The 123,659-nt window shown below is 41.5% G+C and overlaps 1 protein-coding gene across 14 annotated transcripts; it reads left to right on the top strand.

Moving 5' to 3' along the window:
* Positions 1 to 7,811: 7,811 nt before the first annotated feature.
* GATAD2A (GATA zinc finger domain containing 2A) lies at positions 7,812 to 119,618 on the top strand. Of its 14 annotated transcripts, XM_077841786.1 has the most exons (15): positions 7,813 to 8,028; positions 11,413 to 11,532; positions 12,417 to 12,458; positions 55,185 to 55,262; positions 75,124 to 75,267; positions 80,462 to 80,733; positions 100,584 to 100,714; positions 101,264 to 101,403; positions 103,022 to 103,111; positions 104,578 to 104,709; positions 105,950 to 106,117; positions 107,228 to 107,507; positions 111,824 to 112,113; positions 114,194 to 114,377; positions 115,259 to 119,618. In XM_077841786.1, exons 5-15 carry the CDS (start codon positions 75,235 to 75,237, stop codon positions 115,387 to 115,389), a joined length of 1,851 nt encoding a protein of 616 aa, XP_077697912.1. In that variant the 5' UTR covers positions 7,813 to 8,028; positions 11,413 to 11,532; positions 12,417 to 12,458; positions 55,185 to 55,262; positions 75,124 to 75,234; the 3' UTR covers positions 115,390 to 119,618. The 14 variants fall into 14 exon arrangements, with proteins under 14 accessions (XP_077697922.1, XP_077697912.1, XP_077697917.1 ...); XM_077841791.1 differs by lacking the exon at positions 12,417 to 12,458 and having other exon boundaries at positions 100,584 to 100,713; positions 101,272 to 101,403; XM_077841784.1 differs by lacking the exon at positions 12,417 to 12,458.
* Positions 119,619 to 123,659: the final 4,041 nt, after the last annotated feature.

The raw sequence follows: 123,659 nt of genomic DNA, 5'->3' as shown, positions 1-123,659 counted from the left end.
GACGCTGCCCCTCATTTTACTGCTGTTGAGAGCTCCTGTCTCAGAGTGTGAACCTGGGGTTTCATGACACAGTGCTAAAAATGTCTGAGCCTGGTCTATGCTGATATTCACACAATAGCACTGGTGCAGCTACTCAAAATCAGGTACAAAACTTTATTATGAATGCAGCTCTAGGGCCTGTTAACATTGATGCCTAAACTAACAAGGTTCTCCTAACATGGTTCTGCTTTCCTTGATTGTATAATATAAAGTTTGTGTGTGTTGTAGTCGAAGTGGACCACCCAGTGTGTTTTGATCTGTGTCCGCGTTCACACTCTCCACTCATCTGAAGCAACAAGACTAAAAGGGAATCCAGGGAGGATGGATGAGAACACAACCTGTGCCCCTGAGTCCTTCACAATCACTCCCAGAGCCCTGTTATCACTACAGATCTGCTCAGGATCATACCTGGCAGTATGATTAGTGTCTATGTGGATGAGCTGCGGGTAGTTATCAGTAGTTAGGTACTTGCCGAACAAACATCCCAGTTTTCATGCAGGCAAATTCTATTTGTGTTACTGCAGCCTGTTCACTGGGAGCTGCACAGAGGCGTGTCATGTGCTGATATAACTTCATTAACAGGGCAGCCAGGCACTCTCTTCAATTGCTGCGGGTCATTCTTCTGTTAGGAGTAGGCAGCTTGCCTTCCCTTATTAGCTTTTTACACTTAACCTTTGACATGCAGGATGTCTAGTTATGAATGTAAAATGGACCAAACAGCCTTAAACACCTGAATGAGAGCTCTATTAGAGCACATGCCTTCAACTGGGCTCCTGAGGCCACAGCCTATTACAGTGTTAGACTGAGCCAAGTTCTGATAAAGCAGGGTAGCAAAAGACTCTTTACACCTTTCTTTAAATAAACTGCACTAGATGGTGTAACACTTCTTGTGCTAAAGATTACTTTAAACCCTGATGCCAACACAAATGAAATAGCACAAGTTGGAGAACCCAAATAAATGTGTGTTTAAAGTACAACTTCAGAAGAATCTGTCCTCCTCAGTAGTTAACTATAAGGTTCTCAATAGCTTGGGGTGAAGCCAACTAGTTATAAGTGAATTACTGCTATTAAACTGTTATCATTTGTAAACTACAGTTGAGCTCTTGAAAGTGAAAAACCTGCTGTAAAGCTATATTAGGAAAAATTACCCATTTTCAAGATATCTTTAGAAAAAGATTGCGTTGTAGAGAGGTCAGTGTTGGTTATTAAACTCCATATAGAATTGGGTACAGGTAAAGGAAGATGAGTAAATAGTTTTCCTGATCACAGGTAGAATCTGTTCAAATGTGCTATTTGGTGATGTAGATGCTCTGCCAACTAGGACACTGGACTAGAAGCCCTGCGGTCTATTACTAACTCTTCTACTGACTTATTTTGTGACCTTGGGTAAGTCACTTCACCTTCCTGCCTCAGTAAAATAGGGAAAATACTTACCTGTCTCTGTTAAACATTGAGATCTGTGGATGAAAAGCTCTAGATAAGAGCTCAGTATTAATTGTTTCTATTTCTTTGAAACAAGCACCTGAATTATCTGATTTAAAGACTCATCTAATCCCAGAAAGAACCTTGTTAGTGTGTGTAAATTAGCTGGTGAAAGACTAGTTTCAATGTGTAAAAATAAAAACCTCTTTTAAAACAGACCCCAGTTCCTATCATTTCCCTTGTAAGTGAAGAAAATAAAATGGTGATTATAAACTTGCCTGACCCCGTGCTGCATTAACAAGCTCATAAGTAGGGTGTCTAAAGATAGGAGCATGTTGAAATGCTTTCTAAATGCTCTTCTGTGTAAGTGTTACGGTTGCCACAGGGTCCTTACCCATAGGATCACAGAGCGGAAGGAGGGTAGTCCATGAAAATATGGGAACAGAGGACTTGCCAGATACCATCAGACCAGTAAGTCCTTTTTGTCCTGTGTTTGCTGGGGGCCAGTTTCAGATGCTTGAGAAGAAGGTGGAAGAAACCCTACAGAAGGCAGTGATGGGATAACACCTCTTCTCCCTTTGTCCGCCACCCCAAGAAAGTTTCCTTCTAACCCCCATTAGTTACAGGTTGGCTCATGGTCTGGAGCACCAAGGGTTAATATCCCTTTCAGAGCTCTTGGAGAGAAGATTCTTATGGCCCATCTGGTAAGAGGTGTGGTCCATGGTATGAAAACTCTTGACCTAGATACAAGGAGGAAGAGGGGGGTGAGTCACTGTGTAATACTGACAGTTGCAGTCTGATCTATCACAAATGATCTTGCCTCATCTTGCAGTCCATCCACAGCCAGCAGGTGTTGCTGTGGGCTTTAGATTTAGAAGAATGAATACATCTTTCAGGTTTACAACAGTGCCAGCCTTGCCAGTGTATGATTATCAGCTTTAATTGCTTCCTGAGCACCAAAGTAACTAAAGAGTATACTTCAGCACTTATAAACACACCCTTGAATGCGATGAAGCTCTATCAAGCTATTAGTGGAGGCCTATGATGTATCAGTGATAATGCCAGGAGGAACCAGACCACTGAAGAGTGGTATGTACCACTCAACATAAACCTCAAGTGCATATACAATGGGGATGCACGGAAGGAATAATGATGTCCCACTACACGAAAGTCACTTGCGTTTTAAAACTTTAATTTTATTTTTCTTCTATTGCCACCCAAGGAAAGTTTGTAAGTGACATTTTCTATACACACAAGATGGATCATGAATAATTTCTAAGCACTATTATGGAAGGTGCTAAATAAATCTACAGGGGAAAAGAGTACTCTTGTCCTCCATGTTTGGGACTGTAATATATACTTCTAAGTGGATGTATTTTGCTCTTGGCAAATAAGGCCATTTCTAAATGAGGTGTTACCTCTCATCTGCAAATTATTTAAACTATAACTTATGGTTGGTTTGGTGCCTCTTTGCTTCAGATATTTACTGGCTGAAGATTAGTAATAATATGTTGCTCTTATCGCTTATCAATAGATCTCAAAGCACTTTTTTACAGAGGCGGGAAGTCTCATTTTTCTCCATTTTACAGATGGAGAAACAGGCACAGAGAGGTGAAGTGACTTGCATAAGATTACCAAGCAGGAGAGCTGGGAATAGAACACAGGTATTCTGCCTCCCAGTCCAGTGCTCTAGCCACTTGGCCCCACTTCTTACCTAGCAATGGCTCTCAACCTTTCTAGAATACTTCATCCATTTCAGGAGCCTGATTTGTCTTGCAACTTTCACCTCACTTACAAACTATTTTGCTTACAAAGTCAGACATAGAAATACAAAAGTATCACAGCACCCTATTACTGACAAATTGCTTCCTTTCTCATTTAGACCATGTAATTATAAAATAAATCAATTGGAATAAAAATAGTGTACTTACATTTCAGTGTATAGTATTGAGAGTACTATAAATAAATCATTGTATGAAATTTTAGTTTGTACCGACTGATCTGGAGCTTTTTATGTAGCCTGTTGTAAAACCAGGCAAATGTTTAGATGAGTAGATTTACCCCCTGGAAGATCTCTGTGTACCCGAAGAGGTACGTATACCCGTAGTAGAGAATTACTGCTCTATAGAACCTTTCTGTCAGGGTGGAGATTACTCTACACTTTAAGGATTACAAAGTGCAGCTGTTTCTGAAGGAGATAATGTATATATCATTTTCCAGATGTGTAAACTGAGTCACATTTGGAAAGATGTTGAGATTTGCTCTAAGTCACAATGAAAATCAATAGTAGAGGTGGGAAATGAACTCAGGAATCCAGATACCCTCCCCCATTTTCACCACTAGGCACACTTTCTGTGAGGCTCTGCACTTTGTAGCATGTTTAGATGCTTGCTCAAGTGTGTATTTCCCTAAATGAAAAGGATTGTTCAAGCAGTTTACCTGAATCCTAGAAATATAGAATACTTCCCCATGGTGGTTAAGTGGCACACTTTAATGTGAAGAGTTGTAGCCTCTACCCATGTGGCCAAGCAAGGAAATTCCCTGCATGAGTTTGCTCATTTTCCCTGTTCTTTCCCTTTTGTGTGATGGGGACTGCATTCACTTTGTCATAACCTTTTTAGATCAGAGTACCTGTATCAAATAGGGCCCTTTTGAAGTGGAGGAAGCTGCTTCTGACCATTCTTATTTTTTGGGTAATGATGAAGACTCTAGATCCTTCCAGAGACCATTGGCACTAGGCAGATGTCTGTCACTCCTAACAGATTCCCCATTTCTACAGAGGCCATTGCTTGTCCTAACAACTGGATGTGGAGCTGCCCTTTCACTATCATGTCCACTTGCCTGCTTGACATTTTTGGTTTTGTTTTGTCCCAGAGCTATTAGTTCCAGTCACTTCTGGTGGAATAAAAGATCTCCAAAGTGATGGACAGAAAATCAAAGAAATGATGCCTGAGCCTTAGGAAAGGAAGCTGTCAATTATAAATAAGTCTAGATCTCTGTGTCTTAAAGTAATGTGGAAATTCCAGGGAAATGCTGGTAAGATGGTAGTATTTTTAGTTATCCTATTCTGGGAGGTAGATTCTGCTTGCATGCATCCCATGGTGCAAGGTGAAAGATACTCTCACTCCTTTTGACCCAAAGGGTTAGACAAAAATTCAGGGTCTTCCAGGTTGTTCCACTCATGAGGGGAAATCGGTGATAGAGTCAGGTATTTTTCTGATGCAATCCTGTTTATTTACAAAGAATGTACAAAGTCCTGTTTCCCTGAACACAGCAGGAAGCAAACAAGAGACCGTCTTTGCTCACAACTCCAAGCCTCTTTTCCAGTGGCCACTTAGGCCCAAATCCACAAAGGCATTCAGGCTCCTAAGTAAATACACAAACCTGCTCCCTCATTTAGCCTGACTGGAAAGGAACAGCTGTGACACCCACTAGTTTCAACCCAACCAATAACAATTTGAGCTGCAAGTAGAATGTCCCTTCATGAGTTTGTTTCACTCTAGAGAATAAGAGCATTAGACATCTTTGCAATGCTTCTCTCTTCCTTAAATAGGTATAACATAGAGGCCTTTTTGAGTACAGTGCTATGACCGTTAGGCTCTTGATCACCTAGAACCAAGGACAAACTGAACACGATTTCCATTGCGGAGGCACAGCTGACCCAATGTGAACTCAGCAACTGGAGTGCTTGCTAACCGCTGTCAAGGTTTTTGGAGGCATCATGGCAAAGAAGAGTTGTATGATGGGATCTGAAGGATAATGGCAGTTTTGCAGATATTTGCAGGGAGCTTCTCCTAAGAGTGAGGGACAGCACAAAGGTGCTTGTTTGAAAATATAACAAATGGGCAATGGAGGCTAGGATTGTGGCCTGATTCAAGGTGCAAGTCAACCTCAGTAGTGAATGAGACACGATAGGTTGGGTAGGGATAGGTCATGAAGAGCCTTGAAAGCAAATACAAACTGCTTACATCTGATATGATGGAGAAGCCAGTGGAGAGATGCAAAGAGAGGGGTAACATGGTCAAAGTGACAGGCTATGAAAATGATCTTTGCAGCAACATTCTGAATGGATATGAGCAGGCCAAGATTTCTCTAGTCTTGACAAATGCAAAGGATCTCCTTTACTCAATCCGTCAGAACTCATTTTTCAGATTAACAGTACTGTCTGTTCTACATGGGTTCTTATACTGCCCTCAACTCTGTAGTATCTGAGTGCCTTCCAGTAACACACCCAAGCAACATGACTTGATATGTCACATGTGGTTTGTTCTCTCATCCTCTCTCCAGGGAGAACAATTGTGTTCAGTAAAGTGTTTTGTTTTGGGAAGGTTTGTGGTTTTTTCCATGTACTTGCTGCTCTTTGTTTACGTTGGGGAAGACCGAAGAAACGTGCCTTGCAGTTGGAGCAGAAGCTGGTGAGTTTTATGATGGTCTTTAGACCAAGCCTCCATGTATGTGGTTAGATAGTGTGATTGTTGTATGGTACTGACGCCAAAGGAATGCCCAGCTACACTTACTGACGCTCAGCAGGGTGGCTAAGGAAGGCATGCTAGCCATTACTGGGGACCTGAAGAAATGGTACCTTAAACAAGATGAAGTCTTTACATGAAAGAATTGCTAGAAACCCTGCACAGTGGTGGCCAAGAGTCCAAATTCTGATCCAGTTCTATTTGAACATAACCTTACCCTATTGGAAACTGATTTGACACTGGAAGTGATTTGACACGGGTCACACAGCCAGACCATGGCAGAGTGTGGACCAGAATCCAAATCACCTGACTCCCAGCCCCATGTCCCTCGCACTAGAGTAGAGTGCTTCCTCTTAAAATGTGTTTGAGGTGCGCCCATTCAATCGCTGGAAGTGAGACAAACCAGATTGTAGGGACCAGCCAGCTCATTATGTGCCTCCCCACTCTCCTCCCTGCTCTGCCATCACTGCCCACCTGCCCCAGCACCCCCACCCCTGCCCAGCCACCCCACCCAACACCTTCACACGCTGTTCCCCATTGCCACCCAACACTCCCACACGCCTCATCCTCCCAGCCCCTCATGCTGTCCAGCCACCCAACACCCCCATACACCTTGTCCTCCCTGCCCCCAACACAGGCCAGTTGCCCCACCCCCATACGCCTCGTCCTCCCTGCCCTGCCCCTAACACAGGCCAGCCGCCCCTTCCCCCATACTCCTCGTCCTCCCTGCCCTGCCCCTAACACAGGCCAGCCGCCCCTTCCCCCATACTCCTCGTCCTCCCTGCCCCCAACACAGGCCAGCTGCCCCACCCCCATACACCTCGTCCTCCCTGCCCCCAACACGGGCCAGCCGCCCCACCCCCATACGCCTCGTCCTCCCTGCCCCCAACACGGGCCAGCCGCCCCACCCCCATACGCCTCGTCCTCCCTGCCCCCAACACGGGCCAGCCGCCCCACCCCCATACGCCTCGTCCTCCCTGCCCCCAACACGGGCCAGCCCCCCCACCCCCATACGCCTCGTCCTCCCTGCCCCCAACACGGGCCAGCCGCCCCACCCCCATACGCCTCGTCCTCCCTGCCCCCAACACGGGCCAGCCGCCCCACCCCCATACGCCTCGTCCTCCCTGCCCCCAACACGGGCCAGCCGCCCCACCCCCATACACCTCGTCCTCCCTGCCCTGCCCCCAACACGGGCCAGCCGCCCCACCCCCATCCTCCACACTGTCCCCCACCCCTGCCCAGCAACCCCACCCAACACCGGGTCCCCCACCTCCACACCCTGTTCCCCATCGCCACCCAACGCCCCGTGTGTCCTGGCCTCCCTGCCCCCCACCTTTGCTCCCCATTCCCCCGCATGCAACCCATCCTCTTCCCCCCACTGCTCCAACACCCCCCATCACAGCCAGCCACCCTCCAGTGCCCAACCCCCCCATCCTGCCTCCTGCCCTGACCTCCCCGCCCCCATCACCGCCCCCCTGCCCTGACCCCCCACATCCCCTTGTGCCCTGTCCTCCCTGCCCCCCACCCCAACAACCCCCTCCTCCATACTGGCCTACGAGGATTAAACATCGCCGGTACCGGCCCTTTTAAAACGAAGCCCCCCCCCACTTCTTTTGAGCCGCTATCCGCTTCCGGGTTTGTTCATTGGCTGATTTGGCTGTCGATCACCATCTACCGGGAGGCCGTCCTTTTCTCCCCCCCCCCCCGCTTACGTGCCCCCCATCCCTAGCTGGTTGGTTGGCGGGATTATAATCTTGCCTCTTTATTGGCTGTCGTAGCTGTCAAATTTCTCCAGGGAGAGGCAGAGGGGCAGTCAGTAAAATCTGCCTAGCAACTGGTGTGGGCGGGAAAAGCGTCCTAAGGAGGTGACGGTTGGTAGCGCGCGCGCCACCCTGGGAGTCCCGCGCCGCCGGTGGCGCGCGGCGCAGGGGGAGGGAACCCGGCGCGAGGCGGGTCTCCCTGCGCGCGCAGCCCCCTCCTCCTCCTCCCTCCTCCTGTCAGTGGCCACCTGAGGGAGCCGCCTCCCCTCCCCCCACGGCCCCAGTCCGGCCCGGGCCCCGCTGAGGAGGAGGAGGCGGCTCTGAGGGGGCTGAGGAGAGTGAGTGGCATCCCCCACCCCCAGCAACTTGTGGGGCGCGGGGCGCGGGCGCGACAGGAAACGGGGGCCGGGCTGAGGGAAAGGGGGTGGCCAGGGCTGAGGAAAGGGGGGCGTTGGAACGGAGGGAGCGGCAGGGGGGCCGGTCTGGGGCCATGGGATACCGGGGGGCAGCGATGAGGGAGGGGAGCACCAGGATGTGGGGACAGGCCTGGGGGCGGGGGGGGGGGGCGAAAGAAAAGGCGGGCACCGAGGCTGAGGAGAGCGGTGGGTTAAAGCCAAGAAGGGGGCCGGCCAGGCCCGAGGAAAGGGACGGGGCGGGGGCCAGGCCTGAGGAAGTGCTGTGCTCAGGGAACCAGGAAGAGCGGAGGGAAGAGGAGGGGGAGGGGGAGGGAAGGGCATTCAGGAGGCCGAGTGCTGGGGGTGGGGTCGGTTCTGAGGGAGCCAGGGCTCCAGGAGTGGGGGCTGGGAGAAGGGTGGCGGGAATTCTGGGAAGATCGGCCTAAGGAAGCCCCAGAGCTGGGCAGAGAGACATTTAAAGGGAGAACAGAGCTCAGGAAGTACCAGGGACGTGGGCAAAGCTGGGGGTGGCGGTGGCAGGGAGGAGGTAAGGGTGCATCCTGGGAGTTGCCCGAGGGACACAGCCAGCAGAGGTAAAGACAGATCATTGGTGCCAGAGACATGGTTGGGGGCAGTATATGTGCCAAAGATGGGCATCTTGCGAAGAACTTTGGGGATAGGGCTGTGGTTTCAGAGAGGGTCACAGTCAGCAGCAAAGTGAGATTGAGTAGGAGGACATGCCAGAGGGAAGATTTATGATATGGGAAGAGAAGGGTGGATGCTGAAAATGGAGGGCACTTTTTAGGGTAATGAGACTGGCACAGGCTTCTGTGGCATGTTTGGGAAAGTGAGGTTTGTGGAAAGTGGCATGGTATGGACAGACTTGCATGACCCATACAAAAGCTTAAGAAGGGTGAATGCAGGCAATATGAGGCCACTTGAAGAAAGTACCTGCAAAATACTGGTTGTGTGTTGAGGAGTGCCAGATGGGATGAGCTCATGATGGGGTTTAAGATGGATGTGTTGTTGTGGGGCTGTTGCCAAAGATGGGTAACTGCACTTAAGTATCCATCTAGTGAAAAAATGGGTTAATTTCCCCCCTCTAATCTGACAGCATCTCTTATTCCTTTGCCACTATCAGTCTTAATTTTTCTACTTTCTGTTGGTGTGTATCTCTCTAATACCTTTGGGGGTGATACAATATGTATACAAGACAAATTCTATACAAAATAAAGTTATATTGTGTCTGTGGTCTACCACCTTCTCACCCCTCAGCTATGGTTAGGAGAATGTTTATAGGTTGCTTTTTTTAAAAGAAAAATTTTTTATTAATTTTCTGTCTTGTATTTTTTCCTTCTATTCCCTGTCCTTGTAGCAGAACAACATTTCTCCCCAGAATAGCGTAGGGTAAAGCTAGTGAGGACAAAATAGAGCTGTTCTGGGTGCCAACTCAGAAGGGGGTAGAAAGGTTGTGCTCAGGTGATAGTTTTCAGTTTAACCCAGCATTGATGTCAATTCAGCATTTTGTTTGTCACTTTATAACAAATGACTTTTGGTCTGTATATGCAGTCTGTATACTTACATACATGTACATCTTTTTCTGTGATGCATATTGTAGCAGGTGCTATAGTTAAAAGAACACTCATCTTGAATATTTGAAAATGACTAGTCCTGTTTTCTGAGTGAGCATTGTTTAAACTGCATATCCTGAATTTAAAAAAAAAATCCTTTAAGAAAGAAGTATAACTGTTTTTCTACTCCAGTGATATTTATTGAAGTTTCTTCAGTTTATATAGTTAGAAAAGGAGAAATTGATTATACAAAGGATTAATCAAATGTATTGTATACAAAGTGCTTTCAAAGGCACAAAATAAACTGAAAATACTTAATCCCTGGCTGGGATGATTTAGTTGGGGATTGGTCCTGCTTTGAGCAAGGGGTTGGACTAGATGACCTCCTGAGGTCCCTTCCAACCCTGATATTCTATGAATCCCCCCCGCCCCCCCGGGTCCCTTCCAACCCTGATATTCTATGAATCTCCCCCCCCCCCCCCCGCCGCCGCCACCAACTTTTTAGTAATTTTAGTGTCATTTGCAGTAGGGGCAACAGTTTAATAAAAATGTCACTTTTTCCAATTGGACAGTGTTCCTTTTTAAGGTTTAGGTTCAATTTCCATTCTAACCTCTCTTCTTGTACCATGATGAATTTTTGGAGAGTTTTGAGACAATCTCATGGCATGCAAGTGTGAAAAATAACACACACATTCCAAATAGTAACCAGTTAATCTACCTTACACTATAGTAGATTTATTTAACTGCTGCTGCCACTTTCAGATGGCAAAACATTTCTCTCTGCCTCTGAAACTGAAACTTGTTTTAAACCAAGCAAGTAACTCATATATATTTGTACATAATGTATTTCCCCTATTTCTGAAAAGCCACTTGAAAGATGTGAATTAGCTTTTATCTAGTAGAGTACAATTCCTGACACTACAAAGCCTAAACCTCTTAAGCTACATGTACAGTATGTAAAAAAACACTTTAGCCTCTTTATTGCAGCAAAAATTAAAGGGCAGTGCTAGATTTGGGAATAACCTGGAATCTTTTGCGCCTCTTTCAGTAGAGCTCAGGTGCATTGGACTCTAGTGCCTTCTTGTGCTTGAACTTAGGGAGTCAGTTAAGTCCCATTTCCAAAGGCAGGTAGGAAATTAAAAAAAATAAGGGTGGGGGCATGTTAAATGGACCTTGGGTCTAATTTTGATCAATCTTAAAGGTGCAGTGGGATTTTGACAATACTAAAAATGTTTAGTAGCAGCATCATACAGTAAAATCAGAATTCAGGTTTCTTGCTCACTAGACCAACATGGACTAGCATTACTAATCTTACCTAAAGAGAAGTAACTTGCACTTGTGATTGATTCATCTCTGCCTCAAACTTTGAGAAGTATTGATGGACTTCACAACCAACACTACTTAGTAGTAAGAAGTGTCTGCACAGGGCATTGTGGGCTAGAGTGAGGAAGAAAGAAAAAGAGAAAAGGAAGGAATCCATCAGGAAAAAAAACTCGAAACAAAAATGTACTTGAGCCTGGCCAGGGGAGGTGCTCTCCATTCCCTTATAGGATACCAGGATTCAATCTTTTTTTCTCCTAAATAAGAGTGCAATGAGGGGTATGGGTTTTTTTTACTATTGACCTCTCTTTCACATTTTTGGCCTGATCAAGAGTATCTCATCTCACAGTCTTGGTACATTAAAAAGCTAAATGGATGTGACATCCATGGGGCAGTGGTGAGGGTCACACTTTCTAAGAATAATATCCCTTTACAGGTCCATTTTGCACTCCTCTCTCCCACTGAGGAAGGCTGGATATACTTTTCTGCAAAGCCCACCAACACTGTTCCAAGCCAATGCAAGAGGGATGAGGACAGTTGAGAAGAATAGCTGCAGGTATCTGCTAATGCAAACAGGGGCTAATTGTACAAGAGTAGCTGGAGGTGTCCTTCCTCAAAGGTTCCTTGAACCCACAGAAGTACCAGTGTTGGGACCAAAGTTTACCTGCTTGCACCACTGTGCATTGCGTTGCCATTAGCTTGCCCTCAGAATAAGGAAACAAATGTTTTGTGTTGGCCCCCGCTAAGTGCCAGAGCCACATCAACACAATTGGACAACGCAACTTGATTAAAAGGATGGTTAGCGTGACTTGGGGTTGTGTTGGAGTTGGAGGAACACTTTCCCCCATATTCACTTTTACGTTTACTTTAACTGAAGACTTCATGCTTTTCACTTCTTGAATTGTAGTTTTTAGTAAGACAGGTTTCTAGATTAGGGAAAGTCAGCAAATTAAGATCAGGTGTGAAACATGCTTATAGTGAACACTCCCCCAGAAATAGAACAGAGCACATATGGAACCAGAACTTCAATTTGTCTGCCTTTATTACAGTTTCATTTTAGAACATTAGCTACATAAGTCAGCCATGGCATCAATTCATCCTTTAGAATTCTGTTGTTTAAGGCCGATTCAGACAATTGCTGCCAAAGCTGCAACAGCAGGGGCACATGGGTAATTGGGGTGAAGGAGTGCCCTGCTAGTAAACAGGTTGAAATGCTAGTACGGGGTCTAGTGCATTTGCTTCTTTGCTGCATATAGAATCAGTGGCTTTGTGCTAACAGCTGTTTGATAGCAACTTGAACCTACTAGATCATGAGGATGTCTCCACCTTTATTACTATTCTTGCTGGGGCATGTTGCAAGATTTTCTTTATTTAACAGTAACCTCTGTCTTTTATTCCACTTTCTTGATACATTCCCTATTTTCCCCATTTTTCTTGAAGCTGAACCTCACTCTCCTAGATGACAAAGCATGAAAGTTTGAGGTAGGTGGTGGGGTAGTCACACAATCTTGGGCCTTGTGTCTTTCCCCCCTTCTCCAAACACGTAACTTCAAAAGGCCCAAATTTCTTGAACCTGTCATGCTGCTGCCACTATCATATAACAGGGTTTTGGCACTTATCAATTATGATGCCAATACAAAGTTGAGTGAGTCTTTATCTAACAAGAAGTGTCAATTTTTAGAAGAATTCTTGGATATATAAAAGGGCTATGGAGACCTAGCAATAATTTACATGTGTATGTTTACTGATAGAGTTGCTTATTTATATACATGAGCAATAACTTAACCATCTAAGTCCAAGTGTAATCACTTCAATTCATATTCATGGACCTGTTAGCTATCCAACAATTGATTTTATATAACCGAAATAGCTGGGGAAGTGAGAAATTTCCTTCCTTCTGGATACAATGCCAAGGATGTTAAATCTCTAGAGACCCAGATAAGAGCTCTGCTGTCCTTTTTTGGAATTATTAAACAAGTATAGAATTTATCCATTCAGGAGAACACTGGAACCATAGAATTTGATTGTCTTGTAACATCTTCCTGTTGCACGATTTATGCCCTTTACAGATTCAGGATAAGACCTGTGTGGTAAGAGCTTCCCTCCTATCCGAGGAAAAAAAAACAAGGGTACTGTAGGATTTGATGATGCAGTACATGGCACTCTTCTCTCACAGCCAACACCTCACCGTCCTATTAGGGATAGTTTGTTATTGGAGGTATCATCTTTGGGCTGTGATGTAAATTAGAGATTCTGATCACATATGTGCAAATTCCCTGACACTTTTTATTGCAGCAGTAGGGGTGTTTGGCTTTGGTGTCCTGGCCAAGTTTCAACTTGGGTAATTACAATCTGTTTACCAAAGTCCACCTGTAGTTTCAGCTGGGTACAGTATTCTTCCTCTCTTCCTAGCCAAAACTTGTATAGAATTGCTGTGCTCTGTTAGTCTATTCCACTTTCACGGGAAATTCTTATGTATATGTTGTTTGTGAAGTGCTTATATAAATGTTGGGTAGACTCACAACTATCCTTGAGAATACGCAATGTCAATTTTATTATGATACACTTTAGACCTTACATATTTATAGAAAATATTCACTGTGCATTCATGGTAACTTTTCAACATTAAAGGAAGAGTTAACTGGGAAAAGTCAAAGGAGGCAGTGTCTTCATCTTTAAAAATATTAGTTTGTTTTAAATATGCTCTAACTAAACAGCTTATCAGAAGCTCTTAGTCACCTTTCCCATCTAAGACAGGAGCGCATGGCTTGAGAGACACTGACATGATTGTCTGATTTTGAGCAAACAAAGTTTTTTTTTAAAAGTAATTACAAACAAAGAGAGGATTTTTATAATAAGTCCACAAGTGTCTGTAGTGCACCCTCTTACAATGTGGACATGACCCTATTTAGTTAGATCATAGTTCTAATCTAATGCCTTGTTTTCAGTCACAACTTTTTGAAGCTTTCACTTTTGGTCTTGAAAGTGCTCTGTGCTTGGTCTCTAGCTGAAGATGGGTTTAGGGAAGTGAGAGTAAAAAAGGTTCGAGCACAGAGGAGAGCAGGATATTTTTCTTCTCCCACTACTTATTTTTTTTAGAGTCTTATATCCAGAATAGTTTGGAGGTTGAAGTCAGACAAGGAAATAGTATTCCCTAAGGATCAGTGCACAGCTTTATCCTGGAAGAAACTGGTTTTGATTTGACATGTCCATTTTTTTTGCTAAGCTCTGTTGCTGTGTATTTTAAAGGAGGTTTGATTCTAGATGCATAGAAAAGATAATTGCATCCAACTCAGTCTCCCAGGTACTCCATACTGATTAAGAACCTTTTCCTAATGTCCCTAGGAAACAAAGGTTCTAGTAGAAATAGTTGCAGCAAGTACACTGCCAGCTTCTCAACCAAGATGCCCCTTTTAGCCTAGGGGATGTACAGATGGCTGAGGGAACTAGAAGTTTGAGTTGTGTACACTTACTAACTCTCTGCTCTTTACAATTTGTTATTGAAGCCTGCCCCAATGGGAAAATATACTCCCATTTTACAAGTGGGGAAACATACGTTATGTGATTGACCCAAAACAATATAGGAAGTGAGAGACAGAACCCAGATCTCACATCAACAGAACTACACACTCATTGCTATGACTTTAAATCGAGGTTAAGTGATGCTATCTGTGAGAAGGGATTCTCCCTTAGGAGTAGGGTGACCAGATGTCCTGATATTTGGGGCTTTTTCTTATATAGGCTCCTATTACCCCCCCACCCCCGTCCTGATTTTTCACACTTGCTGTCTGGTCACCCTACTTGGGATGTGTTTGCAATGTTGATATCTAGTCTAAACCTTCTAAAAAGCAGAGATAGTTGAGGCCTTGCATATGCCCCTTCATAACTTTGAATATTCAAGGATAGAAAAGGAACTACATCATAACCATTCCTCAATTCCCTGTCATTGTCAGAAAGTCCCTCCCTCTTTAGTTGTGCCTTAAAAGGCACTGACATATGTAGAGTTGTACTAGTTATTCTGCATTGTTGCGAGACTTCCACACTTGACTTTAGTTCTGTGTCTAACTTACTGTAAAGTTATCCTTGTATTTTTCATCTTACTACTTTTATCCGTGTAGCATTACAAGAATGATCCCAATAGGAAGTCTGGGTGCAGATTGTCCCCATCTTGCTTGACACTTATGCCTGTCACTAACCAATAATTCCACTGCTCAGATTAATGTCCTGTTTTATGGTGTATGGTTTTTAATCCCTACATCAGAAGAATACTTTACATGTGCAGTCTGAGGAGCCAAACTGCCTGTAGCCAGCAATGTTTTTAGCAAAGAAGAAAGCTTGATGCCTTGTTCAAAGTCATTGTATTCAAAGAACTCCAGAAGAAAATTGAGTTACATCTGACAGCATTTCTTGGGATTTCTACAGATAGGACACCCATTTTCACCAGATCTAATTTTCTGTATGGCCAGAACTCTTGACAAGTACAGAGAGTGCTTTCTTTGGACTCTCTATGGGCAAATGTGGCTAGCTGCTGCCACAGATCATCTCTACTAAGGATCCAAGGTGCCCTTGGATTGAACATAAATCCTAGGACCACCTCACAGTTTAGGAGCAGTTCTTCATTCCATATATACAAGTCCACTTACCTTCCAAACCCCCAAAAGAAACATTTCCCCCCCCCCCACACACACTCCAAGATATTCAGAAATCAATAGCTTGTGAGATACCAGTCACAATACAGCAAGATCCTTCAGGAGATATGCCTTCCTGCACCCTATATGACAGACTGCTAGACTTTAATGGAGGCTTTTGCAGGTCTGGTTAAGGATAATGTACTAGCAACAATGCCAGCATGGAATGAATAGCAACTATGTCCTAAAGATTCAGGACACTCACTGGTGACATACTTGGAGCCTGTAAGGGATCACATCTGAAAAATTTCAATTCAAAGTGAGATCCCGAGTCAAAATTTCACAAGTGTATTGAAACCATACAATCTGATGGACTTTCAAAGCCTCTTTCACGTCAGGAGCAGATCAGTCCAGAATCATTTGCTACATCAGTCATAGGTGGGGGAGTATATTAGTCTTGTCAGGAGATGGTCAAGGTTTTAGGCATGGTGTCTGCAGTGCAGGGCCAACATTGCCTCTGCTTCTTCATGTTGCTGAAAAAGAAGACATTTCAGCAAGGAAATACACCAACCAGCCCACTCAGTCCCTCAAGGACACTATCGTAATGTCTTTCTTCTAGGGATGGAGTAACCCACAAATGGAGCTTCTTCCTCATGAAAGAGGATGCAAAGTACAGTCACTTTTGCTCCAGACCTGGCAAGAACTATGGATTCCTGACAGTATTGTGTATATCTTTTCTCCATTACTTCATATTCAAAGGATCACAAAGAACAAAAAAGGATAAGGCCCATGCGATGAATGTAGCTCCAGCTTGGATATATTCATTTGGCTCTCAGAGCACTTGCCTGTAAGAGTGGGAGCTCCAATTGCCAGCTCTCCCAGATTTTCTATTGCAGGATCAGGTTCTCTATTTACGTCCCAAATCTCTGAACACAGGTGCATAGATGCTGGATTGTTAGTGGATTATGAATGGACATTTCTCTGAAAAATTAAATCTTTGAGTACAAAGTGTTCAACAAAGAACAATGCATTCAGGTGGAAATGTTCATTATTGGCCTCAAAAGCAGCAATAAAGAACCTCCGTACAGGAGAAAAAGGAGTACTTGTGGCACCTTAGAGACTAACAAATTTATTTGAGCATAAGCTTTCGTGAGCTACTGCATCCGATGAAGTGAGCTGTAGCTCACGAAAGCTTATGCTCAAATAAAGTTGTTAGTCTCTAAGGTGCCACAAGTCCTCCTTTTTGCGAATACAGACTAACATGGCTGCTACTCTGAATCCATGCAGGATGTGGTCCTTGTTGTTAGCATGTGCCCCCTCAGTCTTCTCCAGACTAAAACCCAATTTTTTTCAATCTTCCCTCATAAATTATGTTTTCTAGACCTTCACTCCTTTTTGTTGCTCTTCTCTGGACTTTCAGCAATTTGTCCACATCTTTCCTGAAATGTTGGCATCCAGAACTGGACAGTACTCCAGTTGAGGCCTAATCAGTATGGAGTAGAGCGGAAGAATTACTTCTTGTGTCTGGTTTACAACACTCTTGCTAATCCAGCCCAGAATGTTTCCTTTTTTGCAACAGTGTTACAATGTTGACTCATTTAGCTTGTGAGCCACTATGGACGTCACATCCCTTTCTGCAGTATTCCTTCCTAGGCAGTCATTTCCCATTTTGTGCATGCGCACCTGATTGTTTCTTCCTAAGAAGAGTATTTTGCATTTGTCCTTATTCAATTTCATCCTATTTATTTCAGACCATTTCTCCAGATCCTTGTGAATTTTAATCCTATTCTCCAAAGCACTTGCCACCCCTCCCATCTTAGTATCATTTGCTAACTTTAAGTGTACTCTCTCTGCCATTATCTAAATCATTTATGAAGATATTGAACAGAACAGAACCCAGAACTAATCCTCATGGGACCCCACTTGATATGACCTTCCATCTATGAACCACTGATAAGTACTCTCTGGGAATGGTTTTCCAACCAGTCAAGCACCCACCTTATAGTAACTCTATTGAGGTTGTATTTCCCTAGTTCATTTGTGAGATGGTCATGTGAGACAGTACCAAAAGCCTTACTAAAGTCAAGATATATCACATCTGCTCCCCTACCATCCACAAGGCTTGAATGGTGAAAGCCATAACATCTTTCACCATTCCTTTTAGCCATCCTGTCCCTTTCCTTATTGAAGGGCTTGTGAAAGTGTAAGCTCTGATGTGCAAGAGTATCCCGGATTTAATAAGGTAATTAGCATCGCTTGTCAGTACTTTAGAGACTTTTCTGTAGAAGTCACAGCATTCAGAGCACCTGCCTTTCAATGTATTAGGCTTTACCTAAACCATACACCCTTTTCAGATTCCCCCAACTATTTAATTCTGCTCTATCATTACAGCAAGAAGTTCCAGGTACAGTTTGGTGAAAGGGTGTACCAAATGGTAGAGTTATTGGTGTGAGAAGGATGAAGTGCTGGAGCATAGTTCAGGGTTTCTCAACCAGGGATCCACATAATCCTGGGGGTATGCAGAGGTCTTCTAGGGCAGGGGTTCTCAACCTTTCTTTCTGAGCCCCCCCTAAAAACTCCAGGGCACACCTGTGCTACTACAGCTGCTTTTCTGCATATAAAAGCCAGAGCTGACATTAGAGGGTAGCAAGCATGGCAATCGCCTGGGCCCCCCGCAAAGCTAAGCTGCTCAGGCTTCACCGTCAAGCCCTGGTGGTGGGGGGGCTCAGGGTGGCAGGGCTTTAGCTTTTTGTCCTGAGCCCTTGTGAGTCTAAAGCTGGCCCTATTTGGCAGCCCCCCAGGGGGCCTCGGATCCCTGTTTGAGAACTGTATTTGAGGGAGTACATCAACTCATCTAGATAGGTGCCTAGTTTTAGAACAGGCTACTCCAAAAAAGCACTTGCAAAGTCAGTACAAACTAAAATTTCTTACAATTACTTCTTTATAGTGCTCTGTATACTGTACACTGAAATTTGAGTACAATTTCTATTCTGATAGATGGTAAAAGAGTAAGCAATTTTTCAGTAGTAGTGTACTGTGACACTTGTCTTTTTAGGTCTTTTGTAAGCAAGTAGTTTACATGAAGTGAAAGTTGGGGTATGCAAGACATATCAGACTCCTGAAAGGGGTACAGTAGTCTGGAAAGGTTGAGAGCTACTGCTCAAGTTGACAAGAGCCACGTTAGTATTCGTAATTGGAACTAGGGAAAGACCTTAGGGAGAATGCCCTTTAATAGCAGGACTTTATGGCTCCAGCTGCAACCACGTTGCTTTCCTAATTAGATGCTCAGTTTTAGCATGAATCTGGATCATATTGCATCAGCTCTGATTATTGGAACAGAATATGTATGCCACTTTTATCCTGTGCATCTGTGCCCCATTCATAAGTGAACTGTTCCACCTCATCTTAGAATAAAGATCAACTTGAGCTTACTGCTGCTAAGACATGCTAATTCTAGTTCTTCCTAAATTCCCCCCCCCCCAAACCCCCCCCCCACCTGCTTCTGTCTCATTAGCCTTGTCTCATTAGCCTAACTGGTAACACTGAAAGGGCCACCCACCAGTCCACATAAGAGTAATTAATGAAGTGCAGCTGGTACCCTCCTCTGCGGAACACTGTCACCTAGTGAGACCCAGAACCTGCCAATTTCACCTCTGGAATTCTGATGGCTGTCTCAGACTTCATTCTCCTGTTTGTCCACACCTTACTGTGTACTCAGTTAGGTACAAACACAGCAATTGAGGCCCAGATGAGGGGTGGGGAGGTAATACTTTGCTGGCATTGCTTTAACACACACAGTAAACAAAGATACTGGGGAAAAATATACAGGTGTTGCTTACTAAAATAGCTTCTGTATAGTTTTGTGCTATCAGATTATAGTTCAGATTTAGGAACAGTACCTATATAAAAATTTGTTCCTCAATCATCCTTGCAGCACAGTAACTGGCAAAGGTGTATGGAAGAAGTTGTAAGCAGTCAGATTTTGTTTATTGTGAAAGTTCAGATAATAGAAGTATTTTCATTTAACATCAAGAGTGATTTTTAAAAACTTGATTAAAAATAAGTATTTATTAGGCTCTGGGTTTTGTTGAAAATTGACATTTGTTGAAGATGATAGTTTAGTACCACACCTCAGACCAGTGTAAGCCTAACTTTAATACTTGTTTACACACTATTTTGCAGGATTCAAGCCTATTTAAAGCTAGACATTGAGCTCTTCAAACTGCTGGTGTTTTAAAATGCTCATTTTATTTGAAGGCTTACAGTAACCAAACTTATGTGGTCAAGTGATACTTATCACAGTAACTTAGACTTCAACAAAAAATGGGATCAAAGTTATTCCTGTAGCTCCTTATCCTTTTATATTTCTTCTCTAAAGGCACCACATCACACGAGTCATGAAGGGAACTGTTAGAGTGACAAAGTCCTTGTGCCTTCCCCCATCAGGTTAAGCAGAAGCTCTCTTTTCACATATTTCTATCATCTTTCACTCTGAAAGATCCCAAGTCATTTTACTTTTTAAATAAAGATCACTTCCATCACCACTGAAATGCAAACACCTCTGTTATGAAACTTTAAAACCACATATTTTTGGACATAGTGAATAGTTTCTCAAACTGAAGCTACAGAGGGAATTGAGGCAGGTAGAGAGCATAATTACGCAAATTGATATTTGGCTAGGATACTGGAGCAACAGATCCTTAATCTTCTGAGAAGTACCATGATTGTGGAAAAGGGTCAACACCTTAGCTTTAAGTCTATGAAAGGAGGCACTTCCAGCACCATGCTCAGTTTCTGTTGGCTACTGACACAGGGAAAAGCATCACTTACTGAAACATTTTTTGCACCACTTAGGTCTTTACACGTACTGACCTTGCTCGCTACTTGGTGTTCATAAAGGCAAGGAAGGCAGTGTGGCTCCAGGCATGAAGAATCTATTCATGTATTTTTAAGTGCCCATATAAACAGCTTTGTTTAAAGCTACAAACTAACCTTTGTGGGCAAAATTGAAAAGAACTCTTGCAGTTATTTAGAAGTTCCAGGTCTGTCAGCATACTAGATGATAAACACAAACGAAGGCTCATGAGTAGATACAACACTGTTTACTTGCTTGCATGACAGTGAGGCGATTTCAAACTGATCATGCAGGTGCCCAAATATTCAGTAGGTGTGACCACAGACTTAGCATGATCAGGAAGCATAGTAGTGCTAGGAGGAAATTTTTCAGAATCAGCTTGGATATTTAGGACACCTAATGTGTGTTCCTGAATGACACTTCTTTAATGCAGGAGAGTGACACTCTCCTCCATCCCACACTTGAAAAGTTATTTAAATGATACTTAAAGAAGCCGGGGTAATTAATCACCTCTGTGACTACCCTTGTTTCAAGTGTCAGATTATTGTGCTGTTTGCAACTAAGTAGTTCTAGCTTTCTTTTTTTTTTGGGGGGGGGGGGGGGGGAGGCGCACGTGGGAAAGAGATGGGAGAAACACAATGTGGACCAGCAGAATTCTTACAGTTATAAGAAATTTTGCATCACTAGCCATCTCTTAAGCCTTACCAATTTTTTTCTTTCTAAGATTCTGTCTGAAAAATTACAACAGGTTATATTTAACTATAAATGTGTACCAAAAATATAAATATATATTACATAATGTGTATGTGGTAGATAAAGATTTAGTTAAAGCTCTAGCATTTCTCCTCTTTTCTAGTAGTAGTTTCATAGAACTTTACACATAAGTCAGTGTCAGGAGATATATCATTTCAGCAGCCTGCACAGATCTGTTGTGAGTGAGTTACTGCACCTTGTCTACATATTACCAGTGCCACAGAATAGTGTGTGCCTGGGATTTTGCTTTTGCTAAGAGTACAACAAAATTACAACACACATGATTTGTGGTTTAAATGGCAGCAGGCTGCAACTTTATTGGTTAAATATTTGTAATACCAGCACAACTTTTAAAGGTTTGTCAGCTGTGGGGATTACTTGAAAAACTCCAGTACTAGTTTGCTTCCCAACTCTTTCTTCATGTCTCAAGATTGAAGCACCCTCCCACCCCACTTTGAGAAAAGAATCCTCCATCTCCACAGCAGCATCTGACAAAGGATTTGAACTTTGCTATCAAAGGGAGACCAACCTCCTGCCTCCCACACCAATAGTAGCTGCACTTGAACTACATCCACTCTCAAATCATTACCTACTAAATGCCACTGGCCTATCACTTAGCTGGCACACCTCACCTCCACAAGTTCTTCATCAGCATACAGATAGGCAAAAGTGTTCTCTTCCATCTGTAAATCTGTACCCAGACAATGTGGAACAACTCTGCACAGTCATACACAATGTCATATTTCAAAAAGCCACCCCAATTGCAGTTTGGATTTCCTGGATCATTTTATTTTACAGTTTACTTTTACTAATTCTGTAATCACTCTTACTATGAACCATGGCAATAGTTTTGGCCAAACCAGGTTTGCCACAAATACATCTGTTTGAGTACCACTTAGTCTTTTAAGCTTAACCAACAGATCTCCATACCACATCACTAAGTAGTTTCTTCTATCAGAGAATATATTAAGGGTAGGAGCTGGTCCTATCTTATCCCTTGCACACCTGAATGGTGTGCAAATGTACTTCTGCTCCACCACTAGTTTGTGCACCCATAATACAGTACTGCATCCACAGATCCTGCGCATGGAGAGATACAGCTACCAAAAGAAATCCTCTCTCCTCTACTCAATCCCTCTTGATGCACAGACACACACTACAGCAATTTAATTCCCAGCTACCAAAAGCCGGGACATAGACCATCCTACAGGAAATCAGCTACCACTGCAGACATTATTACCTCAGTCTAAAATGCATTGGACTAAAGCTCACCTGGAAGCAGCCAAGAAGAGCCAAAAGGCTTCTGGAGCACTGCCATTAGATGAAAGTGTCAGCAGACATCCATCCTCATGCAGGACAAACAAGCCCTCCTCGTGCCAGTTATATAAGCAGATAAGCCTCCAGTCCCAGACCGACCAGGCACAGTTTCTTCCTTTGTTAGCAGAGGTGCCCCACTGAATTTGGAATCTTAGTCTATTTTGTGGAGGCATTTTTGGGGGGGATGGTGAGGGAGGAAGGGGCAGATCCCCAACTAATGGTTGTTGGGCAATAAGGTTCTAGGCAAGCCATCCAACTGGTCCCATTGCCAAGTTTCAAACCCTGAAAATGTCAGATGGCTGCTGTAAATACTGTGTGGAACAAGAGGCTCTCCACTTCTGATGCTGTAGCCTTCCCGATATGCTCCCAAGTCCTCATGTTGTTTTATAATGAGAAGGCAATGAATCTTTTGAAAGAGGATTTGATCTAGCCCATTCTTCAGATAACAACCTTTTGCAAGATTCCCCATACCCAGCTGCCTGGGAAACAGAGGACGCTGCTGGCAAATAAGATGCTGCTGTTGAAACAATCCAGCACTTGAGCCTCTATGTGGACTACAAATTACAGGATGTGATCCACAGGCAGAGGCCGGACCACAGAGAGACCCAAACTTTACTCAGTATCCCTGCCATCACTATGAGAATCTGTCTGCTTCAAACAGCCAGTCATCAAAACACCATATTCCTAGAATCAGGGATATGAGAGAGAGAGCTGGCAACTCATTTTGTCATACTAGATAGACACTATATTCAAATGTGTTATGGAACAACAGAACAAGAACAATTCCACCCCCTGAGAATGAAGCACTCAAAAGAACCCCCCCAGATGCATAATACAGTTGTAGATCTGAAGGCCACTCCCATTTGGAGTACTAGGATGACAAACCAGTAAACTGTTAAAAAGCACCACACCTCAGACAGAGGAAAAGTCTTTCTGCATATCCCTAGTAACCTTAACATGGTAATGGAAGTAAGGCCCTGGTTGCACAGCAGAGTACAAATGCCAAGAGAATGCTCAGATTGGATTCAGGGCCTGACAAGCAAAGGTCAGTACTCCATTATCTTGGAGAGGTGAAAGTAGCCAGCCAAACTCCTACAGTATGCTCATTTTCTTTCACAATATAGTGCCTCACCTGGATTTTAAAAGAAATACTGTGGTAGAGGTTTGAATGTGGGGGCAGGATCCTCATTCTTCCAAAGCCAATCAGAAACCCTAACAAGATATTTGCTGCTAAGTGATTCAACATTGCCTTACTTTGTTCTGAACCATTAAGGTGATGAGCTTCCAGTCAACAGATCAGCTCCCACAAAAAACAGCCCAGTCTAGATGTGAGGTGAACTGCAGCCTTTCAGAGGCTGCACAAGAAATCCCTATTGGCATTGGCTTGTTATAACATAAATGCCCATCCAGGGCAAAATCAGATAAATCCAAGTCTCTGGAATGAATTGGTAACAATCCAAAAGCTGATTTATTAATCACAGCCCTTCTTTTGTAGTCCTGAATCACAACTATAATCTGGCCAGAACCCTTAACATACCAAACAAACTCAGGGCCAGTTAGGTCATTCACTGAGCTACCTTTGATTTAGCAAAGAGGAGGATTCTTACCTGGAGTCTCTCTCAGGGACCACACCAAAGGTTAAGTAATGGAAACAAGTTAGAGAGCTCAGCAACATAGCCAGTTTGGAATTCCAGTAATAACTTGACCCACCTGAATCTACCTGACAGCCTTAAGATGTGGCACAATAGTGTGTCAAAGGATCTTCATTAGGAATCGTAAACATACACACAGATAAAGCCAACTCAAAAGCATGATTTCCTTTTGTGTATGTAGATCCTGGGCAAGTTAATTGGGGTGGGATCTCTTCCCTCCATACTGAATAGGGCACCCTAGTCTTTACCTTTCTAAAGGGTGCAGCTTCATTTTGTACTCTACAACTGAGATATATTTTTCTAGGTATTTAAAAAGATCTGTCAGGCTGCTTTTTGTTAATTACGACAGAATGAACTCAGTGTGGAATTCCAGTTAGCAGTAATTTGGGCCATCTTGAGATTCTTAGGTATAGGAGTCTTCATATCTAGCCTCCCATCAACCCAGTTGCTGCTTCCTATACAACAGGGAAGCTATTTCAGTTTCTGATGCTGTCCAAGTCTTTTCCTTCTTGGTCTTATAGATGGTGACTGAGACCTAGAGACTGAGTGATTTGCACAAGTCCATTTTTCTGTGATAGGACTCTGCATCCTGTAGGTTGCCTACAGAGGCCTGGAACGGACCTCCAGGGTCACTTAGTCCAGTCCTCAGCTATCATAGGCAACCTGTCATATCCCATTCATAACTGTATCAGGCTCCATTTGATAGCTAGTTATGTTGTTTGCCCCCAGTACTCCTATTGGAAACCTGTTCCAGAACATCACTTCTCTGATGATTAGAAGCCTTCTTCTAATTTCCAGCCTAAGTTTATTCATGGCCACTTTATAGCCATTTATTCTTGTGCCATCATTGTCATTTAGCAATCTCTTTTCCCTCCTAGGTGTTTCAGAGTGTGTGGGGATGAGGGGGTTAGAGAGAGAGAGAGAGCAATCATATCCTCTCAGCCATCATTTTGCTAGACTAAACAAACTTAGCTAGGCAATTTTAGTCTCTTTCTATCCAGAGTTATCAGTTCTCTGTGTTGGGGGAATTGTACTGTGCAGCACATGTACAGATAGATTATGTGAACCAGCAACCTTTTGGACCTCAGCCTCCAAGCTTCTAATACCATACCAACCTGTGGCATAATAAAACTAATTCAATCCTGGCAAAGCCCGGAGTGTCCCCAGCAAACTATATACTAGCTTCCAAGTAACTTCCAGCTTTAGGAGCAGCTGTAGTCCTATCCCCCTCAATCCAGGGTGAGGTATCAGAGTACTAGTACTACTCCTCGTTCCTTGACCTCTGCTGAGATCTATAACCAAAAGGAGTCTCTCCCACTTGACCTGAAGAGAAACTTGCTACCTCCATGACCATCCTAGCCCTTTCTTGCTCTTCTACCCAGGCCCCTCTCGCCACCCCATGTCCCCCAACACCAGAGGCTGAGAGAATAAGGAAAGCCCTAGGGCAGTGGTGGATTTAGAGTTAGTGGGGCCCTGTGCACAGCTTCATTTTTGGGGGCCCCCCTTGGGACCCAGCCAAGAAAACCAACACTTTTCTCTCTCCCATTTTTCATTTTTTTCCCCTTCTTCATCCTTCTCCTATATTTTAAGTAATAGGAAGTATATGAAAATAAAGTGAGGTACCTTGATTGGGGCAGGGAATTGGGGTGCAGGCTCGGGTGCAGGCTCTGGGCTGGGGTTGGAGTGCAGGAGGGGAGCAAGGGGGTGGTGAAGCTCCCAAAATGACTGGTGCACACACCCCTCCAGCCACAGCTCCTAGGCAGAGGTCAGGGGGTCTCCATGTGCTGCTGCCCGCAAGCACCGCCCCCACAGCTCCCATTGACCAGCAACTGCGGCCAATGGGAGCTGTGGATTTGGCATTCGGGGCAGCATGCAGAGACACCCCGCCTCCTCCCAGGGGCCACAGGGACATGCTGGCTGCTTCCGGGAGCAAAGCGAGGGAGGCAGCACAAGTAGGGAGCTGCCTTAGCCCTGCTGCTGGCACATCTCTGCATGCCCCTTAGGTGATAAGGGGGCAGCGGGTCTACTTGTGCTGCCCGAACCAGTGTGCGGAGCCGCCTTTCCCGCCACCAGGGGCGCGCAGAGACATGTCAGCAGCCAGCCACTTCTGGGAGCGGCATGGGGCCACAGCATTCAGGCAGACGGCCTGTCTGCACCCTGCTGCATCGCTGGCTGGGACTCAGGGGCGGGTTGTCAGCTATTTTGTCCTGCATTTTGGGGGCCCCGTGCCACCACACGATTTGTTTTTTGGTAAGTCTGCTCCTGGTCTAGGGTACCACCTACTTGCCTGAGGGCTGTTGGCTATAGGATACTAAGAAAGGGGGAAAGAAGGTAGATCTCAGCGCTTGGCTGTCCAAACGTTAAGCTCTACCAGCATGAAGCACTGGGAAGTTTTTGGCACAGGTGGTGGAAGCCTAGAAAGGCTACAGTGGCCAGACCATGGAGTCAAACACAGGAATAGGTAGCCCCATATATCAGGGGTCTCAAACACGTGGTGTTATTTTCTGCGGCCCACCAGCTCCCCGCGGCACCCCTGCCCCCCCAGCATTTACCTAGAGCAGCTCCGTCCCGGCGTGCATCGGGGGCAGGGCAAGCTCCCTGCCTGCCTGCCCTGCCCCTGCGCTGCTTGGGGAAATGGCTGGGACCTGGGGGAGGAGGTGGTGGTGGTACACGGGTCTGTGTATTGCCCTGGCAGCTCCTCCAGGGACCTCCCCCGAAGCTCCCATTGGCCGCAGTTCCCCGTTCCCAGCCAATGGGAGCTTCGGGGGAGGTCCCTGGAGGAGCCGCCAGGGCAACACAGACCCCTGTGCAACCTCCTCCCCCAGGTTCTGGGAGCAGGGCAGGCAGGGAGCCTGCCCTGCCCCCGGTGCACGCTGGGCCTGAACCCTTCCTGCAGCTGAACCCCCTGCTGCACCCCACACCCCAACCCTCTCCCCTAAGCCCCCACCACACCCCTCCTGCACCCCAACCTGAGCCCTGCACCACATCCCACACCCCTCCTACACCCTGACCCCCTGCCCTGAGCCCCTGCTGCATCTCACACCCCTTTTGAACCCCAACCCCTTGCCCTGAACCTCCTGCCACACCCTGCACCCCAACCCCCTGCCACACCCAACACCCTTCCTGCACCCCAACCCCCTGCCCTGAGCCCCCTGCTGCACCTCACACCCCCTGGGGGCAGGGAGGGGGCAGAGTTGGGGTTGAGATTTCAGGGAAGGGGTTGGAATGGGGGCAGGGAAGAGGCAGGGCCTCAAGGAAGGGGTGGAGTGGGGGCGGGGCAGTGCAGGGGGTCAGTGGTGCCGTTGTCGGGCCAATGTACTAGTTCTCATGGTCATTTGAGTTTGAGACTCCTGCAATAGATTGTAGCTAGAATCTCACATCATGACAGTAAGGTGCTGGGGCCTAAAAAGCCACGGGGTGGCTGGGGTTCTAGACCATACTGCCTCAACAGGAGATGAGGTAGCAGTGAACCTTCGCACACCAAACCCTGAGCAGCGCCACGACCGCCCAGGATTTAGGAGTAAGCCCTGAACTGCAGTCGCACTGGAAAGGGAATCGGGCTGCAAACCTCGCCTGGTTATTAGGCTAGTAACCAGAACGGATGCAACCGCTCCACTGTAATACTCACCCCCAACACGTGGAGCTCCTGCCAGGGCTGGCCGGCTAGTAGCATTATTGAATCCACTACCAGCAGCACCCTCCTCTTCCTCTTGGCTACTTATCCACGTGGCCCAAAGGCATACGTAGCAAAAGAAGAAATCGTTCCCCTGCTGCAGGCAGCAACTCCTTAAAACCCATCTCGACCCCTCCCTTGGCGTCTCACAAATCCCCAGCCAATCCCTGTTCTTGTGCCATGTGCATTGACCCCTTCTGCCAATGGTGCCCCAGGTCACAGACCTGGCCCACCATTGCCCGGAAACTCGACCCGCTCCACCCCCAGCTGCTCTATATGTCCCGGCACCCAGCAAGAGCCTCCAGCTGCATGGCTGGAGCTAATTAAGAGCTCCCTTGTGTTTGGGGGGTAGCTAGTAATGGGCTAAAGTGTGCTGGCCTCGGTGCGCATGCTCTGAGGAGTGACGCCGCGACTCCATGTGTAAGAAGCGCATTATTTGGCAAGGGGAGCAGCCGCGGAGAGGATTAGTGAGGGATCCCCGGCTGCACAAAAACCTCGGGGTACTAGTAATTTAATCCTAGAAAAGGATCTATATCGTGAGGATCTGTGGGGAGCTACGGGGTAGTGCCTCCGACTGTAAGTTCACCGATTCAAAGTTCTTATTGGGGTTATTTTGGGGGAAGGAGGGAATAGAAGTTATTTGTAAAAGGAAATTGGTATGGATGCCCCTCCTTTTGCTTTTAGGGAACTGGAGAGAGCGTTCCCCAAATATAAAGGGGCTACAGCCAGCCCTCATTAACCTGAGGAAAGTGCAAAGTCTTATCCGACTGCTAAAATTTAACTATTTCTGCCTTGGATTTTTTTTTTAATTTATACTTTTGGAAAGGAAATACTTTTGTACCTTTGCTTGTGGGGGCCATGAAAGAGAAACTAGGGAGTTGCAATTCCAGGGTGCCTGAAAAGTTTCTACTGTATGATTCGGTCCAAAATTCCAGGCAGGAAGAGAGTCTTAAAATGCGGTTGGTTTGGGTGCAAATCATGGTTTGGGGTTTTGTGGGGCTTTTTAAAAAGCCTTTAAAGCATTTGTTTCGGAAAGTTACTACAGGCTTTCAACCCTGCCTCCTTCCTCTTCCTCCTCCTCCTCTTCCACCATCACACGCTCACACACTGTCCCTCCCGGCTTGGAAAGAGCCTGTAGTGGAGTTGGATGCAGGGGAAAGCCCACTGCCTTGAACGGCGCGATTTTAAAATGGTCCGACTCAGATCTGCCTCTTCTGTTAGAGGGTGGGTGCATATTTTGCGTGGGGGTGGGGGAGGCGTGGTTTGAGAAGTGGGGTGCGTTTCAGTTTGCGGTCTCTTGGGGGGGGGGTTAGTAACGGGGTGGCTGCTTTGTCCCTCCTCCTATCTTGGGAGAAGTGTAGTATAAGCTCCCAAAGGGTTGGGGAGTGGTCTTCAGGGTGGGGAAGGTGTGCTGAGGGGGAGGCGAGTGGACATATTTGTGTGTCTTGGTTGAGCCCCAGTCGTGGCACTTAACCCGGCTGGCAGCCAGACTGAATCTCATGTCAGAATAAGAGTCCCCCCTCTTTTTTTTTTTTTCCTCCTCCCCTCGCCTTGTTTCACTCGACTGTCCTTCCTGCTGCTAAAGGTGTAACCGGCAAAAGGGTGGCAAGGCTTTTGCCTGCAGTTTAGACATTCGTGCCAAAGATTCCCCTTCCTGGTTATAAACCCTCCCCCTTAGGGTGGGTTTTTCAGTTTAATTTGCTGATCAAGGCGATCTCTATTGATTTTTCTACCTATAATGGATCAGCAATGACTAGATGGATCTACAGCTGCTGCTTTAATTTTTTTTTTAAATAGGCTTATTGCCTAGATGTCTGTATTGGTCATATCCTTTACATAATGAATAGTGAAGGTGTGGGGGATCCTTATACAGTAAATTTTAAAGGGGATATTTCCCTGAACCCTCCTTATTTATAAGTGCTCTAAATTGTATTAATTATGGAAAGGTTTGCTGGGGAGGGTGAGGTGGATTTGGAAGGCTAGTACTTAATATGTTACATCTTCAAAGTCAAACATTAAGTTCTCCTGGGGCATTATTATCCCTTTATTTATATATATATATATGGAGAAACTGAGGCATAGAGACTAAGTCACTTGCCCAAAACCACTGAGGTAGTCTGTGTTGTGAGTCCCTCTGGTACTGTTCATTAGGGTGTTTATCTTTTTGTGTGTTTTTTTTTTTTCTTTTCCCCTCTTTAATCAGATCAGACCTAGATACATATATGCATGCTAAGTCTGTGGCCTTTAGACTCTCATATGAAAGTCTAAGTGATTCACTTAGGTTTTACTTTCTCTTGTGTTTTTCTAGCTACCCCTGCCCTTTCCATTTTTATCTTCCATACAGTAGACTCCCATTTCCAAAGTCAGAAGTTCTCAAACTGGTCCATTGACCAAGATTAAATGTGCACATGGTGTTAATTCTTGTTTCCAGCTGCTTCTACAGGTGTTTAGGCTCTGTTAGATGCAAAGAAGGACAGTGAGGCCTATAAACGCAGCTGTAAGTGAGACGACAGCTTTGCTGCCTCTACTGGAGACCACTGCTGCACAGGAAGAGAGGAAGTGAGCTACCCTTGGGGACAAGAGAGACACCAATGACACTGGAGTTACCAGCCATCAGTAGGAGAAAAGAGTTAAGTGTCTGGGGGAGAAGAGGATTCAGAGTGGCAGGGAAGCATGTGCATGGGAAGAGGAGGGGCAGGAAACTGGGAAGTGTATGCAGTTGGAAAAGAGGGCCAAGTGGCAGAGAAGTGCGTGCAGGGGAGGGAGAAAAAGAAGAACATAACAGATGGGAAAGGAGAGAACCCCCCACCCCCAAGTTAGTATGTTAAAGGCAGATGGAAAAACACTAAATACTTCTAGAATATTGCTTTTCCATGTAAGCAAATGCTGTAGTTGACACAGGGGTGTTGTGTCACCATGAGTGAGCAGTCCATGCGACTGACTTTGTATTAAGAAATGGTACATAATATAAATTTGGGAGTCCCTGCTGCACTTCTTGTGGAAGTGGTGCCACAGTGACACCTTCTGGCATGAAAGACAGGGAGAATACAGACAAGCCAAGTTGCAGTACAATATACATTATCCTGGGACTAACACGGCTACAACACTGCATGCATGTTGCAGTATAAGCAGTGACTGTATTAAGTGTTATCAATCTGACAGCTTGGTGGGGGGAAAAATTGTTCATGCTTGCTATCTTCTCTCCAGCATAAGACTCAAATGTTTAGTTATCACAGGTTATGATATATATGGCTACAGGGAATTAAATATACCTGAATGATATTTTATAATACTAGTATACCATTCTTCATGTGTAAATCTCAAAGCACTTCACAAACATTTGCAAATTGAGAAACCCTGAAGTTAAGTGACTTGCCAGGATCACACAAGAAGTCTGTGGCAGGGGTAGGAATAGAACCCAGCTCTTGTATTTTGGTCTTTGGACTATAGACTGTAATATAATGAGTTATGTATTGAGAACTGGGAAGACTGGATGTCTTAGCATATGATAGTCGACTTGTGATGCTCAAGTCACATGAGATTATTCGTAGCTGTTAGCTATCAGGTGGTGTAGGATGGGAAGAGGGGAAAACCCCCTCCTTCCTAGCATTTGAGAATGGAGAGTAAGAAAAGAGGCTTATGTTGCCGAGTTAAGTTGTTACATCAATGTGTAATGGTGCAACAACATCATGTACAGGTACTGCATTATTTGCTAAACATCACAATTCAGTGCAGCTATTTTGTGGCTCTCTGCAACTTCCTTTAGTGATCTGCAGGTGTTCTCTGGTGATTACCACTGATCTAATTTTGGCATCTCCTCAAAGTAGTTGGTTCAAATCCAGCTAACACGGTAATAGTTGAATATGGTTATCATCTAATGTCTCAGAGTCCTACATGAACTGAGCTGATAGTCTAAGATCACTTCTCAGTGGACAACCATATACATAGCAACTGGCACCTTTGCTGATTTCATCATATAGACCAGGCTTCTCAAACTTCATTGCACCGTGACCCCCTTCTGACAACCAAAATTACTACACGACCCTGGAGGGTGCGGAATTGATGTCGGAGCCCACCCAACCCCCACTGCCCCAGGTGGGGGGGGGCCAAAGCCTGAGCCCCACTGCTCTGAGGGAGAGGGGGCACTGTAACCTGATCCCTGCCATCAAGGGCTGAAGTTTTGGGTTTCAGCCCTGGGTCCCAGCAAGCCTAAGTCAGCACTGGTGACCCCATAAAAATGGGGTTGGGACCCACTTTGGGGTCCTGACCCACAGTTTGAGAACCTCTGATATAGACTAAGAATTGAGTGGATGTGGAAGTTGAGCTGCTTTTCATCTGGAGTCTTTAAAGTGAGATTTGATATTTTACGATATATGCTTTTAATTCAGGTGAATGTTTGTAGTGGTCCCTTCTGGCCTTAGAATCTATGAATCTTCCAGTTCATCCCTTCCTTCATGGTCTGTGGTGGGAAGGACAAGACTGCCTACATTGCAACATGCTCATAACTCTTGCAGCTTTACATTAAGATCAAATTTCATGCTCCAGGGCTTTAGCCAGTCACCTACAGGAGTGAGGAAGGATGCCTCCCCAGGCACATGGAATCAGATGTGTTCTGGGGGTTATTTGCCTTTCTCAGAAGTATCAGAAATTGGACACAGGCAGAGACTGGACACTTGATGGAGTTGACTAGTGCTCTTGCATGGCATAGAGAATCCTCTTTCTTTAAATATCAGGCTGTTATGGCTTGCTCATAACGATCCCCAGATTTGGGGTTAGGAAGGAATTTTCTCCTAGGTCAGATTGGCAGAGGCCTTGGCATTTTTGTTTTGTTTTTCCCTAGCAGGCGATCCATGCCCTATCGTGCAGAGGATCATCTGGGCATATCTCTCCAAATCGGTTCCCTGCCATTTCAGGGGCCTCAGGCTTTGGTGATACCTGGATCTCATCTGTTCTCTGCCTGTGGCACACGGTAACTTAGTTTCCTGAGAACTGAAGAACTTTAGTTAAACTAAAATCATTGGGTCCAGTATAGGGGTATCTGAATGAAACTTAATGGCTGGTGATATTTACAGGAGGTAAGACTAGATGATTCTGGCCTTAAACTCCATAAACCTAACTCCCAAGGGAGCCCGTCTAAGCTAGAATTCATGTAAATGGGCAGGGCAGTATGAGGGCTTTCAATGCACTAATTGTGCTCTACCTGTTTTGTGGATAAATTTTAAGAACTTCTGCTAATGGCATCTTTCAGCAGTGCTAAAGAAAATAAAATGAAGCAGAAAACTGTAAGTGGGACTTGTTAGTTGTGAAAATTAAAATACTACAAATGTGATGAGCCCAGATTTGAGAACTTAAAGTTGTTTGAATTATGGCACATTGTGCATTCTGAAATGGTGTCCATGTTGTGAGGTCCCCAAGGCAGTTGCTAGGCAACTGGAAGAGTCCTCGGTGACTCCCTCTTGAGAAATTTAGAAGTCAGGCTGAGACAACAGGGTGGCTGTTTCGAACGCAGTTTAATTTTACTTCATGGGTAGGTCAGTGTCAGTTTTTTGTGTTTAACTTGCCCTTGGAAAACATCACCATTCCCTATGTGTAGATCCAGTGGAGAACATTATAGTAGTTTTATATTTTGTTTTGTGGTGCTGAAAACATTTGTAGGGTTACTGAATCAGTTTACTTGGGGCATATTATTGAATAATTCTTGTTTCACCTATGCATGGTAAAAGACTAGGGCATGAGCACATTTTGTCTAATTTATAAATCAAAATAACTATAGCACTTTTAAAAAAATATATTTATAAAGAGATCCTATCCCAGGTGTTGGATACTTTTTTTAATGCTTATGTAACATATCCATCTGAGAGAAACAATATGCTTGCTTTTCTAATATTTCACAAGATGATATAGCTGGGGCTTTTATAACTGTTGTGTGAGGAGGGTTACAAATTCTGTAGGGTATTTATATGGCATATACTGGACACTCATGCCTGGAAATCTTTTCAATATAGATACCTTCTAGTACAAACTTTCTATAATTCCCATATAATTAGCATAACATATAATATAAGTCCCATAACAAAAAAGCAAGACAGAAAACATTTTGAATGTGTATAGTATCTTTCAAACAAGGATCTCAGTGTGCTTTTATTAGGAGGTAATAAAGGTTGAATAAATGGTGATTGTGAAGCTGTTTGAGTTTGGTGGCGGGGACTCTTGGGGGCAGTGTCCTTACTGGGGTGAGAGTTGGTCATTAATTAACAAAAAAAAAACAAAATAAAAACCAACTCAGTGATAGTGACAAGCATATTGGATATTTGTGAATTCTTGGTGTGATGTAACTAATATTTCTAAAGAGGCCCAAACACTTTCTCTGTGTTCACAAAGCCAAAATTAGCAGTGTTGCCCCTACCTTTATGAAAACAGTAGATTTGCTTTTAGACTTGGTTGGGGGAACTCCAAAACTTGCTTTTTATATGCCTTTCATATTTGAGGTATCTCAGTGTTTTGCAAGAGGAGCGTGGAAAGCGTAATATAGTAGCTCCCTCACGGCATTAGATATTAGAAAATTGGGTGAGGAAATGTTGCTCTCATCCCTTTAAATCAGCACCCTGTTGTCTTTAACTGACATTTGGACACTATTGGAAATAGACAATCTGCCTTTTAAACAAGACATTAAACTGGAGTCTAACAGTGACACATCCCACCCTCCCCCAGAAATGTTGCACCTCTTCACCAACATTGAAAATGAGTGCATGTCCTCCCTAGAGACTTGATCCTGTAACCTTCCTGAGACAAAAGTACAGTTAACTTTGCCTTAGTATAGTGTTAAATATTTGAGACTACATTCTGTTGATGTGCATCTGTAACTTTCTTAATATTAACAGGAGTTACTGTACAAACCAGTACTGAGGAGAACATAACTGGGACACCAGATAACACATTGCGATTTGTATGTATTCTCACTGAAACACTAGCTTTGTTTGTTCCACCATGCCACATTGACTATATAAAAAATAAAATCAAATCCTGTGTTAAGAATGTTACTTAGTTTCAAAGTCAAGCACTTGAAACCTGGGAAATGATAGATTTTAGGTTGTGTGGACGACCTTAATTCTGCTCCCTCTTGCAAATGTGTTGTGATACAGTCTTTAATTATAAGATCACATACCAGTTTTTCCACAGGACCCCTGCCTCATTCAGTGCATAGGGTGAACCATGCTCAGGGAATGAGGTAGCTAATCAGTACTTTTATCCTCATCATTCAATTGGTGGTCCCTTCCTTATTTACTGCATGCCATCCAGAGCCTGCAGTGAATACATAATTATTTATTTTTTCATGGTCTTTGCTAGGGCACTTATTGCTATATCTGAATGCATCACAAACATTAGTATCAACAGTATGAGTTAAGAGTATTATCCCTAATTTTCTGATGGGGAAACTGAGACAGAGATTGCATGAGGCCACTTAGTAACTCAAAAGCAGGGCCAAGATTAGAATGTAGGAACTCATGACTCCTGTCTCTGTGCTTGTTGCTCCAGACCACGCTACCTTACTGCATGATGTGCTGTGCCTCACAGCTCCCATTGACTTCAGTTGCAGTTATTAGAGCTCTATGCTTTTGCATATCAGGCCCCAGGTGTCTCAAATGGGCTAAAGGAAAAAAGTAAGAACAAATGTTATGTGCAACTGTAAAAAATCCCCCCTGCAACCCTGATCACGCATATTCGGAAGGGTTTGAACACAGAGCCTTCAGGAATGCAGGACAAACTAGCTGACGGTGGAAGACAGCTGTTATCTGGTGTGTATAACAGCCCATATATATAATGGTCGAGGGGGTAATTGGAGGTGGGGAGCACAGCCTGTCTTTTTTTCTTCTCCCCCCACCCCCGCCAACCTCCTCTGAGGAGGTGCAGGGAACTCTTTCCCCATGTCATGACTTCTGGGGGCAGGAGGGGGAAATGGACTGGGCGGAGGGGAAGGGGAGGCAGATGGAACATGGCCTTGCCTTTTCTCTACTCCCATCACACTCGGGAGAAGCTGTCTCTGCACTGGGAACCAGGTAAGCAGTTTATTTGCTGCTGCCCCTGCTTTGGTGGCTATGTGGGCCCAGTCTTAGATTAGAATGTTAAAATTCAGTTGTTATGGCATTCTGGTAAACTTCCCACCCCCATCATATCAAGCAACAAAAAGGAAACGGTGACTTTCAGAAGTTTATTTCTTGACTAAACCTGAATGGAATAGCATGGGATAAAGAAAATTCTCTTCTCTGGTGCTAGGGCTTTTACTCTACCAAATGTTCTTTGTCTCTGCTACAAACAATGAAGGTGTTAAACCATCTCCTCCTCCCATGGCGCCCCCCCCCCCCCAATCTTCCCCAAAGGCTGTGGAATTTTCTCTAATGGAGAGTGTTAGACAACCTGACTATAGACCTTAGGACCTGCTTCTCCGTTATAATAAAGAAACTACAATCCTAGAGGATGTCAAAAATGAAGGATAATCATGAAAACTGGCTAGTTTATGGATTAGTTTAGCACAGGACTGTTAACTTGGAAATTTGGGTTCTCTTGCTGGCTTTGCCACTGAGTTGCTATATAACCTTAGGCAAGCTGCTTAAACCTCTCCATGCCTTGGTTAACTTGTCTGTAAAATGGGGAAAATGATACCTACTTTTCTCTATAAAAGACTTCAGGTGTTACAGTATAGAAGTGCAAAGTACTGTTTGGAACAAAAATTCCATCTAGTACTACTTATTTTTTTTTTTAAATAAATGATTTCATGAAGGTATGGGTAGCTAATCTTTATCCTGCCAGCATGCATGCACTTCCTGTGATCCACTAGCTCATTTTTTTTCTAGTAATCATTAATAATATAATTTGTTTCCTGTTTACAGATTTTAATGAATTTACCTCATAAGATGGCAAGTTCATTTATAGTTTTAGGAAATGCAAATTCTTGGAGGGTCTAGAGGAGAAAGGCAAAACAATGACTGGAAGTGAGAGCCTGACAAGCTCAAATTAGACCTAAGGTGCACATTTTTAGCAATGAGGGCAATTAATAATTGGAACAGACTATCAAAGAAAGTGGTCCATGCACCATATCTTGTATCCAGTCTTGATTTGAATTTGTCTGTCTTGAATGTATGCTTTAATCATACGTAAGCTTGGTGCTCAGTACTGGGGTAACTGAAATTCAGTAGCCTGTGTAGGTCAGACTAGATGATTTAATGGTTTCTTTTGGCCTCAAAATCTATGAATCTGTAGCATCCACTGTGTGTTTTTCTGTTGCTATTATAGTGGTGGGCAAACCTTTTGGCCCAAGGGCCACATCTGAGTATGGAAATTGTATGGCGGGCCATGAATGCTCATGAAATTAGAGGTTGAGATGTGAGGGGGGTAAGGGCTCTGGGGTGGGGCAGGGCATGATGGGTTGGGGAGGCAGGAAGATGCTCCGGGCTGGGACCGAGTGGTTCGGAGGGCGGGAGGGGGATCAGGGCTGGGGCAGCAGGTGGGGGGGGCAGCAGCAGGGGTACAGGTTCTGGGCGACGCTTACCTCAAGCAGCTCCCGGAAGCAGTGGCATGTCCCCTCTCTGGCTCCTACATAGAGGCACAGCCAGGCGGTTCTGTGTGTTGCCTCAGCCGTTAAGCTCTGCCCCTGCAGCTCCCATTGGCCACTGTTCCTGGCCAATGGGAGCTGTGGGGATGGCATTTGGGGCAGCATGCAGAGCCCCCTGCTTGCCCCTACACGTAGGAGCTGGAGGGGGAACATGCCACTGCTTCCAGGAGCCACGCAGAGCGGGGCAGGCCCTCAACACTGCTCCCCAGCTGGAGCACTGGAGCGGGACAAGCCCCAGACTCAGCTCCCCAGTGGGAGCTCGAGTGCCAGATTAAAACATCTGAAGGGCCAGATGCGGCCCCTGGGCCGTAGTTTGCCCACCCCTGTGCTGTTTCTACAAAAGATGTAATCTACCCAGAAATCTGTTTCGTTACTTAATAATAAGTCTTGTTGATTAGTGAGAAAGCCTTGGCTGTTCCCTTATTTAAAGACAACAGAATTAACATTTTGCATCACTGCAGGTCTACAGGCTTAAAGTAGTGTGTGTGTGTGTAGTCATAATTTATCCACAAACACGCAGAAGGACAGAAAAGATAAACAGTCTGTTTTTGAACAAGAATTCTAGATACAGATGCGCTAGTTGTGTCTCTCTCTCCTTTGCAACTTCTCCTTGCACGGGCCCAAGTGAGACGTTGTCACTGTTTCTGGGTAGTGTTCAGAGAAGGTTGCTTCACTGCATTATCCCTTGAATCTTTTTTTTCTTTTGGGGAGGGGGGTGTATGTATCTTTCCAGCTGATGTGGGGCTTTAGCTTCAGTTCAGCATGAAAAGCTTTGCTTTTTCTGCACTTGGAAGAGGATGGTTTTGTAGTAATTGTTAGATGGAGTTGTAGGCAACTAATGAGGGATCCGTTATCTCTTCCAGACTGAAAAACAGCAGTCTATAGACACCTGGGGTCTTGTGTTCTTGTTGGTGCTCCGAGGATCATCCCTGACTTAGGGCTTGTCTACATGGAAACTTGAACCAAAATAACTAATTCATTTTAAATTCAGACCTAATTTCAGTTCTACTTAGTCCTTATAGACAAGCCCTTGAAGTTACTGCCTCATTATACAATTCTTGCATCTGGGAGAGACACTGAAGCCCACCAGTTAACCAGAGGCATCCATGGAGGGAGTGCTCTGTATGTGTCATTGCATCTCTAGCAGCTCAGATATGGGGTTGTAGGAGTTGAGAATTAAGTGGGAGCCTACACACTGAGCTTTGTTTTTCTTCATGATTGGGCTGAGCCCTATCACTACCTGGACTTCTACTGTGCAGATTATTTTTATGTCTTAATTTCCAGCGTTCCTGGTTTAAAATGAACTCTTTTAAGAGGACCACCTTATTGCGTTTAAATACCTGTTAATGAGTAAGGCTGTACAGTACTGTTCCCCGCTACTTTTTTTTCACCAGAGTGAAAACTGTCTAGCACCAGTTAACTACAGGAATAAATCTAGAGAATGCTGGAGGGAAGTCTAGAAATGTATATTCTAAACTGATTTTCCCAAGAAGAAAATCAATTGATCTTATTTTTTCATTCCCTAATAGAGCTAACTGTTGAGAAACTTGGTAGAACCACTTGCTTCAGAAATTTGTGTGACCGGAGTATTTCAGAATGTGTGTGTTTAGCATGGATACCTTCACACCACACAATTAAAGTGACTGCTGTGGGCACTGTTCTTATAGCCCTTCCAAACAAGGATATTTTAAATATAAGAGGGAATGTATTTGGTGCACACAAATATTGTCTTTGATTAGAGATCAATTATGGTGAGTGCAGAGTAACTTTTCCTTCCCTCCCTATTTCCAGTGAACCCTCTATTTAGTGTGGATAATTGAGAGGAGGAGTGAATTGTTGTATTCTTTTTCTGCTTAAGTAATTGGCTACATTGTAGCTTATCTGTGGAGGGAGGAGAGAACTGCTTATGATGTCACCAGCAGTACTGAAATTGCCTGTGACTTGACTTGGAGAAGGAGCCAAAAGACAGGGACAGATATTAATTCCTCAGAACTCACAATGCCTGTAGAAGTTAGCTTTCAGTAATAAATCTGGGAAGGGCTTTGAGAAAGAAATTATAATTGGGTGATGTCTGGTTATTTTAATTTACTCTTTTTGCTGACTTCAGTCTTAATATGATGTGAGCCACCAATATTTTCATGAACACCCTAGTTACATTTGCATCGGAAAACTGATCTATTACTGACAATGGTCATCAGCATCCGCTTTCCCTCAACCAATATTGAAAATGGGTTTCCTATTAATGTAGATGGGACTAAACCACATCCAGCACCATTACAGAATGCTGTTGAAAACAGTGCCATCCCATCTGCACTAGCAGTTGTCACTTTCTATGCTGCTTCATCATCAGAAGTCAATTTCCTTGTCTAATATATGTTAATACTGAGGACTTCCAAAGCCTTTATGGAGACTAGAATATGATCTGCATCATTTGGTCTCTTGCCAATGATTATTCATACAGTCTCAATATAAAAATGACTAATTTCATCACTAGACAGTCATGTCGCAAACTAACATGGATAAATCTATAGGTCATTGCAGAAAGTCACATGACTGACAGGCTTTAAGACACTTCCTAGAATTAGAGGAGGAAGTAAATGAAAAGCTTTCATGTTTTAATAAGTTTGCAGCAAATAATGTTTTGGACTGAACTGTGAACCACATAAATGTGTTTATGTATCAAGTATATACATACACATAAGAACCACCTATTACATTTAATATAAAATATCACCCTGCAATTCTTATCTTTCATTTTCATCAGATAGTGAGTAACAGATTATATATCTGGTGATGGTGGGTACAGTATTAGGTTTCAGAGTAGCAGCCGTGTTAGTTTGTATTCGCAAAAAGAAAAGGAGTACTTGTGGCGCCTTAGAGACTAACAAATTTATTTGAGCATAAGCTTTGGTGAGCTACAGCTCACGTCATCCGATGAAGTGAGTATTAGGTTGGCACTCTGTGTAGAATTATATTTGACATGGACTTGCCATTTCACTTGTTCTTTTTTCTGTTTTTTTAATAGCTGACTAATGTCCACTGAGGTGAATATGCTGTACCAACAGTAGGACTTTGGTGACTTAAACACATTTTATTTATGCATTAGGTTTCAAACAAGATCATGCTATCAAACATCTAAGATATTAATTATTCCATTATTCTGTTTCTCCTTAGGACTCTGGCCTTAGATCTGATTGTGTGAGTGGATGGGTAGGAAGTCTTTCCTTCACCTGTCTTCCAAAAATTGTGAAAGCTCTACTTACCCGATATCCTGACGATCAGATTTAATTTCTCAGGTGGTTAACAATGTGAAGATGTCATCCTCATCCCTCCTTTCTCTTCCACCCCGCCCAATCTAAATTCTCTATGTATGCATTCTCTTTAAATGCATATATTTGAAAGTAGTTTACGTTGGTAAATTGGTTTCAAAGTATCTTGCTCTACTGCTGTTCATTAGAAACCTACACTAGTGCTGGTAGATGAGTGGTACAACCTCCTCTCAGGTCTCCCATGCATATTCTTCACTAGATACTAGCTAGAAGGAAGCATGGAAGATGTTCTGTGGGTGGCACCCTTTCCTCTTGGGCCATATCTGCTGTAGGGAAAAAGTGTAATTTTTAACACGTTAACTGCACAAATATAACCTGAGGTAAACTCTAGGCTCCCCCTGGGGTGTTTATCAACCAACTAATGTGTTAAAACTATGACTTTCCTTATTACACTAGGATTTTAACATGTTCATGTGCATGGCTCCTTTTTTTTCCCAATGAAGACAAGTCCTTGAAGACCAACAGTACCACAACAGGACTTCAGGGGCTCAAGAAGGTGGAATTCCTGAGGTTGCTTCCTTAACAAACACTTCTGGAAAGGAAGGGCGTCAACTAGTGGATGACTTGTTTTTTCAGTATTTGAAAAACATAATTTGTGTAATTAAGGGTTCCAAAGCTGAGCATTTGCTAATCATCCGTGTCAACATCAGCTGGAAACTGCTGTTCTCATTAAAACTTTAGTATGTGTAACTATGCATGAGACAAATTTAAATTCTGTTCTCATTTACAGGAGAGGATGACCCTCAGTCCAAATAGTTTGTAACTAGTGAGACTGATACACAGATACTCTTGGATATCTATCTGTTACAGTGAGATGTACACTACAAACCTTTTACTTATTTCCTTTAGTGGAATAGGTAATAAGCAAGAAGTATCTCCCCTTCCTTCCCCCCCCCGCCCCTCCCCCCTCCCCCCATTTGATTCTCCATAATATCCCAAAGAATGATATACTGAACCTTGCAAATGGTTTTTATGATTTTTGGAAGGCTTTTAGTACAGTGTCTCTCTCTCTCTCTCTCTCAACTTCACAAGTCAGATATTTGGGATGGGAGAGAAAGTATATGGTGTAATCTGGAATGATCTGGTCTATACATTCATTTTATAACCTTCTCAAAGCAACTTGCACATAGAAAAGCTTCCGCAGGACTCTGTCAGCGTCTGCAAGAGGTAAAGGTTCTTGCATGTTAGTACTCTTTGCTGATTTAAAGATGTATCTTCCGACTCTTACTTTTGGGGTCATGTATTTCACTGTAGTATAGGGAAGCTGGGGTCAGAGAAAAGAGGCACAATGGGTGATTGATTTTTTTTTTTCTTTATGTATACTTTCAAAATAGTTTCTTTTTCAGTAGTATATGCGTAAGGCATTTGAAACTTCACTCTGGTTCTGCATTGTTTCATAAGAATTAATAAAAATTTTCCATAGATGGTTGTATTACAATTTTGGTCAACAAAAAAATTTATCATCACTAATTGGAGATGATGGTCTAGTAAGCAAGCCAAACATCAAGGTTCATGAAGCCCCTTCACCACCTAGAACCACATGTTTGAATCCTGGAAGTTGAAGTAGGTGTGCTAGTTGGTAAATTGAGTTAAACTACATGGATCACTGCTCAAGGAGTTCTGGAAAAGGCACCTCTGTTGTTAGGTGTTGAGATACTATGACAGTTGTGACTATATAAGTAACTAGACCAAAGACCTTTTTAAAAACAAAAAAAAGGAGCAAGATTCTTTTAATCTGTCTTGTATGTACATTAATGGTCTTCTAGGACTCTTCATCAGAGTATAGTTTTGCCTTAACCTCCTAATTAAAGTACCCCTTTCGCAGAACATTTGTGCTTTGTAATTATGTTCTATCTGGTTGCTGTCTTCCACCCCAGAAATGGTTGCATTTTTGTTTTTGGGCAAACTGCTTACTGTAAAACCACATCTTGTGATGTGTTTGGGATCCTATTGAATGAAAAAAGAAAAGGAGTACTAGTGGCACCTTAGAGACTAACCAATGTATTTGAGCATAAGCTTTCGTGAGCTACAGCTCTCATCCGATGAAGTGAGCTGTAGCTCACGAAAGCTTATGCTCAAATAAATTGGTTAGTCTCTAAGGTGCCACTAGCCCTCCTTTTCTTTTTGCAAATACAGACTAACATGGCTGCTACTCTGAAACCTATTGAATGAAAATGGTTTACAGAAATAAGATTGTACTCCAACTTTCCATCTGCATTGATCTTTAGCAGTGAGAAAAGATGGCATTTGTCTGATGGATGGGTATGTGTATTGCTATATCAAGGTCTGTACAAGTGTCAAAATAACATTGCTGGCTTAAGGAACCAGTGACCATCTGAAATTCTGTATTTCAAATGGTAGAAAATATTATTTCTCTATTTCCTTGAAGGTAAAAGTGCATGCATCCCCTGACTGCACCACAGCCCCTACAACTGGTGGAGAATTATAGATCCTAAACAGCCAGTATAGATGAAGCCTAACGCCTAAAGAACTTTTTTCAGTAATGATTTGTTGTCTAGTGTAGATGGGGCTTCAGAGTCATCTCTTACAGAAAGAAATCTGATCAATTGGTTAAACCTCAAATTCTGTTTCATGGTTGATATAGACTGCCACAAACTTCTGATAACTGATCAGATGTGTTCAGTTCACTGGATTACTATGGTGTTAGTTTATCCCTTTGTATTAGTTATATTCATTTCCCATTAATCTATTTAGCAAACATCTCTAGGAAAAAAGTTACCTCAACCTGTAAGTTCTGTTGTGTTCATTGTGTGAATCTCTTTACCCTCTGTCTTCTCTGTGTCAAAGGATGCTTGCAAATTTATCACCGTCATTTAGACTCCCTCAAAAGGTAAAATTCCTAACCGTTGGCAACAAAATGTTGTCTCCCTCCCCCTCCAAGATAAAGTGCAGTCCATGGGCCAGATGTAACCCACAACCCTCTAGCTCTACAGAGATCTATTAATATAATATAGAAGCATGGCCTGTGGTGACCACAAGCTCATAGTTTGTGGTGCTCCATCATGATGTTGGAAGGCAATCTGAATCAAGATGAGGCACCACATTTTGGAATTTTGTATTAATGATGAAAAAAGAAAAGGAGGACTTGTGGCACCTTAAACTAACAAATTTATTTGAGCATAAGCTTTCGTGAGCTACAGCTCACTTCATCGGATGCATTTAGTCTCTAAGGTGCCACAAGTCCTCCTTTTCTTTTTGCAGATACAGACTAACACGGCTGTTACTCTGAAACCTGTATTAATGATGGTGGCTGCAGTCAACTTCATTTTGTGCAAATAGGTGTGGCCCTCAGGCCCTTGTTTGGACTCCCTCCATTAAATCAGTCCTTACTGATTTTCTCTTCCCTCCCCCCTCCTTAATTTTAACACTAAGTTGTCTCAACTAGATTTGTTGTTCAAACTTAAGTGTGGGTGGTTAAAAGTATTGATGTGCTAATGATAAATGTTTTTCATCTCTCTTTGCTGTAAAGTGTTATGCTCAACTCCAGAAATCTTGTTTCCACATTTCAAGTAACCAGCAGTGGAGCTGGGGATGTGGAAACCCAATTTTCAGGAGGAATCAAGCAGTTGCTAAAGCTAAATGGAGGAGGGTGGCAAGAAACGTGATTTATCTGGTATCTGACTGCTAGTTAAAGGCTTTGGCATTCAATAAGCAATAAATGGCTGTAGAGCAATGGCAGAAACTTGAACCCAGCCTATCACAGCAGCAGACACCAGAGAGAATGATGGAATATATTCCCTGAGGATTCTGTAGAGACAAATGAAAGAGCAAGACTTTTCACTTACTGATTTAAAGAGTTACAGCCAGCCATGTTGGAATGTCCTGTCTATCACCTGGTTATTTTCTTGTTTTGGATGTTGCCATTGTCTGTAGCCTGCACTAGTAAGACTTCTATTCTCTTTAATCACTTTAAATCTGTGGATGTTCTATAAGTAAATTATATATTAAATATGAATGGAAAATATAAATTATTGCTGAAGACTTGTTTTGTAATGTCAAGTTAGCTATTTTGTGTGTGTGAAAATGGTAGGTACCCCCCCCTTCAAAAATAAAATGTATGTTCCTGAAAATAGTTATTCCAGTTCTTGAAAAATGTTTATATAGCTATTGTAGATTACTTACCTCACTAGGTTTATTAATTATGCCTTCACTAACACACTTTGTCAACACAACAATCCAGTGGAGAGAGTAGCTGACAGGATCAGTTATATAGAAGTAAAAATAAAAATCTGTCTGGTAGCATTGTTGAAGCATCACCAGAATAGCGTCCTTGGAAGTATTTTAGTCACAAAGGTCCTGATCCTGCAAGGAGCTTCTCACAGGTAGGTATGCATGAGAGGCATTGATTTCAATGGCGCTCAGTGCAGGATCAAAGTCAATATGACTGATTGATCTGTACCCTTGGACAATCAGGTTGACACTATACTGCTTCCTGCAATGTAAATAAGTATAATCTGGCTTTTAGTTCTGTCTGCTCTAGTTCTGTATTTAACAAAATGCTCTGCGGTTTCTTTTTAAATCAACAGCTTTTTTGTCTGCTTATTAGCTATTGTCTTCTTTTAACAAAAAGATACAACTGTTGTTTGTTTTTCATATGAGTCGGCCTCTCACTAAGACCTGTTGTGAGTTAATGATTCAGTCTTACTAGTACATTCTCTAGGAAGCTACATCTGGGTAGACAAAGGTGAAACAGCTGTACATAATTTTTTGGACTTGGACTTGACCTTTCTGAAGAGGCTGTGAATCTTCTTCAGCTGTTTATTCCTTTTTTGGACAGAGGGTGGGGATTGTTTTGGTTTTTTGTTCATCTTTTTGTGTTAGATGGCAGAATTGAGAAGATGACTTTGACTTTATCCATGACTGTGTCAATTTTAAAATAGCAATTGTAAAACTAGCACTGAGGGTAAGATGTTATTGCAGTTACATTTATTTGTACACTACATAATGTTTTGGTGAAACCCTCTATCAGACATCTGGGTACCCCCTGGGAGGAGAGAAGATCCCCCCCCCCCCCATAAATCGTGCAGGATGAATATAGCTTTACAGTTAACTTTGTTTCTGTTTTTGAGAACTGATTTTAAATTTAGTTCAAACAAAACTGATCTGTCCAAAGAAAATGAGTCGTCATGAGACTACCTCTGTCTAAAATGCCACCTTTGCTATCTTGACAAGGGGATGAATGACCTAATATGTCATATTCTGAATTTTGTCGAGTATCAGTGTCTGGGATGGCAATAGATGCTTCTCATAGACTGCTTGGGTTTGGGGGACTAATTTGTTCTCGGGATTGCCTGGGAAGCTGCCCTCTTCTTCCCCCATTTCATGAAACAAATTACATCTGGAGTGAAAAGCAGACTGCTTGCTTGTGTTTCTGTTGGAGTCCATAGAGACGCAACCCAAGACAATCAGGGGTGTTTCTATTCATGAGTAGTCAACCAAATCGTGATCTGGGTATTTTGAGCCTGCCTGATCTTCTGAATCAACCTGCAAAGAAATGCACTCCATTTTGTGCTGAGTTAGGTCTCTGTCTGGGGTTAGCCAGTGTTGCATTTTTCCATGTAATATCTGTGACCTCTTTGTTGCATTTGTTCTGTACACTTTGGCTTTGTAAATTGCTGACTGGTGCAGCAAGCCTTGGGCATCCCTGGCTTTTTGTAACTAGAGCCAGACTTTTGAGTAACGAACTTTCTGAGAAATCTGAGTTGGTGTTAATTTTTCCTTCTTTTAAGCCCTATTTATTGAAAACTTTCTCTTTGCCTCTCCCATATCTTCATTTTTAATTTTTTTGTTTTGACTTCTTGGCAATTTTAAGAAAATCTGGTCAGTATGAGTAAAATAGTAGTGTTTTGGGCAATGTATTTGGTGTTAGAAGATACTCCCAAATCATTAAAAAAAGAAAAGGAGTACTTGTGGCACCTTAGAGACTAACCAATTTATTTGAGCATGAGCTCATGCTCAAATAAATTGGTTAGTCTCTAAGGTGCCACAAGTGCTCCTTTTCTTTTTGCGAATACAGACTAACACGGCTGTTACTCTGAAACCTCCCAAATCATTAGCAGTCAGGGTCTAGAAATCATAGGTTTTGGTTCTAGATTATGCTAGTGATATCAGAAGGGTTTACCCTAGATCTTTTGGGGAGTCTAGAGAATCTGAGTTTTTCATTCTTCCTTCTTGCCATGCCCTGGAGCATGAGTAGCAGTATTTTGGGGAAAGAAGGGCTGAACTTGATTCTTGGCATGTAAGAGTATGAATCATGTGAAATGTGTGCTTTTTAAAAAATCATGTAACAAAAACGCTATCTATGCCTTCAGATCTCTCAAACAGATCATGAGCAATGTGCCTGTGGCCCCTGATGCAGTAACTCTTGCAACAGCTCAATAAGCTCCTCCTGTAACAGGATTTTGAGGATACAAAGTGAGAGAGATTCTCATGAGACCCAGTACCCTGTAACTTGGGGGCAAAGTGCACTGGTCTGGAAGCCAGGAGATCGAGAGTTCTAATCCCCCTGCCTTTGCATTGATTGCTGCTAATATTTCTGTGCCAATTACAGTCCTTATCCAAGGCCTCACTGTTATGTTAGGGGAGGTAACTATCATTCACTAATGTTGCAGATGTCATTACTCAGCAGTTAAAGTTGCTTCCAGCAGGGCTGGGAATAGACCCTGGGTCTCTAATATAACAGCCCAAAGTCTCCTCCATTTTGCTATGCACCCTTTCATGCTACCACTGTGTGACTGTCCCTTTTTTATTAGTCCGCAGAGAAGTTTGTGACTTTCTCCCGCCATGTTAATAGACTTTGATTCTTTGGCTGAAGTAGTAATCTTATACCTTTTTAAATCCAGAGGTCTTGGGTTCAGTCCCCACAGAGGACCCACAAAGGGGTGTTACGACACCCCAGTTCTGCTGTCTGTAAGCACTAAACCATTTTGTTCCTAGAACCAGGAATAAGAACCAGGACTCTTCTTTGAGGGCCTCTGTGGTCCCATATTTGGGTCCTCTGGCTTGGAATTGGCATAAATTCAAAGCCAGAAGTGTAAATTTGCAGAGGTGGTACTCTCAAAGAACTGTTAGTAATCCAATATTCTACCACTATCTCCTAAACAGTTGCATAACCCACTAGCAAAGTGTGTTATGGGCAGGTCTAATCTACACACAGGATGACAGCATCTTTCTCATTTTTCTCTGCCCTTCTTCCCCAATTTAACTATATCTGTACCTGAAGGGAAAGCTGTTTGTGATGTGGATCTGAAGGCTAAGAGTTCAAATTCTGCTGATACTCCTGGGAGAGGGAGAAGTGTCATGTGTGGATTGTATGTAATATCACTAGCGTACAGATTCTGGAGTAATTGTTAGGAATGATTTTTTTTTATATTGCAAAATACTGTAGAAGCAAATTTGGATGTTTTGTTACTAATTATTTTATTGTAGCACTTTTAGTGTATATGAAAGGGAACTGTGCCTGTAAGCACAGAGTGAGGCACTTTTCTAGAGGTGAATTCGAAACTGAGAGTAGTGTGTAAGAGATTTTGTGTGTCCAGACACTCAGGGCTTGTCTACACTGCAAAGTTGACATCCAGCTGCTGCAGTAATTAAGTTGGTCATGCATGTCTAAACAACGCTCATTGTGTTGGTGGAGTGCTTGCATAGAGCAGTGCACCGTGGATAGCTGTCTCAACGCAACTAGTTGCAGGGTGTTTTGTGAGGGGCTGGCAATGCCTCATGGGACCAAAACATTGTCACAGGGGGGAATGGGAACATGGCTTCAGCCTCTCATGCTGCAGTTTCCTCCCTCCCTATGCTCTGAGATATGGGCTTTTTCTTACTGTATGTTGTAAAGTAGCTAGGACAAAGGGGTCCCAGGTGGGCCCTTTTGAGCAAGATACTTTAAAAAAAAAAAAATCCAAAAAAATTCTTTCATCTCCAACCCACCCCCTTTGTGTGTGCAACATCATAAACAACTGTACCTGCACAGACATTGATATTAACTACATAGTACAGTAAAAGGACTAGTGGCACTGAAAATGAGTGACTGTTTAACTTCACCCTCTCTAGGATTTGTTCTTTTGCCATTGTTCGTACCTGGCCTGTCACAATCAAATTACCTCAGGACTATAAAGAGCATGTGAAAATGCATTGCAAGATGTGTTCTATAGGGGATGGAAACTCTTCATAGGAATTCATGTAAATATCCCTTTTTTTTCCCCCGATCATTTTAATAGGAAATCAAAATCTGACTTAAAAACCTGAATAAAAATAGATTTTTTGGGTGGGAAGGCAAAAAAAAGGTACTTTACCTGCCCAAAATGAAACAATCTGGTTCAATTTACATAAACTACCATGGTGATCCTTTAGATTATCCTAATGCATGCACAGTAGCTGTAATCTCTCTCCAAACTGCTCCCACTGGAATTCCTGTTTGAAAGATAGACTAATCTTTTTCCGGGCAGGAGGGCAGGGGATATAGGGGTGCAGGGGGGATATAGGGGTGGCTATATGTATATACATATAAACTGCATGTAGTTCACGGGATTAGACTACAGATCACCTCCTTGAGATGTTTCACATTTGGTTTTGATTGTATTCTGAAGTCCAAAATGTTAAAAATCCCAATGCACATCTCTAATGCTGTTGGATAACCATCCTTTTTTTTTTATACCTGCATCATCCTCCTTTTCTTGATAAATCCCTAGATAGAGCTTCAGTTCTGTCACCTCACTGGAAATCAAAATATTTTTTCAGCTGTCATTTAGAATCAATAATCTAGAAATATTTAATATTTTTAATTCAGCACAATTCCTTGTAAACTTACCCTCATTACCATATCAACTCAAATGTGTAAATTTTATATTTCAAATTTAAAGTACAGTATCAGTCATTCCTGCTGTCAGCAGTTTCGATCAAGAGTAAGGCACTCTGAAGAGGTGTGGAAGACAAGATAGTAATAAAGTTCTGAAAACAATCCTAGAGTAGCTGGGTGTTTCAGCTAAAATAATCTAGCAAATTGTGTTTCTGTTTTACATTATCATTAGGCTTCAGAGTTGCTCTCCCATTAGGATAAATTAGTACAATTTTATTTATACCTTTTCAGAGCTGGGGGGGGGGATTTGGGAGAGGGGGTTCTGTCTATAAACATGTGATTTTCATATGTTAAATTACAGGGTTGATTTCACTGCAATGAAGGCTAGAAATGTAATTTTTTTTCTCATTTTAAAAAAATAAATCCTAAAACCTAAACTCTGAAGAAATTGATGGCGTGGGAGCCAGTAACAGCGTGTTATGGCATTTCACAGATTGGGCAGGCAAACTGTCCTTATCAGTTTGGGGGGGGGGGGGGGTTGTTTTTTGTTTGTTTTTTTTTTAAATGTGGTGTGCAATCCATTTGTCAAACTGTAAACTAACTTCCATGCCATTTTAAAATGTTCCTTTACTAGCTGAAGTAGTACTAAAGTTTACTAGTTTTCATTTAAACAGTAAAGTGGGCTTCTGGTTAACTACTTCTCTGCTGGCCTCCAATGTAACATTGTTTGAATAATGCTACTTAATTACAATTTTATAACTTTCGAGCACTTAACTAATATATTCCCTATACCTCACTTGGGGCAGGTATCATTCCCGCTTCATGGCTGAGGGGGTGCCATAAAGTGGCTTACTGATTTCATCCAAATACAGAAGGAGCCTGCATGAGGCAGGATTAGATCTGACCACTAGAGCATGCTACCTCCCTGAAACTTCAGTACCAACGTACCCTCAACATTGCAGTGGAAACTCTGGCATACTTTGTACGGGAGTGCACTTCTAGTGCTGACCACGTTCCATATCCTATGTACGTTAAGCAGCAGCGAAGCACTTAAACCACTAACCCAGCAAGCAATTGGTTGAGTCTCATGAGGCTGCCAACATGGGAGTCCAGTGCCAAAATTCACCAAGATGGAAGATGACTGCTAGAAGTTCAAAAACCTGATATGAATCAGAAATCTAGATTTCAAGTTCATTTTGAAGTGCCTCTACCTTTTCTTGCCCTTGGGCCTTGTTTGCTTAACACCCAATGCAATTATCACTTCGAGCAACACATTCTTAGGGCTGGTCTACGCTTAAAAGTTGGGTTGACATAGCTCTGTTGGTCAGGGCTATGAAGAATCCACAGCCCTGACCAATGTAGCTAAACTGCATCTATGTGGGGGTTAAGTCAGTAATGTCAATGGAAGAATGTTCCCATCACTCTAGCTGCTGCTGTTCAGGGAGCTGGTGGTCCTACACTAATAGGATGAGTTTTTTGGGGGGGTCAGGTAGTTGGTTGGTTGATTTCCTCCCCACCTCAACCCCCCATTTGGTGTAAACTGTATCTGTGCTATGGGATTGTCCTGGCATAGCTCTGGTAATTTAGTTATGCCAGGATAGTCTCCACTGTGTAGACATATCCTCAAACTAAGATCTCTGACAAATCTTTTGCTGCTGGGGAAAAAAAAAAAATCAAGTTAACTATGCTTGTGCCTTTCAGTAAAGACTTTGTGAAGATGCATGACTTAATGTAGTTTTTAATAGAGACATAGTGTTTTGTCCTCTGATGAAAGCTGAATGGATTTAATACCAAAACTGAGGCAACATTGATCAATGAACTGTGGGCCTAGTTAAGGGATATATTATCCTCTGCAATCCATCTGACTTCAGTGGCATTTCAAGGACATTTGTTGCTGAATTTGGCCCAAGAGGCTTTGACTGGGGGTAGAATAATGAATTTCTGTTGCACTGTTACAACTTGTGATTACCTTTTTAATAAATAAATAAATTAGTAGTTCAAGTCTGTCCAGTAGCTCTTTCCATGTTTACACTGCTGTATTGTGTATTACTATTTGTAGTCTTTGATTGCAAAAGAAATATTTATTATTGTCTAAGCCAGATGTTTGGGATGCAGCATGGAATACTTCAAAGGCAGCTGGCTTCTCTTTAGTCTATACAGCATTACTGAAACTTTATAAAAGCACTGAAGTAGCAATGGCAATGATTTTCAATTGACCGGTAATTAGAAAAGCATTGGACTAATAGGATGAGCTATACTTAGTAAGGGTTGCCCTTTTTGTTTAATCAGGACCCAGAAACTAATAAATACTTGTTCATATAGTCTTAGGCAGGGGACTTTGTTGTTTAACTGTGCTTCCATAACAGTTTCTTTAAACTGTTGAAGCCTATGTTAGACTCTGCTTTATCATCTTGAAATTAAAAAAAAAAAGACGCTAAGTACCCGACCCAGTTTTGTGTGTGTCTGAGCACACTGACCCTTGGTGATGTAGCTTGTTTGGTCACTAAACTAATAGAACCCAATTTAAGTGTGCAGGGGGATGTGCAGAAAAGGTGTGCTGCTTTCATACCATCTATTTTTCTTTCATCCAAAGAGAGACACTGGCATCAATTGAGCAGTCAGCAGTTACTCTGCCTTCCTGGACAGAAGAAAATGGTTCTGGATCTTTCTGAAGAGGGAAATGACTCAGAATTCTTGGTGGCTTAGCAGAAATTGTAAGCCAAGCTTCCAAGGAGGAGTTTTGGTGCTCAGTGTGCATATTATTCTCCACCTACAGTCCAGTACTGATGTGCTTAACCTTTGGAACTGATACTATGTTATACTCCCAGCTAAATTTCTGGTTGCATCTTTTTACTTTTTGGTTTTGTTTTTAACTTTTCATACAGTACACATGGTAAACTATAAGGTGGGGGGGAAGGTTTGAATAGATTATGCAACTTAAGTGGCTGTCCCTCCAATAATATGGCAAAGTTTGTTGTTTTTTATTTTTAAAAAAAAAAACTTAACTGTTCAGTGGGCTGTGTAAATAGGAATCAGGCTACTAAGTGCTTTAAAGCATTTAGTAATGCAGTGTGTGAAGGATGAGAAAACTTTTATTTTTTAAAAAACTGTACTACCATAAACATCTATGGACATACTTCTGAATCCACATGGCCCTTTTGTTGCAAGACTTGCTGTTTTAGGGTGAGGATATATTTCCATATGTTAGCATTCATTTTAAAGTATTGGTGCAAAACATTTAATTAAAAAAAGAGTACTAAAAATAATTATCCAAAGTAGAACAATAAGTTGGGTGAGATGCCTTTCTAAAGAACAGTAAAATTAAAGGGTCTTCTCCCCATTCCTCCTCACTGCCCCAAGTCTGTCTCCTCATTTATAACTGACTGTGATTATCCTTAAATCAATGCATTCTCTTCCATGAGTAGAATCCTACTAATGTCAACCCTTGAACTGCTCTGGAAACATGAGCCAGTCTAAAGAGCATGAGCTAGCACTTCTGTCTTCTCCTCCTATATGAGGAAGCTTCTATAAGAAGTTACCCCCCCCCCCCCTTTCTCCATATGTGATACTACGGAAACTCCCACTGTAAACTGTGGTTATAATCTCAGATGTGACCAGTCACATAGATAACCTGTTTCATCTGCACTGTGGGGCGGTGGTTTGCATCTTCCATTTTGTAGCCATTCTTTCCAAGTCACTTAAAACAAAAAAAGTGAAATGCAAAGATTTAAAGTGTTAGCATGGGAAGTTGCTGCCAAATAGGTGACTGTATAGCCTCTCAAGTACTTCGCTGTTTTGCCAGTTCCAAAGATGAATCTGTTCATTACATTCAGAGATATGGGTAGTTAATGCTTGAATAAATGTTAAGATTTTGGCTTCAGTAGTATAGAAACTTCTGGATGTAAAGTCAGGTGAGCTATTAAATATTACATTACCAAATTTTGCTCCTACTCTTTGAATTGGGTGAAAAGAGAGGGAGAGATTAGAGAAATCCTGTTTTTAGGCTGCTTTTCTGTGTTACACAGCTCAAGGTTTTTGTTCATCTGGCTAAGTACAAAGACTCTTATGTTTTTGTTTGTCCTTGAGAAATCCTTTAAATTTAATGAGGAGTCCTTGTGGCACCTTGAAGACTAACAAATTTATTTGGGACTAAGCTTTCGTGGGCTAAAACCCCCTTCATCAGATGCATGCAGTGGAAAATACAGTAGGAAGATAGATATACACAGAGAACATGAAAAAATGGGTGTTGCCATACCAACTGTAATGAGACCAATTAATTAAGGTGGGCTATTATCAGCAGGAGGGAAAAAACCTTTTGTAGTGGTGATCAGGATGGCCCATTTCAAACAGTTTAAATCTAACAGTTTAAAATTTAAACATTTTTAAATCTCGTGTCTCTTCTGCCATTAGCAGCCATGTTCATGTCACAGGCCCAACTAAACTAAACGATACTGCACTGGACAAGTATTGCCTTGTTACATGCATCTGGTTGTCTCTGCTACTATAAGTTGTCTCTGCTACTAAAATGAGTCCACTGGTTCACTGGGTACAATAACAACTGAAACCAGCTGGAAACCTTCCTGAAATAAAGCTGTTTTCCCCTGTTCGTCAGTCTTGTCCATGTCCTAAATCAAGCATGCTGGTGTAGGACAGTGTTTCATAGGCACTGTCTCAAGGCTAGGGGACGGGGACTTAATTTTTTTACAAAAAAGGTCTGTCTTCTAATACCCATCCCCCACATGGTCTTGCCCTTTCTTTGGCCAAAGGGAGGGGGAATGGGTGGAGATGGGTAGTGACAAAGCCACAGGACTTCTTCGTAGTGAGCTCCTACTGTGCTAGTCGTTGGTGTGACCCGATGTGCTGGCATAGAGTCTCATCCACCTAAAGGGAAGCTGTTGATCAGAAACAGGCATGTTGTTTCCAACTCTAACAGGTGTTTGGATCAAACCATTTATTGTTAAGAATTTAAGAGCATAGGGCTACACCCTGGAATATTAACCTAATGTGGTGCTGGGATTTTTGTGACGCAGGGTGAGAAACACAGTAGCTTCTAAATACTTCTAAGAATTGTATCATTTTAATCTGAGCATAATACAAAGGCTGTGGCTACACTAGCAAAAATTGGACCTGTAATTCTCCACCTGTGGAAGCTGTAGTGTAGAAAAGTCCAGGGTATTTTTACTACCCTCTTGTTTTATCCTTGGATTCAAGTAACTAAGTTTAAAAAGCTCTAGTCCCTTCATCAGTGACTTACAACTAACAGCAGGCAGTGCATGTGGGAAGTCTTGAGCTCCCCTATCAGAGCAGTTAAAATTCTAAATTTAGAAAACATATGTTTGTTGCATTTTTCTTTTTTCTCTCTATTCAGATGTATCCTTTTGTTGCAAATTGGTAGTGGTTGATGCTACCAGGTTACAGAAATAAAATAAATTATAGCTTGAAAACAACTCTTTCGTTGAGAGGATGGGGACAAACTCTGCCGTTAAGTTCATTTTCTGTTGCCAGTGAGGTTTCATCAAATGCCTCTATAGTCCAGCTCAGGGTGTACTAAAATATCCCTTCTTCCTCCCCAGAACCTTCATTGCAGGCATATTGCCCAGCCAGGAGAAGTGGACAAGATTCTCTTTGGAACCCATGAACTTCTCTGACAGGTAGGAGTTGCTCTATAATGCTGTGTTTTGTTATGGTAGGTAGCATTTTGCAAACTCTAACATCCATGGGAGGTTGGGGGGAAAAGTCAATTTCCCCCTTTTTTAAATAGGGAACTTAGGCCTAGAGAAGTTAAATGACTTGCCCAATGTGACAGAGGAAGTCTGTGGATCCTGAATTCCCACTCCAGTGCCGTAACAATAAGAACATCTTTCCTCTCTAGTTAATCAAAACCCAAGTGAAGTAGATGAATATCCCTAATTTACAGGTGGGCAAACTGAGGCCAAAAGACATTTCAGTGAGTTGTCCTTACTGTTTCTTCAGTTGGGCAAATCACAGCAACTGCAGTATATTTTCAGTCCCTGAGAGCATGAGAAGCAGGAATGTAAGCACAAATTCCACTTCCCCCTGAATCTTGGTCAGAGTAATCTGTATCGCTTAAAGGAAAGTGTGTATGAATGGGAATGGAACTCCTGAGTTTATATCTCTGCTCTGCCAGTGCATTCTGGGCACCAGACCTGGACACACACTCATCCTGCCTCAGCCCTAAGGGATGGACTAGACGACCTCTTGAGGTCCCTTCCAATCTGACCTTGCTATGATTCTGACCATCATCCTAATAAAACAAATTGCAGCGTTTTCCCCCATAAACCTGACTGCAGGTGCATTAAGAATGATTCTGCTCCCAGTTAACAAAACAAATCCCAGATGCTAGCATCTGTTACATAAAGAAAAGGAGGACTTGTGGCACCTTAGAGACTAACCAATTTATTTGAGCATAAGCTTTCGTGAGCTACAGCTCTCATCCGATGAAGTGAGCTGTAGCTCACGAAAGCTTATGCTCAAATAAATTGGTTAGTCTCTAAGGTGCCACAGGTCCTCCTTTTCTTTTTGCGGATACAGATGAACACAGCTGCTACTCTGAAACCTGTTACATAAAGGTAATCCTCACTTTTTCCAAGCATTTTAAAAATTAACTTTGCACCAAATTTTAAAAGCAACATGTTACAAACAAGCTGACAAATGTGAGGCACTACTTACCTTATGGTATGACTCCCATTCTCTCTTTCTCATATGCTCCCAAATCTGGACAGTGTGGCACTATGAAAAGAATCTTGAGAAGCAGAAATGAATTTTTTTTTTTTTTTTTTTAATTTGGAGTGGGGCGGGAAGCAGTGGACACTTCTGGGCAAAAAAAAATAAAAGTAACCTCTTCACCTTTCACGAGACCAAAAAGTTAAATGAAATGGGAAGATTTTTCACTAATATGTAACATTTAAGCTACTAAGAAACTGGACTCGGTGGAAAAACTACATGTGAAGTAGGCTGCAGTTAATTGTTTCTGCTGGCACACCTCGGTATTCTTTACCATAAGGTCATGTGAATGTTTCAGTCCTAGAGTTTTCATATGGTGATGTAGACCTCTACAGAACATCTGAAAAGCGTGTTTCTGCACAATTAAAGAGAGACTGTCTAGTCTGACTGCCTGCATAATACAGGCTATAGGACTTCTCTGTATTAATTCCTGCTTCAGGTTCACTAGCTGTGCTTGAACTAGAGCATATCTTTTTCTAAAAAGTCCAGTCTTAATTTTTAAATCAAGAAGTGATGGAGCAACAACAAAACTTGATAAGAGATTCCAATGATTTATTATCCTGAGTGTTAAAAATCTGCACATTCTTTCTAGTGTGAATTTGTCTAGTTTCAACTTCCAGCCATTGATTCTTCTGACACCTTTGTCTGCTAGCCTGAAGAGTCCTCTTGTCAAATTTCGGTTCCCCAGGTACTTGTAGACTATGATCAAGTAACAATTTTGACTGTGCTTCATAACTGCCATTCTGTGTTTTGAAATCTCTTATAATGCTGCAGCCCAGACTTTTGAGGTTTCAGCAGATTTCACACCCACCTGTCTTTTGGCCTGATCCTGAGATTATTTTTGGGGAAAAGGAGTCAAATTGATCCCAGCATAAGTAGTGATACTACATGCCTTCTAGAAATACATACAACTCCTTAGCACAAAGCCATGGGTCTCAGGACAAAAATATGAAGGCAACGCTTTCATTTTATTTAAAAATGATAAAAAAAAAGGGAGGGTGGAGGAAGTGGAGAATCCCTTCTAGGGTCAGCACCTTTCTCTGGGTCTCTGTGTGCCCTGCCTTTCTACCTTTTTGCATTTTATGTCCTGGACAGTGCTGAATACACAAGATAAATGATCAAATAATAATGGCTTAATTATGAATCCTAAAAAATGGTCTGTCCAGCCCAGGTCCTTCTCCGATAATACTCTGCTCACATTCAGGCAGCTTGTGTGCAAAAATGGGAATGTCTCCCCTGTGTTCTTTATTTCAGTGTGCATTGTAGAGATTGCTAGATAAGCTGTTGACTTCATGTTAGTATTTATTTGTTGCTGTGACTCTGACTTTACTTATAACATTTTCAAAGATTTTCACTTGCTTTAAACCCAAATTTCCAAAGCACTGAGAGTCTCTGTTGGGATGCTGAGCGTATTAATCTCTCACTAAAGAAAATGGAAGGTCCTAATGCTCCTCTGTTCATTGATCAGTGTCCCTAATAAGGAAGTGTGAACTTAACATATTTAGATGTTTTCCTAGACAAACTTCTAGGAAACACTGCTATTTTTCTTTAAACTGGTCTATAAAAAAGAAATTAAACATTTTAATTTACATGTGAGTGAAAGACTCCCTTTATTATTATTTACTATTAAGTCAAAATCCCACTATTCAGAGAATTCTCACCAGGTAGGTAAAGACAGTGCCTCTAAATTGTCCTTTTAATGACCAAGGAGATGGAGATCAGTAAAGAATTCCTCCCGGTCATTCATAAACTAAGGATGAGGTTTTCTGTTGCTTAGAAATTAAGTCAGGCCACATATTAAATAGTAGCTGCTTAAAGTTTATTTTTAGCTTTATTACAGAGAAGGCTAACTTATTAATATGAACAAATTTATTTGATGGTTGGAGAATGTCTGATAAAGTTTTCTCTACACTCCACCTATTTCAAGTGTCCTGAGCTATATTATTTTGTCTTTATGTATAGAATTCTTAGTATAGTATTTTAATGTTGTTTTGCTGTGTCTTATGGTAAGGTGGTCATCTCTGAGCTTGTTTAAGGTGCTTTACCAAAAAGGAGAACAGATCATAGTGAAAATCTCCATCCCACAGGTGAAAATCTTTGCCTCAGAGCATAGGAAAAACCCTTTTCCAGCACAAGCTAGGAAATGTGTGTCAGGATGACACAATCATAGCTGAATGTTATAAAATGTCAGGCTGTGTCCTCTGGCTGAGCACCCATGTTATTAAAACATCTAGGGGTAATGTGCGTCTGTGATGTATTATGTGATTTGAAAAATACTTAATGACTTTTATGTAGTTCACAGTTGAAAGAAATATGTACTATCAACGGCATCTTGAAGTTAGAATGTTTAGCATTTTCAGATGGGTTCTGCAATTAATGATAGTTAAAACAAGAACAAAATGTATTAAATGTTTACTACAGATACTAACATTACATGAGACGATCTAATTTTCCGTTAATGGAAGGCCCACTCCTAATCACTATGTACGTTAAGAGTCGATTGGATTATAGGCTTCTTAAAACTTGGTGCCATATTCTGCTTTTGATGTACTGGTGCAGCTCCACTGGCTTAAAGGGGGTCATGCCAGTAGAATAGTAACAGAATTTGCACCACAGGCAGCGGTATTGTTACTCCATGGGAATTCGGCTAGGGAAGTCCCTTTTACCATTCATGTATAGCAGTATGAAGCTCTGAGCTTGATTTCAGAAGAAATACTTAAGGTATCTTAATAGAAATGTTCTAGAGTAATTTTTTTGTCAAGTTTAAATTTGACAACTGAATTACGTCATAATAACCAATTTAAAAAAAAAAAAAAGAATTGTGAGCTGTTGCATTGTGAACACAATGTTTATATTAAGTCCACCTCATGATGCTTAGTTATTGTGACGGAAATAAAGCTAGCTTTGACAATATAGAAAAACAAGTTATAGAATGAGTGGATTACCATAGATGTGTGCTCCAAAAAACACAAGAAGATTAGTAGTGAGTTTACTGTAGCAAAGCCGAAGACTGAATTCTTCCCTAAAAAACATTAAACCAGAGCAGCGTGTCTGTCTTTAGCTAATTTGTTGGACTGGGGTCACCACAACGTTCTCTGCGATGGTTGAAATCTAATGGCAGATCGTAAATGGTCTACTTGCACATTTTATTTTTTCTTTGCTAGCAAAGTGATGGTGACTTAAAACTTTTTTTTTTTTGAAGTGTCTTGGCATTTTTTGTGTAAAGTGTGCATGACAACTTCCTAGGCAAGTTCTGTTGCTTTTAATCCTAGGTATTTAATGAGCCTAAACAAGCTCACTTATTTCCCCTGAAACCTATAAAAAAATTCATAATCCAAAAGGTGATTCCCTGAACAGATTGGTGTGTTCATTTCTGACTCAGGCATGGTGAAAGTATGGGACACAAAGGGTTAAGGTCTGCCATTTTGTTATGTAACACCCTTAATGGACATATCCGTGAATGGCACCAAAATGGCAGGGCTTAACCCTTTGTGAGCTGTAGTGCCTTGCAGTCAGAAACATGCATCTCAGAAGCTAGGTTTGTTCTTTAAAACTGAGACTTGGATTTTTATTATTTTTTTTTATTATTTTTTTTAAGATTTGTTTTAAGTAGCATGTGGCCTGCTGATTAGTTCTTTTGCTTCAGTAACAATACCAGAAAAACTTAAAACATTTTAAAATTTTTGTTGATAGTCACTTTCATGCCATAGAACTAATCAGCTTGCCTTTGGTTGCTACTTTTCTTATTACTGAATTGATAAAATAAGGAAAAGATTTTGAGTTACCAGACTGCATCCATCTACGGTCTGTCTAAGGCATAAAGTGACCAGTGTTCTAGTCCTAGATTTCCTAGATTGATTTCTTTAAAAAGAAAAATTAATTCTTAACTCTCACATTGGCTTTGTTTATAAAGGGTTTCTTAACAATAAATACATAAATGGGGGGGGAGGGGCATTGTAGTGGCAGCATCTTGGCCTTTGGCTTTTTTTAATGTGGCTTATAATTATCGTGGCGCGCTTTCTTTTTTTTTTTTTTTTTTTAACTTAATGTGGCAGATTTCTGTGAAGTTCCTTTCACTGGGAATTAGAAAAACAATAGTAGTGATTTAATGAGGCTAGAATTAAGTTGGAACAGTCCATTGTTATTGTTACCCCTTGTTTCCCCTGGTGAGTGGGGTGTGAAATGGGGGACCCTGGGCACTCTTTCTGATAAAGCATCTGATGAAGTGGGTTTTAGCCCACGAAAACTTATGCCTAAATAAATTTGTTAGTCTCTAAGGTGCCACAAGGACTCCTCGTTGTCAAAGCTCTTGGTTACTTACACAAGCTGCACTTCAAGGGAAGCCTTTCTAGGTTTTGAGTCTAACATGGCGTATGGGAGTACTACAAGTCAATAAGTTAACTTTGATCAATAACCAGCTACTTTTAGTAAACAGACTGCAGTATTCTTTGAACATCTTCACTTAGGGAGATGCACTCAAACGTTGCTTGACCTGCTTGTTTCCTTTTCTATCAATTTTTTCCCCCCCCACAGCCTCCTTGAAACAGTCCTAGGAATAAGGCTCATGCATCCAAGGAAAATATTTATTCAGTCCTTTTTTTGGCTGTCAGCAAATTCTACATAACTTATCTTACCCTTAGCATACAGTTTTTAAAGGCATCCCTAAAACTCTTCTGTAGATGGCCTGTACATTAATAGCAGAACAATACTTGCACCTTGTTCTTGTTTGAACCATTATAGCATCTGCTTTGCCAGAATCTGGCTGTCTTAACTTTGCACTGGAGAATCTTTTTCTGTTCAGTTTCAGCTGAGGTTTAGACTCTACACAAAAGGTGATGTTTATGTAATGGCTATGAGAGGCTTTCTATAGAATATTCTGTGGTATGGCTTGAATTTTTTTCTTGACTAATAATGACTAGGAATCAGATGTGCTTACAGCTACAGGAATTCACAGAACTGCATGGGTGGCCCCTGGCTTATATGAGGTCGTGAAAAAAATGTAAAATACGCTACATCTGATGCAGTACTGAGATCTGTAAAATGTATGTATTGATGATTGCAGTTAAGTCATGTGGGTATATTATGAATATGTTACGTACTCTTAAAATTGCAAGTGGCTGATATCCTAGTACACAAGGAGATAGAAATATATACAATTTCAAGTCTTGAGAGAACTTATTTTAACAGCTAACTTGTTTGTTGTTTTTTATTGGCAAGCATGAGTGAAGTTAAGCAGATTCATTCAGTAGCATATCTGGTCCTGTAGAAACAGTATATAGCTGAAATTTCACCAGCTGTTCTCATGAGACAGCTGTTGGCGATCTAAGCTTATTCACTTTTTCCCCCTCTCCTCCTCTTCACCAGTTCTGCTTTGTCTTCTCACTCCTCAGTATTGATAGCCAACTGATTAACTTTAGTGAAATAGAGCTCTACTCCCCAATGGGTGGTGCAGGCAATACATCTCAAGTTTTATATTTCTTTGTCATACAAACAGCATTATATAAAATACTTGCTGTGCACTTGCATGCGAAGACTAGCTTCCTGTTTTCCTGGACTTGGTTTCTTACACTATTCTGTGCTGCCCATAGACTCTGAAATGATGGGGATATCTCTATTTACAGTATCTTTTTTTCTGTATTTTTAATCTTATTTCCCTAACCTCCCTCCCCCCACCCCCGAATCTTCCCCCCCCCCCCTCCAATTGCAGCATAAAAGTACTATATTTGGCTTTTCACTTGGGTACTGCTATTCCAAATTCCTGGCCTTAGTTTAGAAGACTTTGTAAATCTCAACATGAGATAAAGGTGGGGAGAAAGAAATAATGTTGACTGGAACTTTCTTACTTAATACTATAGTCTTTGTAAATAAAAATATAGTAATCCAAAATGATCAGTAGATCTCAAGTCATTCTCTATCTAATAGGACTACCACCAAAGGCTGGACAAATGAATCGGGGAACACTGCCACCACTTAATTCAGCAATTTAGTTGTTTACTTCTCTTGTTTAATCCACTCCTTTTGCTGGAGGGGGTATGGGGAAAGGAGCCCTAAAAAATAGGGGGAAGCTTTTTAAAATGCTTGATATGTTCATTTGCATTAAACTACCCAAAATGCTCTTCCAGCAATTTCATATTCGAGTCCAAGCTACAGGAGGTATGAGAAATCTGTGTATGAATCACAGAACCTCCTTTTTTATGCATTTTTTTTTTTTATGAACACCAGTCTTACAAACGACCAGTTATACCAACTATTTTTCCCTAATGGGGGGGGGGGGGGAGAATCGCCTAACAAAAGTGATATTGATGAAGAACAAGAACAGTGGGGGAGGTTTAGGTTGGATATTAGGAAAAACTTTTTCACTAGGAGGGTGGTGAAGCACTGGAATGCGTTACCTAGGGAGGTGGTAGAATCTCCTTCCTTAGAAGTTTTTAAGGTCAGGCTTGACAAAGCCCTGGCTGGGATGATTTAATTGGGGATTGGTCCTGCTTTGAGCAGGGGGTTGGACTAGATGACCTCCTGAGGTCCCTTCCAACCCTGATATTCTATGATTCTAAGTCAACATCCTTGCTCATTCTGCTGCCTTCAATGTATTGGAAATTGCTTTGCCATTGTCTGAAGAACAAAGCGATATAGTGAACTATACTACAACTTGTGCACTATATCTACTGTAATTTTGAGATGTTCAATTTTAAGAACAGGTTTCAGAGTAGCAGCCGTGTTAGTCTGTATTCGCAAAAAGAAGAGGAGGACTTGTGGCACCTTAGAGACTAACAAATTTATTTGAGCATAAGCTTTCGTGAGCTACAGCTCACTTCATGCATCACAAAAGCTTATGCGCAAATAAATTTGTTTAGTCTCTAAGGTGCCAGAAGTACTCCTTTAATTTTAAGAACTTGATCCCTAATTAGCTTGTAAAATAGGGGCTCTACTGTATATGGAATACTCTTCTGCAGCCTCTGGGGTACTTTGCCCCACTCATGGTTTGACTTTATATAGGTAGTCCACCATATGCCTTATGGTGGAAATTGGAAAGAGGAGGAATCTTGAACACCTGTTCTCCTCTTCTTCCTCCATAGGAAAGGTGAAGAGGAGGTATGTTGTATAAATCTGGGAGACATATCACTCCTACAGATTATATATGACCTAAGAAAGCATTTTAGCTAGAAGAAGAAGAAGAATCCCTGAAATTCCAAATTCATCTTGGAGAATGTTCATTAAAGAATGAAGTTCATTTTGTCCAGCAAGAACTAGTAAGCAACTCCAGTTCTTAGTGAACCTAGACACTGCTTTATGTTTTATGACTTTAAAATACCACATTGTATCCTACTTAAAATGATGTTCAGATGTCCATTGACACATGGGTATGGGTAATTATGTTACATGTGGCAGTCCAATTCACTCATGGTTCCTGAGGGAAACTATTTCTCCTGTCACATAAAAACATTTGGCTTTACTGGGGTTGAATCTAGGGCAAGATTAAAAACAAAACAAAGAAAAATTGTTACACAAGCACGTCTCTGAACTTTTTTTAAGCATGAGAATACCTATCCTCTCTTTTCTCCCCATCCACATCCTCCATGCTGATAATTCAGGATCAGCCAAACAAACTTCCACCAACTTTCAAAGAAAGAGAAAACTTAAGCTTTGGGCTGAGAAAGCATGGGATTTCAGCCCAGAGATAAGTTAGGTTTTTTTAGTAATTTGTAAAACTAAGAAAAGGGGGGGCTGAAATGAAGTGTCTCCTCAACTGTTAACTATAGCATTGCTATTGCTTCCCTCTGGTACATGAAAATCAAAAGTTAAGATCCTGATTTCACAGACCAGATCACTTCTGATCTGTGTCCTCAGGTTAGTTATAGGAAGCCACATGAATTTTAGCTGCAGGCTTATTTTTCTTGATACCTAACAATATTGCATTGTAGCTTTAAAAGTGTGCCTGAAGTGATGGCACTTGTGTTAAGGGAGGAAAATAATATACAAGAAATTGCTAGGCCTACATCTTTGCTTTACTTCTCCCTAATATGATGCTCATCAAACTTTTTACTTCTGATTCATATTCTAATCTGCAGCTAGAGAAAATACTTTGTCTTGAGTGCCACCAAAAAAAATCTGGATGAACTGCCTAGGAGTAGCTTACATATCTTTTTGGTAATATTGGTTGCTGGTTGTGGTATAGGCTTACACCATATAAGGGCACATTTTACTGCCTGGTATGTAGCCCTGATGAGATCTTCCATGGTGCATGGTTCCTCCAGGAGCCAGCAGACTAACAGATGTTCCATGGTTTGTATTTCACCACAGTCATGTGTTCTGGGTCATTGGAATAGCCTCACTTCTGCTTATTGACCTTTGACCTGCCAACTCTTGTTCAGAGGTGATTTAACAATCTCAAGGCTGACCAATCCTTCACACGTGAGGGAAGGCATTTGGTAACATCTGTATGCATTATGATGTCCTCATTGAGTATTCTGAGCAGTGTGCGCCACAGTTCTAGTTGTAAAAAGAAAAGGAGTACTTATGGCACCTTAGAGACTCAAAATTTATTTGAGCATAAGCTTTCGTGAGCTATAGCTCACTTCATTGGATGCATTCAGTGGAAAATACAGTGGGGCGATTTATATACACAGAGAACATGAAACAATTCCAATTGAATGTTATAATTCTTGACATCTGATTTTGTGTCCATTTATTCCTTTTACGTAGAGACTGTCCAGTTTGACCAATGTACATGGCAGAGGGGCATTGCTGGCACATGATGGCATATATCACATTGGTAGATGTGCAGGTGAACAAGCCTCTGATATTGTGACTGATGTGATTCGGCCCTATGATGGTGTCCCCTGAATAGATATGTGGACACAGTTTGCAACGGGCTTTGTTGCAAGGATAGGTTCCTGGGTTAGTGGTTCTGTTCAAAAACCAGTTGGAGAACACTTCAATCTCTCTGGTCACTCGATTACAGACCTAAATGTTGCAATACTTCAACAAAAAAAACTTCTAAAACAGACTCCAATGAGAGACTGTTGAATTGGAATTAATTTGCAGACGGGATACAATTAACTTAGGCATGAATAGAGACTGGGAGTGGATGGGTCATTACACAAAGTAAAACTATTTCCCCATGTTTATTCCCCCCCCCCCACTCCCCACTGTTTCTCAGACGTTCTTGTCAACTGCTGGAAATGGTCCACATTGATTATCACTACAAATGGTCTCTCCCCCCCACCCCCCTTCCGCCGCTGGTAATAGCTCACCTTAAGTGATCACTCTTATTACAGTGTGTATGGTAACACCCATTGTTTCATGTTCTCTAGATATATATAAATCTCCCCACTGTATTTTCCACTGAATGTATCCGATGAAGTGAGCTGTAGCTCACGAAAGCTTATGCTCAAATTGGTTAGTCTCTAAGGTGCCACAAGTCCTCCTTTTCTTTTTGCGGATACAGACTAGCACGGCTGCTACTCTGAAAGTTCTAGTTGTGTAGCTATCAGTGATTGTTTGATTTTTATTTAAGCAGTTCTGTTGCCATGATGAAGCTTTTCCTCAATGTTTTTCAAGCAGCCAGCTGCTGTGGTGTGGCCATGTAGCAGATGTCTGGTATCTCTGACCTGTCGTAATCCTTCAGTTTTGCTTGTGACCTCTCTCCTGATATCTGTTGAAGCAACTCCAGTAAGCACATAAAGGCTGTTCACATTTGTTGGTGTGAGACATCCTGTGATTTAATGGTAGCTGTCACTCAGAACAGGATCCAGCGTCTTTGTGGAGCCAATCTTTCCCATGCTGGATGTGCATATTTGGCCATTGAATAGCTAAGTGCAGGTGCAGTGGTTCTTACTGTTGCTGCATTGGTTCCCCATATTGAACTTGCAAGCTTCCTCACTATGTTGTTCTGGGTGCCAACTTTGCCTTTTGTCTTCTCCATGGTGTGCTTTGAAGGAGAGAGTGGTTTAGCATCACTCCAAGTTAGACAGGATTCCAGCAGTGGGCAAGTGATAACTCAGTATCATCTGGAAGGGGGTGTCTATTGACCTCTCAGTGAAGATGGAAGGGAGTCACTTGTGATTTGGCTGGGTTGGTGCACAGTTGATTCTTGATATAATAGATTGAGAGCCCAGATACTGCCAATGTTAATGTAGTTTCATTCTGGGCAAGATCGTTGGCTTGGGCAGTGATGCATAAGTTGTCTGCATAGATAAAACTTCTTGTGCCAAGATGGATCAGCTGATCATTTGTATTGGTGAGAGTATGCTCTCTTGTGGTAGGCTGTCTTTCTATTACCATCGTCAGCTCTGCTTCCTGCATAGTTGGACGTAAAAACATCTGTTCTCTAGTTGCAATTGTTATTGTAATTGTCATGAGGTGGTGGTCTCTTGTCGTGGTGGTGTGTATTTTACGAAGGAGCCTTTGGTGATTTACTGTGTTGTATGCTGCTGACAAGTCAACAAACACGGCACCTGTCACCAAACCCCTTTTCAAAGCCATCTTTGATGTATTGAGTGATGTATAGCGCTTGCCCAGGCAAGTCATGCACTGGTCGGAATCCAGCTTGCTCTGAGATTAGGTGCTTTTCAATGAGTGATAATAGGTTAGGATGAGAGGCTCATCCAGTTTGCAGAGGTGACTTAGTGGTATAAGCCTGAAATTCTTTGGTTCTGTTGCATCCTTCCCTGGCTTCAGGAGTGTCACAACACGTGCTCATCCCCCAACTCTTGGGTACTTTGTATGTGGCTGAGCATGTGTTAAACAATTTGAGTACCCAGTTCTTTATTGCTGGTCTGAAGTGTTTTTTTTCATTTGTACAATACGAATGTCATGTAGGCTGGCAGCTTTGCCATTCTTGAGGACATTAATTCTGGAGGTTAATTTGAACATTATATAATGTGCCCGGGGTGCTGGAACTAGGGGTGCACACTCCCTGGCTTGAAGTGGTTTCCATCATATACAGGGTTCACAGTTTTATTTAATGGAGCAATTTTTATAGTAGGGGTGCTGAAAGCCAACGCCACTGACTGTGTTGCAGAATTGTAATTCTTCTGGTGTTCTTGCCACTTAAGTCCTATCTTGGGTTGTTTGTTCAGATCGCGCACACATTCCTAGAAAATGGCAGGGCACTGGTCTGCAGTAATATTGTAGTGTTGCTCTGACTTCCCTGGGTGGCTATCCTTTCTTGCTTACTGCTGTTAGTCATGTCCACACTGAGATTCTGCCATGACTTCTGTTTTTCCTCTTTAGTTCAGAGACCAGGTCTTCGCTAGTTGCAATGGTCTCCTCCGCTAATAGGTCTGCTTCGAACATCCGCTTGTATTTTGTATACCAATCCAATAACTCAATGTTAGTCCCGGCCTTGTGGAATATGATTATTTGAGAGAGTGCAAACCACGCTGATAAGCTGATCGTAGTTTTCTGGTATTGGTTTGGTCTTTCTTACAATGGCATCGAGGTAATTGGTGAAGCCCTTCCGTTCCATTTTCTTAAATTGAAACAGTGCCAGAATGGTACTGAGTTTGGCATTATGGCTGCATGGAGTTGGATGGTGATGGACTGGTGCTGCAAATGTAGAACTGGATCCAAACTAAGTTTGTTCAGCAAACCAGCTATGCTGTTGCTGACAAATGCCAGACTTGGGTTGCAGCCTTGTTTCCATGGGCAGCTGTTGAAAGAACTGTGGAGCTTAGGGTTGTGAATTAAGTTCAAGTAGCAGGAATCTGCCCGCAACTCAACTAGTTCACCATTTTCATTAGTCATGCTATAGTTCCATTTGATACTGTGACTGTTAGGATCACCATTGATCCACCTGCGTTTTGTTACGTTCGAGGTTGTGGGCTAGCAAACTTGAATTGCTTCCATGGCAACTTGTAGACAGGCATGCTGGAAATGCTGTCAGTGTCGACAGTCGGGACTTCAGTGGTCTTATTATTGGTCATAGATCTTGTGCTGATAAGATCAGGTTTGACAAAAATGGCACTGTGTATTGCCCTTGTGGTCTTTTAGTTGGTTGGTGTTTGGTGTTGTATGCAGCCTAAGAGTAGCGTACTCATGCTGAGGTGATGCAAACAGAGTATTCTGCTGTCTAGACTAACCTTGAAATCACAAATTGTAAAGAGCAGTACCCTTCAAGGGAAGGCATTCTGTGTGGAGGAGAAATCTTTCATTTCTTATATTACTGTCACTTTGACTTATGGCTTTTAAGAAAAGTTGAATTATGCACCTGTTCAGTAACAAAGTTACACAGGTTTCAGAGTAGCAGCCATGTTAGTCTGTATCCACAAAAAGAAAAGAAGTACTTGTGGCCCCTTAGCGACTAACACATTTTATTTGAGCATAAGCTTTCATGAGCTACAGCTCACTTCATCGGATGCATTCGATGACATTACGCAGATGCGTTACACAGACGCAGGCAGATCTCTATACTTCAGAGCTTCCTAACTTGTGGTCCATGGGCAACAGAAGACCTGCAGAACATTTTCTGGTAGCTTATGGAGAACTGGCTGCTTGTGTGGTGCCAGTAGCTGCTCCTCCTTTCTAGTTGCTAAATGGCACTAAAAGACCACTAAATATGTCTTAATATTTTTCTGTACAAGTAATTACTGTACTTGCTATAGGTGTTACAGGTTGTGAATGGAAGAAGAGGATGATCTGGGAGATCATAAGTGGGTGGGTGGAGAGAAGCAGGTAGCCTACGAGAGAGACACTGAAAATATAGTCCACACTATGGGGATAAATTGAGAATGACTTCTTTACTTTCAGTAGTAATAAATTGCTAGTGCTTTTTATCTCTCATATTTGGTCACTGTTGAAGAGAGTTCCTAAAATTACACATCACCTAGTACCTCATCTGGTACCTCTGCTTATCTACTTTAATTACGTGGGTTGGTTACTTAACAACTTCTTAAATTTTGGCAGCAATTCTTGTGGTAGTGGAGGTGAGGAGGAGTAAGAAATAATACTGGTTCCAAAGAATCATTTGAAATAAACCACAAAGTATTTCTAACCCCAAAAATGATCCCTCTATCAGTTCTAGGCTCATTATTTACAAGTCATTTTTTGGCAATGGAGAACAAATTTGCCATAGAAAAGGTGCAGTTTGAACTCTCATATACAGGCCCTCTGTTACATATAGTTTCCTCAACAATGCAAACTTTGACAGTCACACCACCAAGTTAGGTCGACGCAAGGCGACTTATAATCAACCTATGTATGCGTATGCCTACACTCGAATTTGTCACTTACTGATGTAAGTACTCCATTACAGTGACACAGTAAAACCACCTCCCCAAATGATGTAGAGCCATGGTCGACCTACTGAGGTTGACACAGTGCAAGTACTGTATAGTCACTGCATGACCTGTGTCAACCCTAACAGTCCTCCATGAGCTGTCCCACAATTTCCTGTTCCCTGTGACACTGACCACTCTGGTCACAACTTTAAACTCCACTGCCCAGAGGTCAGAAAGACCAAAAGCCACTCCACCGACCCTTTACCCACAGCCCATGTTTTTTGTAATACCTTTCCTGATTACCCACCTTGGCAATCTCATCTAGTAGCTCACCCTTGTGGGCAACTGCTGAACCGACCACCAGCTCCACATATGAGATGCTCTCCCACCCAGAGTAGACAGGAAGTATCTGATCTCCTGGGCCTACATAGAGAGGAGGCTGTGCAAGCACAGCCATGAACCAGCTGTAGAAACATGTACATCTAGGAGCAGATTGCACAGGGAATGCAGGCAAAGGGATGTGACTGGGATCAGCAGCAGTGCCACGTAAAAGTAAAGGAACTTTGCCAGGCATTCCACAAGGCAAGGGAGCACAACAGATCTGGCCTTGCACTGCAGACCTGCCGCTTCTACAAGGAACTGCATGCCGTACTTGGCGGAAACCCCCATCAGCTCCCCACAGACTACTGTGGATCATAGTTCCCTCTAAGCTGGGTGCGTGTGTGCGCACGCAGATCTTCAACCCCGCGCACACGGCGAAACACTGCGTGCACTCCAGCTTTTGCAGCAGCTTTCTTTTTTTGCTTCAGCGACGGCACAGAAGACGGTTTTTTGCGCACACGGCCTGTTAAAAATTAGAGGGAACGTTGCTGTGGATACCTTGGAAGACTTCCTGACCCAGAGACCCCTACTGTGAACAGTGAGGAAGAAAGGGAGTTGAGGGGAGACACAGTGGAGGACTCTAGCCATGCTGCAAACCAGGACCTGTTTGAGGCTCTGCCACAGTGTAGCCAGTCCAATCAGGCGAACATGGAGGAACTCAAGTATGTGTGCACATGTTTTCTTGTTGTGATCAGATTTAAAGATGGCACCAGCCCATCCCTAAGCTAACAAACCAAAGGTATCCACTCTTCATTGTTTTAGTTTTAGGAGAAGAGGTAGATGTACAAGAAAGAGCTAGAATTGGTACCTGCTTTTCATTCCCCTGTTGGGTTAAGTGGAGTGGGCAATGCAGTACACTATGTGCATAGGTACATTCCTCTTATCCTCCTGAGAAATCTCTATGAAACTTTCATGGAGATACTCTGTAATCTACTCCTGAAGGTTTCCAGAGATGACTGCCTTATTTCTTCCTCTATGGTAGGATACTTTGCCATGCCACTCCATGAGGAGTTCAGCTGGCACCATTGCAGTAAACAAGCTAGTGGCATGTAGGCCCAGGCAGCTTCAGGATGACAGTAACAGCTGTGTTCTTTGTGCCTCTGTGACCCTGAAGAATGAGAGATCAGCTAAAATTATCACTGCTCGTGGAAAATAGTGCAAATATTCAGTGCCACTGCCCTATAGTTATATCTGTGGAATAGGGACTGAAATTATATAGCGTCTTGCAACAGAAAATCCCCATCATCCCTTGATCCTGGTACCATAGCTGGGGCTGGAGCTGGAGAGCTATGCTGTGCTGAAGGGCTCCAAAGCTGAAGTGTCAATAAGCATTTCTTGTGTTTTTTACAAGAATAAGAAAAGGGAGTTTAGAAACTTACTTTCTCTTTCCACTGACTGTAAATTCAGTGATACACCTGTCTGTCTTTATCAGCAGCTTCTGACTTGGTGAGTGCCCCTTCCACTCACAGAACACATGACCATGAGGACAAGAGAGAATAGGATTAGGGAGGACATGGCTCTCAGGATCTTGCAAAACAGTATTTCATCAGACTGTGAACTAAGGGCTTGGCATGACCGACAGCATGAAGAAAGACCCAAGAGGACAGGAAAGACCCATGAGTCCCGGCAGGGCAAGGAGAGGGAAATGCAGCAGGACATAAAGGGTCTTCTCAGTCAGCAAACCCAAATGCTCTCAGACTCTTCATCCTTTGCAGCCCTTGAAGAACTCAGTGAGCATTGGTCCTTATACCTCTTCCCCTCCCTCCCCCAACATACTATATGGTATCAAGGGACCCATCAGTGTCCCCTACTATTCTATGCTGGGGGACAGCAAGGAAAGCCACAGCTTCACATGCACTGACCTATGAGAACACGGTTGTCTGTTGTGGCTACACATACAACTACTTTTGTGTACTCAAATGGATATAAATGTTTACATCCTTTCTAATTTAAAATGATCACCCCTTTAATTATGTTAAAAATTGTATAACATTACCTGTGGGGTTTTTTGTGTTTTGAATTTCTGATGTTTTCCCCCACACACACACACACACACACTCTCAATTTAATTACCCAAAAATAGAACTTTATCTGTACCTTTACTAGTTCGCAACAAATATTGCGATAGTGATTATCAAAGACAACAGTACTTGTAAATGCACACCAAGCACCACAGAATTCATAGCTTCAGGAAAATACCCACTCATTTGTGCACATACAGCAAACCCTACACAGTTCTTAGCAGCACCCACAACTCCAGGCTCAGAGAACCTCCAGCACAGAACACTACTGCAGCTGACCACTAAAGGGCTCTTTCAAAGCCTCCCTCAGCCGCATAGTTCCATATCAGGCTTCTATAATAGCCCTTGTATCTGGCTGTTGAAAGTCAGATGACTGCTACACCTCCACCTGGTGGCAGCTTTCTCCCTTTGCCTCACAGTTATTATGCAGGACACAACAGGCTGCTGTAACCATTGAGATATCTTTCTCGCTGAGATCCAATCTAGCGAGTAAATACCGCTAGCATCCCTTCAGTTTACCAAAAGCACATTCAGTAGTTATTCTGCACATACTGAGCCGGTAGCTCAGTCTTTCCTTGGGGCTGTTGAGGTGGCCAGTGTACAACTTTGAGCTGGGGAATAAAGGGTAGGCTGGGTCTCCTAGAATCACTATAGGTATTTCAGTATAGCTAGTTGTGATCCCCCTCGTTGGGAAGGAATGGTCCTGCTTTCCGAAGAGTCCTGTGCTCTTAAAGAGGTGAGTGTCATGCACGTTCCCTACCAGCCCACATTGGGATTGGTGAAACATAGATTCATAGATATTTAGGTCAGAAGGGACCATTATGATCATCTAGTCTGACCTCCTGCACAACGCAGGCCACAGAATTTCACCCACCACTCCTACAAAAAAAACCTCTCACACCTATATCTGTGTTATTGAAGTCCTCAAATCATAGTTTAAAGACTTCAAGGAGCAGAGAATCCTCCAGCAAGTGACCCGTGCCCCGTGCTACAGAGGAAGGCGAAAAACTTCCAGGGCCTCTTCCAATCTGCCCTGGAGGAAAATTCCTTCCCGACCCCAAATATGGTGATCAGCTAAACCCTGAGCATATGGGCAAGATTCATCAGCCAGATACTACAGAAAATTCTTTCCTGGGTAACTTGGATCTCACCCCATCTAATAGCCCATCACAGGCCATTGGGCCTATTTATGAATATTTAATTACCAAAACCATGTTATCCCATCACACCATCTCCTCCATAAACTTATCGAGTTTAATCTTAAAGCCAGATAGATCTTTTGCCCCCACTGCTTCTCTTGGAAGGCTATTCCAAAACTTCACTCCTCTGATGGTTAAAAACCTTCGTCTAATTTCTAGTCTAAATTTCCTAGTGGCCAGTTTATATCCATTTGTTCTTGTGTCCACATTGGTACTGAGCTTAAATAATTCCTCTCCCTCTCTGGTAGTTATCCCTCCGATATATTTATAGAGAGCAATCCTATCACCCCTCAACCTTCTTTTAGTTAGGCTAAACAAGCCAAGCTCCCTAGTGAGCAACCAATACTTGCTTAACCATAGAAAAGTAGCCCTTTCTGTTTAGGTAGTCTGGCAAAGTGGGCTGGTGCCAAAATAGGGATAGGCGTGCCATCTTTTGCTCCACTGCCATTTGGGAACCCCGTTGCTGCTGATCCATCCAGATTTATTGCACGTTGCAGAGAGTCTGAGTCCTGCATAGCAGTAGATGACTAGTGGCCCTATGTGCTTGGATAATGGCCTTCAACTGTGGATTCTCCAACTCCAAAATGATTTCCCTCTGATCAGTAGCAATCCGATGTTGTAGGGTTCAAAAGTGTGATCACTGCTTGCTTGTCCGCTGTCACTGCAGCACTCCTTGGGTGTCCATGCGCTAGAGGGCTGAGGTGGGCTCAGCACATGGATGCATCTAGCATCTGAAAGTTCTGCAGCCACTGCCCATCATCCCAAACCTACATTATGTGATCCACCAGTCAGTGCTCATTTCTTGGGCCCGGAAGTGGCTCTTTACCATCTGCAGCTGCTCCATGAACCTCAACAACAATCTTGAATTGTCTGTCTTTGTGTCTCAGCAAACTGTCATTGGTGAAATCTTCATGTCCCACGTTATTGTGGCTTTTCCTGCAGGTCTGCAAATACCAGAGAATAGTGTGTCCTGTATTTGCAGTGTTCATGAGAATAGTGCAGAGCTCTGTGGACTCCATGCTTCTGTCAGAGATTGCAGACACCAAAAAGTGCCTCCTGGGTTTGTGGGATTTAAAAAATAAATAAATTATGCAATATTGATGGTGTTATGGGATGAAGAAAGTTGCAGGCTGTGAATTTGATCCCTAGCTCCCAGAGATCTGGACAAGTTACTTCTGTCCCACAATACATTGCAAAAATTTCCTGAAAGGCATTGTGCCAGATGGTTGCGCATGGAACATTAGGATACCTATCTGTGATGCAGAGTTCTGTACATCAACACAGGCACTCCTGGTGAGTACATGCATTGCCAACGCAAGCAGCCAAGCCTGGATGCAGCCAAGGGATATATAAATTTCAGCAGCCGTATTCTAATGCAGCTTGCACAGTTTGTAGCGTAGATGTGACCTTACTGATATTTGTTAGAAGCTTGAAAGATTTTGGTCAGAGTAGGGGTCGGTCTTGTTTACAACTACCGTGAATCTGGAAATCCTCCATAAAGTGGGCTGGCATTTTAGCAGGGTATGGTGGGTTATGTGGGGTGTGAGGTGGTGGTGCTGGTGGGAGGTTGCTTTGTTTTGCCTGCCACCCGAAGAGAGAACTTTTGGAAGTGAGCTGTGGCCAGGTTCCCAAACTATGGAAGCAGATATATGAAAGCAGATCAGATCATTTTTAACTGGACAACTTTTACTTCCATTTGCAGTGTGTCTTGCAATACAGCAAAGCGAAGGTCTGATTTCTTTTCCCCAACTCCCTGAATCCGATATATGCTTGTTTAGCTCTAGTCTTTCAGGACGTTAGTATACAAAGGTCTCCAAATAGACTGTCACTGGGAATCTGGTTATTCCTGGCTGGACTACACACCTGGGGTGGGGGGAAAGCACAAATTTCCCAAGTCTTAAACTGGAACTTATCTACTTTTTCCTGTTCTGTGACTTTCCCCTACAGTGGCAAAAGAAAGCGAGCGGATAATTGTTCCAGGATCTCGCAATCCTTTGTCATCTTTGCAAGTGGGAGGCGTTCTGGGCAGTATGTGATAGGAGTCTCTCATACACATCCATGTTGGAAAAGACACTGGCTGATTCAAACCAGGTTTGTCTTGTATTTTTGCTGTTTTTGTTTTTTGGAAGGAAGGGGATTGGGGAAGAACTTTTGGCAGGTTCCAGGAAACATTTCTGTTGCTGTCTTTGCCAGTGGGAATGCTGTTGGTGCCATAGATGTGCATGGTATTTGACCTACTAGCATAAATGGATTTCTGATTGAAAAGACCTTTTATTTTTGTTTCTGTAGCTGTGTTGGATCCAGGATATTAGAGAGACAAGGTGAGCGAGGTAAGATCTGTTGTTGAACCAGCATTTGTTTGTGAGAAACAAACTTTGGAGCTCTTCTTCAGGTCTGAAGAAGAGCTCTTTGTAAGCTCCAAAGCTTTTGTGTCTTACCAATAAAAGATTTTACTTCACCCATCTTGTGTCTCTAATTTTTTGGACAGTTCAGTGAAAGGGCTGTTGGATTGCTGTGCGCAAATTTGTAATGCGTATATGTGCGAGAGAGAAGCTCTTCTGTATAATGCTATTTTCCCCTTCTATCTTTCAAAATACATTTTAATGGTGGTCTAAATTTATTAGAGTCCAGAGTGACTTGGACCAACAATCTGGTGATTCCATTCTTTTTTATGTATCTAACCCTTCAGACAAAAATAAATTCTAACCCTTAGTGCTGGGGAAATAACCATCCCAACGTAAAAAGATGCATCATTGTTGTCCAAAAAGTCTACCGACAGAAACAATAGCTCAGAAAAGTGTGAATTGCCTTTTTATTTCAACTGTATGCTAACCTGAAGCCTAATGTCAATGTAAACAATTTCACAGTGTATTATTTTATCAAAAACATACAGGTGATATACTTTTGTATTGTAGTATGAATAGAAAAAACAATCATCCCTTCAAACTCCTGCAGGATTGTTCCTTACAGATTCTATTCTCTCTACTCAAGTTACGGGGTTTCTACCTCTTCCCCCTGGGAAACTCTATTCTTCAGTTTCTTTAAGAAACCTTCCTGATTTATTTCCTTTCCCTCCTTCCCATGCCACGCTAAATATAAGTCCGGCCTACATTTGTAACCATTTTGAGGAATCCAGTTACAACAGGTTTTTTTTGTTCCCTGAAATAGTTAAAACTTAGTTCTGTGTTAGTGGCCACAGTTAAAGTCCCATCCATGCTAGAAAATGGATCTGTGATTTTTAAGCCCTATGTGAGGAGAGTCAGTGTGGTCCTGGAAGTGAGAGAATCTACATATGACATGACATTTCCTTTTCAAGAAGAAAATTTGAAGCTGTGGCTTCAGTAAACAAAAAAAAAAACAAAAAAAAAAAAAAAAAAAAAAGGGAATTTGGGCCTGGTTGAATGTCTAAGGTATCGATCATGCAGAACAAAACAGTGGGAAAATCTTTCTTGAAAAGGTGAATCTCCCATTTTGATGTGGAGACTGTCCAGGTTTGGGTTTGACCTGTTGGTGAGATGTTGTGTGGGGAAGGTCCACCATGGAAAACGCTCTGCCCCCAGCACCTGATCGTTGGAGTGTCTCTATCCTGGAGGGTTAGAAGAAATGAGGTGGTCTCTGAAATAACTAGAGCTAATCTAAAAGCTGTTAACAAACTGACAACCATGACTCTGAATTCTGTTCTAAAATGTATGGGGGCAGGTGCATCAAGGAAGTTCACAAAGTGCACATGTGAGAGAGTTGGGTTTCCTTTTGTTGCTTGTGGTATTACATGCCATAGAGGAGAATGCATAGAACTTGAAAATATACTGTGGCATTTGCAGAATGAGGGTTCACGTGTGACATTTAAAATATTGTGGAATCACACAGGCTAGTCAAAACACTTGGGTTTACCCACCCATATCATGTAACTGGAGAAGATGAAAGAACTGAAATAGTGAATGTTTTGGAATATATTTTAGCATAATATGGGGCCTGACTTTCCAGTTGTGCTGAGCAATGAAAATTTAGTTGAAGTCAAAGGAAGCTGCGGGCACTCAGTATCTATGAAAAGCTGGCTTTTGGTGTCCAGTTTCTTTCACTGGACACTTGTGGCTGGGAGGGCTGTGGGTGAGAGAGCTTCCTCCTTTTTCAAAAGAGGGGTTTATATGCAAGAGGAGGCTGTTTCCACTGAATGGTCTCATTTGTCTCTTCTGCCACAATGACAATTTTACACTTTTTAGTATTTGACATTAATCATCAAGATAAATATCATACTCATAAGTTTTTGTTTGTTTTGTTTTTGCAGTGTTGTAGCCATGTTGGTTTCATGATCTTAAGACAAGGTGTGTGAAGAAATATCTTATTTTGGATCAACGTCTGCTGGTGAAAGAGACAAGCCTTCAAGCTTACACAGAGCTCTTCTTGAGTTCTGTGTAAACTTGAAAGTTTCTTTCACCAATAGATGTTGGTCCAATAAAAGATATATTACATCACCCACCTTGTCTTCCATTGCTTCCATATCGATATGTGTTATGAGTATTAGAGAGATATGAGAAGACAGTGTGAGAGGGCTGTGCCTTTCCCACAGTAATGCAGTGTGTCCATATAAGAGTTGTGTGTAGAACCTAAGAGTCCTGATTCCTTGTCCCACGCTCTAATTACTAGACACTTTGCCATAGCACTTTATTGGAGCATGTGGTATGATTGGATCTGCTAAAGAGTTTTAATTTTATCTTAGTCTCTGTGAGGTGGGGGTCTTGATTTTTGCCCTTCAGAGCCGTGAAACCTGTCTCCCACTCCCTTCTGATTTACCTTCTTTGCTTTACATTCCTCCCAGAACTTAAAACACAATCTCTCACCAAAAATCAGGTCCAGGTTACTTTTGGAGTCAGTCTTGCTTCACTGGCAAGAAGGGTTGGTTATGTGACACCATAGCTCTGCAGCACTTCCAGCTGTGCTAGACTACAGAATAAGAAAAAATTGAAAATAAACACAAGCCTTCCTTATTATAATGCAGATAGCCAATAGAATGAGTACACTTGTTTTGAAATACTGACCAAGAAAGTCAGCATGTTTACATTAAAAACAAAACAAACAAAGGTTTCAGACAAACAAACAACTCTAGTATAAGCAGACTAGACAATACATTGGATTAGTAGACCGGCCTTCTGTCTTGAGGCCTGGGTTCAAATTTGTCTTGCTTTGGGTCATTAGTGATAAGATTTTTTAGTGGTGCCATCTTAGGCTGTTCGTACACAATGGAAACTACCAGCATAGCTATGTTGACATAGCTATGCCAGCATAGCCCTATGATGTAGACGCACCCCTTTGGTTTGTGTAGGACCACCACCTCCCCAAACAAAATTAGCTCCATCAACAGCAGCTGTCTTCTACACTGGGAGATTAGGTCAGCATAGCTATGTCGGTGGGTTTTTTGTTTTTGTTTTGTTTTTTTGTTTTTTTGTTTTTTTTCACATCTGTGACTGACCATGGTGCTGACCTAACATTTAAGGATAGACCAAGCTTTAGTCTGTGTGGGGCCATTTTTTGTGGCATCATTTGTGAGATTGTTCATGGGCTATTAGTGGAGCAATAAGGATGCTGCAGGCAAGAACTATGGTGCTTTGGAAGAACTGTATGGAGAGGCCCAGAACTAGAATAGCAGGGGTTGCTGCATGTTAGAATGGAGGTGTATTGGCTAAGCTATGTAGAAAATCTTGACCGCACCTGGCTTTCTTCCTGGACAGTGCTGTTTCATGAACACCGTTACCCAACCTGTCTCCTATTTAAAAGCACATTGTTCTAAAAGATTTTAGTTTAAATGTGGCCTCATTGTGAACTACCTGATGTCAGTTAATATAAATCAATATTTTTGGCTAAGTTTCCAAACAAAAGTTTATGTAAAGAAACTTGTTGTGAGTCTACTTTTGCTTGCATAAAATTTCCTATAAAGCTGTCTGAAATGACAATTTTGTATGCTGTAGATATAGGACTGTGACTTGATGGGAACAGGAGGTGTAAACTGGAACAGGAAATAAATTATATGGTATAACTACTCCACTGTCTCTCATTTCGAAACACACTAGAAATTTTTTTTTTTTTTTTTTTTTTTTTTGAAGCTTAAGGTCTATTGATGACTTTTAGTTATTGGTTTTTGTGCTTAATTTAATCTCTAAGAAACTAAGCTACTTTTAACAATTATGATTTTTTTTTTTTTTTAAAGTGAGTGCTGGGTGCTCCCCCTGAAGGGATGGGACAAGCAGAATAACAGATGCACTGCTATGTTGTAATGTGAAATGAAAAGCACTGTCCCTTTAAGAGCAGTGATGCTCTCCCAGACTTGTGTTTTGGAATGCCAGCAGCAGTCTTGCAGACACATTGCTGCTGTCCTGTCTCTGTGAGGGTTAACAACACTTTAGCTTGTTGTCTGGAACCGGTTCAGACTGGTTTTCTAGAAAGTGCTTTGTCTCTCAGACTGAATCCTGGGAAGGGTCATGTGGAGCCCAGTGATGTCATGGGATCAAAAACTGACTCAGCTTTTTTATCAGATGTGTGTCTGCAGGTACAGTGAAGTGGCAGACTGAAATGCCAAAGCTCACCAAAAGCAAAAGTTTCTGACTTTGGCATACAACGAGTTAACTGTGATCCCACAGGAGTTAAGCACTTCCTGTGCAGCGAGTGGAAAAGCCTGGCTCATTCATTAAGAGAGAAGAAAGTATCAACTTGAATATTACAATGGCAGTGCCTTAATCTCTAGTGGCAAACTATAGGGAAATATGGAAGAGATTCTCTTCACTCAGGGCGTGGTAGTCCTTTCCCCACAATGTCTGGTTCCTGAAATTTGTAATCAGATACAGGTGCTAAGAAATGCATGGTAGAAATCCCCAAAAACCTCTAATCCTAGATTTAAAAAAAAAAAAAAAAAAAAATTTACTCATTTGCATGTGACGCAAATAGAAATTCTTTTCCCTTTTTTGATAAACATCCAAACTTTTTTTGTTTGTTGCATTCCTGTACAATCGCCTGCATTCTGTTACAAGATATTTTTTAGGGTTTATATTTGACAACTGTAGTTGCTTTAAATAAAAAAAAAAGTGAGTGACTCCATAGTAACTTCAGAGTAAAACCTGCTCTGAGGGTAGGGTGAGTAAGCACACTGCAAAACTTTAATTGCTCTTTCAGGATTTCTTCTTTTGCAGCAACCATCGTATCTTGGCCTTTTTTGAAATTAACAGGTGATTTATTTTTCTCAAAATGCATTTTACTGATTTATCTCCTTTTTTTTTTTTTCCCCCCCCTCCCCCAGAGCTTCACAATGACCGAGGAAGCATGCAGGACACGAAGTCAGAAACGAGCACTAGAACGAGAAATAACCCAAAATGACGTGGACAGTAAAAAAATTAAAATGGACAAAGGATTGTTGGGAACAGATATAAAGACTGAAGGTGACATTAAAATAAAGACTGATCCTGGAACTGGGAAAGTCCAAGGATTATTAAAAGGAGGGGAGGTAAAAGCAACTATTAAAGTGGAGGTGCAGACAGGTGATGAACCTGTTGACATGAGTACCTCAAAAAGGTGAGTGGCTACCTAGAAACTGCTGTCATGCTTCCGTATTTGAACTACCTGCACACAAAAAGGTGGGGAAATAGTCTATCACTTGGAATAGACTTCTAGACTTTTTAATCTATGGGATGACAAAAAGAGTGAAGTATATATTCAACCTCTGAAACAGATTGGTTTGTGTTCAGCATTCCTCTTAAGATCAGCCATGGTTCTGTAGCCTCAAAAGGTAGCTGTTGCTTGTTCTACCCATGAGTATTGTCATTGTGACAGCAGCTATAAAAGATGAATACTGAAATGGGGAAATATGACCTTGAGTGAAGGAGTGGATGCAAACCATAAAGGGCAGGGCGCACTCTCCGAGTAGCTGACTCTAGAGATTACTTCCATGTGGTAAGGGCTGCTTGTGCCCATAATTGTGTGGGTGATACAGGTAAGGAGGGATAACTTGTCTTTGTGACTGTTAACAAGGGAAGTGGTTTAGGTGCATCTTACTGCTCTCTTCAGAGCTGTTGTGGGAAAAAGTTGTTTAAAAGTTACTAATGACTTAGCAAAAAGAAAAGGAGTACTTGTGGCACCTTAGAGACTAACCAGTTTAGTTAGGGTGCCTCCAATCTGATCCCTTTAAAGGGCACTGGTTTTGCAAAAGGTAAGTGCGTAGCACTTTGAAAATTAGGCCCCTTTTAATTTAAGAAATCTTAAATTAGACACCTAAAAATGGAAGTATCCAAAATCATTGGTCATTTTGGAAAATCTTCTCCTTATTTCTCCAGTCTAAGGCTTTTCAAACACACACATCATATAAGAATTAAATTAGGAAGCTTTTTAGTACGTGAAAACATTTTATTCATAATCACCACCAAAAAACTGGTTTATAGACTTCCATTCTATTCTGTATGCTGCCTATCCTTGGGTTCATTATGGGCCAAGACTACAGGTGGTCATGTGATGCTGACTTTTTTTAGTTTTTTGTCGCAAAGGACAGACATGAATATTTTTCATTTTTAGGGTGCAATGTGGTCTAGTTTTTGGAATATGGAAGAGGAAGTCAGAACTCTTGGCTCCTGTTCCTAGCACTGCCACTGACAGTTTAATCTTGGTAAAGTCAGTTAACTTTTTGTGTTAGTTTCCCTATCCGCAAAATGGAATAAATATTCCCAATATTGTTGCAAGTCTAAAAAGTGTATAAAGTTATTTCCTTGCCTGATAGGTACTATAGAAGTGTAAATTATTAACTTGTTTCATATGTTGGAGCAGAAACTTGAAGTTCCTGTCGAGTATGCAAATTCTCACATATTAAATGTATTTTGTCCCCCGCTCTAGCTTAAAAAATAGTACAGGAAAAACTGATATGCCCTTACTCCATAATTGTAACTAGAGTATGAATTATTCAGCTTTCCTCTGTTCCTGCTGCTTAAATGAGAAACTATCTGCTGCTTATAACGATGAATTTGTCCAAATATCACTTTCAGCAATACATCAAATATACTAGATTTCTTCCAGTAACTTGGATTGACTGAAAATTCTTTGACATGTTCTGCTTCGTCTATAAACTCACTGGTTAAAAATGGCATCTTCAGAGCTTGCTCAAGATGATATTTAGGATGTACTTGTATGTCTGATCATAGAATCATAGAATATCAGGATTGGAAGGGACCTCAGGAGGTCATCTAGTCCAACCCCCTGCTCAAAGCAGGATGAAAGCTGTGTTGATAACAATATCCTTTAGGAAGGGGTAATACTATAGCTAGATGGTTCCTACGTAAGGGAATTTCTTTTCTGTTTCTCAAAGAATGAGAGGAGGTGGCGGGTCAGGTGCTAAATAAGGGTAAACCTTTTCAGAAGGTAGTAACACCTTTTGTGGCATTATCACTGCCCTGTCAACTAGCATAGTTGTGTTCAGTTCTCTTAAAGGGGAAAGCTTAGTCTAGTGGCTAAAACACCAAGGTTGTAAACTGAATACCAAGGGTTCTGTTCCTAGCTCTGTAACAAACTTCCTGTGTAAACCTAAGCACGTTACTTTAAAAGGGCAGTGTCTGCTAGAAGTCTAGTGAATCTTCTTTTAAAAACGTTTGATTTCTCATGTGACACCTGCCCCCGAGTCCCCTTGATGATTTGTGGCTTTATAAATACTTTCCAATCTTTTGGTAAATGTCTTTCTGCTCCCCCTTTGTGGTGTGAAAGAACCTATACAAACTAGACTTTGAGGGGGAGAATCCATGCTCCGCTTTCTAGAGAGCTTCTGTTTAAAAATAAGTATTCTAAATAATCCTATTTAGAGAACCTGAGACACCCCTTCATTTTATAGTATCACTACTACAGCAAATAAGATTTTTCTATTTTCTAAATGGCAGGGAAAGCTTGCTTGTATAAGACTGTCCCTGCATTGGAGGCATAATCCAAAACCCATTGAAGTTTTGACGGGAATCTTTCAGTTGACTTCAATGGGATTTGGATCAGGTCCTAGATTACCAAGTACAGATAGTATAGGTTATGATTGTATTTTGACCATGCTTTTTAAGTGGAGGAGTAAAATATTGGCATTTCTTACATATGGAAGGTGAATCTGAACAATTCTGCAGATTTTACAAGTAGTATCTCTGCCTTCCTGCTCCCCGCTTCTCTGTCCAAAATAGATGAGAATTTCTTAATCTTTCAAGATGTGATGTAGGGCACGTAGGTGGCAATAAAGACATATATCTGGGCACACAGAGGATCTTTACATCTTGGCAAGTGCAACAGCTGATCTAAAATGCATGATTCCACTGAATAAATTTGATCCCTTATTTTTTAAAAAAAGATGTCATTTTTGTAGGTAACTACATGATATTTTGGTAAAAGGCTCTTAAAGTTTCAAATTGGGACTCTTAATTTTGGACTCAGCTTTTCATATTTTCCCAGACTTCTGATACATAGATGAACCCATAACTTGCAGCCCTTAAAACATTTGAGTTTTGAGAGGTAAAACAGAACTATTTCTTAAAGTGATTGTTTTGTTGCATTGGTAAAAACTTTCTGCTTTGGTAAATTCATAATCAAAAGCCAAAATGCTGTCCATTACTAAACGACTTTAGAAGTTATTTAATTGAAGATGTATTTTTTTCAAGAGTACTTGTGGCACCTTAGAGAGACTAACAAATTTATTTGAGCATAAGCTTTCGTGAGCTACATCTGTAGCTCACGAAAGCTTATGCTCAAATAAATTTGTTAGTCTCTAAGGTGCCACAAGTACTCCTTTTCTTTTTGCGAATACAGACTATCACGGCTGCTGCTCTGAAACTTTTTCAAGAGCGTTCGTTGATTGTTACTTTTGCCTGATCTGCAGCAGATTATCCACTCATTGGCTTTTTCAGATTTGAAATCTGAACTTGAAGACACACTGAATTTTTAAAAAAATGTTTTTGAAAGTTTTCTGACTTTAATCTTAGTATTTTTAGTTTCCTTTAAAAATAAAAATTATCTGGCTTTCTTTTGGCGTCACAAAACGTGCTCAGCAGAAGAGTCTGTGGTGGTGAAAGTTTATGATGAGGCCTCACAAGGCCAACCGGTAAAGGTAGGGGGTGTTGTAGCTGTGTATCTAGCTCTGCTTAGCTCGCATAGTTAGGTCTGACTTATTATAGAGAATAAACTGAGGAAAGTGACTTGAGTCTTTGCACTCTTCTGAGAAAGTCACGAGTGGCATTCTACTGTGGATGTTGCAAAATTGCAATGTAGTAATTTTTACAGATATGTTGAGTTAGACAAATAAGCATTAATGAGTGGGAGGACAGTGTTTGACAGTATTTGGCTGACGTCAACTCTTTACAGATGAACAAAGTAGTTAATAGTAATTCATCACCTTTTAACAGCACCTCATATGTTTGTGGTACATCGTATGGTTGCGATCAAGTTTGTTTTTTTGCTCAGGTTCAACAATAACTTACCAGATTTTTTTCAACATCATTTGAGCCAGCCTTCAGGCAAAAGTGCACTTTTCCTGAACAGAATTGTAGCACATAGAGCAAGAAAACTGTAAGTGTCCCTCTGAAGTGTGGCATCTTCTGCACTACAGAGCATCCACTGTGTGTAAACTCAAGTACATGATACTGCTCTAATGTTAAAAGACGCTGTCAACTTGTAAACCACATTTCAGTGAAACGTGTGTTTTACCTACTGTAAAAAGAAATGGAGTACTTGTGGCACCTTAGAGACTAACCAATTTATTTGAGCATGAGCTTTCGTGAGCTACAGCTGAAGTGAGCTGTAGCTCACGAAAGCTCATGCTCAAATAAATTGGTTAGTCTCTAAGGTGCCACAAGTACTCCATTTCTTTTTGCGAATACAGACTAACACGGCTGTTACTCTGTTACCTACTGTAGTTACAAATAACGAAGATTGCTATAGCTTAAGGAAGTTAAAAAGAAAAAATTTTCAGCTGTCTTCCAGTTTGTTTACATTAGTGAATTCAACAGCACTTTGTGTATAATCAGTTTGACCAAAAAGAAGCTTAACTTAAACTTCCTTGCTCATCTTGTAGCAGTTTTGTATTGTTTTTGGCCCCACTTACTCTCCTTTGCAAGAAACACCTTTCCAAACATCAGCAGGGGAACAGCAAAACGCTTTCTTAAAAACAGTTTAAAAAAAACCAGCAACAACAAAAAAAGACTCAGGTTGTCAGTGGGCCCTTCTAAAATCCTTCACTCTGTAGATATACCCCAGAATAAGACAATGTGGATTTATGAATATGAGCACTTTTTATGCAAAGGGGACATAGCCTACAAAGAAGCGAGAAAACTCTTCCTATAAAGCATGCAGAATTTAACCAAAAGACCAAGGGTTAAATCCTGTCCTGCTTTGCGAGAGGAGTTCCCTATCTCTTCTCCCAAACTTCAGGCAGCAGAACAGTATTCCCCCATGTACTCGAGAGAGCCAGCTAACGCAAATAGAGTCAGCAGGCTGAGGAGACACTTCCTGTGTGGACCCCTCCTGTCCCACCCACCTGCAACTCAGTTAATGTGTGTGCGACCGCTTGACACAAGTATTAGCAGTCAGCCAGTAGGGAAGCACGCTGCTCCTGTTTTGTGCAACTGCAGAGTAACTTTCCTTATGCCTTCCAAGAGAAACCCCATTTTAGCGAGCAAGGATCCTTTTTTACAGAGGATGTTGCTCCCCATTGCTGTGCTAGTTAGTGAAGGATTTAGCCATACGCTGTACTTAGTTCCTTGCAGAAACAAAGCAGTGTTCCACAAGTGATGAATGAAAATCAAGCTAATTCTGGGACCTGCTCAAATTAAGCTTCATAATGTGCTCAATTCACACAATAATTCTAGTAATCCAAGAGAAATTCTGCTATGATATGGGATGCCACAATATGTAGGTAACACTTCCTATACTGAGCTCCGTCCTTGCCAGTTGACCATATGTACTTGGGAATGGGGGAAGAGTTTGAAACTATATATACATACTTAAGAAGTAAAGCCCAATATAGTTAGTACGTTTGTGACTAATGATACATTTGTGGATCTCTTAGCATGTCACAAAACTTTGCAACTAGGTAAGAAGCTATAATGCCAGAAAGGAATTAGTATGGCTGCAAGGCAAAGCTGGAACATACTATGATACCTCAGAGGCTGAATATAACATTTATTACCTTACTTTTTAAAGCTGCCTTTTAAATTTTTTTTTTAAAATAGCATTAAAAAAGTCCTACCATTATCTCCTCCTTCCTTTTCTCTTTAGTATGCCTGAATGTATTCCTTCAGACATTACTCTAGTGTCTTAATTTTTCGTGTGTGTGTATAATATATAAATACACACACACACACACACACACACACACACACACACACACACACACACACACAAATTTAAAAACAAATTTCATGGAATTGACTTGTCTGTGAATTTTGATGGTCAAAATTCTGTGACGTGTTTATGGTAGCAATGGGTTTTAAAAACTCCATACATGATATATATTATCTTGTATCTCCACACATGTCCTTTAGCAACAAATACAAAACAAATGGTACATTAGCTGAAGTAAATATCTAACTGAAGTGTAGTTAAAACTAAAAATAATTATTGAACACTTTTCGTTAATCCTGTGAGCCATTATGTTCCATTTGACTCAAACATCCTGAGGTGGTGGTTTTTGGGTTTTTGTCTTGGTTTTTTTTTGTTTTGTTTTTTTTTTTTTTCTTCCCCAAAGCACAATTCTTCCTTCGATCAAAAATGAAAGTGTGGATGAGCTATACAATTTGCATTTCATGTAGTGGAGGCTAAAGTCATTGATACCCTTAGCAGCAAACTTCTTTACTTTATTTTTAAATTGCTTTTTGACACACCCTCTAGTTTTTAAGATCCTGCTTTCTTAATTACGTGCAGACTGGCTGGCTTTTGCCACTGCTTGTTTGTCTAAATGCAAATTGCCAGGAAAAATGAGGGTGGGGAATCTGAAGGCTTCCCAACAGTTTTATGGCTTTCTTCCAACCAGCCCATCCTAATCTGTATTTATCTGTATATAGCTCCTTTTATTTCAGGGTTTACTTAGCTATCGTCCAGGGGGGCAGGTGTTGGCAAAAGTTGCTGTTGTCTAAGAACTGCAATGGATAGTTCTGGGAAAATCGCATGGTCAGCAGAGTATCAAGTCATTCTTTTGTTATACAGTGAAATGTAAAATAACTGTACATATTAAACACAAAAAGGTGTCAGAATTATTTTAAAGTTAACGTAATGGTTGTGGTCTGAACTACGTTGTGTGAGACATGGCACTAAATTCCCAGCCCTTCCCCTACACGACTCCCCATGCTGTTTGGGAAAGGGAAATAATTTTATTGTTATCAAACACCTCCTCCATAGGAGTGGTATACGGTTCTTGGATTGATAGTTGTTGCAATATGGGCTCTTAATTGTGAGAGAAATGGAGAGATTCTAAAGACTAAGATGGAAACATGGAGTATATATAAAGAAGGAGGAGATAATCAAATTAAGGTCAAGTCAAACCCACAAATGTATGAAATTCTGAATGAAGGCTATGTGCTTAACCCAACACATTTTTGTATGTAAGTAGTTCAGAATACAGAAAAACCTGGAGTTTGTTTCCCTGGGAGTTGTCTTGATTTTTATCTGACAGGGTATGGTCTTGAACATGCTGTATTATCGTGTTCTGCTTCATTAGGTACAGCAGACTGGGAACAAAATTAAATGTACAAAAATTGTGATCCTTGAAGTGTCTGCACACAGCACTTCCAAAGAACAGGATTTTAGTACAACTCTCTGCTTCCCTAGTGATGCAGCTAATAGCAGAGCATGGGGGACAGCAATATCAGTATAGTTATGTGGGAAGTGAAGACCCCAGAGTGAGAGTAGGAAGAGGAGGAACAGTAGTAAAGAAGGAGAGAGAAGAGGATACAAAACTATATATAAAAACTTTTGAAGAACCATCTAAGGGAGAGAGATAGATATAAAAATAATATGGCCTGGGGGTGGGTGGGTGGGGGTGTGTGTGTATATAATATATATATATAATAATTAATTTGTTTTTGTCTTAAGCATGCTGCACTTTTGCCCAAGGCTGCCTGTTGGGCCACGCTGGCATACTGCGTACATGCTGTACTTTTTGAAATAGGATACTTCAATTGTTTTGTTTCAAAAAAGAAACATTTTAAAATGGGGCAAGTCTAGTGATGGTGCTTTACCCTATTGAACAAAAAAATAAAAACCACTCCAATTCGGCTATTTCAGGCTTAATACAATATTAAGAAACACTACTCGTTAAACTGGCTTCCAACTCTGGTCAGCCATTGTGCATGCGATCAGACTGTGCTAGAACAGTATCTCTAGAATGTGTTCTTAAGCGCATTTTTAACACAGTGCACTTTGACTAGCCAAACCACGTTTGTAAGGGGTTTAGCTGGAACTGTGTATAATTGAAGTTTTTAATATATGGCTGCTGGCACAGTATAAATTGTACCTTCGTAGTTCCAGTTTACCTCCTCTACAACATGGCCTATTTCTCTACCAGGGCTCACTAATACATTGTGTGTTCTGAGGTTTAGGTACAAAACATCTGAGTTAAAGGATTCTGTGGAAAACCTGATTTACAGGTTTCTTGCTTTTGTGAACTTGTCTGCCTTATTTTAAAATGCAAGGCCAGCTCCAATAAATTTTTTTTTTTTTTTGGAGTGTAGGGATGAGAAAGGAGTAAACTTTATTGATGTTTTGTTTCAGTATTGTACCACTACATCCAGAGACTTGCATTGACATTTTGGATTCATTTTTAGACATTACATCTCCAAAAACTCTCTTTAATGTTGTTCCTTGTTATCTTCTGCCACCTTCCTCCTTACATCTCCCCTGCCCCCCGAAGACATTGGAGGTAGGAGAGGTTGTTGGGTGGAATAAGGGATGGGGGGAAACCTGTTCCATACGTCAATATATAATAATGCTGTGGGTTAGGCATTAGTCCTGAGTGACAGTTACTCTGATATTTTTTGGAATGGCCTTCCAAGGGAAGCAGTTGGGGCAAAAGACCTATCTGGCTTCAAGATTAAACTCGATAAGTTTATGGAGGAGATGGTATGATGGGATAACATGATTTTGGCAATTAATTGATCTTTGACTATTAGTGATAAATAGGCCCAATGGCCTGTGATGGGATGTTAGATGGGGTGGGATCTGAGTTACCACAGAGAATTCTTTCCTGGGTATCTGGCTGGTGAATCTTGCCCATATGCTCAGGGTTCAGCTGATCGCCATATTTGGGATCGGGAAGTAATTTTCTTCCAGGGCAGATTGGAAGAGGCCCTAGAGGTTTTTCGCCTTCCTCTGTAGCATGGGGCGCGGGTCACTTGCTGGAGGATTCTCTGCTCCTTGAAGTCTTTAAACCATGGTTTGAGGACTTGAGTAACTCAGACATAGGTGAGAGGTTTATCACAGGAGTGGGTGGGTGAGATTCTGTGGCCTGCGTTGTGCAGGAGGTCAGACTAGATGATCATAATGGTCCCTTCTGACCTTACTATCTATGAATCTTCTTCTACTAGAAAGTAAATGAGATGTATTGCTCAGATGTCATGGAACTGTAGATTATTGGATGAAAAAAATTAGACATTCCACAAATTTTTTATGCTTACAGTTGGAGTTTTTTCAACTCTCCTTTTTGTTTCATGCCATTGTGGCATGAGTTATATGAACCAGTTAATAACGTAACATAAAGCTCAATCTGGATAAGTTATCAGTTAATTCTGGATTGCTACTGAGTTCCTATTTAGAAGTCTGGGATCTGAATTGAAAAAACAAGATATGCTTTTGGCATTTGTTCTGTTAAATCCACTGTAATTGGGTTGTCACTCTTGGTGTCCATTTCATTATTGCCCTGCACAAGATGGACAATGAGGAACTGGGCCCTTTAACTCTTCTAGGCTTAAAATTTAAAGAGTTAGATTCAGCTCTTATATGAGCGCCATTCCCCTGTCTTAAGTGAGCTGTGCCTACTTACTCAGGTCTGAATTTGACCTAGTGACATTCAAAGAAGGTACTTTATTGCCACTATAATATAACAAAACAAAAATAATCCCAAAACCACCCAATCTCAAGCAGAGCTTTGCATTACCTGAAAAGAGAGAGCTGCCAATCTGTTTTACGAGGAAGACGTTCAGATGTCTAGTAGTAAAAAATCATGACTTCTGTATTTAGTGGCATTTCATGGTTCATGTCACAGAGTGCTACAAAAATTACTATTTGCATTGCAATGGTGATGTTGTGACTGAGGCCTTCCTGAATGGAGAAGATGGATCCAGAATCACTGTTTTAACAGCCTCCTAGCTGAAGTGATTCTCCCATGTGTTTGGGTTTTTTAACTTAAACTAAAACTGCTAAAATTATTTTTCTCATCCTATAAAACTAGTCATTTTGAGGGTTAAAAGTGCCTCTCTTTGATAGTATGGGTTTTACTGAAGGAACTTTATGCCAGGTAACGTACCACAAGGCATCATTTGTTTGTTGGTTGTTTCTTTTGGGGGCCAGGAGGAGGATGGGGTTTAGATCAGAATTTTTAAGCAGGTAATGTGGCCAGCTGGTGGAAGACATTTGGATTCCTGAATTTTGGGTTACTGCTTGTGACCTGGACCTTGCTACAGAGCTCACCTCTCCCATACTGCAACTTGTGACTTTCATGTTCCCGGCCCCTTCTTTTACTTCCATTGCAGGTCAACAGTTAAGTGTAATTTAGAAACAAATAAGGGGGAGGTTTTAAAGTGAGAAGGAATGTTAGTTGGAAGAGTAACTGAAATAGCATTTTGTAGCACTGTTAGGATCTTGATCATCCTGGCACAGTCCATTTTGGAATATGCTTCTGTACTTGTCTGTGGAGACAGCAGACTTGCTTGTTAAATTGTTAAGAGGTCTTGGATCTCTTCCAATAATGTGCCACTAGGTACATATAGTTACCTCTGACTCCCTACATAGCCTTTCCAGAAGTAGCCCTCCTTTGGAATGAAACTTAATTTACTTATTCTCCACCAGACCCAATGGCTCCTACGTTGTCCTTTTCTCTTTTCTCCATCCCAGCTCTCAGCATAAGCTTGTAGCCTGCTGCTTCCTTATGTTTCTCAGTTTAGCCTGTTATCTAATACTTTACAAATGTAGCTGATTAGTATAATCTTGTATTGGGGACCATGACCAAAAAGCTAAATCTCAGAACAGCATCACCATTAATGAAGTTTCATATACACACACTAATGGGCACAAGCACAACTTGTTCCATTTGCTTAATATTATATAAACAGTGTTTCCCGACCCCTGCCATACATTTGAAAAGGGTCTAGTCTTGACCTCTTAGGAGGAAAGAGGGAGCCATTACAGCAGTTGTCTGTCACAAGGTACTTTGGGTCTTAGATGTATCCTCTTCAAGACAAAAGCATAATTAATCTGGTTCTGTCCCAACTAAATGGAAGAAAGCCTCCAAGAATAGACTTTGCCACCTGAAGTCTGTTGAATTGGATGAACTTCTGTTCTTTACTGAAGTCAACAAACGTAGGTTGGTCCTGTTGGGAGTTATGCTTTTTGTCTAAAGAGCAGTTGTCTACCAAAATTCTGCTGGAGGAGTGAGGAGACTCTAGGATACTTTGGATTGATCTTTCTTCTTGTAAAACAAATATGTCTAACTTTAAAATGTTCAGATGGATGGATGTAAGTTAGAGGGATGGTGGCCTCCAGCCTTAGATACTGAGCTGTGACTTGTGTGGTCTGTGTTCTCTTTCCAGCTCTGGCACAGACTTTATGTGAACTTAGGGGAAATTGAAGCACGCTGATTTACCAATCTGTAAAATAGAAATAATACTTCCTTACCTCACAGGGGTGTTCTGATCATAATTTTATTTTACAGGCACTGTGTATTATGATGCCTGTACTGTCATAGGCATTTCTATCAGTGAACAAAAATGGAGGATAAGATTTTCAAAGCAGTCTAAATGATTTAGATGCATCTTCCATTAATGGAAGCTACATGTCTAAAACACCCAAATTGCTTTTTAAAATCTTAGCTGGAAGCTCCATTCGTTTCAGCAGCTCAAAAATTGTACAGGAAATCTTTCCCAGAAGCATTTTGGAAGCAATTGGATATAGAGAGGTCCACACAAAACAAAGGGGTTCAAAAAGAAGGCTTAACAAACTCTTTGAATTATGCCTAAGAGCATGTTTTACTTGCTGTAACCCGTTAGATAGCTGTACATTCATTTCTATGCAGATGAAAAAAGATCCATCCTCCTGAGCCTGGCTTCTAACATGGAGACCAAAATGGATGGGAACATAGAAGCTGGTCTAAAGAGGCTTTATAAAACCTCCTGGGAGCATTATAGCACTTTCAGCTAAAGGGTCTGACCTCAGAGACTAAAGATTCACTGTCTCTGTGTTCACTGTTGTAACTGGCAAAGTGTTGATACGTGTGTGTGTGTGAGAGATACAAAGTATAGCAAGCCTCTTTTTTAAGAGGAAGACTATACTATGAAGATCTAGTTTGGATTCATACGTTTCACAATCTTTTGGACTTTGATCCACAATGTAATTGGTCACGTTGTTGAGGTCTGAATAGATAAGCTTCTCTTTCATATCATGGTTGGCTTATTTTAGCTCTGTGAGCAAAACTTATTGCAAAATACTACTGAAAAGTAGTATTCCACCAGATCTGCAAGATCTCATACCATCAGAATTAAATCGCTCACCCATAAATAAACACTGTAGATGGTTTTTTATTTTCTTTTTGTACTATAGAAGGATTCCTAAGTGTTTAACTTTCTGTAGAACAATAAACAAGTTGGACTTGATTAGCAGAATTTGAGAAAGCAGGTATCTAGTCAATTAGATTTACTGTGCAGACTGGGTTTGGGTTTCTTTGTTTGTTTTCAGGAAATGGGGTGTCTTTTAAATTCAGGACACGAGAGAGGAAAAAGCCCCCCCCTTTTTTTTAATGTCCTCAACCCTTCAAATTAAAAGAATGACCAGGTTATTCTGCTGTAGGTTGTCATTACTTGTACTTTATTTCTGTCAGTTGACAGAATAATTAGTACTAGTGTGTAAACTTGGAGAAACCAATTTAACAAGCAAATGATCCTTTCTCAGCTGCTCTCTTGCTCTTGTAGGAGAAACAAGGAAACTTTGAGGCCAGTAATAGCTGAACAAATAGTAGGAAGTGGACTGTGTAGTATGGTGAGACTCAACCGTGCCATTTTTGTATAAATATCAGCCATTTTGTAACGTGACCTATGCTAGTGGTGAGGAAATTGCATAGATTCTATGCGAACATTTTAAAGGGCAGGGAGGCAATGGTTAACCAGTGGGGCTTGATACAACTTAAAACGAAACAGAAAAAATCACTTGCTCTGCCTTCATGGTCTGTCTAAAGGAGCACGGTCCTTATTACAAAGCCAGAAGTTGTGAATTACCTTTTCCCACGCCAAGCCCCAATTCAAAAATTAGAGCTACTAACCCACAAAACAGATTAAAAATGCCTGCAGCCTTTTATTTAGTGAGTATTTAATAAAAACCTCTCAATGTGGAATCTTAATTTTTAATGCTTTGGGTTTTATATGGCTATGATCTATTTTAAACCATTATTCAAAAAATGCCCAAAACAATGGAATTTTTATCAAGCAATTGTTTATACCAAAGGTGTGAATGTTACAATACATGTACATCCCCCTGACAAACGTAGCTTGTAATGAGCACTCCAGAAGACTTAAATGGAGGTGCATGTTGGTATTCTCTCTAAAAGGGAAGTGTTTTTGATTACACTTCACTCCTCCAATGTCCAAAACTGCCTTGTTAACGTGAACAGCAATCTGATTTCCGATCCTGTTTCTTGGTTAGGTAGAAGGGGATGGAGATGATGAATGATTATTTTTCTTTGATATCCACGTGATTAGTTTTAATATGGGGCCCTCTTTTGTGTGGATCATGTTAAAACTGTTCTTAACTATGAACTTCAAAGTATCTTCTCTCAGCTTGGAACCTGTAATTCTTGCTTATCTTACTGTCTTAATCTTGTCAACAAATCACTTAATTTTTCAAAGATATTTTGATATCCAAAAAACCATGATGAACACACTTCTAGAACAAAACGTAGTCCGTAGAAATTTCATCCTTTTCTAAACAGAATGTGGTATTAGCGGGTCTGATTAAAGAACTGTTCTACTGTAATAATTCTGTGTTACTCATGGTCTCTCAATTTCTACTTCACTTTCTCATTCTCACCTGGCCTAAAAAGTAGAAAAGAACTTTTGTGTCCAAAAAAAAAAAGCCACCTTTTGGGGTTTTTTCATTTGACTACTTGAAACTTGTTTCCATGACTAAATAGATAATGCTTTTTAAAAGTCTAATGGACTAATGGTGTGTACTTTCAGAGTTTTGAAGCAAACCAGCAAATCAACTATAAAAGTTCTTAAACTTTAAAAAGTAGTAGAGTAGTTGAGCATAACTCATTCCTGTGCAGTTGGGTGAATGTTTTTCTATTGTGCAATACATTGTGCTTTTTATTAATAGTCTCAAGTGGGCAGCTGATCCAGGAAGTTTCTATAGTGCAAGGGCAGCCCCTTAAGCTTAAAGTCTGCTCCATTTTCTTACAGCACCTGAACCCTACCTCACTTCGTAAAATGAAGGCTATGTGTCACAAGCCGGTTAGAACTGGCTGTTGCTATGGTTTTCACGGTGGAAGGAACAGTTAAAGGGTCACATGTCCAGTGGGGGAAATGCCTTTCTCACATGACTCTTTGGTGGCCTGATTAGAATACAGGAAGTTAGCTCCCTGCTAGTTGTTATGATGCTGTGATAATTGATGGAGTGACATCACGCTTGCTACACATACATATTGATTATTCTTGTGCCTCGTTGCTTTGAGAATTGAACAGTTAAAACAGGACCTTTATGAGCTTTCTGTCAATGCACTATTCTCTGATTAGCAATGTTGTCTTGAATTCAACTTCCTTTTTGACAAATGAAGTTCAAGTATCTTCCGTTTTACATGTAGCTAATCACCTCTGAGAGATTCAGCAGACTTAAGTCTGCCAATAAAATTTTTCTAAACAACAATTGTTTCAAACCCAAATTTGTGCCATATTTTGTGCGCTTGTGGAGGGCATTAGTGGGGATAAGACGACCTTCTCCAAGAGGATAAAAAGATAACTTTCATATCGGAGTCTGGTGTTGTAGAAGTCTGAACTCAGTTCAAATGGGTTCAGTTTTCCTAAATCGCATCTATTGGTCCTCACGTGGAGATTTTTCAAAAACTGATAGTGTCAATCACAGTAAACTTTCAGTGGCCCAGCTTGCTACTCAGAAGTTTACCTAAGTTGTTTCTTTCACAGCTACAGAAACTGATAGTCTGATTTACTTTCATTTTACAAAATTGTGTTTAATTTTCAAGGTTGTATGACTTCAAATAGTTTATGGCTTTTCTGGTGGGCGATAGAAAACTTCAGTTCTGCAACACTATGTTCACAGCCATAATAACTACAGTCTGCATGGTCCCTTGTGACAGTATACTTGTAAAAGCCAGTTATACATAAGGCACTTATGCAAGAACCTTTTTATAGCTTTACCCCCTGCAGAAGCATAAACTCTATCCCCCTTATTATTTTATAGATTATGAGAAGATTTATTGTGTCTTTTAAAAATGTTGGATTAGGTTTAGCTACATGAAAAACTCTACAACTCTTCCAGATCAATACAAGTGTTACATTACCTAAGTAATGAGATTATTGCCTTAGTTAAGTATTCTTTAAAAATCATTTTCAGGTGACTTTTTTTTTTTTCTTCACACTTCTTAGCTGGATGGGTAAAAAAAGTAAAATGATGTTACTTGAGATGATGTACTTTAGACTTTGTCTGTACTGAGACCTTTTTCACTTGAGTCTCTTGATGGCAAGCACTCTTAATTTTTCTCTCCCTATCTTGTTTTAGTCAAGGCAACCAATTTAGTCTACCTTAAGCAGAGAAAAGCTCAGGCTTTAAAACTTTCACCTGTGCCCCTGATGGTTATTTTTAAACCCCTTCAGAGTTGAAAGATTGGTTCACTGGCTCACTGTGCCCCCTAGAGGAAACTGAAATTCATTTTCTGCTCCTTTTCTACCAAGGTGGACAACTGCATTAAATGCAGCATTGAATATAGGGCTGTAGCTGATATACCAAAAGCTGTGTTTTTGTAGCAACCAGCTTTTAGTTTTCAGAACACTGTTTGTTTGAACTGGCCTGGCTTTACTGAGGGTGTGTAGTTTACATTAGTACATAGCTTATCAATAGTGGTACAGAAATATAGCTACAGTAAAGGTACTCTGCAACTGTGAGGTTAATCTGTCCCTGTTTTGAGGGTATTAGTGTCTCTTACATCTGGTACATCACTAAATAAAATGTTTTTTTTGTTTCTATTGTTAAGTACCTAGAATCCTGAAGTAACTTCTGTATGTCAAAAAGGGTGGTACTACAGTTAACTCCCGAAGCTGCAATTTAAGGTGGGGAGAAACTGCCTCATTTTAGGAGAACATGGGGCTAATTTGCCATGTTTCCAGGTTGCGAATTAAGGGAGTTTTCCCCCTAAAGTACAGATTAAAGGTAGTTAAGTGCATAACCTTGCTGCACAAGAGGCTTGCTTTTTTTTTTAATGGCTGCCTGTATATTTGCTTCCTTTGGCTTCACTGTTTTAAAAACTGTTTTGGTTTGTGTCTCAAAAATTTAAATCTGCCAAATTATTTGGTCAGCAATAATGCATTGAAAAGTTATTTCATTTACAGGATACTTATTGAAAAGGCTTTCATTGTATTCTTGTAGTTTTTGTTTGGATTTGCAACACAATTTCTTAAGATGTACTCTTCTAAAGTGATTATACTTATCCCATAAACAATGTAAGTTCTTCTTCAAGTGCTTGCTCATGTCCATTCCACATTAGGTGTTTGTGCTCTCCACATGCACCGTCCGGTGCCGGAAGTTTTTCCCTCAGCAGTATCCATAGGGGAGTGGCTTTGGTGCTCTCTGGGGTGGTGCCCACAAGACACAGTATAAGGGATGCCGCCGGTTTCTCCCACCCTCAGTTCCTTCTTGCCGCCAGTGACGGTGCACAGAATGTTCGCCGCGCTTACTAGCGTTGCTTAGGCTTCGTTCGTACGAACTAGAATTCTTGTAAAATTTAGTGAACAGAGTGAGTATTAGGTTTCAGAGCAGCAGCCATGTTAGTCTGTATTCGCGAAAAGAAAAGGAGTACTTGTGGCACCTTAGAGACTAACAAATTTATTTGAGCATAAGCTTTCGTGAGCTACAGCTCACTTCGTTGGATGCATTCAGTGGAAAAAAAATGCATGCAATGCACTGAATGCATCTGACGAAATGAGCTGTAGCTCACGAAAGCTTATGCTCAAATAAATTTGTTAGTCTCTAAGGTGCCACAAGTACTCCTTTTCTTTTTGAGAGTTAGCCCTTAGCAGTAGTTAGTTTTGTTAGTCCCGTCGGGGACTTAGCCGGGGGAGGGGGCATGCCCCAGTCCCCAGGCTTTAAGCCCTGCGATCGCTGCAAACGGCCCATGTCCATGAGCAATCCACATAGTAGCTGTCTTGGGTGCCTCGGTGAAGGGCACATAAGTGATAAGTGTTGAACCTGCAAGTCCTTTAAACCTAGGACCAAGAAAGAGCATGAGATGATGCTCCTCCTGATGGAGTCTGGCTCGCTCCAGTCCCGAGGCAAAGGTCCAACTCTGCACCGAGCACTGCGGCATCAGTGCATAGTGCCCCGCGAGCGCCGTTGATGAGCCGGCACCAATCCACGGCCCCGGCCAAGAAGTCGAAGAAGGCCAGTAGGGGATGGTCTCCTACTCCCCGCAAGGGGAAGGACAGGGCTAGGGGCAAGCTAAGATCCGCGCCGGGAGGCTCATCTGCCCTGTCAGGAAGTCGGGCCTAAGCTCATGTCGAGTGGTGAAGCCCACCCCGTTCCTTGCCTGGAAGCCCAGACACAGAGGTGGGCCTTTATCAGTTTCAGGTGCCGTTGACGCCTGAAGCGCTCCAGGCTGCGCAGGAGATCCTGACTCTCCTGGTGCTGCCCATGCTGGCCCCAGCGGTGCCCAGATCTTGGGGTAAGCCCATCTTGGGACCTTTCTGTCCACCCTTGCCTCAACGGTACCGCTCCCCATCGCAGGGGACATCCCGCCACCGTTCAGCCGATCCAAGGTCAGATGGTCTTTTCTCACGACATGACTGCCAGGTTCCTGAGGGGCCTCAAGAGGCTTTACCTTAAGCTGGTCCTCTCCAGGCTCACTTGCCCACCTTTCAAGCCACTGGGCTCCTGCTCCCTTTCCTACTTGTCACGGGAACTGCTGGGAGTCACCTAATGTGGAATGGACATGAGCAAGCACTCGAAGAAGAAAGGACAGTTATCTTTCCGTAACTGGTGTTCCTTGAGATGTGTTGATCATGTCCATTCCACAACCCACCCTCCTTCCCCGCTGTCGGAGTTTCCGGCAAGAAGGAACTGAGGGTCGGGGGAGCCAGCAGCGCCCCTTATACCGCGCTATGTGGGCACCAGAGCCTCTCCCCTACGGATATTGCTGAGGGAAAAACCGCAACTGGCACATGTGGCAAGCGCACACATCTAATGTGGAATGGATATGAGCAACGCATCTCCAAGAACACCAGTTACAGAAAGGTAACTCTTTTTTGGCAGCAGGGTGGAGGCTATGCTATTGTGTTTCAGTAAAAGACGATCTATTAAATCTGCTGCCACCCTTGCTGTGAAAAACTGTACACTTGGTATCTGAAATCCGTAATCCTAGCACCAGTGGATTAATATAGCTGATCAGCTATATTTTACTAAAGACTCATTTCAGATCAAGTTCTTAATTCACTTGGCAAATGGCCTCTGCTGGACATCCCAATCCAAGAAGGTTTTATCGGCTGTTAGTGTTTGTCCAATCAGAAAGCTGTGCGGTGCAGTGGAAAGAATGGTACTGTAGTCTGCTGTTACGTTATGCTGCATGGTAATCTGTCTCAGTCCTTTTTGGCTGGTGTTATTTAAGTAACAATGTTCTTGTCTGACTGTTAGTTAAAAGGTAGTTCAGGTCTCTGAATCCAGCAAATGCTAAAATATAGCACATCAAAACAACTAATGACTCTTCTGTCACTTAAAATTCCAGACATTGTCTCTAAGGTGAAATGAAATGAAGCATAACATCGTATCTACACCTGGAAAAAGTTTCCATAGATTTGGATATAAATTGGGCACGCTTATGGGCATTTAGGCTGCTGTGACATTTAACTTGCTAAGTAATAGGGCACCTACTTGTGGTGTTAATAGAATATTATGCTGTAAAATCTTTAAATGCAAATGCTTTTCTTGTACGTGCTGTGTTGCAGTGAATTGTATGTGTAGTGCACCTTTATTCCTGCTTCAGTAGGACTCCGGTAAATAAAATTGTCATTTGGGTGGGGGATAATAACCTAGAAACATTTGTTCTAGGGGAGGGATAAGGAAAGCAACCCGATGAAATGTTGGTCATTGAATACTCATACAGGCTGAAGAGTGTTTCGGCCTTTTAGCATTCAAAGAAGTGCAGTGAGCAAATGGGATGGTTTTGGATTAGTCCTGGGATATAGGCCCTTTCACCTCTGGGTCATTGGTTTGGTTGCAGATTTGGTCACCAGTGACTGACAGTCATTGCCATCTGCCTTGTGAATGAATTTGCTGACTCCGCACAGCTCCTAATGGGAGGGTAACCCCATTGTACAAACTACCACCATGTTTGGCACCTCTTTTGGCAGCCTCAATGGAGGCACCAGGGATTTAAGGCAGGGGATTCCAAAACTTTTTGCTGTTTCAACTCCATTTTAATGAAGTGTTTCCTGCTGGGACTCCAGACTGCATTGAGGATACAGTTTTTTGAAGAACAAAATAGCACCCTCTGCCCAGCATACGTGTGACGTTGTGCTGCATGAAAGATGCCAATTAACTCTACAAAATGGGCATCCTCGACACATAGTCACCTCTTACATATGGTGCATGCAAGGTCATGTCATGCCATGCAAAGCAAAATGCCATATGCTACACGCTAGGGATCGCTGTGACCCCATCCGCTGCTGGTGGTGTGATCCACATTTGTGGTCGTGACCCAATTTGATAACCACTGAATTAAGGCCTGTTCCTAGTCTCATTATGGCTATTTATTGAGTAATCATGATTGTCGTCTTATGCTTACGGATGGAAATTGGAATCTGAGGGTGAACTCTGGTCTTGCATTGGATACTTAACACTTCTTTCACACTTGAGGCATTCAGGATTAATCTGTCAGTAACAGCTTAAAAAAAGTAACGTTCTTTGCTATGGGGAAAAGTTAAATGGCCTTGCTTTCTTTTGATTTACAGTGATCTAAAGAGAGAAAAGAGAGTCCCCTCACCTGATATTATAGTGTTATCAGACAATGAACCTTCGAGCCCTAGAATGAATGGTTTAACAAAAATAGCATTAAGAGAGACCAACACAGAGGCACTCATGGTGAGTCCACATTTTTTGATACACTAGAGGCTATGTTACTTAGAAATATTGAAACAGGCACTAATTATTCTGAGTTGCAGTTGGGACTACAGGATGTAAGATTCAGCAGATGTTTTCACCTTTTTCATATACAGCTTCATGCAGTTTGAGCTCTCGGGGCTTGAGGCTGTATTAAGGACTGAAGTCAGTCTGTCCGTTTGGGTTTCTACTCCTTACATCCTCTCCTCCCCTGGCCCCATAATTTTTCAGAGAAATATATGGAAACATGTTAACCACCCATTCAGTATTTTAAAATAGCACAGTATTCCCTCTTCAGAAGTAGAAACTTTTTTTGTTTAAAGCAAAATGAGTTGTTAATTTTCCGAGTTTAGTAAAGGATGAATTTTAAAGCCTGCTTTTGCTTTGAACTCTTTCTCAGCACTTAGTTTTTATGTCCACAGATTCCAGATGAATGCTGTTAGTCCCATTGAGTTATTCTGCTGTAGGTGGTTGTTACTTGTACTTTATCATCTTTTTTCCTTTCTACCCCACCCCCAAATATCTTAACTGGCCTTACAGAAGAGCAGCCCAGAGGAGCGTGAGAGAATGATTAAACAGCTAAAAGAAGAGTTACGGTTAGAAGAAGCAAAACTTGTTTTATTGAAAAAGCTGCGGCAGAGTCAAATACAGAAAGAGACCACTACTCAGAAGGTATTGATTTCCCCACAGATTTTTAACAACTTGTGTTTTTGGTTTCTAAACACTGCCAGCATGGTTGATGCCATAATTTGTGGTACCCTGTATAACTCTCAAATCGAATTGTACTGTAAAACTTCAGAATATCTCTTTAACAGAAAAAGCTATTTTCTCCAAACATTAAGTGAATTTCCTTGTTTCTCAAAACAATCCAGTCTGGCAGTCCAACAACAGTAAAAGTAAAGGCCTTTTAAAATCTATTCTTCCTCTCTACAAAATGGGTAGTATATACAGAGAATGCACTTTAAAAGTTCATTCTAGTTCCAGTGGTATTCCCCATTTTAAATACAGAAGTTATCTTTTGGAATCTTTGTATTCAGAATACTTATTTAAATTAACCTTTTCAAAGGTGGTACCCTTTCCACTGACTTTGAATATGCATTTGTAGTGTAAGAGCTTTGCAGTATATCCCTTCTTAAAATTATATACAATAGTTTACCAGAACTTTGCTGTTGAATATATGGCTCTTCCCTAGTGCATCATGTCCTCTTAGTCTTCGTGTTTTCGCTGTTTTTAGTTTTCCTGATAAAACACTGTAAAACTGTCCATTAATCAGTTTTATGCTTTTTAATTTGAAGACATGTTGACAGTTTAAGCATCTGTGTGAATATTGTGCACTTAAAATCCTTAAAAAACAAATAATCCAAATCCTTAATAGAATATTTTCCCGCATTAATATCACCAAAATACTTTTGAAAGGTATGAACATCTAAGAGTCACAAACACACAGAACCAGTAGCAAAGTGCTGTATCCCTTACTCTGCTTTAGATGTTACTGATAAACCCATGCAAGGGAAACTCAAAATTCTGAATTCTAGTCTTGGCAGATGAATAGCTGAAAATCATTTCCTGTTTAACTTTACTTTAAAATGTGTGTGACTTTATGGATCTTAACAGTTTTTGTACATATTTAAATGCATTTCAGCTCACATTGGAGGTGGGAAAGGAGAACTGTTTTATTTCCCTGACTTTTTTGTGATATTTTTCTTTTGGAGTCCTTTGTTTTTAAACTCACATTTTTGTTCACTGAAACCAATTAGATGTGTTGGGTACATGCATTACATAATCTGCTGCTGAACACTCATGAAGTGAACTTTGGATATTGAATTGACTAAGTAGAATGGAACAACGCATTTTTAGAATGCTTTCTTAATATCCCGATTAGTTTTTGGGTAACAGTCCTTAACAATTAATGACGTTTGCCCATGCATTGGGGACTGAATTAGGTTGTATATTGAGACCTATTTAATTTTTAAATAGCTCATTTTAAAATGTATTGTAAATTACTAAACTGTTTTTTATATAATTACTTTTAAAGACGTTACAAAGGGGTGGGTGTGTGTGTATATATATATGTGTGTGTGTGTGTGTGTGTATACACGAGTAAGAATGAATGAATCCCTTATCTATACTTGAACGCTAATTTAGGGATTTAAACATGCCAGTTAGACTGTGAGTGTGTGAGAGAGAGATCACTGAGTTATAAGGAAGCAAATATTTTTATTTTCCTTCATTGCTCCAATTCTGCTCATACCCTCTCACGGGTCTGTCTTTCTGGTTTTTTCTCTTACAGCCTCCTGGTTCCTCTGGGAGTGCTGTGGCCACCCCTCCCCCATTGGTGCGGGGAACACAGAATGTTCCTTCTGGCAAACCATCCCTTCAGGTTAGCATGGGGGCCTCAGATGTTGCCAGGTTTGGGGCACGCAGTGGAAATGAAGGTGCATAGTAATAGGAGGGATAATTTTCAATATAGATCTAGCAAAGTTGCTCCATATATTGCTGGGTGGAGACATAGTAATATGTTGATGACATCTCTCCTACTTCTAATCTCAATAAACATTCCAGCAAAGTTGTACAGTAGCAGGTAATGAACACAAAAAGCATCCTGCAAGTTTTATTTCACAGGACTGGATGTCTAGAGTCTGGTTAGTTGTCACAAAAAGAGTTTGGTTCCAAGTGGCATTCTTTTTATTGATTAAACCAGTGCTAACCCCATGAATCCAGTTACAATAAGCTTTTAAGACTGGGAGTGGGGGAGAAAACCCCTATAATAATATCTTCCAGTGGCTGATTTTTAGTCAAATTCCAAGTGCACTTTCCTGACTGATTTAGGGCCTGATAAGATAAGAGGTGCTGAAAGAGCCTTTGGCCAAAGAGCACACTGCTTAATTTTGCTGTGAAACTATCCTACCATCATAAGCAAGTTTCAGGGCACTAGAATAAAATGATCAACTCAAAGGTTGACAGATTCTTTATTTCTATTGCACAGAGAGACAGCTGCCCTCACTAAAGACAGCATTTTAGGAGGAACTTGCACCACAAATGAAATTTTCAAGTAACAAAGACAGTGGAAATTTTTTCAGTCATGGAAGGCATATAGTCTAGTGGTTAGAGTCAGGACTCCTGGGTTCTATTGCTGTTCTGTCTCTTACTTGCTGTACGAATTTGGGGCAAGTTACTTTACCTCTCTCTATCTGTTTAACTGTAAAATTGCAATAATTCCTGAATTTTGCAAAGTTTATTTAATGTTTGTAAAGCATTTCTTGAATTCTTGAATGAAAAGCACAATATAAGTGAACATTAGCTTCCCCTATGCCCTTCAAAGTATGAAGTTTTATTACTTACTATAAATAGTGAAAGGGGAAGCTCCAGTGCATTTGTGAGAACCTTAACTCATGAACAGTGGCCAATTTTTGGCTTCTCTAAGTGAACAGATACCCAGATGTATAAAGCTGTATTTCATGTAGTAAAAAGTTATCCACCCTAGAATGGATACCCTATTATAATTGAAAACTTTGTTTTTCTCACTGAAGCAGTTTTGAATAATGAACCTCTGTGCCTTTATGTTCAGTGTAAGGTCTGAGACTCGCCTATAGCATTCCCTCAATACCAAAAACAGCTCAGCAGATAGACAAATTAAGGCAAGTAAAGAGGAGAGAGAGGAAGTAGAAAAAAGAAAAATCTCTTTGGGTATTCACAAGGAAGGCATGGCAGTGCAGTGTTTGCAAATGACGTAGGCATACAGTCAAATACCACTGTGAGAAACTAAATATAAACATCTATATAGATAAGCATGTTCTGTTTTTCTAAAAAATAAATTTTAAAAGTAAATGCTCCTCTGTTTTGTAGACCTCTTCTTCACGTATACCGGGCACTGTTATTCCCCCTCCATTGGTCCGTGGAGGGCAACAAGCATCTTCAAAACTGGGATCTCAGCAGAATACACAGATAGTAATGCCACCTCTTGTCAGAGGAGCACAGGTAAGAATTGGTGTGGTGGAAGGTCTCCCTCACCGCATCAGGTATGTTCTTTCTTTCCATTCCCCGCAGGGCTTAGGGGATTGTCTCATGAATTCTCTCCACTTTTACATTCCAACTTCAAGGCTCTGAGTCATGATCACCATTCTCCTTACCCAAGAGGGTGGGATAAGGTTCTTGTAAGACCCCCTCCTTAATAGACTGGATGCATTACTGTTGCGTGTTGCAAGGTCCTTCCAATGTGTGCTGACTAAATGCACTGTCACTCCTAAGAGACTTATGCTGAGGACTAATCCAGGTCTCCTATGGTGATGCAGAGTACTACTATTAGGCAAGCTTTACCCAGCAGATCAATGTAGAAGACTTAATCCTACTGTGTTTTTGGTTCTTAAAACATTTTTCTACTTACTTTTCCTGTTTTATCAATTTCACCTCTGATGTATGTTTTAATCTCTCTCAATGCCTTCATTGTCAAATTGACTGACGGGCTGCTAGAATGAGACAGCAAACTGGAGAACGGAAAATGCTGTGAAGGTGTCTTGTTTTTAAGCCCTTTTGTCGTCTATGAGGGGAAAGTAGTGGTTGCACCAAAGAAGCAAGGTGGGGAGGGGAGAGAGTTGCCTCCAGTGGATCTTACTGAATTTACGTGATCACTGTGTGATCCAGGGAAACTTTTATCTTGCTCAGTGCAGATTTATTTTGCAGTCATGGGGCTACTTTTTTTTTTTTTTTTTTTAAACTAAACCATCTGTGCCTGCTGGATGGCTAATGTTAAGAAGGAAGGTATAGCACCTGGGATTTAGTTTCCTTTCAGTCCTGATTAATATGCAAAAAACTTGTTCACTCTAAAGTAGAATAGCTGCACTAATAATCTTAAAATTTAAACAGACTATTAGGAGCTATACATTTTTGAAAAGAACTGTTGACTTCAAAACTTAAGCCAAAAATCTAACCATTTTGGCCTTGATCAACACAATGGTCTGAAGCTAAGCATCTTTTCTAATGTTGCATTCTATGTTGCTTCTCTGGGAATGCATTTACAGTCAAAATGAAGCTGCGGATTTTGACAATGATGTTAATGTTGTTGTGTTGTGTTTTTGTTTTTTGTTCCCTGACTTGCATCATTTCCATCACATCATTTCATCCTACCTCACCTCCCACGCACTGTTTTCCACTTTCTCTAACACTCGCCATCCCATCCTTCATGGAACCATTGCATCAGCCCATCTCTGTTTCTCCCCAGCAAATCCACAACATCCGACAGCACTCCAGCACGGGGCCACCTCCACTGCTTCTGGCACCACGGGCATCCGTCCCCAGTGTACAGATTCAGGGACAGAGAATTATACAACAGGGTTTAATCCGCATTGCCAATGTTCCCAATACCAGCCTGCTTGTCAATATACCACAGGTGAGATCCAAAAGATACAGAACACTATTCACTTCTGTTCTTTTGAGACTAAATACAATTACTGATTTGTCCAGTTGCTACATCTCATTACTCTATTTGCAGTCTTCTCTCCTAACTGATGTAAGTGGTTATTATTGTTACTACTCCGCTCTTTTTGTTCTTTGCTTGCAGGCAGTTCTTTATCTTTATTCAAAGTTTGCAAAAGCTCTAGATAATATATGCACATACGAGGGAAAAGAACAGTCCATATGAATTTGTTCATTCCCAATAAAAATCTATTCATTTAAGTTAATTTAAAATGCATTTAACTTTTGACACTGTAAATTTTAATTGACTTTTTTGTATTGTCTCTGAGAAGACAGAGGAAATATGTAACGTCCTGGGGTATGACACAACAAGACTTGGAAGGAACATAAATGTTGTGGACAAATTTTGGGCCTCAGCTACTATACTGGGCATGTTTAGTTGGAAATGTTACCCAGAATCAGTTTTAGTTTCTCTTCTCTCCTTCCTTCTACCCCCTTCTCTCTTCTAAGGAAGCATTTTCTCACATAAATAAAATAACCACTATTTAAGCAGAACCCAAAATGCGCAGTGCATTTCTGTTAGTGAACCAGTGATGGAGACAAAAGCAAACTATTGGCTTATGATTCATAATCTATGCAGGGAAAAGTCAGCATTTGTCATATCAAAAAGGACAAAATATTAAGGGGAAGTACTGTAAATGGCCTTTTCAAGCTTCTAAGAATACACTGCAAAAAATGGTCAATGAGCAAAAGTTAAGAACTCTGGAAAAGTATTTGCTAGGACTAGATGCCTGGTAATGGAATGCCTAGTATTGCACTTCTAGGTGACCCATTTATATCAAGGGCACAAGTCATAGCCCACAGAATAGACGTCAGGGTATGTGAAATTAGTTTTTTGGTGAGAGGTGGCTTAGTCCAGTTCCAAATAGTTTTTGTGATGTGGACGCTGGTCTACTATCACAATTGATACTAGTTGGCTCTTTGTTGGTTATCTCTGAGAGGACAAGATTAGAATGGGCTATAGGGATTAAACTATCAAGGCAGTTGTATTCTGATCAATAACCATGTTTGTATTTTCTTTAAGGCCTCACCTACTTCAATAAAAGGTACAACAGTGACATCAGCTCAGGCTAATGCTACTACTACCAGTGTTGCTTCTATAGTGAACTCCAGTGAGTCCCCAGCCAGCCGGCAAGCTGCTGCCAAACTTGCACTGCGCAAGCAGCTGGAGAAGACGCTACTGGAGATCCCACCTCCTAAACCACCTGCACCAGAGATGAATTTCCTGCCAAGTGCAGCCAACAACGAATTCATTTACCTGGTTGGTTTGGAGGAAGTAGTGCAGAACTTGCTAGAAACTCAAGGTAAGATAGTACCAGATAATTTAGGCTTGCTTATTGAGGGCTTTAAAATATGCTAGACTCATTAATATAAGTACATTGATTTTAAGTGCTGTGACTTCTCTCACCACCCTCGCCTGTTTTAGAAGCAGCCTGAGTTAGTGTTGAGAGCATGCAACTTAGTCTTAGTTCAGTCACTGATACCATGTGGATTTCTCCAAATTGCTCAATCTCTTCCTTAATTTCTTCATCTTAAAAATGGAAATAATACATACCTTCCTCAAAGAGGTGGTGGTTTTGCACAGCAGTTTTAAATGCAAAGTGCAGCAGAAGTACTCAATTTATTTCTTTAATATTCTTGGTTTATGTGGTGGAGGATGCCTCCTTAGCCTCAGGGAAAAGAGAAGGTGCTGGCCCTTCCTTATCTCCTAAGAAGAGTTTGAGTAGTAATGCCTTTTAATCATGGCTGTCTCAGAAGAAATATTTTGGGTTCTCCCACAGTAGTTAGGTAAACTGCGAACAAAAATGTAATATTGGTTTCAGTAATCTCTGTGGCTTTCAAATTTGTGTTCTCTAATTCTGGGCTTTCTAGAAGCCCACTATCATCCTGGATTCTTGGGTGCTGGATACTGATTGTAAGAACTTTTTTCTCTAGAACAGCAGTTCTCAAACTGTGGATCGGGACCCCAAAGTGGGTCGCAACAACATTTTAATGGGGTCATCAGGGCTGGCTTAGACTTGCTGGGGCCTGGGGTGGAAGCCGAAGCCCAAGCGGTTCAGCCCTGGACACTGGGGCTCAGGTTACACGCTTCCTGCCTGGGGCTGAAGCCTTTAGGCAGCGGTGTGGCTTGGGTGGGCTCAGGCTTTAGTTCTCTCCCCGCAGCCCCTCCTGGGGTCGTATAGTAATTTTTGTTGTCAGAAGGGGGTCGTGGTACAATGAAATTTGAGAACCCCTGCTCTAGAAAGCTTCCTTGCCCTTATCTTCAATTCTCTGTGGCCCTCCTCAGAGAATCTTACTGGGTAGAGGACGTGTTTCAGAATAATATTCTGGTGTGGACATTACCTGGAAATCTCAGTGGGTTTCTATCCCAACTCGTTCCTAAAAGCAAAGAGTATTTGCATTTCCAAATTAACCGAATTTGTGTAATTGAAAAAGCTTTAATTTGCTTGCTGGAGATGAAGGAAGTTGACCTCCACGTTCAGCGTGACCTAGATCTGATCATTTTGTTTTGCAATGGAGCTTTAAGTATGAGGACTGTAGTTAAGACTTGGCTAGACAACAAAGATTTCTACACAGGTAACCTCTGAAGTTATAACCTTGAAGACCAATAGATCTGCCTCCTGTTCCTTTGGAAGGTGTTTTTTTATTCAACCACCTATTCAATTTCACATTGGGTCATTGACTCTGAGGCTTTTAGGCAGTGCTTGCACAGTAAAGTAAAAACCACCCCAAGAACAAACTCGCTGTTCCAGTCAGTGGTGGTAGAGTGGACACCACACACCATGCTGCCTCACTAGTTTGTTATAAATTTGACCTGGAGGCAACCATCTCTTAAAACACAATAAGAAAGTGGTTCACTTTCTATTGGCTGTTCAGTCTTTGGCCTCGGAGACTGAATAAGCCAATAAGACTGCAGTTTATGATGATTGATTTCATGTGGGGGCAGAGAGGTGACTTGAATACTTGTGACTACTAGAACTGTGCTTAAAAGTGACTCCCTTCACATTGATCTGATTTCAATTGGCTGCTTTGTGTCTAATCCAGAGCCATCAAATCCACCCCCAAAGTACAGCAGGCTTTCCTTGGGAATTGTGACCCTCTTACTATTCTCTCCTCCTAGCAGGTTAGTCATGCTAGTCACAAGTGGGTTATTAGTATGTGGCTAGGTGGGCTCAGCTTCTGTAAGGTTCTTTTCCCTAAAGATCCATTGCCACACTTCAGTAAAGTTTAAAAATATACTTTTTTAAATCAATATTTAGGTATGAATAGCTTTCACCCTTACTAATAATCTTGTGTCTCTTACCTAATCCATTCACTGATGTCACAATCCATCTTCCTCCTGAAAACCATTCTTTTGCTGTTAATCCTAGCTTGTGGGGACTTGGGCAGGATAGACTCAAAGATATTAAGGTCAGAAGGGACCATTATGATCATCTAGGCTGACCTCCTGCACAACACAGGCCACAGAATCTCACCCACCCACTCCTGCGATAAACCTCTCACCTATGTCTGAGCTATTGAAGTCCTCAAATCATAGTTTAAAGACTTCAAGGTGCAGAGAATCGTCCAGCAAGTGACCCATGCCCCATGCTGCAGGGGAAGGTGAAAAACCCCCAGGGCCTCTGCCAGTCTGCCCTGGAGGAAAATTACTTCCCGACCCCAAATATGGCAATCAGCTAAACCCTGAGCATGTGGGGAAGACTCACCAACCAGATATCCAGGAAAGAATTCTCTGTAGTAACTCAGATCCCACCCCATCTAACATCCCATCACAGGCCATTGGGCCTATTTACCACTAATAGTCAAAGATCAATTAATTGCCAAAATCATACCATCTCCTCCATAAACTTATTGAGCTTAATCTTGAAGCCAGATAGGTCTTTTGCCCCCACTGCTTCCCTTGGAAGGCTGTTCTAGAACTTTACTCCTCTGATGGTTAGAAACCTTCGTCTAATTTAAAGTCTAAACTTCCTGATGGCCAGTTTATATCAGTTTGTTCTTGTGTCCACATTTGTACTGAGCTTAAATAATTCCTCTCCCTCCCTGGTATTTATCCCTCTGGTATATTTATAGAGAGCAATCATATCTCCCCTCAGCCTTCTTTTGCTAAACAAGCAAAGCTCCTTGAGTCTCCTTTCATAAGACAGGGTGATGAGACATTAGGAAGGTCTTATGTAGACACACATTGGTAACCGAGAGAGATGGGAAAAGACATGCAGAAAACAAATGTTTAAAGAGGTTTTGCTTATACAAGTGTTTTTAAAGAATGAGGAAGGGAGAATACTTTTTAAAAGGCATTTACTTTGTATTATGAGACTTTATACAGGTCGTCATAGCTAACTTCTGCATACAATATAACCCCATTTAGTTAACTTCAGGTTAACTAAATATTGGTCATGTCCATTTGACAGCAATGCTTCCCATCTAAACCCTGGGTTTTTTTATGAAGACTTCAGATGTCTGAAACCCTTCAGAAAATTGAGGTGGTACTATATGGGCTTCAAGAATCCACGTGTGTGTAGTACCTGTCGGTTTGTTTCTTGGGGGGGGAGGGGGGAAATGACCATTTTTAACCCATGCATAATCTTTCATGATGATCCTGTGAGGTTACTGTCAAATGTTGTTGTATATGTGGTTTAGTCAATTGTTTGGATATTGAGAAAAATTGTAAATAACCTTAAATAGATGGTTTTCATGCCATAGACTTGACAGGTCCCTGTCTAGAATAGGTTAGACCTATTGCAACAAAGGATGACAGTAATGCGGAGGGTAGGACAAAGATCATGATTTATATACGCATTTTGGTAATTAGACTATTTTTAAAAAAACATTTTATACTAATATTGGTGGACAGGGTCTAGAGTGAAGACTGGAGTGTCCCTCAGTTTAAAAAAGAGATGAAAGATGTATTGCCAACCGAACAAAACTGTCCAGATGTGCAAAATAGCCATGTGACTTTATAAATGTAGCTCCTATCCTTCCTTAACCTTTTCTCTCATCTTTATTTTTTAATGATCATACTTATTTTATCATGTCAAAAAATTAGACGTTCGTTTCCTTGCCACAAGGACTATATTGCCTTTCAAGTGTCTAATATACTTTGGGGCAGTTTAAAATAGTAATTTTTGGCTTTCATTTTAGCAGTAGGAAAGGAGGGAGGGCGCAAAGTGAGGAAAATTTACTTCACAGATAAGGATTTAGAAACCAGAAGCATAAAGCCATAGTAGTTGCTGGCCAGTAATGATACTTTTTAGAAGTCTGAATACAAGGGTAAGGGAAGAATTACACGCCAGTATTTTCTTGCAAAAATCTTCTGATCTAGTTTTTGTGAGGAGCGGGCTTTATTTAACTCCCATGGCTCTGGGATGGTGTGTGGCTCCACTATGTATTCTTTAGGTAGTCTGCTTTGGTAAGTAACTCCTTGTTGCCAAGATTCAGACTTGCTTGATGCACAGATAAAAATTGGTTAAAATTGTTACTAAGAGTAGTAAATGAAACTGTGTGTGAGGATAAAATAGGAACATAAACGGACGCCCACTTGGAGTGATGGGAGCTTGTGAACAAAAGCATAGACTCTTTAGAACCTGCAGTGGTGAGCTAACCTGGTTGCATTCCACAGGTAAAGTTTCAGTCACAGCCTCATCTCAGGAGCCCTATATGTGTGCTCAATGTAAGACTGACTTCACTTGCCGCTGGAGGGAAGAGAAGAATGGAACCATTATGTGTGAAACCTGTATGACATCAAATCAGAAAAAGGCCCTCAAGGCTGAGCACACTAATCGACTGAAGGCTGCCTTTGTGAAAGCATTGCAGCAAGAGCAGGAGATTGAGCAGCGGATACTGCAACAGACTGCTTCTCCTGTACAGACCAAGTCAGAACCTGTAGTCCAGCACCACTCACTCAAGCAGGTAGGAATCCTTCAGTACTAAATTAGCCATTGCAGATAATCGAGCAAGGCTTCCTCTGCTGTACATGCCCATTGTGCTCCTGCCATACGTTTTAAAAGACCATGCACTTGTTTTGCACCACACACAGGTGTGAAAGTTGATACAAGAAGAGCTTGTTGTATAACCTCTGAAGCGTATTTTGAATTAAGTTTTTGGCTGTCCTGTTAATAATCCAGTGTGCTATGGTAAGGGAATCCTAAGGTTGAGATGTGAGCTCTGCTCTTAAAGTAGCAGAGAACAAACACTTACTTCTGGAGAGGCATCATGGGGAGACACTTGCACTGTTTCAAAAACCTTCTCTGGCAGATTGAGGAGGAACACTGATGAATCTGGAGAGTCACATCCAGCTCTCATTAAGAAACAAGGGCATAAGCCTGCATATTCAAAGGGGAAGGGTGCCCCCAGCACTCCGGGAAGGAGAGAAGATTTTTATCAACACTGGTGTGTTACGCCACCTTCTAGTAGCCACCAAATAGTATGTGTCCTTGGCTGTAACACCAGTGGGAGGGCCCAGTGACAGAGGTCATAGAGCCATTGCTGTAATGCTTGGAAGAGCTCCATTTTTAGATATTGGCTGAAATGTTAAAGAACTCATGGTTGTTTAGGCAGGAGGTTGGGTATCAACAGGACACTTAAATTCTAATTTTAGTTAAAATATTTCAATTTCAAAGACCGCTCTTCTCACCTTGTTTCAACTGAACTGCTCCCACGTAAACTCCAGAATCCCACGCTAAGGAGCACGTTTGGGACAGCATTCTTTTAAAACCACAACCAAGCTCTCTGACATCCTATAACTTGGTACAGATCAGATACATTCCAGTGACCCTGTGTAGATTTGTAATAGCAATTAATGAAAGAATAAAAGAGCAGCAAAACTATTACAGGCAAAAACTTGTACAAAATAATAAACTGTTGATTAGCTCAGTTATGGCTTGATTACTACTTAAAATCAATATCACTGGTAAAATGAGTCCATTTGTTGTTCTCAGGGTGTTATTTTGGAAGGGGAGGTGGCAAGAGGAGCAGAATAACTCTGCTCTGTGTGACACTGTAGAGCCAAAAAAGAATTGGATAAGTTCATGGAGGATAGGTCCATCAGTGGCTGTTAGCCAAGATGGTCAGGGACACAACCCCATGCTCTGGGTGACCCTAAGCTTCTGAGTGCCAGAAGCTGGGACTGGATGATGGGATGGATCACTTGATGATTGACGTGTTCTGTTCATTCCCACTGAAGCATCTGGCACTGACCAGTTGGAATACAGGATGCTGAGCTAGATGGACCATTGGTCTTACCTAGTATGGCCGTTCTTGTGTTCTTGCGTTCTTGCACAGTTTGTAGCATATAAAAATGTCTTTAATTTTGGGTTTGTCTAGATCAAGGAAATTCTGCTTCAGTGCAAGTACATCAGTGTAGTTACTCGTAAAAATTTCCCTAATTTAGATAATCACAAATTTGATAGGAAACACTTAGAAACGTCGTATAGAGAGGTGTGAAAGGAACTCCTGATGCTGTGAGATGTAAGATCTCTGTTGTTGTGTAACCCGTGTCCATGCCAGAGGCTTGGGTTCAAATAGCAACTCTGATCATAAATGAAACTGAGTCACTTGGTTGTCTTCTAATCCCAGTCCCCACTTGTACACCTCACAAAACCACCATGGAATTGGAACACTGCCAAGGAAGTCCAGAACTGGAATGGCAAGGGATGGATGATGTAGGTCAGACTTGCAGTGTGGTGGTGCTTCTGAGAGAGGAAGTTTACGCAGTACTTACCTTCTTTGCTGTTTCTGCTCAGTACGACTGCCTCACCTTTTATGTGCATTTTACTTTTAAAAGGTAAAAATAAGCTGTTTTTGACACCTAGAAAAGCCAGCTTTTATTTTGATTTAGAGATAAAGTTTGTGGCCAGTACCAGGTGTGGTAGGAGGAGGAAAGGAAGAAGAGAAATCCAGTAAAAGATTGTCATAGCTGTTGTACTGAACATTTTGCAAGACACAAATTTGCATTCCTGTGCCCTTCTAATTAATTCTTCTCTTGCACTAGACTAGCCAGCTGTCCCGAGGTCCCCCAGGAACCACCCGAGGAGTCTTGCATGCATTTAGTCAGTCACCCAAGTTGCAGAATGCATCCGCTGCAGCAGCACTTGGTAGTAGGCCAGGTAAGCATGCTGAGAGACCTGTCAGCAAGAGCAATGCTACTACCTGGAAGAAGACCCCCATCACTACAGGTAGACTTTTTTTTCTGTGTGTTCTTTTCTTTGTAGTTGCTAGTTGCATTTTGTTGGCCAGCAACCTTAATTCTTTGTTACTCTTTGGTACCTCCTTGCATAAAGGGCAGTGGCCTGTTGCTCCACTGCCTCACACTTGGTACAGTTGTTTACACCTGTCCAAAGTGGCTGTAAAGTTCTACTCTAGGAGAATGGTTGTGTTTTACCCTACGGTGTAAATGATTTTCCAAGGTGTAGGGCAATGAACGGGTCAGGTCCTGGGTGTGCAGCTAATACTGTACTGTTAATATCAACACAAATTTTGAAACAAACATCATCTGCCTCTACTGAAAGTGGGAAATAATAGATCTTTTGCTGTTGGAAAGGCTACAACACATACTTGTCAATGTGCTTCACAGAATATTTAACTGTTAAACTAGCATTTTAACCTTTTAGGTTAAAGGGTCTGAGACCTCACTTCTGTTATGTCTTCTAGTCTCTTCCTTTAAGCAGTATTTGGAATCCCCAGGAAAGAGATGCTGCTGCAGCAGCTAGCTCTCTGCTGGCTTTGTTTTTTCTGCCCCATATTGAAATCTTTTTATACCATTTAATTTAGAATTGAAATAATATTTGATTATTTGGTCAATTCAGATAGCTTAATGACAAGACTTTTTTAAACAATCAGGAAAGTTTTGCTACCATTTGTGCAGATGGTTGTGGAGACTTTTCCTTTTGAATGACTGACCTGTTCTGGGTGATGGTAGGGTGTGTTCATATTTTGAGAGCATCCATCCCCATAGTATCTGGGTGACATTTACTGAGCTGTATATTTTCCACTATTCTTGTCTCACAGTCTAAGCATACTGTGACACTCACTTCTTTCTCTTTTTCTATTTTGTCAGGTGGGGCTCTAGCTTTTGTCAACCCTAGTTTAGCTGTGCACAAGACTTCTTCAGCAGTAGACCGTCAACGTGAATATCTCCTGGATATGATTCCCCCACGATCCATCCCTCAATCTGCAACATGGAAATAATGCAGTGGAATGCCCAAGAGGAAGACTTACCTATTTCTGCCATTCTTTTTTAATACCACAATACAGTGGAATCTGCTTTAAACCCAGCTGGATTTGCCCAAGCTTTGTAGGAAGCAAGAAGATTGTTCCTCATCCCATTGAGTGCTGCTGTCCTTGCTATGAGAAAATGATACCAAGAGAGTGGAAACAGACTTGAGCTCATTTGGCTATTACATTCTTGTGATTGGCTCATGGTGAAGGCTGTCAGGAAGGGGGAGAAATTTTTATTTTTTTGGCTTTGTGTATTTAGGTGTTTGGGGGTGTTTTGTGGTCACCAGCACAAAGGAGGACTGAAAGGACTATCTGCCTTTGGTTTCTTTACTTTACAAGCTAGCTAGTCACCAAGCATAGAGTGTTCACTGGCAATCAAGGATGCACTTCCTTGTAAGAAAAATGGAATATGAACCCAGTGATAGCAGATGCATTTAGCAGGTTGAATTCATATTTGCTTCTCCTCTTTCCCCCACCCCAGAAAGGCAATCTACAATTTATAATAATGAGCTAATGATAAATAAGCGCAAACTCAAATTCCAGTTGGTCGTGATTTCTAATGGACTGGTTGCTGCCCCAACAGTCCCAGCAGGTGGGAGGCAGTGTAGGCCTCTCACTTTCATTGGATTCTGTTAAATAGACTTTGTGGACACTTGATGGTCTAAACCCTGATATTCTGAACAATAAACAGTACTTTGTTCAGTCTCTCTAATCCAGCACAGAGCCGTCGGCCCTTGCAAAAGTTCCCAGAGACTTTTTTGTTTTTTTTTTTTGTTCTTTTGAGAAGTTGTATTCAAAAACTAGGAGCTCCAGAAGCTGTGTGTAATCGGGGAGGGTGAGGGGAGGGAGCAGAAGGATGAAAGGTAGGAGTCGGGCAACAGGTTCTTCCCTCTGTTATCAGTGGAGAAGCAATCCTTCCTAGTCCATGCTTTAGTGGTGTGATGACTGTACAAGCACATGTTGGGCATGCTTCAGGCAGTACTGCCTAACCCTGATCCCTAGAATTCCATTCTTCCATGCTCCCCTCTATCACATCACTCCAATATTTCAGTTTTGGTAGAGCTTTAGGTAACCCTGCTTTAAGGACAGGATTCTGTGTGGTTTTAATATATTTTGGGATTACACGGATACGTTTAGAATCATTTGGGTTTGGTTTTTTTCACTTTATGTTGGTTACAAGTGGCAGAAATACATACCTTGCTACTTGTATTGCATATTGGTACTAAAACTAGTGCTGATATGAATTCTTTTCAAAGTTATAAATATATATATATATATATATATTAAAAAAAAAAATAGAGGAAGGGGGAGTTACTATCCAGTTTCTACTTTGAATCTGGTATTTGTTTTCTTAGCAGCTTCAGTTAGATCCTTAATTTAAAACAGTTACTGTGTAGGGCATCCCTTTTCAGATTCACCTATCACATTATGATAAGTTTATTTTAACCCCTCTTCTGTTGTGTGAATATCAATATTTAGATACATTTTTTTTAAACACCCAGTAGTGTAGATGACCTAGTTTTGCAAAATGGTATTTTTGCTGTATAAAGCCCTAGAATTTGTTTGACTTTTTTGTTTTGAATGTATTAAGAACTAGATGAGGATAAGAGGGGTTGTGGGGGGTTTTTTTGTTTTGTTTTTTTTTATTTTCATTCCAAGGTGTGGGGGGTTTTGTTTTGATGGGGTGGGGAGAAAGAAAGCGTGCATATTATTTTGCACAGTATGAAAGTATTTCAGTTCCTTGCATTTTTTTGTTCCTGACAAATACCTGTCTTACACACTCGCAAATACAGTTGTCCATTTCTATTTAATGACCTGGGCGAAAATGCGTTTGAGTTTAAATCTCACTTCTCAAATTACAATCTTGTGCCCGCAAATGGCTTTTTGGAAACCTAGGGTATGAACAACTTCTAAGGTCAAAAAGCGTGCCCTTCCTGATGTTGGGCAGCTGTAGTTTCGCCCAGTGCTGCAGAAGTGGGATGGAAGAAGGGGAAGAAGCAATAAAGTTGCTTGTTAAAAGCAATGTCAAAGCTGTTTTGGAGAGTGCCCATATCGGTATAGCAGCATTTAAAACTTTAATTTCAGTAGACAGGATAATGAGAACTCTCAAAGGCCAGAAGATTAAATAAAAATCAAAGCCTGCACATATTGCATCTTGTAGACTTTACCCCCCTCTGCCATATTGTATCAGCATAATTTTGGACTTTCTCTTTCCACTTAAAAGTAAAAGTAATATACTGAGGCCAAATTATTTTAGGAACACAGTGTAAAAGATTGATCAAAAACTCATTTTGCAGATATTATGCAGCATGGATCTAAAAACAGTTTTGACATCGTTTTTATCTATTGTTCTTGGGATGTTGCAGGTAATTTAAAGATAATTATTGCATATGCTGTTTCTGAAAAGTTTGGCTAAAAATGCAGCAAGAAAAGATTCAAGTGGTGTACGTGGGTAGATTGGCTTACTCAGGCCGTAGGTTGAGAGGCATATATTCCGTTGAGCATGTGCTATACCTGGCCAGTTAAAACTCCATACACTATCTTTAGAATAACTATTAAAAGATTTGCAACAAATCTTTCCAAATAACTTGCATTTCTCCTCCTTACCTGCCCCTTCCAGCCCTCCCACAATATATATAACAAAACAACACCTACATCTATTGTTCAATTTATGGGATTGTGACTTAACCTTTTAAGTGGTTTGATTGTGGAGGAGGGGTATTTTAGGCATGTTGTAAGAACAAAATCTTCAGTTTATTTTTACTACTGTCATGTTTGGAATTCCTGCCATCAGAAGGGCTATTTGTTTCTCCTACAGATCTGCCCAATGCAATGTAGTTTGCTGACTCATTCTTACGGGCCTGGAAAGAGGTATCCCACACCCCAGTCCTCTTAAGTGAGGCATAATTTTACCTAAAGCTTCCTCTCCGAGCAAGAGATGATGTACAATTTGATAGTACAACATGCAAATTGATCTCCTTTAGGTGGTACATATTGCAACATGCCCCATGTTCCATTCCCCCAACCCTGCATTGCTTTGCTGCAAATTGCCGCATGAGCTGGTTTGACATTGCTCAAATGCTGCTTGCTTCCCCCTCTCCTGGGGAGAGGGTTAGAGCAGCGTTGGTTCTTGCAAGCCATATAACCTTTCTTTGAGACGTTGCAACTACGAGATTTTATAATACAGTAATAATGAAAATGACTAACTATTGTACTTAGATTTTAGCAACTTGTGAAATAAACCCCTGACTTTCATTTGAACCAGTGTTGAAATTTGGGAGCTGTGTGGTTTTTTAATTTTATTTTTTTATAACCTAATTTATTATCTGTTTGATTTTGGGCATTGACTAGATTCCTGTTTTCTGCCCAGAAACGTGAAAAGTGGCCTGGCTGACCCTTTTATTTTTATAGTGTAGAAGATTTTGACAGCTTTCCAGTTCATGTAAAGTTTGACTTGCTAACTTTTTTGTATTGTAGGGATTCCTGTAAATGGCATTCCAGCTGTAATACTGAGGAGGGTTCTTTTTGGTTAATCTTAAATTTTGGATAGCCTTGTTTTGTTTCCTATAGATATTTTTGATCATTATTTTAGGAACCATTCAGTTACCTCTTAATTATTAAATTTAGTTACCAAATTTTGCTTCCTAAAAAAAAAGATTTACCAAAGTACAGCTAAGAAAATGAAAATGGGAGACTCGTTTCAGAGCACAGTAGAAGGGAAAAGGCTTATACAGTGGTCGCATCAGAAACCCTATTTGGCTCATATGTCATTTTCTCCTTTTGTAAGGGGGGGGACACAGTTGTCATTTTTTTTTTAGAAAATATATAAATATATATATCTATATATAATGCAAAAAGACCTCAAGGAACCACAGTAGTGTTTGTCTGCTTAAGGCAGAGTTACGCTGTATATTGCATTTAGCGAAATAACTTGCATTGTGCTTTTTTAAAAAAAATTTATAATCATTTAACAAAGAAAAAACTGTAACAGAGTAACGTTACGCAAGCGCAGGGTATGTTTTTTGTCACTCGTATTTATTGTGACTCTAAATCTTTGATAATAAAACAAAAATTTTAAAAAATATTCCCACTAAAGCCTGATAAGTCAATTTCAATGGAAGAAAAACCTGAAATCAATAACTGTATATTGTATTGTGAGGGATTTTTAGTATTTGAATGACAATAAACAAATGGACAAACTGCTGTCTGCTTTGCTTTTCTAAGCTTGGTATTCAAGTCATGCTCTGAATTCTTTAGAGACCTGTTTTCCCAGAAATGTGCTTGCACACCACTCTGATCAAAGTCCTTGGGAATTACATGTATGCATTTGAGAGCAGACTTTGGGCTTAAATGTTTTGGAGCTGTCTAGTTCAAGATGCTACATTGCAGGTATGGCATGCCAGTTCTACCAGTGCACTGCACTCATCTGAGGGGTCTAAAAACAGTTCATATTACTGGCTCTTTTTTTAACTACATGCAGAATATGAGGCAGGCTTTCAAAATCTTGACGTCCACAATTGCTATGGATGCGCATAGGAAGGACCTCTGCATTAGAACAGGGAGGCTGGTTTTTGTTTTTTTTTCCCTACCCCAAAAAATACTTTTTTCTGAACTGGGGGGTGAGTAAAATCCACAGACTTCATAACATGAAACATAAAGCACACTGACAGCCAGGCTGGATAAAAAATCCGATTTTTTTATTTAAATCGGATTTTTTGGATAACCTATCTAAAGATACATTATAGCTCAAAGATATCTCATCATGGTATAGGGATTATAAATTCTAATTCTACAGTTGAGACAATATATTCATGTAATGTTTAAGAAACGTTTTGTAAATGAGTTCCAATAGTTCATGGATTAGGGACCCAATTTTACGGGGTTCTATAGGCTTCTGTACAGATTATTTAGGTTAATCTTTCTATCTACCCAACGAGACATAGTGCTCAGTCTAGAAGCTACCATGAGAGATGCTTAGTTTTGCAGTTCTCAAACTGTGGATGTGTCTCCCCAGAGGTAACGTGTTTGTTAACAGCAAGAATAAATAAATATACAGAGGTGAGAAATAACAGACCTCAACTCCATTGTCCCTCTGCACATTTATGTACACAGTCAATCCCTTACCTCTAAAAGTGCAAAGTTTCAAAAAGTTCAATGAATTGAAGATCTGGACAAGGAGAAAGTCTGGAGATAAGTGTGAGAAGTGAGGGACGTGTTTGTTTTGTTGAAGAAAAAATCCAGAACCCATAATGTTGTTGGTTTAGTTAACTAAAACCATTTAAATGTCTCTCTGGCGATGTTCTCCTTCTAACACAGCACGGCAAGACAATCTTCCAAATATTAATGATTAACCTATTGAATTGGAGATCATTCACCTCCCAATGATTTCATAAACATCTTCTTTAATTATGTTTGGTAAATGAAATAACCAAACAATCATTCATTTTTTGATATAGCTGTAAAACTAATCTGAAAAGTTTTCAAAATAAATCACTGTTTAAAAATGTATTGTGTACTTTCTAAAAATGACACCTACATCTCTGAGTTGTGAAGAATGTGTGTTAAGGTTATAACAACCAACAAGAATGCACTCTTATGTAGAAAACCATGATTAAATAGAGTTTCCAGACTAGTGATTTAAATCAATTTGATTTTAAATCCACCCTGCTGACAACATGCAATTCTGTAAGTAAAACACCTTTCTAGTCAATGCTACGTATCGCTTTTGGATGCCTATACATGTTTTCCCGCACCTTCCTCTCAGTCCCTTGTCTGTTAAATTTTGATGAGATCAAGCTAAATGTGCTAATGCCATAAACAGGTGGGCTGGATAGCATTACAGCAGGACTCACAAAAGCAGACAAAATTCCTACTTCTACTGTCCTCCATTAATTCCCCTCGCTAGCTATGCTCTTCTCTCCAATCGCTAATGGCTCCATCCACTCCCTTTCCCTCTAGGCTTCTAGACAGCTCTAACTTGTTTCCTAAAGTGAGACGATGACGACCTTGTACAAGTTCATTTCTTCCCTCTTTAACTTCTTGGAATGGTTTAAATTTTGTATTCACATTAGAAATTCTTGGAACAGGAAGAGGCCGAGGACACTATCTGATGTTCACTTTTGGATGTTGCTTTCCATACCACTCTGGATCAGGTCTTCCCAACAGCTGAGATTTCTGTGCCTGGACAAGATTATCACCAGGGAAAGTTTCGTTCACACAGTACGTTCCACCTACTGGGAACTTCACCTTATTACAAAGAGGGAAGACTTCATCTCAGGGAGGCCTACAATAATGCTCATTTTTCAACTAGCCAGAGCCTGGTCTTGTTATCTCCAGAGATGCCTCAGACCACCAAGGAAAGAGCTGTTTACTTGCTGCCACAGTAACAGTTGTTCTTTCTCGGCGTGTAACGTCAGTCTTGAAACTGTACCGTGATTAAGGAGAAAGATGGAAGAATCTGTTCAAACCAGGGTGAAAGCCTGTGGTCTCCTTGTCTCTCCATCTCCTATGCAATTTCCTCAACTTGTACTTTCTCCCTGGACCTTTCTTTACTCTAGGGGCTGTAGATAATCACATGGGCTGTGCAGACAGTGATTCCTCCTTTCCAGAGCTGGTGAAGCTGCCTGGCTTCAGAGCGCCATAACCTCACAGAACCTGGTCAGAGCCATGCTACTGTAATAACATAGTCCTTTGATAGGCTCCAGGGAGCAGGTTACAAATCTCTGCTAAAATATCTATTTCAGGTAAAGAGGTTTCTTCGGCCTCATTAGGAATCGGATCCATGGAGTGAAGTTGTGGAAGGTGGTAATATATGAAGTTGGCAGGCAGGAACAGCAGTCTGAGCCAGGTTACAAGCATCAGGAAGATCCTGTAGTATCAGATGAGCAGAGGTGGGAAAAGCCCTGAGGTGTATCCATTTTAAGCCTTGACTTAGTTGGCAGGTGAATCTGCCACCCTCCAAAGGGTTAAACCCAGCGCAATAGTCCTTCCAGAGTTATAATGTGGGGGTGGGGCACTACTCTGAGTTACAGAATTCAGCCAATGAGAATTATAGCCCTTTTGAGGCCACCCCCCAGCTGCAGCAGGAGGGGGTGGGGGAAGGAGGCTAAATTGCTCGGGGTAGCCCAAGCAATAACAAACCAGACCCTGCCTGGATAACATTCCAGCTCAGACCTGTGACCTCACCAGAGCCCCTTGGTGGAATCCTAGCGCCCCATTTCACTCCCCTCTTTTTATTATTCTTCTGTCTGTCTGCTGTGGATGCAGGCAGACCAGTGAGGCCGACTCTTAAAGGTGATGTGATAGGAATCTTTTGGGATTGGCAGGCAGCCCTCTGTGAAGCCTCGGACAGTGGGCTGACCTGGTTGGAGCAATCCAGTGCGCTTCCGCTGAAGCGTTAACAGGATTTCAGCTCGGCAGCCCTCTCCCCTCACTTCCGGCAGCTTTTATTTGCTGCCCGACCACCCCCAAGCTCCAGGAAGCCGGGGCAGGGCACATGGCGTAAGTGGAGTGTTGTAACCTGCCCCCTGGAAACCTTGAAATACCAAATGCAACTTTTTTGTATATTAGGTTTTAAAACCTTAAAACCACACAGGTTTTGCAGCCAGCAGCAGGTTAGTTGGGATTCTGCAGGCGGGGGGGTGACCTGCACCTGGCAAGCAAAGTTCCATTAGGAAATTGCTTAAAATGCCTCCTGTCTCAGATTCCTTTCCCCACAGCCCTGTTTCCTCCTAGCAAATACAAAAGGTTTCTGCCTATTGTAAAAACAATCCAGCAGCCACAATGGATGCTAAACACACAGCTATCTTCTCTTCTCCATCCAGCAGGACAACTTGCACGAGGAAGAGGTCCTTTGCACTATGGGATAGTGCAATTGTTGCTTTAGATTTCCACCCTTTCTCCCTGCTACTGAGAGCTGCTGCTGGCATCTCTTTGGACACAGCAATTCCAGCATTGCCTCAATCTTATAAACATTTGGCTTGGTGCCCAAGATCTTTGCCTGATGCGGCTGCCATGCAAGAACAGGCCAGGATTGCATCAGCCCATTACACGCAGCTGCCCCTATAGAAAGTTGGTGGAGACTCTTACCTTGCTTAGGGCATCGTGCATCCCATAAGACGTTTAACTTTAAAGCCAAGGGGATTCCTAGTCCTGCCTCTTGAGAGCGAAACCCTTGGCCAGCACTGAGCAAGTAGAAGTTGCCCTGTAACATTTTACATTCATTGTTACTCTTAGGCCAG

This window comes from Eretmochelys imbricata, chromosome 25 (genome assembly GCF_965152235.1).
Source record: "Eretmochelys imbricata isolate rEreImb1 chromosome 25, rEreImb1.hap1, whole genome shotgun sequence".
NCBI lineage: Eukaryota > Metazoa > Chordata > Testudines > Cheloniidae > Eretmochelys > Eretmochelys imbricata.
The sequence above is the reverse complement of the archived record's forward strand: the minus strand, read 5'-3'. Positions and strand labels throughout refer to the sequence as shown.

Excerpts from the sequence above, each read along its gene's own strand:
- GATAD2A (XM_077841790.1), top strand. The coding sequence starts at position 75,235 with ATGTTGGAAAAGACACTGGCTGATTCAAACCAG. Across the intron at positions 75,268-80,461 it reads CACTGGCTGATTCAAACCAG|AGCTTCACAATGACCGAGGA; the intron begins GTTTGTCTTGTA and ends CCCCTCCCCCAG. Across the intron at positions 100,715-101,263 it reads CAACACAGAGGCACTCATGG|CCTTACAGAAGAGCAGCCCA; the intron begins TGAGTCCACATT and ends TATCTTAACTGG.